Below are 137,647 nucleotides of genomic sequence, written 5' to 3'. Positions count from 1 at the left end.
AGTCACTCCAGCCTCTGCCTTTGTTCTTACGTGGCCTCCTCCCCGTGTCTCTGTGCCCAAATTTCCCTCTTATAAGGACACCAGCCATTGGATAGGGCCCACCCTAATCCAGTGTGACCTCATCTTAACTAATTCCATCTGCAACGTACAAACGCTCTCCCCAGCGACACACCGTTCGTGTCTCGCATAGAGCAGCAGCCACTGGTGTGCCTGCGCGTGCGCATTCTCTCCGTAAATTCTCAAAGGGACCAGGAAAGCAGGCGCTGCCCTCATGGACTTCCAGGGCCTGGGCGCAGTCCAGCCAGGCCTGTGGGAACAGCATGGGCCAAGGGGAGTTGCGGGGATGCCTTGGGGGGGCTTCAGCCACTAAGATGCCAAAAATAGCCGCCTGACAGATGGGAGAGCAGCCGAGCAGAAGACGCCGGGCGGAGCGTCCAGCTGCCATCTGGCTGCTGCTTCCCCACCCAACCCCACCTCGACCCCCAGGGTCTGGGCTGCTGCCAGACACAGTCAGCCAGGAATAGCAGGGCCAGCAGGCTGCCAAGAGATGGGGGCAGCTGGGGAGGCCCCAGTCACAAGGACCCAGAGCGTGTTGGCTCCACTGTCACTCCTGGCCACGATGGCTCCACACCACCAAGATCCCTCCCAACTCACCTGTCACCTGTCACCCCCCTCCACGTTCAGCTTCGCCAGCCGCCCACTCTGCCTCAGGGCCTTTGCACTGGCTATTCCCCCAGCCTGGAATTCCCTTCCCTCTGACACCCACAGGGCACGTTCCTCTCATCTGTTGGGTTTGTATGAGTTTCCTGGGGCTGCTGTAACAAAGCACCACAAACAGTGCAGCTTACAACAGAGACGTATCCTCTCACAGTCCTGGAGGCCAGAAGTCCAAAATCCAGGTGTGGCAGGACTGCACCCCTGTTGGAGGCTCCAGGGGAGGGTCCTTCCTGCCTTTTCCAGCTTCTGGGGGCTCCAGGCATCCCTTGGTTTATGGCCACATCCCTCCAGTTTCTGCCTCCGTCTTCATGTGGCTTTATTCCTTCTGTGTGTGCCTATGTGTGTCCAAATTTCTCCTTTTATAAGGACACCAGTCATTGGGTAAAGCCCACCCTAATCCAGTATGACTTCATCGTGACTTGATCATATCTGCAAAAACCCTGTTTCCACATAAGGTCCCATTCCCAGGAACTGGAGGGTAGGGTTTGAACATATCTTTTACATGTACGCAATTCAACCCCCACAGGGTCTCATCTCAAATGCCACCTTTCCCAGCCTGACATCGTCCGACGGTGTCCTGTGACCTTGCTGCCTATCTTTATCAGCCGCATTGATGTCTACTGAGCAAGTACTGTGTCCCAGGCACGGCTCTAAGCTCTGGGGTGACAGCCGTGTTGGAGACAAAGGCCTTGGAGAGTTGATCCAGTTTGAGGAGACAGTAAACAGGGCTTTAGACACTAACATTTCAGGTGGTGGTTGGAGCCCCACAGACAGATGGAGGATGAGATGGGGGGGACTTCTAGCTGGTGAGACCTCTGCGGGGCATGTGGGCCACCTGTGTCCCCACCCTACTGACACGAGACCCAGGAGGGCAGGATCTGCGTCTGGCTTGTTCACCGGTATATTAGAGCCAGGCATACAATAAGAACTTAATAAGTACTCTTTTAAACAAAAAAAATCTTACATTGTATTTATATGATTTCTTTCCCGTTCAATAAATGCTTTCTTTATAATGTTCTTATTGAGATAAAAGTCACATTATAAGAAAAAAGGAATAGAATAAAAAATATCAGAGCACAAAAATAAAATAAAATTCACCCTTTTAAAAAGTACAGTTCAGTAGCTTTTAGAGTATTTACACGGTTGTGTAACCATCTGCAGTAATTCCAAAACATTTTCATCACCCCAAAAAGCCCCATTCCTGTCAGTAGTCACCTCGTTTCTTTCTCCCCCAGCCCCCGGCAACCACGAATCCACCTTCTATCTCTGGACCGGCCTGTTCTGGACATTTCATGTCAATGGAGTCACACACTGTGTGGCCTTTTGTGTCTGGCGTCTGTCAATGAGTGTGACGTGTTCAAGGTCCATCCACGTGGTAGCGTGTGTCACAGCCTCGTTCCTGTTCATGGCTGAGTGACGTTCCAGTGTGTGGAGGGACCGCGCGCTGTGTCTGTCCGTCCATCCATGGATGGACCCTTGAGCTGGTTCCACTTTTCGGCTGTTCCACATATGCCGCTCTGAGCGTCCTTGTGCAGGTCTCTCTGTGGACGTGTGTGTGCAGTTCTCTTGCGTAAAGACACTGGAAGTGGAATCCCGGGTCACACGGTGGATAAACGCCTGTGAACACGCTCGGGTGGCTGTGTTGGGGGGCACGTGGGGCCGGGTGCCGACACTGCCCCCTGCCCCCAGGTGTGCAGGAGGATGTTGGCGTGGCCCTAGGCCCAGGCCCCCCAGGCCCCCCACCATGAGCCGCTGGCTGTGCGTCCCGCACCTGCACCTGCACCTGCACCTGCACCTGCTGCTGCTGCTGCTGCTGCTGCCTGCGGCCGGGGGCTGCCCGGCCCGCTGCGAGTGCAGCGCCCCCACGCGTGCGGTGGCCTGTGCCCGCCGCCGGCTGACGGCCGTGCCCGAGGGCATCCCGGCCGAGACCCGCCTGCTGGAGCTCAGCCGCAACCGCCTCCGCTGTCTCAGCCCGGGCGACCTGGCCGCCCTGCCGTGGCTGGAGGAGCTGGACCTGAGCGACAACGTGATCGCGCACCTGGAGCCCGGCGCCTTCGCCGCCTTGTCCCGCCTGCGCGTGCTGCGCCTCCGCGGCAACCAGCTCAAGCTCATCCCGCCGGGGGTCTTCGGGCACCTGGACAACCTCACGCTGCTGGACCTGAGCGAGAACAGGCTGGTCGTCCTCCTGGACGACACCTTCCAAGACCTGCGCAGCCTGCGCCGGCTCGAGGTGGGCCGCAACGACCTGGTGTTCATCGCGCGCCGGGCCTTCGCGGGACTGCTGGCCCTGGAGGAGCTGACCCTGGAGCGCTGCAACCTCACGGCGCTGTCTGCCGAGTCGCTCGGCCACCTGCGGGGCCTGGGCGCCCTGCGGCTGCGACACCTGCCCGTCGCCGCCCTGGAGGACCAGAACTTCCAGAAGCTCCCGGGGCTGCTGCACCTGGAGATCGACCACTGGCCGCTGCTGGAGGAGGTGGCCGCGGGCAGCCTGCAGGGCCTCAACCTGACGTCGCTGTCCGTCACCCACACCAACATCACCGCCGTGCCGGCCGCCGCGCTGCGACACCAGGCGCACCTGGCCTGCCTCGACCTGTCGCACAACCCCATCAGCGCGGTGCCGCGCGGGTCCTTCCGGGGCCTGGTCCGCCTGCGCGAGCTGCACCTGGCCGGGGCGCTGCTGGCCGTGCTGGAGCCGCAGGCCTTCGCGGGGCTGCGCCAGCTCCGGCTGCTCAACCTGTCCAGCAACCTGCTGTCCACGCTGGAGGAGAGCGCCTTCCAGTCGGTGCACACGCTGGAGACGCTGCGCCTGGACGGGAACCCGCTGGCCTGCGACTGTCGCCTGCTCTGGGTCGCGCAGCGCCGCAAGACGCTCAACTTCGACGGGCGGCTGCCGGCCTGCGCCAGCCCGGACGAGGTGCGCGGGGACGCGCTGCGCGACCTGCCCGACTCGGTGCTGTTCGAGTACTTCGTGTGTCGCAAGCCCCAGATCCGCGAGCGGCGGCTGCAGCACGTCACGGCCACCGCGGGCGACGACGTGCGCTTCCTGTGCCGCGCGGAGGGCCAGCCGGCGCCCAGCGTGGCCTGGGTGACGCCCCAGCACCGCGCGGTGACGGCCACCAGCGCCGGCCGGGCGCGCGTGCTGCCGGGGGGCACCCTGCACATCCAGGCCGCGCGGCCGCGCGACAGCGGCACCTACACGTGCGTGGCCAGCAACGCGGGCGGCAACGACACCTACTTCGCCACGCTGACCGTGCGGCCCGAGCCGGCCACCAACCGGACCGCGGGCGACGGCCGCAACGCCACGCAGGCGGCCGCGCGCTCCCCGCTGGACCTCACCGCCGTCCTGGTGTCCACGGCCATGGGCTGCATCACCTTCCTCGGCGTCGTCCTCTTCTGCTTCCTGCTGCTGTTCCTGTGGAGTCGCGGCCGAGGCCAGCACAAGAACAACTTCTCTGTCGAGTACTCCTTCCGCAAGGTGGACGGGCCGGTGGCCGCGGCCGGCCAGGGCGGCGCGCGCAAGTTCAACATGAAGATGATCTGACGGTCCCAGAGGCCCCGGCCCGCCCGGGATCCCCACCTGTGCACCCTCCAGACGGGCAGAAGGTCCCCTTCTTTGTATATCCCCAACCCCTGGACTGTTTTTCATGAGGATGCATTTTTTTTTTTTTTTTGCAGTTTCTCAAGCGTTTTCTAGAGATTTCCACCCATCTTGCTGCCCCTGCTGTGGTGGCTGAGGCACCGGTGCGGGTCGGGTGGAGGGATGGGTGAGCAGTGGAGGCTCCCTTCCAGCAACCTAGGATGGCTGGGGGTCTCGGAAACCCCAGGGTCCTCACAGCCCACAGTTCACACCCAGGAGGTCCACGCCGCCGCCGCACACACACAGCTCACACGCGGGAGAGACCGTCTACACCCAGACCCCGCGCAGAGCACCCCAGCCCCAAGGGGAGGTGCACAGATAGTCTGTCCCGTTCACACCCGGACGCCCCATGCCTCACACCTGGGACACACCCAGGACACACTCACACCTGGAATATGCACTAGCTCTCACCAGGGACACGCAGGTCATCCCAGCTGACACTAAATCCAGGCTCTGGCTCCAGAGCAAACCACAGCGTTGTGCAGAGCTCTCGTGAGAGCACAACTCACACCCAAGACACACTCAACTCACACCTGGGACGTGCTCAGTTCACACCCAGGACCCACAGCTCACCCCCAGCTCCTGCTCAGCAGAGCACCTCACAGGAGACCTCAGGGACTGGGCTCAGGTCCTGCTGAGCTCCCCTGAGGGGGCCCAGCACACACCGGTGGTGCCTGTCACCGGCCCCCACGCCCCACCCTCCATCCTCTCTCAGGCCAGGACCCGCTGGCCCAGCAGGGGTGCCTACGAGGAGAAGCCATGTCCCTAGCTTCCTCTAAAGCCCCTTACAGTGGCCGCTTGCTTCCCTGGAAAGGCCAGCTGGGGTGCCCACGCTGTGCAGGACCATGGCTTCTGGGGCGTCCCTTCCATCGGCAGCTGGAGGGCCCCTCAACCGCGAGTACACACTGACCCCTGAGCCAGCCTCAGACGAGCCCTGAGTGTGGCCCCGCCATGCCCAGTCCCCCCACCCACCCGACTGCTCACGTGGGGAGTAAAGCCAGAGAGCGAGGGCAGTTCTTGGGGTTCCTGTTAGGTGCACTGCAATGGGGGCAAGACCCAAAGAAGGGCTTCATGCAACAGGGAGGTCCAGACCCAAGTCATTGGGAGGTGGCAAAGGGACCTTGGTCTTTGCAGCTTTGGGGACAGGGCAGTTCTAGGACCAAAGCATGGGATCGTGGGCAGATGGCAGCTCAGGTTAAGGAAGAGCTTCCTCAGGGTCACTGTCTGTTGTTCTTTAGATGGTGAGTTCCCCGTCACTGGTGGTAAGCAAGCAGGAGCTTAGGTTTTGTAGGATTCAGACACCAGATGGAGACTGTCCATGACTCAGCCTCCCCCCGCCTGTTTCTTACCCCACCCTCCACCTCAGCCAGATGACAGTTAGGGCATCGTTTGGGGAAGGGGCGCAGAAACATGGTGGGGCCTCACTTTGGCCACTCAGGAGCTTAGCTGCCAGTGGGGAGTTTAGGGCGGTCCTCGAGGACTTTGTAGGGAGGCTTTTGCCCACGTGTGTGATGTCGGCTGGTGGATGAGGACCCCTCAGACCATCGGTATCCTCGTCCTGTCTGTAAAATGGATCTGAGGACCAAATCCATTGACCCATAACCAGAGGCCAGGCCTGCAGATGGGTTTGGTGGCTTGACTTGGATCCCGGATCCCTCAAGACGGCTCTGAGAGTAGCCAGAGTGGAAGCCGGCTCAACCTTGCAGGCTTCGGGCAAAGGATTCAGACAGAGCGTGGGAGGAGACACCGACTCATGTCCCTCCGGCTGTGGCTGGGAACGTGCGGAGGCCCCGGTCCTGCCCCACGGTGAACAGCCGGGCCAGCAGAGCTAGCTGTGGCTGGGGGACGGAGGCCCCGCCACCCCAGACTCCACCCGCGACTTGGGCGGAACTGACTTTTTTTTCCCTCAGCATCCTCCTGACCCTGGTTGCCATGACAAACCTGAGGGCTCCTCAAAATCGACATCCAAGTGCCTTTAGCGTCATCAAAGACAGGAGGGCGTGAGTTCTCGGCAGCGTCAGGATTTGCAGAGCGTCGGTATCATTGGGATCCCCCAGCCCCCCTCCCGCTCCCCGTCCCCACATGAGCCAAGACCCTCTCCAGCCCCCCGCCCCCCACCGTGCTGTGTTGGGTTGGGATCCAATAAAAACAAATCGATTTAATAACAAACTTCAGATTTTTTTTTAAATTCCCATGGGAGGAGTAGGGGGCAGGAGTCAGGGCCAGAGAATGAGGGGCTGCTGGGGTCCCCAGGGGGGGCAGCTTCCCAGCTCCGGACCCAAAGCTGACCCTGAGAGAAGGACACGCGGTGATGATGTCAGAGGTCACACGTCAGGAGCGCCCATGCTGTTTCTGGTGCTGTTCCAGGTGCTGCACTTATTAGCTCCTTTTGTGCTGACAACAACCGTGGGACTGGGTCCTGTTAAAAACCCATTTTACAGATGGGCCAGGGGAGGCCGCAGGATGGAGGGAGTCCGCCCAGAGCCTGCCGCTGGGGAGCAGAGGGGCCGGGATGTCAGGGAAACTCCTGCCCAAACTCAAGTCGGACATGGAAGCAGTTGGGTCCCAGCTGCGCTGCTCGGATCTGGCCACGTTGTCCTCCAGCCCGGGCCGAGTCTCACCTCTTCTGAGAGGATCCCATGTGTGTCCCGAGTCCTGAAGTTACACAAATAACATACTTTCTCCTCACACCAATCCTATCTGACAGGTGGGGAAACTGAGGCCCAGAGAGGTGACACACACCCGGCATCAGGGCTCAAACCCCAGCGGCAGAGAGAAGCCTGTGCTCCTTCTAGAAGGAGGTGCACGGAGTTGGGGCGGTCCACAGAAGCCACCTGGTGTACCTCTCTGGGCCTCAGTTTCCCCATTTGAACATGGAAAGAAGTTTCCTTTTCTTCCCAGCCCTTCAGGAGACAAAGAGAAAATAGAGGCCTGCGGAGCCGCGAGGTGTCCCCGCCATGCGTGACTTCAAAGCCCGAGGGTGGGGGGCTGGGGCGTGGGATCCTCTCCCTCCCGCAGCAAAGGCAGGGGACTCCATGGCCTCACGTGCCTGTTCCCTGTTCAGTGCCCCAAGTCCCTGGTTCAAACCAGGGACAATAGCCAAGATTTCCCCAAATCCTGTCTCATTTGTGGGGTGCAGTCAGGGGACTAGGAGCAGACCCCAGCTGAGGGGTCCTCTTCTCTGGGGTGGCCAAGGCCGAGCTGAAGTGAGACCCTTCTGGGTGGTGGCTGGAAACCCGAGGAGGGGGCCGCGTAGGGGGATGGCTGTGGGGTCTCCCCAAAGCTCAGGGCATGGCCGAGTGACCCACGTGCCCTGGGTCCGGGGGTCCGGACTCTGCCTGCCTTCGCTTTTCTCCCGGATCGAGCTGGGATGGCATGCGGGGAGCCTCCAGCCCACTCACGCACCTGCAACCCCCATCTTCCAGACACAGACACATTTCTGGGGGTGGCTCCCCAACGTCCCCCCAGCCAGCGCCTTTTCCAGGAGATTCTGTGAGCCATGCCAACGAGCCTCCCTCCTGTCTTACCCCCAAGATGGGGACGCGGTTCCCGCTTGCAAGTTTTTGCTTGTGGGTCTGGGAGAAGCTGTACGCCCAAGGCCCCAGCTTCAGGTGCTGTGTGGCCTGGGGCAAGTCGCTGCCCCTCTCTGTGCCTCAGTTTGTTCATCTATAAACCGATTATCGTCCTCTGTTACACAGAATGAAAACCGTATGAGCGTCCTGTGGCTGCTGTAACAATTACAACAAACAGTAGCTTAAAACAACTCAAACTTATTTTTATGTATTTTTTTAATCTAAAACTATTCCTTAATTAGCAACCTTGGAAAAAGACATTCACATCAGGACTCATAACAACAGCAAAGACCCCAAAACAGCTGGTTTTTTTCTTAACTCCTGGAGCAGAGTTTAAATCAAGCCAGACCCACTCCAGCTGTTCAAATTTGTTATTTGATAGTTTTCAAGCTCAAAAGTCTAAAATGGGTGTGCAGGGCTGGTGCCTCCTGGAGGCTCCAGGGCAGGACCCCTGTCGTCCTTTCCCCCCAGCTCCTATAGGTGCCCGCAGCCCTCAGCGCGTGGCCCCGTCCTCATCTGCAAAGCCAGCAGCGCAGCGTCTTCCAGCCTCTCTCTGCCTCTGAAATGCACAAGCGTGTGGCAGCCCCTGCGCTATGCCAGGCGATGCTGGAGACCCACAGAGAGCATGATCCCAGCTTCTATGGTGCTCAATAAATGCCTGTCAAATGACAGGACAGCTTTAGTGTCTGAAGAGGACCTGACCCTGAGGCTACATGTCGGGGCGGCCGGGCCTGGCAGACACAGGTTGGGGCACTCACGCTTTTGAGCCATTTTTCGGGATGAGCTGGGGAAAGTGGTCCCCATTTCTGGGTCTCAGAACAGGATTGTCTCACAGAGCTCAGCAGGCTGCTGAGCACACATTGGTGGTGCTTAGCAGATACCAGCTAACAGCTCAGCTCCCCTCCCCACTGAGGGCCCCTGGTGCCCCTCCAAGGAGGGCCAACCCTGGGGGCCAGCTGCTCGCAGCCCTGCCTGGCCTGGATGGAAAAGTGCCTAGACATGGCGCCCCTTGTCCCAGCCTGGCCCCACTGGGGGCTGGCCAGTGAGCTTAGCTGGTTAGAGCATGGTGCTGATAACACCAAGGTGAAGGGTTTGGAGCCCCATACTTGCCAGCTGTCAAAATAAAAAGAAAACAAGATGATTAATTAAAAAAAAAAAAAAAAAGATATGCTCAGGCAGCTGTAATTTGGGGCTCGCCAGTTAGCTCAGGTGGTTAGAACGTGCTGTTATAACACCAAGGTCCAGTGTTCTGATCCCCAAACCAGACAGCTGCCAAAGGGAAAAAAAATTTAAGGGGGGTGCACCAGAAAACTCCATCCCCGTGATGAACATTCTATAAATGAAATTAATTAACTCCCCAAATCCTTGATGAATAAAATATCAGCCTTTAAATACAGACAGGATCCAATCTGCACTTGCACAACCCTGCCTCACTTGCCTGATCCTTGGCCCAGGTTCCAATAAAACTTTACTTACAAAAACAGGTGACCAGCCCACGGGCCATAGTTTGCCAGTCAGGCTTTGTAAAACATTACATTAAAATGTTCTTTTGATGACTGAGCTGTTTGTTTATTTTTGTATCACCTGGAACTCCCTGCCCTGCTCTGCTGTGTGATCTTGGATGGATTTCCTACCCTCTCTGGGCTCATTTCTCCTAAAGGAAACAGGACAGGGGAACCCCACAAGAAATACACTCAAACCGTGAAGCAAGAACATCTTTGTATTTGCAGTGATTTCTTGGTCCATGGCATTAGGTTGGTGGGGTGGGGGGAAGGCTCAGATTGGGGTTGGGATGGCTTTCAGACCCCTCAGCAGGTAGGGTGTGTCTCAGTCCCAAAGACAGCTTTGACAAGGGTGCACTTAAGCTAGAACCCCACCCTGTCTGCTTTTCCCTGGATTTTAACTGTTCTTAATTTTCCATTTACAGTCATTATAGGAGGGTACTTCAAAAAGCCTGCGGAGGGGCTGGCCCGTTAGCTCCGTTGGTTAGAGCCCAGCCTTAGAGCACCAAGGTCACGGGGTTGCATCCCCTTACTGGCCAGCTGCAAAAGAAAAAACAAAAAGCTCGTGGAAAAATGGAATTAAAAGAAAATAGGAGGCCGGCCTGTTCACTCAGTCAGAGTGTGGTGCTGATGACACCAAGGTCAAGGGTTCAGATCCCCTTACCAGTCAGCTGCTAAAAAAAAAAAGGAAATTAAAAGAGGACATGAATCTTTCCATGAGCTTTTTGAAGACCCCGTGTACATACAATGCCTTTTCTAAGGAAGTGCATTAAGACAGTGAAAAGGGGGGCAGGAATGAGAAGGTTAAAGTTTTCAAAGAAAAATCTAGGCCAGAAGTGGGAGACGCTTTTCTTTAATTGGCTGGAGCCCAGAGAGGGGTGGTGACTTGCCCACGGTCACACAGCAAGGAGGAACCCAGCCGGGACTGTCCTGGCTCACAGCCTGAGGCATCTGGGACTGGGGAGCGGGCACACTGGGGACGTCTCCGATGGCCCTGCAGAAGAGGAAGTGGCTCTCAGAGAAGTGAAAACCGCAGAGGGAAGAGCCGCCCTAGTTGCGCATTTCCTGCTGAGAAGGTGGGGGAGCCGCAGGTCCTGCTCCCCAATCCCACAGGGCCCCCCACTGCCACCACCCCGTGGCCTCGGAGCCCTCAGCCCCCCACCCCGCTCTCAGCCCTGGGATGATTGATTTTGGCTCCCCGCTCCTGCTCTTTGCCCCGCTGTCCCCTGCCCGGGTTGCCGTTCCCACCCGTGGCCCATCTTTTGAGAGCAGCCAGGGGAGCGCGTGGGCCCCGGGTGCTGCGGAAGTGACACGAAAGGCCCCCGGCCCTCGCCTGCGGTCTGACAGTTGCCCAGACAGTTCCTGTTGGCTGCTGGCACCAGGTCAGACGCCTCCCAGGAGGCCAGGGCTACAGCTACCGGGAGTTTGTCCCCCAGGACCCCACCTCCCTGAGGTCACCCCAGTGTTGAAGGTAGGTGGCTCCTGGAGGGGGGTCACGCAGTGGCTGCTTTTTAAAGTTGGGGGTCTGCATAGGGGAGGCTGACAGCTGACTACTGCCAGCTTGGCATGGCTTGGGTATGGGGGTGCTGAGATCTTGGGGACAAGGCCTAAGTGTGGGTCCCTGTGTAATGTCGCCCCACCCCAACTGTCCCCCTGACAGTCCATCTTCTGGCCTGGACATTCTGTCCCCAACCCAACCCTCTAGTGGGTCATTCCCACCACCCTCAAAAATTGATGGGTAACATTCCTGTCTCATTGATGAGGAAATGAGCCCAGAGAGGGCAAGAACCCAACCTGAAGTCACACAGCAGGGTCAAAGCTGGACAAGGGAGCCAGAATTGGGTGCCCCGCTCTTGCTGAGGGCCCTGGGAGTGGGGAGCCGAATGAGTCTCTCTCTCACCACCTGGACCCCTCGGCCACATCAACCTGTGTGTGCACACTGTCACCCCGCATGTGACGCCCCGACCTTGCCCGGCAGCATGAGCACATCCAAGCCACCCACTGAGACCCCAGCGCCTGACAGCACCCCCTGTCCAACTCAGCCCACCTACAGCAACCTTGGTGAGCAGCCCAGCGTGGGGGGCCCAGGTCAGGGGGAGGGCAGGGGCAGGGCCAGGCTCCGGGGACTCTGGGATTGCCTGCCCGGAGCCACGCCGGGAAACGGGGGTCACCTGGTGCTGGATGCACGACTCTCTGCAGCCAACTTGTCCCTCCTCTCAGCGAGTTTCCTTCTCTGTAAATTGGGCATGGCATCCTAGCCTGCAGGGCACAGGGCAGTGGGTATTATTATTATTCCCATTTCAGAGATGGTGTAATCGAGGCTGAGAGGTGGGGTCAGTGTCCATGGTCCCACACTCTGCGTGTCCTCACCCCCACCTTCTCCCCCGACAGGTGAGGTCCGTGCCCACCTGTTGCCCTCCAAGGCCTGCCGCCCCCGACCCCCTGGGTCCCACCCCACCGACCTGCATTCCCCGGCCCCACCCCTGCCCAAGAAGACCCTAACCCGTACCCAGTCTCTGCCCACCCGAGGAGCCCCGAGACCCAGCTCCACCCGAGCAGGGCAGCCTCAGAGGCCCCTTCTGGGGTCCAACAGCGTAGAGGACAGCCAGGTGGAGGCCAGGCCAGCCTGTCCCCCTGAAGAGCTGGCCTCCTTCCTGCCTGATGTCACTCGGGGCCTCTTCCACGATCTGCACCACCAAGGGACCGTGCATGCGGCACTAGCTGCCCGGCAGCTGCAGGGCCTCCGTGCCATTCATGCCCGGCTCGGTGCCCGGCTCATGGGTGGCCGCCCTGGCCCCTGGCACCCTGGCCATGGCTTCCGCCTCCTGGACAGCTCACCCTGCGTGGAGAGCGGGGACGCCCTGTACTACCGCGTGGTGCGGGTGGAGGAGGAGGTGTGGCACATCCTGGCTGCCAAGGTGAGCCCCTTCCTGAGGTGCCCCCAGTTTTCCATCTCAGGCATAACCCAGGGCTATAGAACCGAGTTAGAAGACCATCGAGTTCACAGGTCGCGGCCACTGACCCTACCCCTTTATTTTTATTTTTCACATTGCACTAGCGGCTGGCCGGGACAGGGATCTGAACCCTGGCCCTTGGTGTTGTCACCACAGCACTCTAACCACCTAGCTAACCCGCCAGCCCCTCCCATCGTGTTTCTATTAGGCAGCCCAGCTCTGGTGCCTTAACCTCCTCCCCAGGTGCTCAGAACCAGCCCCTGGGAAACAGGAAACTTTGAGCCCGGCCCAGCACACTCCCTGGTTTAATTTTCATTGGCAACTAACAGGTGAATTAACATGGACCCTGTGCCTCTGGAGGCGAGGCCGCCAGCCCCCCAACACCGAGCCCTGGGGGGACAGCTTGGAAGCCGGCCAGGACGGCTTCAGGGCAGGTAGACATGCAGGGACATGCTGTGCTGACCGTGGGGGGGGGGCTCAGCGGTCGAGGCCCTGACGGCCCCCTCTGCCCGGCAGGTGCCCAAGCCCGGAGCTGAGGTGCCCCCCCCACGGGGCCAGGAGCTGCAGGCCTCGCTGCCCCCCCACTTCAACGTCCAGGGGCTGTGTGGCTTGGTGCCCAAGGGCGCACTGCCGGCTGCGCCCTGGAGAGGCTCTGCCATGCTGGTGGCCGAGGTGCCTGAGCGCACGGTGGCCCAGTGGCTGGCGGAGGTCAGCGGACAGGGGCCGGCAGAGTTCGTGTGGGTTGTGGCCCTGCTGCTCCTGCAGCTGAGTGCTGCCCTGGAGCTCCTGGAGGCACGGGGCGCGGTCCTGGTGCAGCTGCGGCCTGAGAACCTGCTGCTGGCGGCACCACGGGGATGCCAGGCCGCGAGCCCCCCACGCCTGCTACTGGCGGACTTTGGTCGCTTCCGCTGGCTGTCCCCGGGAACCCCTGGTGCCCATGCCCAGCAGCTGGGCTGCCTGCTCCGCGATATGCTCAGCCCCGCCACGCCCTCGGCCTCACCCCTGGCCGCTGGCCTGGAGCGCCTGGCGGCCCAGCTGCCCCAATCGCAGCCCACCGCGGCCCAAACGCGGGGCGCGCTGCAGGCGCTGCTCTGGGGGCCTGGGCCCGAGCTGCGCTGCCGCGGAACACCGCTGGGATCCTGGCTGCAGGTGCGCCGCGCGCTGCTGCTCCTGCACCTGGCTGAGCGGGCCGCGGGTGGGGAGGTGCCTGGCCTGGAGGACTGGCTGTGCTGTGAATACCTGGCTGAGGCCACCGAGGCCTCGCTGAGCCATGCCCTGGCGCTGCTGTGGGACTGACCCCAACCAAGAGCAGACACACCTGATCCAGGGCCTGTCCAAGAGGCAGGCACCCATTCCCAGGGCTGGGGCTGGTGGCCAGTGTCTCTGTGGACATCCCCCTCCAGCAGAGAGCCCAGGAGGTCAGCAGAGTGCAGGGGTGTCGACAGCCCCTCCAAGAGTGTGGGCACTGCCTCTCCTGTATTGGGGACTTAGCCACAGGCCTCCCCAAGAGTGCAGCTGTCCCCATCCAGGACTGAGGGCTGATGGTCGGTGCCTCCTGAGATGTGAATGGCACTTTTCTGATGCCAGGGACACCCGCTTCTGTTCTGGATGTGGATACCCCTGCCAGTCAATGTCTCTCTGAATGTGTCTTTCCAGCATAGAGCCTTCTGTCTCCAAGACTGTGGGCGCTGTCCTTCCAGTGCTGGGATCAGAGGCATTCCTGGTCCTGGAGCACCCCCTGGTGTTGAGGGTGGACAGTGACCCTGCAAGTGGGAATGTCCCAGTCCCTTGTCAAGAGCTGCTTGGGGCTTCCAGGGGGAGGGGAGGCTCTCTGGAACCTTAGACACCCACCCCTGCGGAGGCTGGCTTCCCTGCCACCTCCCCCACTTCCCCCGTCCCCACCCACCTGGCCGCCTCTCTGCTCCTCTGTGACACACTAAATTCTTTCTGTATGGCTGCTGCAATCCCCCTTCCTCTAAGCAAATAAAGTTGTCCCTCCTGGGCCCACTCTAGCTTCTTACTCTGCTTGGAATAAACAAGGCAGAGACAAGACTCATTCAGGGGCCTGAGGGAGAGAACTATTCTTTGACGTCTCTGAAATCCGGACACAGGAACCCTGAGAGTCCCCACTGCCCTTGACTGAGGACTCCTCCCTGGGGTCTCCAGTGGTGCCCCCTCCATCCCATCTCCCCATGGCAGTCCTGGAGGGATGTTTGTAACTCCCAGGTATGGCCAGGTCCCGCTCCTGCTCAAACACCTCCATGGCTCCCTAGCACTCACAGGGCTCCTCCAGAGGCTCTACAAGCTCTCAGTCCAATCATTCACACCACATTGTCCATCCTCGGGGGTGCCTTCTGGCTCCGGGCCTTTGCCCACGTAGTGACTTCCACTGGAAACACTCTCTACTTCACACTCCTATTCATCCTCCAGTGCCCCAGGAACAATGCCGTCTCTGCATTGTGCTGCCCAGATGAGCTGGGAGTGTGTGTCATGCTCTGTCCCCCCAGCCGACACCATGCTGGCTCAGGTGGCTGGAAATCTCACAGCGCTCCCCAAGTCTACCCTAATCCCCCAGAGCTCCTTTCCCCTCGTTGAGAGATGCCCCCTTTCTAGCCTGTTTCCCGGCCAGCACCAGGCCATCAGTCTCCGGGCAATGTTCCCAGGTAAGACCGGCAGGTGACACTGCAGCCTAGTGGACCTGTCTGCTCTGGCAGCCGTGCCCAGATGCTCCCACCCCTAAGCTTTGGCCTCAGACCTCTAACTCACCCCAGCCCACCCACAGCAGGACCCAAGTGGACCTCCACCTCCCCACTGCCACAGGCCTGCGCCACCTTTGCTCAGGCCGTGACCCCCACCAGGAGTGTTCCTGCCCCGGCAATGGGACCCCAGAGGGATTTGGAGGGCCCACACGGAAATACACACCACCAAAGGCACACACGACCCAGCTGGAAAAGTCCCAGCCAGCCCAGGTTGTCCCAGGCAACCTCCGAGGACTCGACGGGCTGGCGGTCAGCTCAGTAGGTTAGAGAACCATGTTGTGACACAAGGTTCAAGGGTTCAGATCCCTGTCCTGGCTAGCCACCAAAAAAGAGCCAACAAGGACTTAGCCAGTCTGAGGCAAAAGGTGGTGGCAGGGAAGGTGGAACCCACCCCACCAGGAGCTGCCCAGGGGAGAGGCAGGCGATGAGAAAGAGGCATGGACTGGCTCCCAGAGCCCTGCAACTGCCTCACACGCCTCCCCAGACGCTGGAGCTGTGACCCACCTGACCCCTGACTCCAGCTTGGGACAGGAGATGAGTGGGCAGAGATCAGACCCTGGGTTCCATTCCTGTCCAGGCCCTTCCCCTCTAAAAACCAGGAACACATGCACTTGGCTCAGGACACTGAACTGTGGCTGCCACATAAGACCCACTTCCCACCCCAGCCCCCCTCTCCCCACCCCGCCCAGAACCCAGGGTTCCCCCACCACCCCCTGTCCAGCCCGCTCCCAGGCACACCACGGAGACTGTACAGGTCTTGGAGGCATAATCACTTTTATTCAGATTTCTGAGCAACAGAAGGGTAGATTAACATCTATCTTTCCAAGGTAAGAGAGCTAAGACTGTTCCGAAAAGACTTCAAATAAGAAACTCCTCCTCAAAGTACAAGGATAATCTGAATCATCTTAAACCAGCAATAAAAAAGTAAAATATAAATTTTTATTTAGAATTAAAGCAAATACTTCAGTATCACAAACACAATATTAAACTTCAAGAAATATACCGCTGATTTGGAGTGAGCGTTTATTTGCACAATTACAACATGCGGACAAACCCATAAGAGCTGAGCGAGGCTGCACGCCACCCCACTGCAGGGACCGCCGCGGGGGCTCCCACCTGCCCGTCCCTGCAGAGGCCAGTGAGGCGGCCAAGCTGTCACGACTCCTCCTCGCCTGAAGACTCTCTCTCAAACGTGTAGGCCATGAAGCAAGCATCGGGTCTCTTGGGGACAAGGGGATGCCCTGGTCTCACAATCTCAAAGCCCAAAAAGCTGAAGGTACGGAGCAATGCAGCTGTGGAGAAAACGCCGTTACAGCCAGAGGGTGTGCCCCCAAAGCCTGGACTCCTGTCCCCAGGTGCCTGGACCCCAGAGGTCACTGAACTGTAACGTGCAGTGGGCACAGCAGCCCAGGCATTCCCGGCAGAGCGTGGCAGGACGGAGGGGGCCCCACTGCCCACGCAAGGCTCCCCTCACCCCTGCAGAACCCCAGGTGACAGGCAGCGGCGCCTACCTCTGTCCTCTCGGTTTTTGTGGAAGCAAATGAAGACGTGGTCAGCATGGAGCTGCTCCTCAGCAAACTCCAGCAGAACTGCGAAGCTGAAGCACACGCAGCCACCAATCAGCCCCTCTTGCTGGGGCCGTCCCTGGCACCTCCCCTCCCACCCGGCCTCATGCACAGTGAGCCCTGGCTCTACTACTGAAAGGTCCACACCGGGACTAGATCCTTCTCTGGGGCAGGGCCATCCTAGGTGCTGCAAGTGTTGAGCAGCAACCCTGCCTCCACCCACCACACCATGACAACTAAGAAAGGTCCCCAGACATCACCCAGTGTGTCCCCTGGGAGGCAGGACCCCGGGAGAAGAGCTGGTGCCCACACCTATCCTTGCTCCCCTCCGGCAGCGCGCCGCCTGGGATCTCGATGTACAGGCTGCTGCCGCTCAGCACTGCTCTCCAGGTGATGTGTTTGGCATCTGTGAGCCTGGCCTGGACGTTAAGAATCCTCGTCTTGTCATTAGACGTTAGTTCCTCTGTTACATTCAGCCGATTATCCTGTGAAACAAGAGCCCAATCTTGCCTTTTAGAGACCCCCACTCACACGACAGGACCATCCCCCCTCACCGCAAAAGTTAACACAAGGTGGCCGCCGAAAATTTGGAAGATCCAGAAAAGCATCAAGACCCCACCCCCTGCCCGGCAGTTAACATTAGGACCCAGGGCCTGTGTGCAGGGGGCTGGGGCACAGGGGCCAGGCGGGAGCCTGTGAAGCTCCCTGCTGGCTGGGGCAGGGCCTGGCTGTACAGCAGGCCATGCTCGCAGGGAACTCGGATTCCGCCCGTAAGCAGCGGCGGGTGCACAGACCCTCCCCCCAGCCCTGCTGCTCTGCCCCCCGCCCCGCACGCCAGATACTTACAGAGTAAAATAAATTAGCTGAAAGATTGTGATCCCTCTGACTATTCCCTCGCCCACCTGGGATCTTCAGGGGTGGGTGAGGGACATCAGGAGCACCACTGAGGCCCCGGACCCGGGTTACTACAGCAATTGAGGGACACCCTGGAACTGAAGAACAGGGGCTGGTTAAGAGGCAGCGTCCAGCACACGGCTGGCCGTGACCCCCTCCCGCAAGGGAGTCCTGGGAGACCTCCTAATCCGACAAGGCCACCGCGTTCCAGGGTCCTCACCCCTCCCCAGCCACTTCCGAGAAGCCCCACGTTTGCGCGGGGGCTTCCCTGAGGGCAGTTCCGACCCAGAGCGCAGGAAGCGGCAGGTCCCGTCGGTGCCCCCCGCCTGTGCTCGAGGGCAGGGGTCCCGCCGCCCGCCGGGTCAAGTTTCACTTCCCTATCCCAACGCAGCCCCGCGCCCGGCCGTGGCCAGCCCTGCAGCCCGGCTCCCCCTCGGAGCCAGCGCGTCCATCCGAGGACACCTCTCGTCCCCGCCACAGGCCGACAAGCCACGCCCGCCGGGTCACTCGAGCCTTAAGGGTGACACCGCCGCCCCGGGCTCCAGGCCCCGCGGTTGCGTCATCCAGCCGCCGCGGCCGCGCGCCCCGAACAGCTTCGCACAATCCCGAGCCGGCGGCGCCAGCAGCCATTTGCTGCGCAGTGCAGACAGGCCCCGAGGTCGCCTCCATCTTGCGCGGCTCCCACCCGGGCCCCGGACGGCGGCCCCACCTCCGAGGACGCCCGCGGGGAGGTCGCCTCTCCCCGGAGGGAACGGGGGTCTTCGGGGTGCGCTGCATAAATTGCCCGCCTCGCCCCCAAGTGCACATTCGCGGCTCGCGGGCCCGACTGGGGCCAGCGCCCCAAGACCTGACTCATCCTGCGACCCCCAACCCCACCCCCTCCCCAAAACCAGACTCCATCCCACGACCTCCTCCCCCACGCCCGACCCTCTCCCCGGAATCACACCCCCCTCTCCAGCGAACCCCAAACCCGACCCCCTCCTCCCCGCCCCTGGCCACAATCAGACTCCCCGTCCCGCAACCCCCAAACCTGACCCCTCTTCGCCCCTCCGCGAAATTGGACTCCCCTATCCTGCGACCCCCGCATCCGCCCCAAGCCCCTCCACAGACTCCCCGTCCCCTGCCCCCAAACCCGACCCCGACGCCCCTCCAGAGTCCCCGTCTCCTGCCCCCAAACCCGACCCCGACGCCCCTCCAGACTCCCCGTCCCCTGCCCCCAAACCCGACCCCGACGCCCCTCCACTCTCCGTCCCTGTCCCTCAAACCCGACCCCGACGCCCCTCCAGAGTCCCCGTCTCCTGACCCCCAAGTCCGACCCCGACGCCCCTCCTCACACTCCCCGTCCCCTGCCCTCAAACCCGACCCCGATGCCCCTCCAGACTCCCCGTCCCCTGACCCCCAAACCCGACCCCGACGCCCCTCCAGACTCCCCGTCCCCTGCCCCCAAACCCGACCCCGACGCCCCTCCAGACTCCCCGTCCCCTGCCCCCAAACCCGACCCCGATGCCCCTCCTCACACTCCCCGTCCCCTGCCCTCAAACCCGACCCCGATGCCCCTCCAGACTCCCCGTCCCCTGCCCCCAAACCCGACCCCGACGCCCCTCCAGACTTCCCGTCCCCTGCCCCCAAACCCGACCCCGACGCCCCTCCATCCGACGCCCGCGACCGCCCCCGCCGCGATCGCGGCCTCCACACACGGGCGACCCCCGCGCTCCCGGGACTCGGCCGGCGCTTCTGGAAGCTTCGGGAGGGGGCGGGGCGGGCGCTCACCTCTCGCTGCTGCGGCCGCCGCGGCTGTGCAGGCTGAGGAGCGGCATGGTGCGGCTGGCGTGAGTGCTGGCGCTGGCTTTGTCCCCTTCCTTCTCTCTGGCGAAGCAGTGGCTGTTGAGGATCCGCTGCAGGGAGGATTTCACCATCCGGCCGCTGGGGTCCGAAACCAGCAAAACCTCCGCTGCGCACGTCCGCGCCGCCGCCGCTGCTCGCCGTCTGCAAAATGGCGCCGCGGCTGCCGCCCGCCTTTATAGGCGCCGCGTCCAGGCCACGCCCCTCACGCCGTCAAGAGCACGGTCGCACGAAGGGGCGGAGCCACGGGGCCGCCGGGAAAACCCGGGCCGCACCTCCCCAGGCATCTGATTAGTAGAAGGTGAGGAGCTGGGGGCGGGGACACGCTTCCGATTGGTAGGCACGGTTTGAGTCCCGCCTCCCTCTGCGGCGTCACTCGGCGGGCACGCAGGGGGCGGAGCCTCCGTGGCGTCGGGTACGTGCCGCCCGCGCCCCGCCCCGCCCCGCCCCCACAGACAGGCCTGGGGGTGGGGGCGCCGCTCTGGGGCCCGTTTTCGGGGGGTCTCGAGGTGGCCGCATGTCGTTCGTGGTCCCCGTTGTCCTCTCACGGGTCCCTTCACTCAGCGGGACCCGCTCCCTCGGGCGACTCCGGGCGACAAAGGCCCCGGGTATGGGGGGGAGGGGGGTCCCTGCGTGCCCATCCCCCAATTGGACAAATTACCTTCATTAATGCTCGTGTGATGATCGGTGGCCTTTACTCTCTCCTTGACTCGGTCTTTCGGTTTTGAAACAACTTACAGTTAAACGAACTTTCCATGTTAAAGAATTTGTTTAAATTTAGTAAAATATTTCGTGGAAAATCTGGACTGAACAAGCAAACGTTTCACACCTTGCAGATAAATTCAGATTTTTCGCGTTTGAACCAAAAGTGGCCCCAAGCACAAGTGTCACTTCTTTCCGTTAAAATTCAGAAATGCATTTCTTAGATGAGCTCAAATTCAGGCCTAACCAAACAGAAATATCCTCCTTTGCAGTGAGGTTCAGTAAACTATTCTCATGTGAACCAAAATTTGGACTCATCGGGCAAAAATATTTCCCGTCGTGGTTAGATTCAGAGACATATGTCATGTGTGAACCGCAACGCTCACCGAGCAAGCAGAGATTCAACTTCTCGCAGTTAAATTTAGGAACGTGTTTCCTGTGGAGACTAAAATTGAGATTGACCGAGAGAAAATATTCCCTCTCCCAGTTAAATTCAGTAAAATATTTTATGTTTCGCATATGCATTAAATTTTGCTCTTACCAAGCAAAAATACTACTCCTGGCAGCTCTCACTGGCTTTCACGGTTTCAGTTCTTAAACCCAAATGGAACTCCAAAGAGTTACGTAGAAATTGAAGTAATTCCTCCTCCCTTTCTTGTGTTTACAATACCTGGCTCTCATTTTATTTTATTTTTTTTATATAAGAAAATGAAATTGACTGCTTACAGTTCCAGAGACTTGGAAGTCCAGGGAACACACGTGGTGAGGGTTTTCTTTGGTGGTGGCTTTACAGCAACACAGGAGTCTCACGTGGCAGAAAATAGTAGAGCGGAGAAAGCTCTTTTTTTTTTTTTAATTTTTAAATTTTTATTTTTTATTTAATTTAATTTTTTTGGTTGTTTTTTTTGCGGCTGGCAGGTATGGAGAACTAATCCCTTGACCTCGGCATTGCAAGACCGCGCTCTAACCAACTGAGCTAACCAGCCAGCCTAATTTTTATTTTTAATCAGCACATAATAATTGTACATATTTATGGGGTACAATGTGATATTTGGATACACGTCTTCTCATTTTACTTAGAATCTACCGTACCCATTTGAGTTAAAGACACAAACTTTCCCCAAATGGACTTCAAATGCTGAAAAATGATTACAAACCCACGGAAACTTACTCCCTATTGAGCAAGGCTAAGTCCCTGTGTGCCTCTGAATTCTCTCCCATGTAAAATGCAACATTTATTAAAAAGGTAAGTAATAAAAATATCTAACTTGAAGCTTCCATATATCCATTATTAAAATTCAACAGTAACTGCAGCAAAGACGGATGTTAGGCCAAGCAAAGAAGTTTTTTCAGGGAAAGAATATGTTATCCATGATGTGGTTGAGAACTGCAGCTCATGGTGATAATAAAAAGCAGATGGATGTTTGGTGAACTTGACACTTGTTTTAAATTTCCCTGCAGAGGATGCACGCCTTTGTTGTGATGGCCCCATCAAGCCACGCTATGGAGTACACAAGAGTCCTGACTTATAGGAGGATTGGAATATTTGTTATTATTTACACCTGTTTCTTGAGACTGGCAAAGCCTCTGGGTTTTGAAATGTGTTTTGTGACCTCTTAGTTGCTCCCCAGGTGTGCACAGACAGGCGATCATGGGCCAAGAGTCCAGAATCTAGACGTGCCAATGGCAGGTCACTGGGCCACACTGTGTTTACCCCCCATGACTCAGGCCAGAGAGTGGCAGAAGTCACAGCGACTCTCAGCTCAGTGGGTGCAAGAGTGGCTGGCCTTGCAGGCCACACCGAGCCTAGTGTCCCCAGGGGCTTTCCGCCTGCCAGGCCAGTCTCCTGCGAATGCCAATTAGGTCACGTGCAGGCGGAGACACAGGGCTGGGAGGGCTCTTTCCTCACTGGCAGGCTGTGTACAGCTGCTGGCCAAATCAGGCTTTAATTTGGAACCATTGTGGGTGGAAAGAAAAAAAAGAAAAGGGAGCTTCTTGGTAAAAAAACAAACCGGAGCCACTTGCAAAAAAGCGGGGGCTGGAGGACACTGCATGCAGGGTCGGGGTAGGACTTGTCAAGGAAGGTGGCCATGGAGGCTCAGAGTGCCTGAGGGGGTCTCCACTCTGGGGCAGGACGTAGAGAGCATTCTCATGTCACCCATGCGGAGAGAGTGGGCTGTGGTTCTGGGGGACAGCTCCCCCTCCTGAGGACCCTTTTCCTGCTACCAGGGAGTCAGGAGTGACCAGGGTGCCCAGACAATCGTAAACACCAAAGCCAGACTCAGAACTCCAAGATTTCCTCCAGCACCAAAGGTTTCCTGGTGCAGCTTGGTTAGGGAGCATCGCTCTCCCAGTGTCAAGGCTACTGGCATGTACGGCCAGATCATCCTCTGTGGTGGGGACATCCTGGGCACTGCAGGTGCTGAGCAGCGTCCCTGGCCTTCACCTACTCCAGGAGCACCTCCAGTGTGACAACCACAAATGTCCCCAGACATCATCCAGTGTCCCCTGGGGCAGGATCACCCCCTACTGAGGACTGGTGTGAACTGAGGCGAAAGGGTTGCCTTAGGGAACAGGTGCATTGGGGGGACAGCGAGGGAATTCTTGCCAGCCATGCCTGGTGGAGCCTTTGCCACCCCACCCTGGCAGCTCATGTCCTTCTCTCTGTGTCTTACTCTGGAGGCCTTCTGCAGATGCTGAGAGACTCTTAGAAGAAGAAACCTCCAAACTCAGCAGGCCACGTTGCATAAATGCTCATTACCAGCAAATGTGTCCTGCCGCCCTTCCCTGGCTGGGTTTGCCACAGATCCAGAGAGAAATCAGATTGTGGGAGGTGTCAGTGGGAGGCAACGGGACCCCAGACAGCAGGGAGGAAAAGAGGCATATCAGGGAGGGCTTCCTGGAGGTAGTGAGTTGAACTGCTGGGAAGGGACAGGATGATGAGGTTAGGCATGAGGGTAGGGGAGGCAGGGAGTCTCACTTTGATTTTTAAAAAAAAGATTTGTGGATTTTGGGACAGCTGAATCACAGACCCCAAAGATGTCCCTGTCTTCATCCCCAGCACCTGTGACTATGTCACCTTACATGGCAGAAGGGACTCTGCAGATGGGATGATATTAAGGACCTTGGGATGGAAGATCATCCTGGGTTACCTGGGGGCCCAGTGTCCTCACAGGGTCCTCATAAGAGGGGGCAGCAGGGTCAGAGTCGGAGAGAGGCTGGAAGACGCTGCGCTGCTGGCTTTGCAGACGGAGGAAGGGGCCACGCACTGAGGGCTGTAGGCACCTCTAGAAGCTGGGAAAGGAGGACACGGGTCCTGCCCTGGAGCCTCCAGGAGGGACCAGCCCCGCCCATGCCTTGACTTTAGACTTCCGAACTCCAGAACTATTAGAGTTTTCTTTTTTTTCTTTTTTTTTTTTTGACTGGTAAGGGGATCGCAACCCTTGGCACGGTGTCGTCTGCACCATGCTCATCCGGTGAGTGCACCGGCCATCCCTATACAGGATCCGAACCCGCGGCCTCGGCACTACCAGCGCCGTACTCTCCCGAGTGAGCCACGGGGCCGGCCCAAATGTGTGTTGTTTTCAACCACCAGGTTGGTGGTCCTCTGTGACAGAGGTCACAGGACGCTCACGCGTGGAGGGATGGGCAGGTTCTCTGTCTTGGTGGGCCATGGCATTTGACAAAACTCACCCAGCCTGAGCCCGTAAGACTTGTACATTTCACTCGACGTCAATGTTATCTAAAAATTAAAGCCACAGGCACGGGCGATCTCTAGTTAATGGTGTACGTGTCGATGTGTCTTGGGGACAAGGACTGATGCCTACAGCAGACTTGAAATGAAATTTCAAGTGTCCGCTGGGTGGAGGGAGGCGCGGACAGGTGGACAGAGACGAACGAAACCAGCACAGCAGATGTCACCTGCACCTCCAGCTGGCCGCAAGGCGGGCATTCCCCGTCCAGTTCTCCCAACTTTTCTGCAGGTGTGAAAATTTTCCTGCAGAAATGCGAAAAGTCAGAATCGAAAAGGTCGGAGCCTCCTTGTGCCGCTGCCGGGCGTCATCTTCCAGCCTGGCTCTGTCTCCAGGTGTTGATTCTCCAGAAGAAGCCAGAAGGCCCTGGGACACTTCTGAGCACACAGCGTGAAAAGAGGAAGTTGGCAGGAACAGCCACTCCTACCAAGCGTCCGACAGCCCCTGAGGACACCAGGCTGAAGGGAGGCTCCCAGAGCCGGAATTTGGCCCCAAATCTACAAGGGCGTCTGCTGCCCGGTGATAAAAGTCAGCCTCGTGATGACACCATGAGACGTGCACACAGGACAACAAAGTGTGGCCCCGAAATAAACAGCAGTCATCTCGGGCAGGTGGTCGCTCGCTTTATTTTACATGTTTTTTATTTTTCTGCTCCTCACTATCCATCTCCATGTTTCATCCTGCACCGTTTCCAGTGTTCAGACAAAGATGCACGTCCTGCCTCATGTCACCTGCGCGTCTGTTTTCACGAAGTTCGATGTTCACTTGTGTAAAATTGTCCTTGCTAAATAAGAGTGGATCGGTCCATTTCTGTGGCTTCTAACAGAATAGCTGAAACTGGGTAATTTACAAAGAAATGGAATTTGTTTCTTACCGTTTTGGAGGCTGGAGAGTCCAAGATCCAGGGGCCCATCTGCTGAGGGTCTTCTCGAGGGGGACATTCTGTACAGGGTGTCACATGGTGAGGACGGGCTGAGCCAGACACAGTCTTGCTCTGAGCGAGACATAATCTGTTCACTCTGTCTCCTTATAAAGCCACCAGAACCAGTTCCTGATACCCCGTCACCCCATGGGTGGACCAGTCCATTCATAAGCGCAGAGTCTCACCATCCGGTCACCTCTGAAAGGCACCGCCATTCAAATGCCATCATCAGATTTCCCACCCTCTTAACACTGTGACAGTTGGGATCAAGTTTCCAGGATGTGAACGTTTGGGGGACACAGTTGACCCATAGCAAAGAGTAAGAAATGCTCATTGCAGAACCTAAATAGAGATGGGGACATTTCTCACGGGACCTTTTTCCCTGTGTATATTTTTTTATTATCTATATTTTTCTTTTTTTATTTGCAGCTGGCTGGTACAGGAATCCAAACCCTTGACCTTGGTGTTATCAGCACCAGGCTCTTCCGTGTGTCTATTGTTAATATGTGTGGGTCTACTATATATGTATGTGTTTATATGTAAATATGTTTTATTGTTGATTTATTTATTTTATTTTTTGGCAGCTGCCCAGTACAGGGATCGAACCCTGGGCCTTAGTGTATCAGCGCCACACTCTAACCACTTAGCTAACCAGCCAGCCCCATATGTTAAATCTATATACAATACTGTGCATTATATGTTTTAATATAATATATTTGTAAACAAATACATATATTTTGTTGTACATAATTGCTCAGCATTTATTAATGGATATTTTAAAGTGTATCCATTTCTTCAAACTCCAAATTTTAAAAAATTTCTTTTCTTTTCCTTTCTTTCTTTTTTTGGCAGCTGGCCAGTATGGGAATCTGGTCCAAACAATTTTGGACAGATTTATTGAGATGTAATTCACATACCATACAATTCATCCATTTAAAGTTTACAATTCAGGGGCCGGCCCGTGGCTCACTCGGGAGAGTGCGGTGCTAATAACACCAAGGCCCCGGGTTCGGATCCCATATACGGATGGCCGGTTCGCTCACTGGCTGAGCGTGGTGCTGACCACACCAAGTCAAGGGTTAAGATCCCCTTACCGGTCATCTTTAAAATAAATAAATAAATAAATAAATAAATAATAAAAAAATAAAGTTTACAATTCAAATTAAAAATTTTTAAGTAAAATAAAAAAGAAGAAAATAAAGCTTACAATTCAGTCATTTTTAATATATGTACAGAGATATGGAACCGTCACCACAGTCAATTTTAGAACATTCCATCACCCCACAAAAAAGCCCGTCCCCATCAGCAGTCACACCCCACCCCCTCCCCCAGCCCCCGCCAACCACGACTCCACTTTCTGTCTCTGTGGATTGGCCCGTTCTGGACATTTTATGTAAATGGAGTCACACGCTGTGTGGCCTTGTGTGTCTGGCGTCTGTCACTGAGCGTGTGTGTTCAAGGTCCATCCGTGTGGCAGCGAGTGTCAGAGCCTCGTTCCTTCTCATGGCTGAGTGACGTTCCACTGCGTGGATGGACTGTGTAGGGTTTATCCGTTCATCCATGGATGGACGCTTGGGTTGTTTCCACCTTTTGTCTTTTATGTGAAGTGCATTTTAGTAATCATTTATATTGCCTATAGGCCATGCAATTTTGCCCCTCTGTTTCTTTAGGGCACTGTAATTTACTTCAGTGACCCCCCACTATGGGATATTTTGGGAGTTTCCGGTTTTGTGATTGTCCTAGCCATGTGTTGGCTCTCCTGGCATATACATGTTTGTGGCATTCTAAAGAATTTTTTTAGGATCAATTCCCAAAAGTGGGATTCCTCAAAGAAGTAGCTGTGACCTGAACACCTTGTAGAAACATTGTGACAATCCACACTCCCACAGGTGGCAGGGCCATGGCTGTGTCCTCTTTGGCTCACCCACAAGAAGTGCTGCAGTTAAAAAAAAAAAAAAGTTTGGAAAATCTCTTTTTCGATGTGCTTGTGAGCAGTAGCTTGTGAGGAAGGACCAGTTGTGTTTACATTAGTCAGGACAGGCTGGAATGTGCTGCAGGAACAAACAGCCCCCAAATCTCCATTGCCCCCGCAGCATTTTGACGATCATGATAACAATAAGAGGACACTGCCCTTGCCGGGACCCAAGCACCTGTCCAAACGTGTTGCATGATTAATTTTCACACTACGCCTATGAGGTGGGGACGCCACTGTCATATTCATATTCCCATTTTACAGGAAAGGAAACTAAGGCACAGCTAGTACGTGGCAGAGCCAGGATCAGGACCCAGCTAGTCTACCTCCAGAGTTAATGCTCTCGGGTGACACTGTCTCTCACAAAATTAACAGAAGCAGCCAGAAGCCCAGGGTAAAGTTGGATCAAATTTACCTCAAGGAAAAATCTGGAACCATCCCTCACAACAGCTGTCCGAAGAGGGTGAACGAATTCAGAGGGAAAGCCCCCTCTCTCTCAGTCTTCACCGCCATTACCCACTTAACTGCTACATGATCATGTTACAGATGACCCCAGCATCCCATAAACCAGGCAGAATCGGCCCTGATCCCCCTTTCTGATGGCCCATGGAGGAGCCAGGAAGCCACTAGGTGGGAAAGGGTTTGGGTCACACATGTCCCTTGTTTTGCAATTTGTCTCCTGCCCTGGGAGAAATGAGCTTGCCTCCTTTAGTTTCTTCTCTAATCAGCTAGATGCGAACACCCCCAAATGACCCACACCAGGGACCCACCATTAATGAGGTCTGGAACCTACCTGCAGCAGGACCTGCAAGCCAAGGTGTGCTTTCAAAACCAGGACTGAAAAAAAGTCTCCCAGAGACCCCAGAGCTTCGGAGAATTTCCAGGAAAGGCATTCAAAGGGACACACCGCAAGAACGGGGACATAAAAATGCCACCTCCCAGAGAAATGCAAACCAAAGCCACACTGAGAGAACACAACTTTACATCTAAGAGGTCAGCCATAAAACAAAGAAACCAGGGCTGGCCGGTTGGCTCAGCTGGTTAGAGCACAGCCTTTTAACACTAAGGTCAAAGGTCCGGCTCTCCATACCTGCCAGCCACCAGAAGAAAAAGAAAGAAAGAAAGAAATCAGAAAAGGACAAGTGTTGATTGTAAAGAAATTGGAGTTCTCGTGCACTGTAGGTGCAGATGCAGAAAACAGGCTCCAAAGGTTAAACATGGAGTGACCGTACGAGCCAGCAATCTCACTCCTAGGTGTCTGCCCAGGAGAACTAAAAACACACGTCCCCACGAAGACGTGTACACGCATGTTCACAGCAGCAGATTCACAGTAACCACCAAAGCGTGGAAACAGCCCAGATGTGCCCTGACAGATGGACGACACGCAGCGTGGCCCATCCACACACTGGAACGTGGCTCGGCCGTGAACAGCAGCGAGGCTCTGACACACGCTGCCACGTGGGTGGGCCTTGAACACGTCACACTCAGTGACAGACGCCAGACACACAAGGCCACACAGTGTGTCACTCCATTTACACGAAATGTCCAGAATAGGCCAATCCACAGAGACAGAAAGTGGATTCATGGTTGCCGGGGCCTGGGGGAGGGGACAGGGGGCGACGGCTGATGGGGACGGGGCTTCTTTCCAGGGTGATGAAAACCAGTGTTTGAACCAGGGTCCCCCTCGGCACTGTGGACACTGGGGCCGGGTTGTCCTCTGTGATGGGACCACCCTGGGCACTGCAGGTGCCGAGCAGCGTCCCCGCCTCCACCCGCTCCATGCCAGGGGCACCCGTAGTGATGACAACCGTGAATGGCCTCAGACATCGCCAAACGTCCCCCAAGGAAGTGGCGCAATCACCTTCCATTGAGAATCACTAATTTAAACTGACATTTTCAGCACATCTCAATTCTGTTGCTAAATTTTTATCAGAAATTTTTTTTTGTATTTAGAGTTTATAAAATTTACAGCTGAGGGGCTGGTGGGTTAGAGCGCGGCCTGGTGACACCAAGGTCAAGAGCTGAGTTCTCCTTAACTGGCCAACAACAACAACAAAACACAAAACAAACAAACTAAACACTCAGCTCCCCAGTCACACCGGCTCCTGTTCCAAGGGCTCAGACCACGAGCTGCCACCTGGGCTGGGGGTGAACAGACCGTGTCCGTGTTTACTGTCTGTTGCTGTAAACACGTGACTCTGAGACTTACAGGCTTGTTTTTCAAGTTTCTTTTTTTTTTTAAAGTTTATTTACTTATTAAGATTATTTTTTTACATTCTGTGATGTTTGCTGCAGAGCAGTTGGGGAGGGGGAAAGGGGAAAGAAATGGGGGAATGGGCCGAGCCTGTGGCACACTCGGGAGAGTGCGGTGCTGGGAGCGCAGCCATGCTCCCGCCGCGGGTTCGGATCCTATATAGGAATGGCCGGTGCACTCACTGGCTGAGTACCGGTCACGAAAAAGACAAAAAAAAAAAAAAAAGAAAGAAATGGGGGGACAAGGGGGAAGGAGGGGGTGGGGTTGAGGCCTGTGGCACCCCCCCCCCCAGTCCTGCAGAGGAGACCAGGGGCTTCCAGCGGTGGCTCGGTCATTGCTGGGCTGGGTGCAGATGTCAGGGGGCTGTGGCTGAAGCCCTCGCCCCCACCGCCACAGCTTGGGAGATCCCGGGGTGCTACCTGTGCTGGCTCCGTGGTCGTCACTGGGCTGGATGCAGGTGTCGGGGGGCACGGCTGAGGCCCCCAACCCTCTCTCTTCCCAGCCTGGTAGCCCAGGGGACTTCCAGTCCTAGGTGTTACAGGTGTTCTTTGGTGATGTGAGACCTTTACTAGTTAATATCAAACTTTGTCTCTGGTTGTGGGTACTTTGTTTTTCTTTCATTTCTGTGTTGGATTATTTGCTGTTCCCGCCACTTAAACTCTGTGCTGGAACTGATTTGTTGTCCTTTGCTTACTACTAAAATGGGGGAACTTCCTGTGGGGACCAGCACTTGAGCCCTGTGGTTGGGCCAAATTGCTGTTTTGCTGCTGATTCTCTAGGGAAGGCTTTTTGTGCAGCTCAGGTTTTAATGGTTGACTTTTTAGGAACTTCCAGCTCTTGAGAGATCCAGTGGACCTGGGTTGTGTAGAAACTTTGGTCTGGGCCTGAGTCTTTTCATCAAAGTGCACCCCTTTTGATTCTATCTTCCTGACCAGTCTCCTCAGAGTGGTCCTGTGCTGATTGGGGGGCAGATCAGCTGTCCTTGCTGTGCCCCAGTGTTTTCCCGGTGGGCCCGTGTCCCCCACTGCCCGTGCTGCAGACACTTCCCATGGGACAGGCCATGCTCTGGTCCCTTGTGATGACTCACTGGCCTCTGAGTGGCTCCTTTTTTTCAGGTGTTGTGGCTCCTCAGTCCTATGTGTGTCCACAGGAACCCTATTAGTGGTCTTGCTGGCCTGGGGGCCACCAAGGCCCTCTTCTCCCCTGCCACCTGCAAGCCACTTCATCTGAAGGGCACAGCTGCGGCTTCTGCTGGCTCCTGCTCCGTGTGCTCAGCAGCTCCAGCCTGGAAGCGGGCCACGCTCGGAACAGTCGGAGCCGTCCTTTCTTTCTCTCATCGTGGCTTCTCCCACCTTCATGCTCTCCGTAGGTCTCTCCTCCCCTTCCCCTGATCTCTAGTGGCCCCAGCTTGGCTGTCATTGCTTTTTAATAGTTGTAAATTGGTGGATTTGTGGGAGAGAGTGACGCTGGGGACCATCTATTCCACCATCTTGACCGGAACCTCCAATCTCACAGTTTCTGTGGGTCAGAAATCCTGGACCAGCTCAGCCTTGTCTTCTGGCTCTGGGTTTCTCATGAGGTTACTGGTGGCTGGAGATGCCTCATCCAAAGGGTTGACTTGGGCTGATAGATTCACTCATGCAGTTGTTGGCGGGAGGCCTCAGGTCTTCAGCAGGTGTCGGCAGCGTGGACTTCTCCATGTTGAGGCTTGAGCATTCTTACCACATGGCACTGGCCTCCCCTGGAGCAAGCCATGCTCAGAGAGAGAGACAGAGACAGAGACAGAGGGACAGAGAGACAGAGAGACAGGAATCTGAGATGGAAGCCTCAGTCTTTTTTTTTTTTTTTTAATAATGATACTGTGTTATTTATCTATATATTCCTATATTCCTGGGTGTGGTATTTTATCATTCAAAATAATCTTAGTACTTTTCTTTTCTTTTTTTTTTTTAAAGATGACCGGTAAGGGAATCTTAACCCTTGACTTGGTGTGGTCAGCACCACGCTCAGCCTGTGAGCTAACCGGCCATCCCTATACAGGATCAGAACCCGTGGCCTTGATGTTACCAACACCACACTCTCCCGACTGAGCCACGGGCCGGCCCAATCTTAGTACTTTTCTAAGTAAATAAAGAGTAGGTATATTAATGCCAAACAAGCAGATTTCTCTGAAATTCAACCCTTTGAAAAATGCTTGTAGGCACCTTACTGTCCGGACACCAAAAAAAGAAAAGAAAAAAGAAAATGCTTGTAGAAACAGACAGTCCTGGTCCAGACGAGCATATGTTCTGGTTTACTTTTTCCAGCTTTGCAGAGGTATAATTGACACATAAAACCTGTACATATTAAAGGTGTACAATGCGACGATTTGATGTACGTATACGTTGTATGATGATTAATTACCACAATCACATTAGCTGACACATTCATCTTAACAAGATTCTTTCTTTCAGGACTGGTCAGCACAGAAATCAAACCCGTGACCTTGGCGTTGTCGGCACCACGCTCTAACCAACTGAGCTGACCGGCCAGCCCACGCCTCTGTCTTTTTATAACCCAATCTTTGAAATGACAACCCATCTCTCCTGCCTTTTTCTATTGGTTAGAAGCAGTTCACAGGTCCTGCCCACACTCATGGGAGGGGACGTACAAGATCTGAACACCAGGAGGGGGATCATTGGGGCACAACGCTGAGGCCACCCACCACGATGCCCCCTTCGTGGAAAGTGCTGTTGCGCAGCATGGTGGTCGGGACCAATCACGTTAACCAGTTGTGGGAATTATGTAGGGAAGCAACTGGGTACACGGGCACTTAGCTACAGCAATGCTCAGCAGGTGTTTTTGTTTTGTTCTGTTTTTTAAATTTTTTTCTTTGTTTTCGTGTTTTTCTTCTTATCATAACAAAGGCATAGAAACAATTAAATCCAGTCACTGAGAACAGATTCACTGAACTAAAAACACTGCTCCAGTCAGTCATAGGTCGGATTACAAAAAAGTGAATGATACGGAAAAATTATAGTTTTTTTTTGTCTAATATATTCACCTATCTTTTTTATTGTGGTAAAATAGATATAAAACTTGCCGGTTTAATCATTTTTAAGTGCACAATTTGGTGGTAGTAATTACACCCATACTGATGTGCAATCAGCACCACTGTCCATTTCCAGAACTTTTTCATACTCCAGACAGAAATTCTGCACCTACTAAAGTAATAACTCTTTTTTCCCATCCCCTCCCCCAGCCCCCGGCAACCACAAATCCACTTTCTGTCTCTGTGGATTGGCTTGTTCTGGACGTTTCATGTAAATAGAGTCACACACTGTGTGGCCTTGCGTGTCTGGCATCTGTCACCGAGTGTGATGTGTTCAAGGTCCATCCACGTGGCAGCGTGTGTCAGAATTTCCTTCCTTTTTAAGGCTGAGTCACATCCCAGTGTGTGGCTGGACCACGCTGCGTGTGTGCACTCATCCATGGGTGGACACTTGGGCTGTCTCCACCCTTTGGTTGTTGTGAGCATCTGTGTACAAGTTTTGTTTCAACATCTGTTTTCGCTTCTTTTGGGTAGACACCCAGGAGAGGAACGGCTGGTCATAGGGTAATTCTACGTTTAATCTACTGAGGAACTGCCAAACCTTTCTCTGTTTCTCAAACCAGCTGTGCTAGTTCCTGCCTCAGGGCCTTTGCACGTACTGTCACTGCCGACTCAGATGTTTGCAGGCTCGGTCCCTCCCTTCAATCCAGTCATAGATGGAAGGTCCCTCTTTGGAAAGAACCCCCCTGACCACCCTGTCTATGACAGTCCCCCGTCTTCCTGTCTGTCCACCCTACTTGATTTTCCTTCTAGCATCTATCTCCACCTTCTGTTACAGGACGTTTCTCCTGGATTATGGTCCAGCTCCCCTGTAACCTTTGCTGTCCAGCTGAGTCCTGTCTCCACGCTGCTAGATGGTGCATAAAAATGCTCAAGGTGCCCCATTAGTGCACACCCACCGCTCACAAGCACACATCCCTCTGGCAGCATCTTAGAACACTGAAGTCTGAAAAAGCCAGAATGGCTGGCCCCAGGGAAGTCCCACGGAGTCAGGGAGACCCAGGTGTGTGCACAGCTCCTTGGGGAAGTGGTAAGAAGCTAAATCCCAGCTCCTGTTCAGGATCAGATTGTCCAGCTCAGGGGGTTTCTGATGCGGACCCCCTGCCTTCCTTTGAGAAAAGGTGCCCATTCTCTCCTCTCCTCCCAGGGGACCAGAAGGACCCCAGAGCAGCCCTTTGACAACCCAATTCCTCCTCCCAGCTCTGTGCCCAGCTTCCCAGATGACTGTCGACAGGTCTCTCCCCTCTCAGCCTCAGTTTCTCCATCTAAGTTTGGAATCACTTGTGTAAGGGTCTCCTGAATTGAGCCCTCACTTCCTGCCTGTAAAGCCCTGCAACATGGGATCAGGGCTGGGCAGCCTGCAGCACAGGGGACAAAAAGGCAGAGGCTGGCCCACTAACCCGATCCAACCGGCCCACCCCCACTGGGTCTCGTCTCTGGTTCCCACGGCCCCCCAGGGAGCAGCCCTGCCCAGATGCAGCTTTGTCCAGCCCAAGGAATGAAAGGGCAGGGGTGTGGCTCAGGCCCCGAGAGCTGAGCTTGAAGCGGTTGGGCTGGCTCGGAGTTGTGCAACCACCACCTCTATGTAGTTCCAGAACATTCCATCACTCAAAAGGAAGCCTCGTCCCCATCAGCAGTCACTCCCCATCCCCACCCCCAGCCCCCAGCAACCACAAACCCACATTGTGTCTCTGTGGATCGTCCTGTTTCGGACACTTCATACAAATGGAGTCACACACTGCGTGGCCTTTAGTGTCTGGTGTCTGTCACTGAGTGTGATGTGTTCAAGGTCCATCCACGTGGTAGCGTGTGTCAGAGCCTCATTCCTTTTCATGGCTGAGTGACATTCCAGTGTGTGGAGGGACCACGCTGTGTTTACCCATTCATCCATCGAAGGGCACTGGGGTTGTTTCTACCTCGTGGCTACTGTGTTTTCTGTTAGTATGTTTTTGGCAGCGGGCCGACATGGGGATCCAAACCCATGACTGTGACGTCAGCAGCACCACCCTGCACCCAGCAGGCTGAGCGGCGGGCCCCGCCTCGTGGCTGTGGGTGACGAGCTGCTGTGAACGGGGTGTGCCTGTCTGCTCGAGTCCCTGCCTTCGATTCCTCTGGGCGGATTCCTAGGAGCGGGGTTTCTACATCGTACGGTAATTCTATGTTAGCTTTTTGAGGAACCACCAAACCATAATATACTTTTAAGGGGAAAAAAAAAATCTAGGCTCCAAAACAGGATGTTCACTAATGATGCCAGTTTTGTAAAAATAAATGTCACTAATCCTGAAATTAAAAGTTACAAAAACATCAGAGGAAAAGACACTGAACTACTCAACAGCGTCTGTTTTGGATGGTAAGGTGTCCGGTGTTTCCACAATCGTCTTGTTTGAGCTCGTCGACGTTTTCTAAATGCTCGCCTCTGGCTGGCGTGGCGAGGAGAAAAGCAGGGCTGTTGTCAAACAGGAAGCTCCCGGACTTGCTATGCAGGTGGGCTGGTTTGTCCAGTTTCTCGGTGGCTCCTGGGGAGGCTTTATTTGCTCAGGATTTTTAATGGTGGTGACTCACCAGCAAAATCAACTTCCCCTTTTCCCTCAGGGCTCCCAAAGTGGCCCACGCTTTCCAGCTAAGGACATAAACATTGGGTACAACCTCAGAAGGTACCTGTGCTTTTTTGGGTGGCCGGCCGGTGCAGGGGTCGAACCCTGGACCTTGGTGTTATCAGCACCATGCTCCAGCCATCTGAGCTCACTGGCCAGCCCTAGAAAGTACCTTCGAGGGCTGAGAGGGAGTCCGGAGCCCACGCCCCCTGCAGAGGAGCCAGCTTTCTTTGCATAGTGACATGTGCAGCATGAAGTTTCAGGGTGCCTGAGCTTGCTGGGGTTGCTGTTACAGATGACCACAAACTGGGGGGCTTAAAACAGCAGAAAGTTATTCTGTCACAATTTTGGAGGCCGGAAGTCTGAGGTCCAGGTGTGGCAGGGCCGCGCTCCGTCTGGAGGCTTCAGGGGAGGGTCCTTCCTGCCTCTTCCTGCTTCTGGGGCTCCAGGCGTCCCTGGGACACATCACTACAGTGTCTGCCTCCGTGGTCCCATAGGCTTTTCTGTGTATGAGACGCCAGTCATCGGATTAGCACCCACCTACTCCAGTATAATCTCACCCTAACTAATTACATCTGCAAAGACCCCAATCCCAAATAAAGTCACATTTTGAGGTCCTGGGGGTTAGGACTTAACATGTTCTTTTGGGGACACAATTCAATCCACAACGGGAGGGGGGAGTGGCAGCGTCTGGAAGGACAGACTTGTGGTGACGGCCCCTCTAGGTCAACTTTGGGCAGAGGGCCTTGAGAGAGCCATAGGGGGACGGGTAGAAAAGATGTGGGGACCAGGTGATGTGGGCTGAGAACATTCCTCATCCAGGCAGAGGCACAGACGCGGGAGTCTATCTCTTCCAGCCCCTGGGGTCCCAGCCATCCCTCCTTGACACCCCAGAAGAACCCCGTTTCCTAGGTGAGGACACCCCCTCTCCAGGAGGTAAACATGCCCACCCTCCCGAAGGGTGGGCTGGACTCAGAACAGAGTTAGGTTGGGCGAGCTGGAGAAACGGGAGACGGCCACGAAGCCTAATACAGGCTGGAGAGGGAGACAGGAATTGACCCCGGGAAACCTGGGGACCCCACCTGCACCAGGTGTCCAAACAGGTGCGGTCGTGTGGGTCTCAGATGCCCCTGGCAGGATGTGGGGGGGGTGCCTCGCCTCTGGCATGTCTTCCCCAAATCCCCGACCTCAGTCTGATCGTGAAAAAACAGACAAACCCAGGTTGAAGGACATTTTACAAAACACCTGACCTGCCCTTAAAAGTGTCCAGGTCACAAAAGAGGAGGAACATCTGAGAAACCGTCACATCCTAGAGGAGCCTGGGGAAACACGATGACCAAATGTCATGTGGGATCCTGGATGGGACCCTGGGACAGAAAAAGGACACTAGGAAAAAAAACACTGATACCCAAATTAAGTCTGGAGTTTAGTTAATAGCAGTGAATCTGTCAGTGTCTTATTTGTAATAAATGCATCGTGAGCATTAGCTCAGCGGTGACAGCGCGGCACTGGTCACACCAAGGTCCGGGTTCCGTCCCTGTACCGGGCAGCCGCCGAAAAAGAAAAAGCCTCAAAATGAAATATTGCACTAAAGTACGACATAGTCAGTGACAGAGTCCCCCCGCGTTGTGAGCTCAGGGCGAGTGCTTACCCCATCCTGTCCCTTGGCGGGAGGAGCCGCGCTCTCTCGGTCTGTCTGTCCTGCCTGGACTGTCTGTCCTGTCCTACAAACCAAAGGGGGAGGGCCACAAATTCAGCCGCCAGGACAAGTAACATGATGTAATGTGGTGTTTTTGTGCATGCGTCTTTATCTTCTTCTTTTAAAGAAAACGTAATTTTATTAATATTTTTCACATTCTAGGAGGCGGTGGCAGAGCACTTGGGGGGAAGTGGGGGAGGGGAAAGGGGAAGGAAATGGGGTGGGAGGCGGAGCAAGGAGGAGGGTGGGGTCGAGGCCTCTGCACCCCTCGTTCCCACAGGGGAGACCCAGGTCACTGCCGGGCTGGGAGCAGATGTCTGGGGGTGTGGATCAGCCCTCGCCCCCTCACCCTCCCGGCTCAGGAACCCGGGGCCCTTCTTGCTGCAGCTGCATGGTCGTCTCTGGGCTGCTTGTGGGTGTGGGGGGCACGGCTGAGGCCCCCGGCCCCCCGCTTCCTGGCTGGGAAGCCCAGGGCACTTCCAGTCCTAGGTGTTATGGGTGTTCTTTGGTCAAATGAGACCTCTACTAGTTAATATCAAACTTCGTCTCTGGTTGCAGGGACTTTGTTTTTTCTTTCATTTCTGTGTCGGATTATTCACTGTTCCTACCACTTAAACTCTGCGCTGGAACTGATTTGCTGTCCTTTGCTTACTTCTAAAATGGGGGAACTTCCTGTGGGGTCCAGCACTTGAGCCCTGTGGTTGAGCTCAATTGCTGCTTTGCTGCTGTTTCCCTGGGGAAGGCTTTTTGTGCAGCTCAGGTTTTGATGGTTGACTTTATAGGTACTTCGGGCTCTGGTGAGATCCGGTGCACCTGGGTTGTGTGGAAACTGATCTGGGCCTGAGTCTTTTCATCCAACTGCACCTCATGCAATTCTATATTCCTGACCAGTCTCCCCTGAGTGGTCCTGCACTGAGGGCAGATCAGCTGTCCTTGCTGTGCCCCAGTGATCCCCTGATGGGCCCGTCTCCCCCACTGCCCATGCTGCAAACACTTCCCATGGGACGGGCCATGTGCCTGTCCCTTGCAATGACTCAGCAGCCTCTGAGTGGCTCCTTTTTTTCAGTTGTTCTGGCTCCTGGGTCCTGTGTGGGTCCATGGGAACCCTGTTAGTGGTCTTGCTGTCCTGGGGGCCACCAAGGCCCTCTTCTCCCCTGCCACCTCCAAGCAACCTCATCTGAAGGGCACAGCTGCGGCTTCTGCCAGCTCCTGCTTTGTGCGCTCAGCAGCTCCAGCCTGGAAGCGGCTGGATTTGAAATGGTTGGAGGGGTTTTTTCTTTCTCTCATCGTGGCTTCTCCTACCTTCGTGCTTTCTGTAGGTCTTTCCTCCTCTTCCCCTGAGCTCTCGTGGCCCCAGCTTGGCTGTTATTGCTTTTTAACAGTTGTAAATCAGCTGATTTGTGGGGGAGAGCGATGCTGGGGACTGTCTATTCCACTATCTTGACCAGAAGCCCCTGACATAATATTTAAAAAAATAAAAATTAATTCATAAATTCAGTATGGCGATTCCTAAAGACAATAAACATAAAATTACCATATGATCCAACAATTCCACTTCTGGGCGTATGCCCAAAGGAATGGAGCGCACGTCTCGAACAGACACTTGCAGGCAAATTTCACAGCAGCGTCGTTCACAAAAGGTGGCCATTGCCCAGCGTCCATCCATGGATGAAGGATAAACATGACGCGGCCCATCCACGCCCGGAACAGGTTCAGCCTTAAAGAGGAACGAGGCTCTGACACGTGCTGCAACATGCATGAACCTGGAGGACACTGTGCCCAGTGACATAAGCCAGTCACACAAGGACAAACTGTGGGATCCACTCACAGGAGGTTCCTAGAGTCATCAGATCCACAGAGGCAGAAAGTAGAAGGAGGGGTGCCAGGGGCTGGGGAGGGGGATGGGACGGGGAAGTCACTGCCAATGGGGGCAGAGTGGGGCCTCTCTCTGGGTGCCTTTTTTTTCTTTTTTTGTGGCTGGCTGGTAAGTGGATCCGAATCCTCCACCTCAGTGGTGTCGGCACCACACTCTAACCAAGGGAGCTAAGCACCCAGCCTCTAGGATGGTGAGAATGTTCTGGAATTGCATACTAGAGATGGTTGCACAACTTTGTGAATATACTAAAAACCAATGAATTGTGCACTTTAAAAGGGTAAATTGTATGTTGTATGAATTATATCTTAATAAGGCTGTTATTTTAAAAAACAAAACAAATATAAGAAAATTTCCCATCCAGCTGGGCTGGGCTTCGCAGTGGTATGTTTGATGATTGACTAAACAAAGTTGTCACTGCGTGAATAGATGGGATGATAATACAACAATGTGTAAAACCAGCCCACAATTATCAAGTTACTTACCATGGATTGACCTGTTTCCACCTTGTGTCACCTTGGGAAGAAGTGACCCCACTTTCCAGATGAAGAAACTGAGGTCTCTGAGCAGGTCAGCCAGCAGAGCCCGGATTCCACGCAGCAGTGTCGCTTCAGGTGTGAGGGAGGCACCAGTCGAGGTTCCGCCTCCTCCAGGGAGCCCTCCCTGCTGTTTCTGGGCTCCCCGGGCCACGCCTTCCCTGCGGGCTCGGAAGGGCAGGGCCACCGTCAGCCCCAGCTGCAGCTGAGCCCAGCCCGCAAGAGCTGCTTCATAAAGGCTTGCCGGCTGAATCCAGGAGAGAAGGCAAGTGACCAGAGACAGCAGGCAATGCCCCCTGGGTCACACAGTGGCCTGCCTGGCGGTGGCTCTATGCTGAAGAACGGGTGGGGACACCCCAGCAGTGACCTCATGCTAGCCCCTTCCCCCTCCCTCCAGCAGCATGTGCTGATTGGCCACCAGCTGTCTCTGGCCACCTGTCGCTGTCTGTCGCGGGGCCACCCTCCCCATACTCCATCCTGCCCGCAAGGCCCAGCACAGCGGTGTCTGTCGGGTAAGTGGGGCTGGGGGTGGCCCATACAGAGGTTTGGGTCCCCAGGGTCTGGGGACGGCATCGCCGAGGTCCACAGAGGTCCCCGATTCCTGGGGCTGCCACTGCCCTGCACACACCAAAGGGCCCACACACCCAGCCTTCCCTGCCCGTCGGGCCCCTCCCCCACTGCCCTGGTCTCAGAGCCCCAGCAAAGTGTGGCCTTTCTGCCCAGAAAGGGGGACACACACATGCTGGTAGCCAGAGGCCGTGGGAATACCGAAATCAGGGCTTTGGTCTGACTTCAAGCTCAACATGACCTCCGGCCAATGACTCTATCTCCAGCCTCAGTTTCTTCATCTGCTATATGGGAACAGAGCATTGAGGGGAGGCAGGGGACTCAGTGTTGGGATCGGAGGACCCCTGGTACACACCCCCCTGCTCCGGCCTGTCATGGCCAGCACCAGGCTGATGGGACATGACCCTCTGGATTCATGGGGTCAAGCAAGGGGTTTGGGTGCCAGGAATGGCGGGTGAAGATAGCCCACAGAAAGACCCTGTAGGAGCAAAGGCCTGGGAGTGGCCGAGGCACCCGTTGGCATGTCTTGCTGGCCACCAGATAAAAATAGTCCCTGGTCTCAGAGAACATGAACTGAGCCTGGGGCCAAGAGTTCTGGTTTGGGCTGTGTCTTTGACTCATCGCTGTGTGACCTGGGGTGGGCTCCAGCCCTCTCTGGGCCCCAGCAGCCTTCACTGTTCTGTGAAGGGACACTGAGGCTGCTGAAAGCCAGGGCTACAGGGAGGGGTCCTGAGGCAGGCACAGGGGAGGGAGGGGGCCGGGAAGGGCGGTCCGCTGGGCCCTTGCCTTGCATGAGCGTGACTTAGCTGAGGGAAGGGTGTTCAGGGCAGAAGGATGGGCACGTGCTGGTGGGTGGGAGAGCAGGGCCCACAGCCAGGCCCAGACCAGACAATGCAAGACCCCCTTTCCCCGTCCCCTCCCAACACAGTCTGGCCCCCCTGTGGCTCCAACGTTTCCATGACAACCAGGGCCCTGGAGGAGCTGGATGGAGGCCTGGGCAGCTGCCTGGGTGCTGAGGACACATCTGCGCTGGCTGAGCCCTGCTTGGGCCAGCCCCAGGAGGACCAGGCCCGAGGTACCAGGTGGCTCCCCTTCAAGGACCAGGGCCTGGTCTCCCACACTGGACTGGCTTTAACAGCATTCCCCGTGTCCAACCCCTGAGCCCCATTTCTGACTCAGGTCTCTGTAAGGAGCCCCCAAAAAACACAGGGGCTGGGCCACACCGACGTGGGTTCCATCTCGCTGCTGAAGTGCTGTGTGCCTCTGGGCAGAGCCATCTCTCAGCCCATCTGCTTTCCTCTGTGTAACATGGGAGCAGTCACCTGCCCCTTGTCCCCCAAAGCCAGGGATTGGCCTGGGGGTCCCCACTACCCTGACTGTCCCTCTGTTCTCACCAGCAGCGACACCCCGACTGGCCGACTCCAGCAGCTGGTGCCCCGTGAGTAGCTGGGTTCAAGATGCCCATGGAGTCACAGACACACTGGCCCAGGGGGTGGGCGTGGGTTCCAACAGTCCATGGGAAGGACTTGGGTTCCCTTAGGAGAAAGACTGGAAGGAAACACCCAGAATGTCTGTGATTCCCTACAGGACTCTCAGGAGCCGGTGGTTGAAGGAGGCCCAGCAGGCGGTGCAAATGCCAGGCCCAAGAAGATGGAAAAAGAGTCTGCGGCCCGGGTGGCGCCCGGACCGGGGAGGGAGAGGCTGAAGGCTGGAGCCAGTGGGTTTGCAGGGGCATGGGTGAGGTGGGGCGGGCCTGGACTGGCATGGGGCGCAAATGCAGGGCTGGAGGCCTCCCTGATTCGTGATTACACCAGCCAAGGTGCTACTAGGCTCCAGCTGATTCCCGGGAAGCGGGCACAGCCGGGCAGGGCGGAGCTGGGTCCTAAGAACAGGTCTGTCCCCGGGTGCCCGCGCCTGGGAAGGGAAGGCCCGGCCCGGCCGACCCAGCGCAGCCCGCACCTGCCTCCGCAGATCCCCGCGGCGCCCCCGTGCGCAAAAAGGCGCAGAGCGCGCCGCCGCCTCCGCCGCCGCCGCCGAGCGAGGGACTGCCCTGGGGACACGTGTCACTCAACAAGTGCCTGGTGCTTGCCTCGCTGGTGGCGCTGCTGGGCTCGGCTTTCCAGCTGTGCCGGGGTGAGCCCGGGGCCCCCAGGGGTGCGGTGGGGCTGGGGTCGGCCAGGGCGCCCACCCCTCCGGGGAAGGGCCGTGCACCCCGAGGGGCGGGCCTGTGGGTCGCCTCTGCAGGGACAGGCCTCGCGCGCCCCCGTCCGTCCGGTGTAGACGTTGCGCGGACCCGGCCTCCTCCCCTCCCTCTCGCTATGCCGCCCTCCTTGGAGACCCTCGGAAACGCCTCCCCCACCCCCAGCAGCCTGAGACGCCTCCTCTTGCTGGGGGCGCCCCTTCCAATCCTTTGTGATCGGAAAAAGGGAGGTCGAGGGAGCCCCGGAGACCTTAGCCCAGCCTCAGCGTAGCCGGCGGAGACTCAGTCCCTCTGTCCGGAGGAGGGGAACCCCAGGGGCAAGCGGGGATGGACTGCGCGGTTGGTCCCTCAGCCCGGTCCGACTCCCGTCCGCACCCCCAGACGCGGTGGCTGGGGAGGCGACCGTCCCCGCGCCTGCCCCTGAGCCGTGGGCTCAGCCAAGCTCCTCCCTGCAGCAGCCGGCGTCGCCCCTGGTAAGCGCTTCCTTCCAGTGACCGCGGGCGGTGGGGCCTCGACCCAGGGGGAAGAGGGTCGGGCCGGCGGGGGAGGTGGGCGCTGATCCCCGGACCCCACACTGTCCGCGCTGCAGCCAAAGCCCCCGGCCTGGGCGCCCCCATCAAGGCTGCCCGCTCCCCAGGAGAAAAGGGACAGGCCCGAGGTCCCCGGGAGCCCAGAGGCTGCAGAAAAGGACCAGCGGGAGCCTGGGGAGGCCACCGGGGAGGACCGCGAGCCCCTCGCCGACCGAGGGCCCAAGGAGAGGCCACGGAAGGAGAGGAGGCCACGGGACAGGCCACGGAAGGAGAGGCCACGGAAGGAGAGATCACAGGAGAGGCCACGGCAGAGGCCGCGGGCTGCCGGGGAGGTACGCGAAGGCGGCCGTCGGTCCAGAGGCCCCGCGCACGGGAAGGAGCAGGCCTGGGTCTCCCCGCGGCGCCCCGACGAGCAGGACCGGCCTCCGGGCCGCCAGAAGCACCGCACAGGCAAGGGGCGGGACTGAGGCGGGCCTGGGTTCGGCGCACGGATGCGGGGACCCCTTCCCCAGTCTCCACAGTGGCCCCGCGGCTCCAGGAGAATAAAGCGAGTGCTGCGGCTGTCGTGTCGCCTGCTTTGCGCTTGGACCCTGGCACGGAACGCGGGGCCTGGAAGACGGGGGTGGGGAGCCCCGCAAGTGAGAAAGGAGACGGCAGGACTCTCCCGTGGACACTCACGGACACCCCACCGGGAGCTTGCTGGTCTTTATTGGGGCGATGCTTGGGGTCCGAATAAATACGGGAAGGCGACGGCCGGGGCGCGCAGGCCCCGCGGTCAGCGGCAGCCGCACTCGGTGGCCACCATGTTGGGCACGTGGTGCGCGCGGATGCGCTCTCCCGCCAGGCTGATGAGCAGCTTGCCCGCGTAGGCCGTGGGCACGCAGCACGGGGACCGCGCCAGGGCGGCGCCGCGGGCCTGCATTTTGAGCAGCAGCACCACGTGGTTGCCGTAGCGCGGGTTGCGGTCGGACTGCGGCCATCCGCACGCGCCCTGGCAGTTGTTGGCCTGGTACGTCTCGGGGATGAGCACGGAGCGCTCGGCGCGCAGGTCCACGCTGAGTTCGTGCAGCGCGCACGGCCCGGTGGCGGCGGCGGCCCCCGCGCTGCGCTGCGCCCGCGTCGGCCCGCGCGGATCCTGCCCGCGCCACTCGGCGCGCAGGCCCTGCAGCGCCTTCAGCAGCAGCAGCGCGCGCAGCGGGCCGCCGGGGCCGCCCGGGCACAGCGCAAGCAGGCGTGCCAGCAGCGGGGCCGCAGCCGGCGGCAGGCCCGGTAGGCCGCGCAGCTCGGCGGCTGCCGTCTGCAGCTCGGCGGCCACGCGGCGAGCCAGGCCACCGGCCCACGTCGCCGCCGCGGGGTCCTGCGGCGGTGCGGGGTCCCCGGCGGTGGCCGCGGCGGGCGGCAGCAGCAGCAGCAGCGGCTCCTCGCCGTCGAGCAGGCGCTCCAGCGCTGCGGGGTCCGACAGGTTGACCAGGCCCTGCGAGAAGCCGGCCAGCGCGTCCGGGTCCAGCGCCAGGCGCGCCGGCGAGGCCCGGGTCGGGGGGCCCCGCAGCGCGCGCACCAGGAGTGTGAGCGTCTCCAGGAAGGGGTCGGCGCTGAGCGGCCGTTCCTCGGGCTCCGGGGACGGCCTGGAACCCGGGGTGGGGCACTAGTGAGCGGGCGCCGGGCTGCGCGCCCCCCGCCTCCCCACGCCCCCGCTCCGAAGCCAGCGCGCACCTGGGCGGCGGGAAGGGCACCGTGTCCAGCTGGCCGTGCGCGGGCAGCGGCGCAGGCCCGGGCCGCGGCAGCAAGAGCAGGACCGGGGTCATCCGCGTGAAGCAGCGGGGGTCGGCGCCGAACAGCAGCGCCTGCAGCTGGGCTGTACTCAGGGAGACACCTGCGGGGGTGGACGCAGGGCTGGTTCGGGGGTGGGGACCGAGGGCACCCGGCCCGCCTCCCGTCTCACTCCGCGCAAGCGTACCGTTTCCGCGGGGCCGCAGGGTCAGGGAGAGCCCGGCGCCGCGCCAGGCCCCCGCCGGACGGTCCACGGCCAGCGCCAAGTAGCGGGTGTCCCGGGACGGGCAGAGGTTCTGCGGAGATGGCGGCTGGTGGGGCGCCGCCATGCCAAGCCCTTCTCTGCCGGACCCCTGCCTCCTATCAAGCTGGTTCTGCCTGCTGCTCTTGCCACCCCTTCAAAGTTCCAAACCTGACCCTTGCAGCCTTTCCATTAAGTGAAGATCTATCTAAAATTCCGTGCCCCCACCCCTGGAGTGAGGGCTCCCGGTAGCCCAGGGACTGCCCATGCACCTCCCTGGTACCTGGGCACCTGGCAGCCCAGCCCCGGTGACAGTGACCTCGGGGCCGGGTCCAGGATACAGCACCAGCAGTGCCAGCTCCAGGGGACTGGCTCCTCCGGCTGGAGGCTCCTGGAACCTCAGTGAGGGTGTCGGCTCCCAGGTCACTGCAGCCAGGACAATTGGAGATGCCTTGAGCCACTGAGGCCAGGGCCCCTCCCCCAGGTCTGTCCTGCAGAGAGCCCCCACCGCAACTAGGGGCCTATGGGAGCCTAGTGGGACAGAGAGGTCCCAGGGGACCCCACCCTGCCACTCTAGACACCAGATGCAGGGGGCCTGCACAGAGGGGCGACCCTCGGGTTGGGTGGGGCTGCTGCCTTGGGGTTTCTGGGTCTGGGGATCTCCCGGGGGGGAAAGCTCCCTTCTTGCAGGGGTTCTCAGGCCAGTGGCTCCTGGGGGCAGGAGCTCCCACACCCAGAATACTTAAGTGCATGGGCAGGAGGAGCCCTCCCCTGCTGGGCCCTTGGTTCCTTGCCACTTCTTCAGGGGTGGGGGAAGGGGCTGCCCCGGGGCACCGCGGGAGGTGCCAGTTTGAGAGCCCAGCATTGAGGACTTCCAACCCCCAGACGTGACAAAGCACTTCCCACACCCCAGATCCACAGCCCAGTTGGAGGCAGCAGCACGGTCTGCCGGGGTCGGGGGGGGCCTCAACCTGCACCCAGTCTCACCTGGGAGAACACTAGCCACCTTCAGTGCATGAGGCGCTGAGCTTCAGACCCCTGGGTCCCTCACGTACCTTCCACCAGGTGCAGGACCAACAGCTGCTGTCCCCCAGGCTCCCCCAGCCAGGATCCCAGCCGCCGCAGAGGAGGCAGGGCAGCCTGCCTGTCACCAGGGCTGCAGACCCCAAAGGTAGCCAGGTCACGGGGGTGCCAGTGGGCTTGCTGCACGGCCTCCAAAAAGGCCTGCTCATAGCTGCTCAGGGCCCCTACCACCCGCAGTGGGGCACCACTCCAGTTGCTGGCCCTGTCCAGTGTCACCAGGCACAGGGGATCCCTGAGGCTTCCTGGTGGCCAGAGGTCTGGGGGCAGCCAGTCCCAGTCCTGGTGGAAGATGAGGCCTCCGGTGCTGGTGGCTGACTCCTCTTCTCTGGGGGTTTCAGCCCCCAACAGAGCCATAGCTACCAGCACCAGGGCCAGCTGAATAAGAGGCGGGCCCTGCATCGCGGTGCTGCGAGGGACCAGGCTGCCCAGCTTATATGTGAAAGGACGGAATGTGTGTGTGGGAGGGCAGCCTCTGCTCTGTGGAGGCGACCTTGGGGGACGCTGCCCAGAACCCCCGAGGGACAGTGGGGCAGGCCCGGTGGCCTTCTCAAAGGGCTCTCTGTTCTGCCAGCCACCTGTCTGCCCCTCACCAGTGATAGCTCAGCCTGTCAGCCCCTCGTGAAAATGCTGTCCTTGAGCACTCCCCTCCCAAGGTGGCAGTGGGGACCTGAGCTGGGAGCAAGTACCCAAGAGCCACCATAAAGAGAACTGGAGAGAGCAGCAGGCAGGCTGCGGGGGGACCCAGGGTGGACCAGAGGTCTTGATATCTGGGCACTGGCTGAGCACGCCTGGGCATCTTCAGGTTGCCCACCCCTCTTCTGAGGGGACACCCGAAGACCCCAGACCCACTCCTGGCTGGCTGGCTGGCAGGGCTCCACTGGTGGCCTCCAGGGCACAGCTGCCACAGGGGCCACCCACAAGAGTGTGTTGGAAGGCCACAGGAACTCCCAGGAGCCCCTCCCGGAGAAGCCCATAGCCACCCACTGCCCAGCACCCCCAGTCTGCTGACGGTGCGTGGGCGGCCACCAGACACAGCAGTGCACTCCAGGCACAGGGAGGCTGTTTAATGAGCTCCAGGGACAGCACAAAAGCAGGAAATTACTCTCCATGGGAAAACACGCAACTACAAAACCAGCCTTGCTGGGGGAGGGGCAGCTTTTCAGTTGGTTGGGGGAGGAGGAGGAATGTTCCCAGGTCCATCGGACGGGAGTGGGGGTCTCAGCATCGGCGGCATGGGAGTTGGGTGTACCCCAGGATTCGAGGGGTGAACTCCAGGAGGCTGGGGGTGCACCCCAGGAGCTGCAGGATGGACCCCAGGAGCTGCAGGATGAACCCCAGGAGCTGCAGGATGGACCCCAGGAGGCTGGGGGTGGACCCCTGGTGCCTGAGGGTGGATCCCTGGGGCTGGTGGGTGGACCACAGGGGCCTGGGGGTGAACTGCAGGAGCTGGTGGGTGCACCCCAGGGGCCTGGGGGTGAACTGCAGTGGTTGGGGGGTGCACCCCTGGGGCTTGGGGATGGACCCCAGCTGATGGAGGGTGCACCCCTGGGGCCTGGGGGTGGACACCAGGGGCTGGAGGGTGTACCCCTGGAGCAGGGGGGTGGACCCCAGATGTTGGTGGGTGGACCACTGGTGCTGGGGGGTGGACCCCCGGAGCTGGAGGGTGGACCCCCGGAGCTGGGGGGTGGACCCCAGACGTGGGGGGATGGACCACTGGTGCCGGGGGGTGGACACCGGGAGCCGGCGGGGGCAGCTGTGGAGGTCCTGGGGGCCCTGACGGGGCAGGCCCAGTAGGGGGCATGGGGGGCAGGGGCAGGCCTCCAGGCGGGGGTGGGGGCAAGGACTCTGGTAGTGGGGGTCGAGGAGGCAGACCATTCATCAGCGGGGGTGGGGGCCGCTTCACCCCGGGAGGCCCCGCAGGGAGGCTGGGTGGAGCAGGGGGCTTCTCCATCTTAAAGTGGAACTGGAGGAAAAACTAGAGAGAGGAACAGAGAAGAGGCTCAGTAGGGCCCTGTGGGCCTCGGGTGTGGGGGACAAAGCCTGTGGGGTGGCTGCCCAAAGGGGCCCCAGAGGAACTCACCTGCTTGGTTTCCCTGTTCCAGTGAGTCCAGAACTTGCCTTCGGCCTTGTCAATCTCTCTGCTGGGCACCTGGACAGGAGGGGTGGCAACAGAGGCGATATTCAGGCAGGGAGCTCAAGGGAGCCAAGGTGCCAGCCTCCTGCAATGGGGACTCCTCCCCGGGAGCCCTGGGGAAGGCCCCAGCCTGTTTAAGGCCTTCTTGTAGGGTAAGAGGGTTCAGTTTTGGGGTGAAAGAGACTTGAAGTAAACTCCAGCTCAGCTGCTGAGCAATGCCACCACTCTGGGGAGGTCGAGGTTTGTGCTGTGTGTTTACCGCTGCCCTGCTGACGCGTGGGACACAGGTCGTATTTGGTCCCTGTAACAGCGCCACATGAGGGCACACGGCCAAAGCCTCACAGATCCTGACACTCAATCCACGTCAGGACCTTTTTTTTTTTTTTTTTTTTTTGTCTTTTTCGTGACCGGCACTCAGCCAGTGAGTGCATCGGCCATTCCTATATAGGATCCGAACCCGCGGCAGGAGCATCACTACGCCATGGGCTCGGCCCCAGGGCCTCTTCTTTACGGGCCCAGCAGGAGTCACAGAGGCCCCTGTGAGCAGACGCCTCCAGCCTGACAGGAGGGGCGCCCTGGAATGCACCAGCAGCCGCCCTTGCCTGGACTGTGCAGATCCCTCTTGTTCCTGTGGCTCATGGGGGTCTTGAGGACCGCAGGGGCATGCTACCTTGAAGGCGATGGTCTCGTAGGGCTCAGCGGCCATCAGCAGGTACTGCCAGCGCCGGTCCGGGGGCTCGATCCTCTGCTCATAGGCAGACATGAAACGGTGGCGGGGCATGATGCCCTCTGCAATCTCAGGGTAGTCGATCTGCGGGGACACATTAGTGGCAGCACTGCCTCTCAGGTGCCTTTGGGGCCTCTCTCCTCATGCCCAAGACCCCAGGGGCCCCACTCACCTGGAAAAGGAGGCTCTGCTGGCCCATCTCCGAGTCCCTCTGCTTGGTCACTGCAACACACAAGGGTCTCAGGTCCAGGCTGGCTCATCCCCCGAAGCTAAGGGACCCTGGGGGTGGTCTAACACCACCCACTGAACAGGAGGGTGAGACAGTGGGGGCTGTCCTCTACTGGTGATAGCAGTGGCCAGGCTCTGCCTGGGCTCAGGGGTTTTGCGCTGCAGGTAAAGGCACGGGTGCCCCAGAGCATAGTCACCTGCCCAAGATCACTCAGGTGGGGGTCCAAGGGTGAGCTCTCCTTTGTCCCACCCTGAGCCCCTCCAGGAAGTGCCACCTGATGGGGTGCTCAGTCTCACGGTTCCCGGTGGCCTTGGAATCAGGCCTGCACCTCGGCCACCTCACTCTGGGACCTGAGTGGAGCCAACCTGAACCCTGCCACATGGTACGGGGGGTAAGCTGGAGTTTGGCGGTTTGGGATCTGAGAATGGCTGCTGCAGGTAGCAGCTGCATCCCTCCTGGGCTGTCTGCCTCCCGGCCACACTCCACGTGGTCCTGGGCACCCAGCCCCTGTAAGCCCTTCAAGGTCTCCCCACTGCACTGAGGACACACACCACAATCCTGACTTGGTCTCCCTACCCGGACCCTGTCACTCCGGCCAGCCTCACTCACCCAGCGCCCTGGGGGCCTCCGCACTGCTGCATCCTGCCCGCCTTCTGCTAAGAACACCTGCAAGGCAGCTTCCTGCCTTAACTCCTACGGGTACAATTCCTACCAATCATTCAACCCATGCTCTGCACCAGGAAGCACAACACTCCCCCCTCCTGCCCTTCCTCCTGCTGGATGTTGAGAGGAGCCAGCCCCAGTCTCAACTTCCAAGGAAAGGGATGCACCGCGGCTCACTGTCCCTTCCCACATACTTCTTCTCGAGTGTAAAGAATTCCCCTGAGCCTCTGTGAAGCCCGACAGGAGAGCGCAGAGGGGATGAGCATGGGGGACACAGGCCCAGGGCACACAGCAGGTGAGGAGGGGCGGGAGCCAGGCTCGGCCAGGAGAGGGACTGCGGCTGGGACGGGAGCTTATCAGCCCAGCCCCACATTCCTACAAACACAGCCAGGAGCTGCGAGGAGGGAGGGAGGCTGCGAAGGCCAGAGAACAGTGGCACTGTGTGGCCCAGGGAGGAGGGTCTCAGGGTCGCACCTCCTGCGCTCACTCAGGCCCAAAGAGCCTATTCATGCCATGGCGGCAGCCACTGTGGGTGGTGGCCACTCCCGGACAGACTCACCTTTGTAGCCGGGGCGGCCGATCTTCACAAACTTCTTCACCTCCACCTTGACCTTCTCTGGTGCAGGCTGGGCTGGGGCCTCCTTGGCTTCCTTCGCTGCTCGCCGGGCCCTGCAGGCAGGATGGATGGACATTGTGCTGGAAACCCTCCACACAGGCCACCAAGGCCACAGGCCCAGGTGGCGGGAGCGCCCCCCAATCCTTGACCTTGGAGCTCATCAACAAGGTGAGGAGATAATAAGGGTGGGGGCGGGGATATCCTGAGTTTGTATGAACACAGGGTGGGGACAGGCACAGAGTTCAGGGGCATCCTTCTTGTCACACGCCCTGCTGTCCCATGTTAGAGTGCTCCATCTTCCTTCTCTCATGTCAGACCTGACTATGGGACCACCCCCTAAGTCTCACACAGCTCAGAGACCCAAGCAAGTGGCAGCTGTGTGCCTGGGGTCCAAGGTTGCTAGAGTGTCACACAGTGGAAGGGGTGAGTACTCACAGGTTCGTTTGATGCTTTTTCCCCTGGGTATGGGCAAGGTAGCTCCCCTAGAGTGGAAAAGAAAACAGGCCCAAGTGGCAGGCTTCCCCCTGCACAGGCCATCTCCTCCCCACCCGTCAGGAGCTGGGCCAGTGCCCTGGGCAGGACCCACAGACAGGAGCAAAGCCAGCCTCTGCCTCACAGACCCAGCACCAGGAGGGGCCTGGTGTAACGCGGGCACTGACCACTGCTGAGGAGGAGCCCTCCAGGGTCTGCACATGGGGACAAAGTGAGTGTAAAGCCAAAATGACAAGGCTCTGACAGGCCAGCTACCGGGAGCATGTGGGACACTGTGGCGGTGTGCACAGGTGGACCTGGCTGGACTGTGGCCAGCTGCTCAGCAGCATCCAAAACAGCTGTAGGTGAGGAGGCCCTGAGCCTGTCACTCCACTTCAATTGCTCCCCAGGAGACCTGGCCCTCATGGGCAGAGTGAAACATCTACCAGGGCTCTCAACCAGGGTGATCATGCAACCCCCAGGGGACACTGAGCAATGTCTGCGGACGCTTCAGGTTGTCACAAATGTGGAGGGTGGCGACTCCTGGCACAGAGTGGGTGGAGGCAAGGGACGCTGCTCAGCACTTGCAGTGCCCAGGACGGCCCCACCACAGAGATGGGTACAACCCCATAGACAGCCACAATGTGAAGCAAATACCCCAGTGGGGTAGCTGTCAGCTCTGAGAGGTGGGTCCAAGTCAGACCCCTTTGTCCTCGTCTGCATTTCTAATAATGTCTCAGAATTAAAAATGAAAGGAGCTGTGAGAAGGCAGATGTGGAGCCAGGATGGGCGGCATCTGGACTGGGTTTTGAGGCATGGCAGGGGCTGGTTAGGACAGGGGAGTGGATGGCAATAGAGAAGGGACTCGCAGTGAGGAAGCAGTGGTGGGCATTCTGCCCCTGAGTGGGCAGAAGAGACCTCCGAGGGGGTGGATGCCAGAAAGCCCCACCCCAGGCCAGACCCAAAGCACAACAGAGAGAACGCACCTCATTGTTGTGAAGTGTCAGGCAGAGCTTGCATTCATAGGAACCCAGGTGGTTTTTCATAAAATACGGGTCCTGGGGAGAGAACAAATACGACCGTCAGATAGCAGGAAATCATGTCCACCTCACAGGCCCCCATGGGGACTGGGAATGTGGGCTCCACTGTGGAGCCCTGGGGCCAACTGGGGGCATGCCAGGCGGCGTGAATGGAGGCCAGGGCTCTCAGGAAGAGCCCCACAGGCGCCCACTTTCTGGCTGCCCTGGAAAACCCGCCGGTCTCACCTTGTTTATGTCAATGGTCTCCAGGGCCAGCTGCCGGAGGCGCTCCCTGCGGTCGCGGTTGCTCTCGGAGGAGGAGGCCACCCCCCCACTCCCAGTCTTGCCCCCTGGACGGTGCTGGAAGTCCATGGTGAAGGCCTTGGGGCTTTAGAGGACTCAGGAGAAACCTGCAGAGGCAAAGACAAGAGTGACTTTGGTGATTTAGAACACAGAAGCTGCCACTGGGACCTCCGCCGGGCCACTAGGTCCCCACTCGTCATCCTGTACCCTGCCCCCTCTTCCCAAACAACCACCTCCAAGGGGACCACTCTCCAGCCTTCACTGAGTCTCTTCCAGGAGACTGAAGGCCCACTGTAGGCCAGACACAAAAACAAGTAAGTGAACCTCATCTTAACAGACTCCAGACCTGGGTCCTAAAGGACTAGTGGGACATCTCCAAGTGACCATGAGTCACTCCAGCCCATGGAGTGCAGAGGCCCAGAGAAGGCACAATTGGGGAAGAAAAGTCCAAGTTCTCATAAACAAGTCTCACAGCCTCCAGGAAGCCTTCCCAGACTGCCCAAGCCCGTGTCCACGCCCTCATCTGAAGTCCCTTCCTGGCTGGCTACACGCGCTTGTTACAACCTGAATTCTACTTCTCTGACTAGGCTGTAAATTTGCTGGAGGCCAGGAAGATGTCTGTCTTTGGTTTTGCTTGTTTTTATTTTCTTTATTTTGCAAGACATCTATCTCTGACTCTCTTGAGTCTCATCCCTTCTGTATCTTGGCGCCAGACCCTCTGCCACTGTGTTTCTCACATTCTTTCAGGCTCAGTTCAAACCTGACCTCCAGGCAGTTCTCTCACTTCCTAACTCTTTCCCTCTTGACTATTCAAGGTCTGTCCCAGGCCCTTGGTTGAAACCTACAGGTGAGTCACAGAGACGGGGCCTAGAAGACCAAGTGAATAACAGCCCCCCAAAGATGTCTACATCCTAATCCCTGGAACCTGTAAATACGTCACCTCACGTGGCAAAAGGGACTCTAAGATGGGAGATTATCCTGGATTATCCAGGTGGCCCGAAGTCCTCACAGGGTCCTCATAAGAGGGAGACAGGGGGCTGGCCAGTGAGCTCAGTTGGTTAGAGCATGGTGTTCTAACACCAAGGTCAAGGGTCTGGATGCTCATAACGGGCAGCCACCAGAGGAAAAAAAAAGAGGGGGCAGGAGGGTCAGAGGCAGAGAGAGAGAGAGACTGGAAGATGTGCACTGCTGGCTTTGCAGACAGAGGAAGGGGCCACATGCTGAGGGATGTGAGCGCCTCCAGAAACTAGGAAAGGGGCCTCCAGAAGAAATGTAGCTCTGTGGACCCATTTTGGACTTCTGACCTCCAGAACTGCAAGATAATATATCTGACTCATTCCAGCACTGTCTGTGGGGATCTACTGCAATGTCTGCAGGTCCACAATGAGGTATGGTCTAGCTGTGCCATCAACTTGCAGAGGGGCCTGAAGTCACCCCCCACCTCTATGTTGGCCTAGGCCCTGCCCAGTTTTTATTCCCATGACAAGTTTCTGGAAACGATCGATCTGGTAAGCAGCGAGGCAAACCTCCCAGCTGGCTGAAGAATCAGGGGGCTGCCCTGTTACGAGTTCAGGCTTCTTACTTCATGGAAGTATATTTAGAGCTGCCAGTATTTAAATTTCGCCAAGTAAACTCTGACAGACAACCACCGTCACCATCACCACCACCTTGTAAAACAAGGAATGCTGGGAGGAGAGAAGAGGAGGATATGAGACCTGAAGGAAGGCTTCCTTTGTGTGGTCCTCCCCCTCTGGCCCTGGGGAACCCTCACTGCCCAGCCCCTCTCAGTGCCACGTTCTATGGGACCAGGAAAAACTGCATCCTGCCACTAACCAACCTGAACTTCCATGATTCTTGTTGCCTATGTCTCTGAAAGGCCCGCAGGTCGCGCGGTAGTGAGCAGGGACCATCTGCACCAGCTGATGGAGTGCCTGATCTTTCCCTGGAGGAGACTCAGCATTTCCTGGTCAAGTGACGTGAAGTTCGCAGCAGGGAACACAGGTGAGCTCTCTAACCTCCACCCGCAGCGTGAAGCCAGGGGCCTGGGAAGTTCACTTTCCCGTGAAGCTGGAGAGAATGACGGGCCTCCCTTGGAAAGGACAACACCCACTTGTCCAAGGCTGTCAGAGGGTCACATTTACCGGAACGCTGAGAGTAAGAGTGTGCCTCGGTCACAGCCTGGCAGCTGCATCATGCCTCCCCACGTGTGGAAGCCCTCACTGCGAGCAAAGTCACGAAGGCAGGGATTCGGTCTTCTCCATTCACTGATGTACGGGTAACAAGCACACGCACAGCCTTGAATGAACCATTGAGCGAGGACACCCGGCCGCTTTCATAGTGAAGGGACGGAGCATTATAAAAACACTCCCACCTGTCCCTCCACGTTACCCTCATGGACCATGCCCCCACTCTGAGTCTGAGACTTGGAGAGACAGGTGCTGGGGAGCAAGGGGGGCCAGGGTCAGGCTGAAAAGGGGATTAAGTCAAAATCTGCTGACCAAACACCAGGAAGTCCTGCCCTCCTGCCGCACTGTGTTCAGATGGTAGGTGGCGCAGCCTGGATGCCCCAGCCCAGGGGGAGATCAGGAGTCTTTTCTGGGGAAATACCACAGAGAGAATCCTCAGCTACTGACAACTGGAGTTCCCCACACCCCAAAGAAAACACCAGCTCCTGGCCATGCCACTCACCCACTCCAAAACAACATACTGTTAACTGCTTTGTTCTAAACACAGACATATCTAAGAAAAGAAACCTGATGGACATGCCAATGAAAGACATTGTTAACATTGTCCTTTGTTTATTGGAAAAAATGCTGTACCACGAAGAAAAACAGGATGCCAAGTGTTAATAAGTCCAATCAAAACAAGAAGAAGCTGGCTGGCTAGTTCAGTTGGGTAGATTACGATGGTGATAACACCAAGGTCCAGGGTTCAGCCCCTGTACCAGCCAGCAAAAAATAAAATAAAAAATAAAACAAGAACTCCCTGAATAATAAAAATGGATGATCCAAACAAAGAATTCAATACAAGAGCTCAAAGGCAAGAGTCACACAATCTTTCATAAAAACTGGAGGACAAGTGAGAACCTAGATCAATTTCCAGAGGCAGAACACAAAACATGGGGAATATTATCAAAGAAATTACATAAAAACATTACCAATATCCCAGGACTGACAGGACCTAATTCTCCAGATGGAAAGGACTCACCCAGATCAACAAATAAAAAGACACTTTAAAAAATGGATCAGGAAATTTTATACCAAGAGAAACCTTACACTCGTACTGGACAGAAAGAAAATTGGAAACAAAAGATTAGAAACCAGACTCAGAACAGACGTTTCAAGAACAACACTGAAAACTTAAAACAAGCCATCCTTTCACAGTTCCAAACCATTATGGACTTCTGATCTAGAACTTTATACCCAGCCAAATGTCCAAGTGTGAGGGTAAATAAAGCCATTTTCAGAAGTCAAGGATTCAAAAAGAATCTATTTCTTCAAAAGCTACCAATAGATGTGCTCTGATAGTATAAATCTAGGGTTATCAGTGGTGGGAGGGTGGAGGGAGAGGGGGATGGGGAGAGACTGGACAAGGGGCATAAAAAATAAGTACAATTTGTAACAATATAAATACTAGTAATATTGATTTGATCAACATATGTCAACACTGAATCCCAAAAATATGTATAATCAAGTATGATTCAATAAAAAGATAAATAAAATAAAAAGAAGAGGAAGGGATGGCCAGACCGCAGACAGAAGCCAGCCCAGGAGAGCAGTGACAGGGAGCTCTGGGACCACAGCTGGGCTACAGGCCTACAGAGCAACCAGGCCGATCTGGGGCAGGATGACGGAGCGTCTGGGAGGGAAGTGTGTGGGGGAATCTATCTGTTTAAACATGTGGAAAACGTCGATAGGGGTATGAGACATTGCAACTTTGAGGGAAAAACAGGTACAAAGACAATTAGGCCAATGGAAAAAAATGAAGTCAACTGGCTTTAGGGGGACAAAAAACGACACACGAAAAGAAGTCCGGGTGAACACAATGCTCGATTTAGCAACAAACAGTATCTTCTACCACCCATGACAGGAGTCAGCAGACGACGTCTAAAACTTGATCAGCCCAGAGAAGAAGCGTGTAATCTACGAAGGTGAAGACCAGGCCCGGCTCTTAGAACAGAGGGCCGGTGGTCTCTGGGGCCCGGGGCTGGACCGGGGAGTGACTACGGGTTTTGGTGAAGATCACCACCCACTATTTTCCAGAACTCCGCCCGCCGGGGTAAGTCACCGAGCCTCGGGCGCCCTTGCAAGCCGGGGTGGCTACGGTCCCTGGTGGCCCTCGGCGCCCCTGTGGACAGGCCATTCAGTTGGAGAAACTGAGGCTCACCGGGCCCAGCGACCCTCCCCAGTCCCAGCGCGGACAGACGTAAGCTGGTGCGCAGGAGGGTCCTCGGGGACACGAAGGCGCCCAGACCCCTTGAGCCCAGCCCCGCCCCGACCCCAACGGGTCTTGGGCGAGGACCTTCCGAGCAGCGGGGAAGGCGGGCCGCCAGCGCCGGGGGATGAGGCCTAAGGCCCCGCCCTCGGGACGGGGCCCGCGACCCCGGCGGCGCGACCGTCGCTCCCCCTCCTCCAAGGAAGCCCGGGACCCAGGCGTTCGCCGCCCCTGCCCCGCCTCACTCCTCACCCGCACCCGAGTCCGCACCGTCCTCGCCTTCCCGGCCACCACCACAGCTTCGTTCGGCGCACGCGCGTCGCGGGCTAAGAAAGCACTTCCGGTGGCAAAAGGGGCGGTGCCTCCCGTGTGCGCATGCCTGGCTAGCCCAACGGCGCGGGCGAGCGGCCACCGAGTCGTGAGGGGGAGGAGGCGGAGCTGAAGGGGCTGGCCGAAAGCAGAAGTGCGCATGCGCACTGCACTCTGCGGCTATTCTCGGTGGGCTCCAAGTCACGCGGAGCTAACTCTCGCGGGAGGGGGCGCTGCCCTGAGACCGCGCTGAAACGTTACTGTCCCCTCCGTCTGCTCCTGCCCGCCTCAGGAAAGGGCGTGAGGGTGCTCTGATCCTATTTCCGCCCCAGTTCATTTCACGGTTATGTGACGGCGACCCGTTTCCCCAATAGCCCGTGCGTCCCCGATGCTCCGCGCGGCCCCAGGGTCCCCGCTCGCGGGCGACACGCCGCGGTAGCCGGCGGGACGGCGGCCGGGAAGCGCAGGCGCAGCAACTCCGGCGGGACTTCCGGGACTGCGGCCCGTGCGCGTTTTGGCGCCGGCAGCGGCTCGGGCGGTAACGGCAGCCGGGAGGGCGCGGCGCGCGTTCCGCGTTCCGCGTTTCGGTCCCGGTGGCGCCATGCGCTACAACGAGAAGGCGCTGCAGGCGCTGTCCCGGCAGCCGGCCGAGCTGGCAGCCGAGCTGGGCATGCGGGGCCCCAAGAAGGGCAGCGGTGAGCGGGGCGCGGGGCGCGGGGCGGGCGGGGTCCACGGCCACGGCTCCGCGGCCGGCCTGAGCGCGCCCTGTGCCCGCAGTGCTGAAGCGGCGGCTGGTGAAGCTGGTGGCGAACTTCCTCTTCTACTTCCGCACGGACGAGGCCGAGCCCGTGGGAGCCCTGCTGCTGGAGCGCTGCAGGGTCGCCCGGGAGGAGCCCGGCGGCTTCTCCATCAGTGAGTGCGGGCGCCGCTCGCCGCCTCGTCCGAGGCTTTGCTCTTCCTGGCGGGGCCGTGTCCCCCAGCAGCCACCCGAAACGCCGCCGGCACTCGCCCCTCTCCCCCTGCCCCGTTGCCCCCGGGGTGCCTCGGTGTCTCCCCTCAGCGCCAGGCCCCGTGCTGGGGACCCCGGCGCTGGTACTAATTTGCTAGGCCTACCGTGCCGAGGTGTCACAGACGGTGGTTTAAGTACCAGAAACTTACTCTGTGCGATTGCAGGGGCCGGAAGTGGACATCAAGATGGGGCAGGGCTGGTTCCCTCTGAGGCCCAGAGAATCTGTCCCAGGCCTGTCCCCAGCTTCTGTGGCTGCAGCAGCCCTTGGCTTGTAGACACTTCACACCTCCCCCCACATGACCCCTGTTGTCTGCCTCCACATTCACACGTCTTCTCCATGTGTGCGTGTCTGTGTCTAGATTTCCTTTTATGAGGACACCTGTCGTATTGGATTAGGACCCACTCTAACAACCTTATTTTAAGTAATTCTGTGTGCAAAGACCCAGGGTCACGTTCACAAGTTCTGGGGCTCAGGGCTTGAACGTGTCTTTTGGGGAGGGGGTTTGTAATTCAACCCACAACAAGCAGAAAGAGATGAGCCCACACAAGGGCCAGAGGAGGGGGTGACAGTTTGGGGCACTAGCAGGAGGAAGCTGAGGCCTGTGGCTTCCCTCGACAGGCTTTGTCGAAGACCCTGAGAGGAAGTACCACTTTGAGTGCTGCAGCGAGGAGCAGTGTCTAGAGTGGATGGAGGCGCTGCGTCGGGCCAGGTGGGGAGCAGGAGCAGCTGGGGGGTGTGGGGGACAGCACCACGCAGAGCGGGACTCTGTGCCCATGTGCCACTCTCTTCCCCAGCTATGAGTTCATGCGGAGAAGCCTCATCTTCTACAGGAACGAAATCCAGAAGATGACGGGGAAGGTGTGTGTGGGGCTGGCAGTGGCGGGGATGGTCCTCCCAGGCCTTGGCTCACGGCCACCCTGACACCTCCACAGGACCCTCTGGAGCAGTTCGGCATATCGGAAGAGGCCAGATTCCAGCTGAGCAGCTTGAAGGCATGATGCCAGTGGATGGGCCGTTAGCTCGGGGCTGGACCAGCCTCCTTGACGCTTGGCTGGGCCTGCAGGGCCCTGGCTTTGTGGTGGAAGGTGTTTTGGTTTAAAGACTTGCAAAGCTGGGCGTGGGGGGGGGGAGTGGGCAAAGTTTGCCTTTTTGGAGAAACAACCCAGCAAGCACCCTCCCCTGTGCCTCAGGACCCAGTGGACTGGTGCGGCACCTCCGTGCTGCTGCCCAGAATTGTGCCCGACTCGCAGTTGTGTCCACCAGGGGCCTGATGGGCACCTGGACTGGCATGGAGCTCTTATCCCACGCCAGCTGAATGTACAAAGCTAGACGATGCTGTGAATGTGGGGTCCAGGTGGCCACGCCCCCTGCCTCGACCCACTGTGAATTCTGCTGATGGGCACCCTGCCCTCAGGTCAGCAGGCTTGTTCCCTTCCAATAAAGTTACCTCTTTTCCACCTGGATGGCAGTGAGGTGACTGAAGGGAGGGAAGGAGCAGCCTCCACAGGCCGGGAGCCCAGGCAGCTGGAACCCCCTCTGAAGCGAGGCTCTTGGGTGATGGGGTCCCTTCCAGGTTCAAGGTTTAAGTGTCTGGGTTTGGGCCACCTGCACTGATTGAGGTGAGACTGGGACCCCAGGTGAAAAAGGGGAGTTGTTCAGTAGGAATCCTAAGATGACCCACAATCCCATCCCCTGTTGGTCAGGACCACCCTTGGGTGTGACAGGGACCACGACTGACTTGTAGCCCATGGGAAATGGCAAAGGCCAAGGATTTTGTGGGTTTTGATCTCAGACCAAGGGGGGTTATCCCAAGGGACCTGCTGCAGTCAGATGTGAGCCCTGAAAGGAGGGGCTGGCCTTCCTGAGGCCCCCAGTCTCCTCTGCAATCGTGGAGCTTCTGCTGGGAGTGCCCGCAAACCTTTGGCCACATCAGGGATGGCACGCTGGCCAGTGGCCAGGAAGAAACACTGCTGCTCAGACCAGAGTCAAATGAAAACCATCTTTTTATTACAGCGTCTACAAGTGAAAACGCAGAATGCAGTGGGATTCCCTTAGGAAAGGAGGGTCCAGCCAGCAGCCCCGCGGGCAGACCATGATAATGCAGTCAATTAAAATACAGAGTTTACTGTAAAGACAAAGCAAAGTCTCTTTTGAGTTACAAATAAGGGTCTAAAGAGAAGCGACAGCAGCTGTGTGAATGGACCATCTTAACAAGAATGACCGAGGTGGGTGGAAACAGGACCCTTGGAAGAAGACTGTCTCCTACTGAGGGCTGAACACAACCAGGCGGATAAATAAAGGGAGTGGGCAAGTCTTAAATAAGTCACCACTTGTGTGCTAGTTCCTACTGACCAGGCGGCTGCCTCGCAGGGCCTAGGAGGGTGGGTCGTCTTAAATTGTGAAGGTTTCCTGACCAATTCCTGAGCAAGAGCGGGTGGCAGCCTCCTGGGCTTGTCCTAGTTGCTCACAGTCAACAGCAGCACCAACTCCCAGGCCAGAGCTGCCCCGAGAACACTGCGACCAGGCGCCAGCGCCAGACTCCCAGACCATCTTGCTGCCAGCTGCCCCGCTGGGCCACGCCACAGCTTATGTGTTACACGCGTGTGCCCCTGCGGGCTCAGGAGCAGGCTGCACCCGTGCTAGCTGCACCAGGCTGGGCTCAGAGTTGCGTGCGTGGCCCCACATGCAGATACTGGTCACGTAGTTAGGACGCGTCACCCGTGGTGCTGTGCCATGGGATGGGGATGGGGCAGGCAGAAGTGGTGGTGTCATTTAAAGAACGCACTTTGTTCTGGGCCTGGGGCATGGCGTCAGGGAGCACGTGGGGAGAGGTGGGTCCTCTGCGACCTGACTGAGCAGGGTGCTGCCTGTCCTGTCCTGGGGGCTGGGGCGCCGCACCTGTGAGCTGAGAGCACCATCCTGGAGGGAGAGAAAGCGCCAGGGCAGCCATGTGAGAGGACAGGCCAGTTTTTAAACGGGCCACAAGCACCATCTTCCGAGCTTGACTATTGCTCTAGGTGGGCTGGGGTGTTGAGGCAGGATGCTGACGGTGGGGGTACCTTCCAGGCCCCTGCCCTCTCCTTCCCCCAGCTGAAAACCAGGGATCAGATTGAACCTCCCACATGGAACCAAGGTCAGGCTCTTCTGGGGGTCATCTGGGTGTGGAGGGGACACCTGTGCTTGTCTGCCTCACTGCCGCAGCCTGGGCTCGAAGCAGGCTGAATTTTCTAGAGCCTTTCCTGGTTTGCTGGCTGGGGCTTGCTGGAGGGACAGTAGGACAGGTCAGGGGCAATGGGACGAACTGTACTTCCTTGGCAATGGCAGTCCACCTGATGCTGCCTTGAGGGAGCAAGCAATAGCGGGGGCCCCAGTCATCTCCTGGGGGTCCCAAGCACCCCTGCCAGGATCTGCTACTGTTTAAGTGTCTGGGTTTGGGGAGTGTGTGACCTGTTTGAAGGGACCCGGGGCTCTTGGACACCACCTTGCAGAGAGGGCGCAGACGCCACTGCTCAGACAGCTGAGGGCATGAGACCAGCCCCAAACCTCTGGAAGCACCTAGGACAGTTCCACCTTTCTGCTGAGCCCTGAGTGGGGAAGCCAGCATCACCTGCAGGACCAGAATCAGAGTCTGACCGGCAGGGGCCAGGAGTCAGGCGGCAGCAGGGCAGGTGCAGCTCGGGCGTGCTCGTGGGGGCTGCAGTGACTGCGGGGTCTGGTCTGAGGACTGGCCCTGGGGCTGATGCCATTTTTGTGCACTTGAATAAATAAGTTCTTCCCCCCCACTTTGTGTTTTTTTTCCCTTAAGTTCACTGTACAATATACAATCTAAAAATAAATGCAGTCAAGTCTATGAAATTTATAAATTTTCATCACATCTCTATAAAATACTGTCACTCATCAGTGTGACTTTCTCTTATACACAAACACCACGGACCCACGACTGACCTGCCCCACGGTACCAGCCAGCACACCGCCAGCCAGGAAGAACAAAGAAATACAAAAGTAAATGCACTTGTCACACAGGCCAGCCAGGCCGCTGGGCGTCCAGTGTGGGGGCTTCTGCATGAGCACCACTCAGACAGAACCGCAAGCCAGGCGGCGGCTCCTCTCCCGTCAGCTCCAGAACTCTGAGCTCGCCGTGCAGAATTAGGAGAGCCTGACCAGTCCCAGCACCTGCCCGGCCCGTTCACATGCCAAAGGCACCGATCCTAAGCCCCGGAGGGTTAACAGTCTGGGGGTATGTTCACAGTGATGGGGCAGGGGAGCGGAGAGGACGATGGGCGCCTGGCAGCTCCAGCACAGGCGCGAGGGGCTCTGGAGAAAGGAAGGGTCTGAAAGATTAGCTCGGGCCCCCCTAGGGAAGGAAGGGCCTTTTCTGAGGAACATTACCACGAAGAGCAACCCGCCCCACCTGCAAGTCGGGCACACCTTTGGTATAGGTACAGTGGCGGGAGTCGATGGGGCAGGCGTTTCTGAGAACTGGTTTTGGCGTCGGTCAACGTCTAGTCAGCACCGGGAGGTGGAGCCAGGCGCAGGCCTGGTGGCCAGATAGCACCAGGACAGGCTGTCGGCGTCTCCGCTGGCGGCCAGCCCTTCAGATACGTGTCTTTAAATAGATCCTCTCATATATAGATATTTATATTTCTCCATAGGTTGCCTTTTATGACTTAGATGGAATAAAATAAGTCAGAATTGTTTATACTTTTTAAAAAACGATAAATACTTTATCTAAAACTATCAACAGTACAAACTGGACTAGTCCCAGCCTCCTGCAGGTGTGCACCGATTCACAGTAGAGCTCTGAGTCCTGCTGGCCTTTCTGTCTCTGCCGTCTGGGGGTGGTGGAGCCGGCAGGCTGGCAGCACGTGCAGCGGGAGCCTTGGTCCACACCGTCCTTGCATAGGTCGCGCGGTTGAGGTAGAAATCCTAGTTACCTGCAGACAGGCACAGCGGGAGGAAAAGCAGGCCGGTGTTAGCATCTCACTCCAGGGCGCCCTGACACTCACCCAGGCTGGGCACCAGAGGTCTCCTATCAACACACACACACCACTGCAGGGTCAGGACAGCCCTTCTGTATGCTGTTCAGCACCAGTGGAGGCTGTCTGAAGACAGACACGGAGCTAGCTCCAAGGACAGAGACAGGTGTTCCCCTGTGAGTGAACACAGGGTGCCTGACACCTGGACATCTCCATAGCCAATCTCCTGCCTTCCTCTAGCAGTCCCAGGAGACCAGCAGCCGGCCAAGCCACCACCTTCTCTGAGAACATGAGGTCAAGTCACGCTAAAGCCACCCTACCTTTAGGACTCTCCAACAGGACCGAGAACAACCTCCAGCCCTCAGGTGACGAGCACTGTGACCGGGAGGCTGTTACCATTTCAGTGGCCAAGGCTACCATCTACTTCCACTGATACGATTGCTGGACAGCAGGTCAGACTGACGGTCCACCCACGACCCTGGCCCAGCCCCATCCTCAGTTCCTCACCCCGTGCACTGTGGACTCAGCTCAGGGAATGCCGGGTGGGAACGCCTCACACAGCAGCACCCAGGAAGACACAGGCTGGCCATGCTCGGGGCTTCAGAGCCACAAGGCCTGAGCTCTCTACAGCATAGTATCCCCAGGGGAGACCCCCCTGCCAGCACCTTCCTCTCCTGCTCCCAGGCAGGCACTCTATGCTGGCACTGCCCACCTGGCTGGGGCATTCTCCGGAGGTGGAGAGCCATACAGCTGTCAGCCACAATTCCAGAAGAGCAGTCCTGGGCGCCAGGCACTGGAGTAGGGCAGGGTGCAGGGCTTGGCCACCTCTAGTCCTGAGCTCACCTAGCGGCCTCACCCAGCTACCTACCCATCAGCTGCCTGGGAGCACGAGGTGCTGGAAGGCAGGGTCCCTGAGCTAAAGAGCTAGAGAGGCGACACCCAGCACTGCAGGCCTGATGCTCCCCGGGACCTCACACAGGCTGCTCTCTTAACACTCTACAAGGTGTGTTCAAGGACATGGGCCAGAGAGGCCTGACACATGCCTAGTCACACACCTCAGCCTCCTACTACTCTGCAGTTACACTGTGGTGCCATGCACCTGGTGCCATTGATTTGGCTGGGGGCCACACTGCCTTTCCTGGGGCACTTGGGCCTAGTGGAAACAAGGCCCCTGGAGGCCACTCTGGGGCCCAGAGCTCCCTTGTCCTCCAGCGGTGGCTGCCGGTCCCTGGCCCTTCACACCACAGGCCTCTCCTCACACTGGTTAACGCAGCTGCACATGTCCACGGGCCCCACCCTGGCTCCCCTCATCCTCTCAAGACCATCTCCCTCGTCTCCCTGTGCTCTCGTGCCCCCTTTCCACTGCTCAGAAGCAAGGAGCTCTGCCCTGCTGGCTGCACAGCAGCCTTGTCCCCCCAGGCCCTCTGCTGAGCCCTGCAGCTGTCTCCTCTGCCAAGGGAGGGACAGCTCAGTTTCTCGAATGAACCACCTCGCATGGCTCCAGCCTTACCTTACAGAATACGAACTGCTAGCTAAGCAAGGTCTTTATCGCGGCTTAACCCCCGCTAGGTGTGCGGCATAAGGAGGCGGCATGCCAAGGGAAACCCACACAGCGGACGGCCCCGCGGCGCCAGCCTGCTGGAGCGGGGGTGTGGCCTGCGCCAGGGCCAGCCGGGGCAGGGGCTGGTGGTGCACCGTGAAGGAGGGGCGGGAGCCCTTGTGCGGGAGCGGGGCAAGCTGGATAGACAAAGAGGCGTTAGCAGAGGGGAGCGAGGCAGCAGAGGCAGGGGGCGAGAGAGCGTGGTTAGCGGGGAGGGCCGCGAGGCTCTGCAGAAGCACAGGCGCAGAGTTAGAGGCTAGTAGCGCAGGGGTAGCAGGCAAGGCGACGTTAGGCGGTGGGGGAGCGTGCAGGATGGGCGGCCCCACAGGGGCCCGGCCCAGGTGCGGAGGGGGAGGCAGCGGGGGAGGCGGAGGGGGCGGCCGACTCTCGGCCGAGGCCGGGGCCTGAAAGCAAGAGGCCGAGGTGCTGGCCGCCGTCTGCAGCGGGCCCAGGCCCAGCGGGGCACTGCTGCACACAGCGCCGCTGCCGACACCGGCTCCAAACGGGCGAGCAGAGGCGGAAGGCACCGCGTGGTTAAAGACACCTGCAAACAGGAGAGAAAAACGCAGCTTCAACAGGCGGGCCCTGCTCGCTCCAAGAGAAGAGAAGCGCTCACGCAAACTTGCAAAACAAGGGGAAAAGCAAAATAAGAGGTGCGGCTCCGAGCGAGAGAGCGACGTGCAGGCACAAGCAGCAAGCGGCGGGAGCTCAGGCGGCAGGAGACCTACCTGCGCCGGGCGAGGCCCGCCCCTCCGGCACACCTGCCCCTGCCTGGCCGGGCTCCTCCGCACCCTGGCATCTGCGGCAGGCGCTGTCGGGGACTCACTCCTACCCGACACAGCTCCCGAGGCCTTACCACAGCACCCGTGGGGCAGTCACTGTTAAACAGGTGACCTCCACAGGAGAAATAATGCCCTAGTGACCATGTGCACTGTGCTCTCTGAAAACAAGAGGGACGCCGTTACAACCAGAGAACCCTACACGGGCACGCTCCACGTGGAGCCTCCCCCCACGCAACGGTCATCTGGATTTTGTGGATAGAACAGCTGGTAGGTGCAGAGGGCACAAGGGGACCCACGGCACAGCCTCTTGCCCTCTGGAGGGCTCTAGAAGGGAGCCTGTAAAGCAGCGTGTGATTAAATGCTGGAGTCCAAGAAAGAGTCACCTGCACGGAACCGGGAACCAGACAGCAGAGAGACGCTCCCGCCTACCTACCTCCAACTGTTCCGCCGGCCACCCCGGAAGAGAAGTTGCCCATGGCGTGCGAGTTGGTCAGTCGGGTTGTGGCGGACGACACGTGCACCAGGCCTGCGGCGGCTGGCACAGAGCTGAACAAGGACTGCAGCACGGATGAGCCGGCCACCGAGCTGAGGTTGGCCTGCAGCGACATAGGGCCCAGGGTGAACTGTGGCCCAGGGGCGAAAGTGCCCAGGAAGGGGCGGTGCGTCTGCGTGGATGGCGCCGCACTGCTTGTGGAGGACACTGAGGCCAGGCCGGGGCCGCTGAGGAGGCCAGCAGGAGGCACCGCCGCGGCGGAAATGAAGAGGTTGTGGCCATTCTTGAAGTCGAGCTCACGGTCCCGGCCCTTGGCCGCCTTGCTGCCGTGTGGCAGGGAGGCCTTCTCCACGGGCCCGCACAGCACCAGGCCCAGCTCGGCCACCTCCTTGGCCTTGCCGCCCTCGCCCTTCAGGCTGCCCAGGCCATCCAACTGCCTCTTGTTCAGGAAGGGGTTGGCCTCCGAGGCACCCTCTTTGCCCCGCTGGGAGGGAAAGCTTAGCGGGGTGCTCAGACTGGCTGTCTCGGGGACCTTGTGGGGGAGAGAAGCACCGTCGTTGAGGCTGTGTAAACTGAGGTCTGCGGCCAGGCCCCCGCTGAAGGCGAAGCCGTTGGAAGGGTTGGTGCTCGGGCTGAGACCATCGGCCCCTGACAGGGAGCCGGGAAAGCTTTTCCTGGGGTGGGCACTAAGCTTGGCGTCGGCACCAGGCTCCTCCGCAGCAGGCCGGAAGGAGAACAGGGAGTTGTGGCTCAGGGCAGAGCTGGCCTGCAGCGGGCTGTCGGCAGCCTTGGCCAGGCCGATGTCGGAGATGGGCGAGAAGGTGGACTTCCACTTGCTGCTGTTGACCGGCTCGCCCGTGGCCGTCGGCTTCCTTCCCGCCACGCTGCCGCCTGGTGGGGGAAGAGGCAGAGGGCGTCAGGCTGCACACGTCGTCTCTGAGAAACCATTCTAGAATCCTAGTTTGGTCCCCGCTTAGACACCCATGTGGAATGTGGAACGCGTGGCACAGCGTGACTAATCCCGGGCATCCAACCACAGGACACAGTGCCGCCACGTCACTAAGCCAGCAGGCAGAGCACTCGTTACTCACCATTTTCCAAGGTTTTGGGGGGAGATTTGCTCTCTAAGGAGATTGTTGCAATTTTTCTCTCAATTCTGCTAAGGAAAAAAAAAAAAGATTCATCAATGATTGAAATCCAATTGCATCCTACAAGAGCTCTGGGATTACAGACACTGAATGAACAGCCCAGGAAAGGCAGGAATCAAAGAAACGCAGGTGGGGGCCCCGGCACAGATGGCGCGGCCGCAGGAGACCAGGAGAGAGAACTCTCAGCGCACAGAGAAGCACAGCACTCTTTAGAGCCACTCCGCTTTAACGTTTCTCTTGTGAGCCCCTTGTCACACCTCAGGTGCTTGCCATGTTATGCGAGGACAAATGGGTGCTCAAATAGCACCAGATTATAAAACTGTCTTCTGTGTAGCATCTCGACCGTGTATCCCAAGAACATGGTGGCCAACAAAGACACAGCAGACTTCCCAAAAGGCCCTGGAAACCGCACTAAGTTGGGCATTCCCAGCACAAAAGAGCACCTAAGTGCGCAACTTTTTAAAAGCATAACATATATGTGGAACAGTAACAAAATAACTTAAATAAGACACCAAAATTATAAGCAACAAAAGAAAAAATAGGTAAAGAGGCTTCATCCAAATTAAAAACCTTGTGCTTTCATTCAAGGACACCAGCAACAAAGGGAAAGACAAGCCAGGGAGCGGGAGAGCAGACCTGCGGCACAGGCACACGGTGAGGGGCTTGCGGCCAGAACACATGAAGAGCGCTCGCAACGCACTGAGACAGCCAAAAGATCTGTAAACAGGCAACGAGCAGGCGAACAGATGCTCGGCCCCATGAGACAGGAAACAAGCGCACGCCAGAACTGCAGGAGGCGCCGCGCCACACCTGCTGGAGGGCCATGGTCAACACACACACAGTCACAGTGGCTGAGGGCGTGGCGGAGCTGGAACCCTCATGTGCTACAGCTGGGCATGAGACGGTACCACCTGCATGGAGAACAGTTTGACAGTGCGGGAAGTTCAACACAGGATAACCATGTGACCCAGAAACTCCAGCTCAGTACGTGCTCATCTACATGAAATAACTGAACGTAGACACTCAAACATGCTTGTACACACATGTTCATAGCAGCATTATCCCCAGTGGAAACAGCCCAAGTGTCCACCAACGGGTGAACAGACAGACACAGCGCAGCCCATCCACACACTTGGAACATCACTCATCCGTGAACAGGAACGAGGCTCTGACACACGCTACCACGTGGATGGACCCCGAACACATCACGCTCAGTGACACCAGACACAAAAGGCCACCCAATGTGTGATTCCACTCATAAGATGCCCATGTTGTGCAGACCTGTCTATTAGGTGCGTGGAATGATACGTGAATTGTGACTAATAAAGATATTATTTTTAAAAAGGAATAAATCGTCACAATCAAATAACTGGGCAATAACTATGTTGATAAGACTCTGAAAACTGCATTTTTTAACTTCTCTCTTGCTGTGGTCACCTCCTCTCCCTCTGCCTCTTCTAACCAAATGAGCAAAGGCACAGCCAGCCCTGCCCGGCCACACAGGCTCCCAGACACTCCTGGTGCTGTCACAGCGTCACAGAGGGGCTTCTTGCAAAGCACATGCTACATCAGCTCCGCATCTTCCCCTGAAGCCAGGAGATGGGGCTCTCAGGGGCAAAGGGGGTCGTTACACCCACCCTCTGCAACTCACCTGGCACTACTGGGCTCATCCTCAGATCCCTGATCTTCGTCCGAGGTCAGCGGGGAGTAGTGGGCGCCATTGGTCTGGCTCAGGGGCCGCTCCTTTTTGAGCACGGGAGGCTGGTCATGGTCCTGGTAGGGGATGGGGGAGCTCTTCAGGGAGTTCTCTGGGGACGAGATGGCTGTGATCTCCAGTGGCTGGTTGATGTTGCTGACCTGAGGGGGAGAGACACAGAAGATGCACACACATGCCTCAGACCCTCAACCAGCTGCACAAGAGTTCTGCAGATCCCCGGGCTGCCCAGGAAGCTGAGGGCACATCCAACTCCTGTTGAGGAACCCACAGCCTCCCAGTGACAGCAAGGACACCGTGTGGACAGCTGTGCTGAGGCTCCACAGCCACCCCTCCAACCCCGTCCTTGTGTGTCAGGGTCCTCGGAGACCCCCATCCCCCTCATCATGTGCCCGCCCCTGCAAGCCTCAGGGGCCAGCTCCCTCCTGCCTGCGGACCCCCGACTGTCCCCTCAGACAACCTCACTCTGGCACAGATCTTCTGGGTGCCTACAGGGCACTGTACAGGTTTGTGTCCACCCACCCTCCAGGTGAGTGCTTGGGCTGGAGCTCCCCTTTCCAACCTCCTTCTGGTGCATTCCTGCCCTTGCCATGCCTCCTGCCCCAGAGCCCCTGCCCATGCATTGCCCCCTCCTCACCATGGAGTTGAGGTTGAGGGGGGATCCTGAAGACTGTGTGAAGAGGCCGGCAACAGAAGGCAGGGCCCGGCGCTTGGGGGACACGCCTGCACTCAGGCTGGGGGTCCCAGCTGACGACCGCTTCCGCCGGCCACGCTTGCGGCTGTCCTGCCCATGGCTTTGCCCGCTGTCCCCACGGGTGCCTGAAGTCAGAGGACTGTGCTTGTTGGAAGGTGACTGCTTGGTGCTGCCTGCACCAGCCGAGATGCTGAAGACGATTCTCCTCTTGGCTTCACTCTCTGGGTCCGAGAAACCGGAATCAGAGGTCAGGTCCCCCTTGCTGGCATCCGGGAGCAGGCCCTGGGTGGCCCCACTGAGCCGGGGACTGGTGGCGAGCTGGTGGGCCGGAGAAGCCGGGCCGGAGTTGCGGGTCTGTGCCAGCAAAGGGGGGTGCTGTGGCGTTGAGCTGCGGGACCCCAAGGTGGCAAAGAGGCTCCCCGAGTTAGAGGACTCGTCAAAGGCTGCCGGCTCAGTGCCAGGGACCAGGGGTGCCGGGCTGCCAGCCAGTGCCCCACTGATGGCCACTGAGCCGGTGTAGGAGAAGCCTGCCAAGAAGGATACACGGTGTCTCAGGGATGCAGCACAGCCCGAGCCCACCAAGGGGATGGACTCCAGGAACCTGGCCTGTCCAAGGAGGAAGTCCAGCTTCAGGAATGCCTTCCACCAGGAACATCCCAGGAGAGCCAAGAGGGCCTAGAAGTGGGGGATGAGCCTGGGAGTCAAAAACAGCCTCCCTCGGAGTGGACCTGGAAGTTTCTACAAACAATCTCACATGGAAGAGCACAATGCTGAGACCTCTCGGGTCACACGGGAGGAGATGGAGCGGAAAGGAACAGGGTGTCTGAGGCAGGAGCAACCTGCCTATGCTGTGCCCTGCAATCCCCAGCCCTACGGGGACCTTGCAGGCATCACTGCTGGCTCTCCGTCACTGCTCTGAGATCTGCTGCTGAACGTACCCCAGACGCACCCCGTGGCGAAGGGAGGTTCTCCCTGTCTGCCCTCATCTCCAGATCTGTGCCTTCCCTCCCACGTGTCCGATCTGCCCCAGCCTGGAAGTCACTCTGGAGCTGTCCTCATCTCAAGCCCTGAGCCACCTCCCCTCTTCCTGTTCACAGAGGACGCCTCCAGGCTCAGAACGTGACACCGCATGCTGTGGCAGCCCCCAGGAATGAAGAGGCCATGTCACTCATCCTGCCAATGAGCCACAGGCAAGCACGGTGTTCAGGGCGGAGGTGGGCACCTGCCTCCACCCCACACACGCAGTCAAGCCATCAGCGGCTTGGGAGACAGACATGCACTGCAGGCACAACCATACCAGACAGGGGCCTCAGCAGGACGTTCCGAGTACTACCAGTTCCCCTGCGTTTCAAAGAACGCCCTTCAGACGGCTCTGCTGCTGAGTGCATGAGAAAGATAATTGTTCCCCAGGTCAGAGATCAAAGTGCAAGGCAGGTTCAGAAGGGCATGAGGAGAGCCCCAGGCAGGCCATGTGACATGTCAGAGGGGGCCACCCAGCTGAGAGCCTGGGAGATTGGGGGCTAGCTACAGGGTGGGGGGAGTGGCTCTTCACCCTGCCCATGATTCCAGGACTCCCACTCCACTCTTCATGGAGCCCTATCTCAGAAGCTTCAAAGCCCTGGTTATAAACCTCCTGATGGTGCACTATCTTGTGCAGACCAGACCTCACCCTGCGAGAGAAGCTAGCCACAGGACGGAGCCAGCTCAGCTTCCGAGGGCGTCTCTGGCGACATCAAGCCTTCAGCCCATCACACAGCCCCTCCCCATCATTTGGTAAGAGAACGTTCCAAGTGCTGTGCCAGGAGACTAAGCGGAGCATCTTTTCTAAACAGTGGCCTTTTAGCGCCAGCCTGTGGCTCACTCGGGAGAGTGTGGTGCTGGTGACACCAAGGCCATGGGTTCGAATCCCTATATAGGGATGGCCGGTTAGCTCACTTGGAAGAGCGTGGTGCTGACACCACCAAGTCAAGGGTTAAGATCCCCTTACCAGTCACCTTTTTTAAAAAAAAAATAAACAGTGGCCTTTTGCATTTTACTTTTCACTCCTGAAAGTAGTTACCAGAACACACCGTATGTTAACACAGGGCTGCCGTGCGTCTGCCCTGTGCCTGCTGTCATGAATGAAGTTTAAGGCACATGGCCAGGCCTATATGTCCCTATACTGTCCCTGGTGCTTCCACACTACCACCATGGCAGGCTGGAACGGTTACAGTGAAAGCCAAAAAAGCATACTGTCTGGCCTTATGGAATGAGCCTGCTGAGCCCTGTGTTAACGTAAGAGACTTGTCAAGACGTGAGTTTCCTGGAAGAGAACCGGAGCCCAGCTAGAAACTGGGCAGCTGGTGCCCACAGTGGCATCCCACCAGACCCCATCAGGCACTGCTGTGCACTGGTCCTAAGAGATCCCCAATCTTTTCAGCTGAGTAACAGGATGGGGGCATGCCTCATTGGTGGAGACACGGCCAAATGCAACATGTCAGTGTCAGGGTGACCGAGGGCCGAGGTCCCAGGGCTCACAGTGGTGCTGAGGCAGGTCTGAGCCTGAACTGGCTGCTCCAGGTTTGTTGGGTGGGACAGTTGGTGTCAAGGCCCTGGGGGGTACGGCGCAGTGGCCCACAGTCCTCACTCTGAAAAACCACTTCATGCCCAGCATCCCAGCCCCTCCTGCTCAAGGGGAGCAGCAGCAAAGTCCCGGGAGGGGCAGGGGGAAGTGGGAAGCAGTCGCAGGGGAGTGGTACCTGCAGGAGCCAGGGCGAGGCTTTTGCTCCCAGCGCTGTGGGCGTTAGCACCGCTCTGCTTTTCCAGTGCGGACACGGAGTCCCGGGGCTGCGGTACAGGACTGGGAGTGCTCCTCTGTGGAGAGAATATCCACAGCAGCGTCAGCGGCACCGGGAGGAAGAGGGGCACACAGCAGGGAGGCACAAAAGGCCACGTGGTGTGTGACTCCATTTACATGAAACGTCCAGAAGAGGCCAATCCGCAGAGATGCAAAGGGGAGTCATGGTTGTCAGGGGTTGGGGGAGAGGATGGGAGTGAATGCTGAGGGGGATAGGGTCCCCTTTTGGGGTGATGGTTCTGAACTAGTACAACTCTGTGAAGATACTAAAACTGAATCGTACACTCCAAGTGGGTGAACTGTATGTGAATTACACTCAACTGGAAAAAAAAAAAGGCTGCCCCCAAACCCCACCCTGTTCTACGAGGTGGTACTCTCCGCGTCCATCCCTGTGGAATAAGAGGATCTGGGTGTGGACCACAAGGACACAGCGTCAGGGGCCAGGGTTCAAGCTTCTCCTGAATCCAGGAGGTTTTACTGCCTCCCCACCCGGACACACCCCCTCTAACCAACAGAAAGACTGGAGCTAAAGACTGCAGAAGGCACCAAAGGCAAACGTGGATTTTGCATCTACTTTTTGTGGGGCACTGCAGTATATGCTTGAAATTTAACAGCACACAATTTAACGACAAAGAACTGAACTGGGTCCTGCAAAAATGCCCAAACTCCACTGTGCGTGAGGGGGGCCCTCAGGGTCCTGCACGGTCCCACCTTCTCGGCGCGGCTGGGCAGCACCACGCTGGCCAGGGGGATGCTGACGGGGAGCTTGTTGGGCTGCACTGTGCTCAGCGGGATGCTGATGGGCAGGCTGGTGATGGTCTCCCCGCTGCTGCCGTGGGCTCGCTCCCTCAGTCCCTGTGGACACAGTGCCAGAGCGTCCTGCCGCGGGCCCCACATGTCTTCAACCCTGAGTGTCTCTCCTGGTTGGTCCCACCAGGTACCCAGCTGGAGTCCCCAACCTGCTGAGGCCCCAGCCCTCCCCAGGGCAGTCAGAAGCATCTGGATGGCTGTCCTCAGGTGCTCTGGGGGCACAGCAGCTGGACGCTCTGAAATCAACAGCCATCTCTGCCCACCCCCAAACTGCTCCTCCTCCCGACTTCCTGTCACCCGTGGGGCCCCTGCCTGCCGCAGCCCCATCCTCGTGACTTCGCCTTTTCCTCCTTTCTGTCCCTGCACATACCAGTGCAGGCCCCAGGATGTCTTTGAGGACAGGGCATGAGCTGCCTGCAGGAGACACTGACAAAGACCTGCCTGGCTTTCAGTCCCCGCCCTCCCCACACGCCCCTCCAGGTTAGACTGTAGCCCTCCTCACACAGGAGCACGAGGGCACTTGGGACAACCGCTCCTCCTGACACCTCCTGCTCTCACCTTCTCACTGCTCTTCTCCGCTGCCATCTGCAAGGCCCCGGGGGACGGGGGCCGCAGGTCCTGAGGGCTTAGCTTCACGCTGTTGGACAGACCGGGGCTCTGGTAGGGAAGGCCGTTCTCCTTGATATGATCAGCTCTGGAAAAAGAACCTCTTGGTCACTCTCGGGAGCCTCGGGAGTTGCCCACAGCTCGTTCTCAGAGCTGGCGGCCTGGGACTGGCAGCCCCCAAACCCCTTCCAGATGAGTGTCAGCGAGCGTGGCGCACATGTCCTCCTAACCTAACCTCCTAACCCTAACCCCGACCCCAGCCACTCACCGCGGGTGCAGCTCGCTGGCAGCCACCTTGCTAGAGCCTGCGTGGTCCTGACTCAGGTGCCTCCGCAGCACAATCTTGGCTGGGGAGAGCCTGGTGTAGTCAGGAAGGGCCAGGCTGGATAGCTTGTCCAGCCGCTGCCGGCCATTGTGGCTGGGGGTACAGGGCACGACCTCCTGGTCCACGGGGGAGGCCAGGTACTGGGGGGTGTTCTGCTTGGACGAGGGCCGGCTCGACGTGCCACACAGCTCATAGCCGGCCGCGTGGCCATTCATGGAGAGCTCCGGGCTCATGCTGTTCAAGTGAGGCAGAGAAAACTTGGCGCAGTCCAGCTCCAGGTGCAGCCTGCCAGGCTCAGCCTCCAGCTCACGGCCCAGGGAGCCTTTCCCGCGCAGGTGCAGTGACAGGGAATCGTCGGGAGGCACGCAGGACTTGAGGTGCAGGAGCTCCTGCTGCCGCTGGCTCTTCTCCAGCTCCACGATGCTGATCTGCAGGACAGGAGAAGGGCTCAGAGCTGCTGGGCTAACCCAGCCACTCACCCAAAGGGACTGTCATGTCCCGAGGGAGGTAAGAGGGACATCCACCAAAGGGAGGATGGGGGCTCGTCCAGGACAGAACTGTGGCAGGACACACCACTCGAGTGTGTGGTGACACCAGAACACTTTCCTTTCGCCTGCTGTTCCTCCTTATAACAAACGCATAGTTTCTTTTATCACACAGAAGAAAACTACGACGAAGAGTCAGAACCCAAATGTATTCCCTCATGAAGACTTCCATTCCAGGAAAGTCCATGGACATGGTCAGGAGGTCAGTGGGCATGCTGGCAGGCTGGTGGGGCACACCCAGGCCACGCCATGTCAGAAAGCAGCTTGGCGGGCCAGCCCATGGCTCACTCGGGAGAGTGTGGTGCTGATAACACCAAGCCACTAGTTCGGATCCTATACAGGGATGGCCGGTTTGCTCACTTGGAAGAGTGTGATGCTGACCACACCAAGTCAAGGGTTAAGATCCCCTTACCAGTCATCTTTAAAAAAAAAAAAAAATGAAAGCAGCTTGGCAACAAGTCTCAGAACCTTCAAATGTTAATAAATCTACCTCAGAGAGCACATCTTAAAGAAAATAGCCTTAAAGTGAGTCTTCAGTTCAAAGCAATGCATCACAGGGGCTGGCCTGTGGCTCACTCGGGAGAGTGCAGTGCTGATAACACCAAGGCCCCGGGTTTGGATCCTATATAGGGATGGCCGGTTTGCTCACTGGCTGAGCATGGTGCTGACAACACCAAGCCAAGGGTTAAGATCCCCTTACCGGTCATCTTTAAAAAAAAAAAAAAAAAAAAAACAAAGCAATGCATCGCAGTATTATTTTTGATAAAAAGACACTTCAGAACTGGTTGTTGCTGCTGTAACACCAAGGTCAGGGTTCCATCTCTGTGCACCTGCCCACCCGCTGCCCACCAAAGCGAAGCCAGGGTCACAGCCTGGCCGTGCTACCTGCAGCTCCAGGCAGTGCCTTTGCTTCTCCGAGATCTGGCTCTTCAGGGCCTGCTTCTCCTTTAGCAGCTTCTCCAGGGACAGTGTGGACCAGTCCAGCTTCAGCTCTTCACACCGAGCCTTGAGCTGTGGGGACGGGGACAGTGGCCGCCATGAGCCCGGCAGGCTTCGTCATCTCAGGGCAGGGCTCCCTTAGGCTAGCGTCAGTACAGAGCCTGTGTGCTTGGAGCGCAGAACGTGCTTCTGGAATGCTGGGCTGAGGACGTGGGACAAGGAGACCAGGGGGTCCCTCAGAGAGAAACGGGGCACAACCACCACCCTCACCCAGAGCGCAGTGAGGAATGCCATATGACCAGCACTGTGACCCCATGGTAAACCACTGACAGGAGTGAGGCCTTACTGGTCTGCACATGGACTAAGTGACCCCTACAGGAACCCAGACAAGGGGGCTGGAGGAAGAGTCGAGTCCAGGCCCTTCTGAGTAAAGGCAGCAAAGCCTCTGGAGCTCTCTGGGAAAGACCTCTCAGGGACCTGCCCTGTTTGCTCTAATGTGCTCTGAGCGGTAAAGAAGGTTGCATGCTGTCCCAAGAATGAATATGAGGAGAGGGACCAGGGTGAAGGCTTCCAGAACCTCCCACTGCAGAGTAGAGAGGGGGACAGGGGAAACCTATCCACAGAGAGGGCGTGCCCAGCCCCCTCCTTGCAGGGACCCTCTGGTCACCTCTACATCATGGGCCATGCATCAGTCTAAGGGAAGACCAGCCCCTGATGGGTCTGAGACCCAAGCTTTCTGAGTTGTGGAATATCCTGGAACCTCTGCCCACTCCTCTGGCACATGCAGGCAGGCAGGCAGGCAGGCAGGGCAGGGCGGGCACCCACCAGCTGCAGGCTCTGACTCCTGAGCTCGCAATTGTCTTTCTCCAGCTGCTCTGACTGCTCCCGCAGCTGCTGGTTATGAGCAGAAATCTCCTTCTGAGCTTGGATCAGGTCATTGTAGGTCAGAGCCTTCACGCCCAACTGGGAACACACAGACACACAACAGCAAGTGGGCATCTCTCAGGGGACACAAGCCCGGGGCAGGGTGACTGGGCAGCAGAAAGGGGGAGGGTCCAAGTTTCCCCAGGGACATAGAATGGGGTGGTCACAATGCTGGCCTCAGAGAAGAGACAGGAGACTACGCCAGCCCAGAGAAGTGAGCCCTGGGGGACGCCCACTGCAGCCCCTGCCCCAGGACACAGCCCGAGCTGGCCCACTGGGGCTGAAGGACCAGGAACAGCCCCCCAACTTGACATCCCAGCTTCTAGGCCACTGCCCGGCAGGTGGATGATTTTGTAAGACAAGAGCATGGACAGAAAACTGTCCTTTTAGACTGCGGCTGCCCGGGCTGCACACCCCACCCCACACCCCATCCTGGGTCAGACTGCCGGATGGCGTGGCCACTACCTCATCCAGTTTCTGCTGGAAGAGCCTCCTGATCTCCTCCTTCTGGGCCTGGCAGTGGCTGAAGAGCTGCTGCGCCGTGCCCAGCAACTGGGCGTTCTTCTCCTGTGGGAGCAGGTACGGTGGGCAGGTGATGTGAGGGTCCTGCCAGGGATAAACACCCCGGACCCCATCCCTCCATCCTTCTAAACACATTCAGAGAACAGAGATGCTAGACGTGACATGCTATGGCCCGGAATGTCAAGGACTCCCAAAGCTACAGGCGTGGGCACAACCGAGCCTCACTTCAGTGTTGTGGATGGAGAGTTCCGGTCCTCAGTGGCAGCAGCACACCTGCCAGCGGCAAGGACACAAACAACTCCTCCAGGAACTCGCCCGAAGGCAGCCCCAGAGGAGTGGACTTTCTAGTGAATTTACACGGACATCTGATGCAGTGTAACAGCAAAACCTTGGATTGTCCCAAAGGCCCACCTACACAGGGACAGTTTCTAAATAGGATAATGCGAGAGCCTCTGAAATGCCACAACCTCGGACAGCGACACAGAATGACACCCCAGCGTGCTACCAACCACAAAGGGGAACCTGTACCACATGGCATCTACTATGAACCTTTTTTTTTAATAAAAGCAAAAGAAAGGTCCAAAACAACTACCCAGGGCTCAGAAATAACCTGGAAGGAGACTAGAGGACCACACAAAAGCACTGTCTTTCAGGTGGGAAGAGGGGCTGGGCAGCAGGGCAGTTTATGTCCCAGCCAGAAACCCGGGTACAGTCTTTCCTGCCCCAGCCCTGGGGCCACAATGGACAGAATGACCATGCCAAACTCAGAACACGGGGTAGACTGATAAAGGACTCCGGATTCCTTTACAGAAGGCCCAGCCTTTCCACATCCCTGGGCAGTCACAAAGCCGGCTGTACCTGCAAGACCACAGGCACCACCATGGTCTTCCCCAGCGCAGGGGTCTCACCCCTTCACCTCCCTGGGCACCACAGCGCCTACCTGTGAGGCAGATGCTGAGATCTGACACAATGCAGCACCTGGGGGCAGCCTGCTAGGGGAGCATCGGCCTCACCATGAACCAAGGGATCGAGGGTAATGTGGATGCAGATGGGCACAGGGAGCCTCAGGAGGAGGGACACACATCAGTGGGCCCTGCCCAGCATGCAGAACCTGCCTCAATCATGAGCACGACCACGCAAGACCCTCTGAGAGGACTGGTCTGTGCCTGCCACACACCACAGCCACACGCAGCAAGGAAAGGGGGTGCCAGTGACAGAGAAGACCAGGGCTAGGCCAGCACCAGATGCTGACTGCACCTAAGCAGGGACTGGGATCAGGGGACTGGCGGCCTCAGTGTCAGACCCCTGCTCTCCTGATGCTACACACAGGCCACAGGTGCTGCATCCCACCACCCAGGGACAGCCCGCAGGCAGCTCTGATGACCATACACCTCATTCTATGAAAGATTCACCCACATCAAGGACTGCTGGGTCAGTGCTACTCCACATCCTCATCATCCACCCCGACACGTTCCCTCTCCTTCACTGCAGACCCTCACAGCCATGAGAGCTGGGGCTGCAGACCCTCATCTGCGAGACAGAAACACATAGCGTGAAGGGTGATGTCTGACTCCAGCTCCACAGCACAGGGAGGGTGGCCAGGGTCTGAGACCCAGCGGCGCCTCTCGGGGTGGGTCTGGCACTGGCAATCCTGACGCTGACCGGGGCCTTGCGTGTAAAGCCAGCCAGCCCTCAGCAGGCCCACTGGAGAATTCACCAGCTGCTGTGGCATGGAAGATAAATACCAGCATCACAGAAACAGACATGGGCCTTCCCACAGCCGTCAGTGTGCAACACCAGGCTCACCTTCTCCTGGTCGAGCAGCTGCTGCAGGTTGGCCTTGTACTGAGGGGTCTTTGTGTATGCCAGGAACTGCAGGTACTGAACCTTGAAGGATTCTAGGTGAGACACACAAAACCGTTTTGGAAAATGGACCACACGAGGGCAGTTCAGATGCAAACTTGATCCCACTGAGGTTAAAAGGAAGGACGGGGAGCAGCACACTAGAAACAAGCAAGTGGGTCTCAGTTTCTCTTGAGAGCTCGCTCAGGCGGCCTCTTCAGGCAGGCTCAGGAGATGGACATGCAGCCCCACCTGCTCCAGGGCCTGCTGACTCCCTGCGCCCGTAACTCTTCACCCCTTCACTCCTCAGCCCTGGCCACCACGTGAGCACCACGCTCAGGAAAGCCAGACAGCGCCCAGCACACAGCATGAAGTTCGCCCAAGCATGACTCCCGGCCGACTCCTGGCCGACACTCAGGGAGATGGACCTCAGAAGTGGGCCATCCTGGGCACTACGGGTGCTGAGCAGTGTCCCTGGCCCACACCCATTCCATGCAAGGAGCACTCCCCGTCGTGACAAGCACAAATGTCCCCAGATGTTGTCTAGAGTCCCGTGGGGTGAGAATGTTGGCCCTGACAGTCACGAAGGCCTGCTCTGAGCCTCCGCTGACCATCCAGAGGCCAACCCCCCTGCCACTCTAGTGGGGTCCATGTGGGTGCCTGAAGGAGCTGCTGGAGACATAAATGTTCAGTGCCCCCCCCCCCCCCCAAGCTGTGAGGTCAGAATCAAACCCATGTAGCCCACTGTCCATCCTGGGACCACGCCAAGTCCAGGCCCCGCCACCCTCAGCCAGGCTCACGCAGGAATCCAAAGAGCCGGCTGGGGAGGGCCCCAGGGTGTGTGCTTACCTAGCAGCTTCTGCAGCGCAGGCGGGGTGGGTGCCACCAGCAGCGGGTTGGGGGACTGCCGCTGCACGCTCGGAGGTAGCTGGTAAAACGGGCTGTGAGGTGACCTGTATGCATCTGCACGGAGAGAATGGCGCACATGCTCAACACCTGACCACCTGACAGGGAAGCCGCAGGCTCGTTCACGGAACCTTTTCAGTTTTCGTAAAGACAAGGCTCAACATACTTGCTAATCCAAAGAACCTACCAAAAACCACATCTCGGCCACTCTGACAACCAATACAGGCATCTGTCTGAAAAAGGCCCAGCCTGGCTTATGACCTCAGAAATGTGTGTGAGCAACGGCCCCCACGTGTGCTGGTGAGACACCCCGGACTCACTCTTGGAGCAGGCTGTCAAGCAAGCACCCTCGGCTGGCCCCAGACACTGCTAGAGGTGCTCTGCTCCCGCCAGTGCCCCAGCCCGATGGGCCCATGGCCCAGGCCCAGGCCCCCCACAGGCAGGGAAGAAAGGGAGTGGTGCCCAGTGACCCCACAGGGCAGAGCTGCCCCAAAGCCAGAGTGACAAGAAGGGAGCTGCTGGAACAACCCCAGCTGGTGGCACAGGGCCCGGAAACGAGGCCAGCAGGTGCATAGGGCGCAAGTGGGCATGGGTGGACTCACCCTGGGGTGAGGAGGACGCTGTCTGGGACACGGTCTGCGCGTGCAGGAGGTCCAGTGCGGTTTGGTTCTTCCTGGGCTTGCGCTCGGGGTTCGCAGTGTTCATCTTCTTGGGGCGCCCGCGCTTGCGGCCAGCCATCCTCCTGCCTTTCTTGTTCAGCTTCTTCTTCCGGGCTTTGGAGGGGGACGGCTTTTTGACGGTGGCCGCTCCCACCTTGTCTTCCTCAGCGCCAGAATCCTGCTGACAGTAGGGGATGCTCAGCCTGTGCCCACACCCCCTGCGCAGACCAGGTTCAGTCCTGGTGGTCGGCCGGGGCAGCCAGCCGGGGGTGCAGGAGCTCACCATGGGGGTGGCGTCTGTGGGGCCGACCACCTTGCTCTCGGGGACCTTGGTGGGGGTGGTCGCATTGCTCTTGCTCTCACGCTGCTGCCGGCGCCGAGCTGCCTCTTGTTCCTCCTGGAAAGGAAGAGTTGGATGAGTCCCTGGAAGGGGCCAGCACCATCAGGCCCCCCGGCCCTGCTCATTCAACTCCTCTGCCCACAGCACTGAGGAGGAAACTGAGGCCAGGCCGGCAGTGAGCCACCCACAGCCCCACAGGCTGGGCCCGAGCCGACGGCAGCATCACATTGTGCACGTACAAGCACAGGTCCCCATCAGGGAGCCACTGGCACCCCCTGGGCTGCGAGAAGAAAGAAAATTCCTTGAGCAAAAGACTGTCAGGCGCAAGGATGGAGCAGCCACACCCAACAACCCCCTCCTACTGGTGAAAAGCACTGAGGACCTACAGTGGGACATTTTGTGCAAAAGTGTCTGTTCTGTTAGCATGTATTGGTAACCGCAGTGAGGAGAATGATGCTGCCCAGCTCAGGCCGCCCGTGCCCCAGGAGGCAGCTGTCCCTGAGCTCATTAAGACCAGCGTCCCCGTAAGCACAGCAGGAAAGACCTGGGACCCCAGTGGGGCTGCTGGGCTCTGAGGCCAGGGGCAGCCGAGCTGCCACTACACTCACTGGGCCAGCCGCGTCTGTGACACCCTGATCTCATCTCATTCTCCAAAAGGAGAGAGCATCTGAACAGAAGTCCTGTCAGCAAAGAAACAGGCAACTCTCCCTGGCCAGAGAAGCACTGCTGTGCGGTCAGCTACTGGCCCTGGCCCAGAATTCTGAGAACAGCATTAAAGAAAACACAAGCAGGTGGCAAACCACTGAGGAAAGTCGGAGTCTTCCCGCCGCTGCTGTAAACAGGAGGGCACAGCTATCCGGTGCCAAATGCGTCCTGGCCATGTCAGCGGAGGCGCAGACACAGCCCCTTGAGGCTGCTGGGGTGGTACCAAACCCCAACACAATCACCAGGCCACCAGAAATCATTCCCAGAAGCCATAACTCACTCAACCTGCCCCTAAATGATCGTCATTAACGAGAAGTAAGGCCCAACTGAACCCACATAAGGTGGGGCAGACAGAGACAGGAGGGGAAAGAGCGGGAGGCCAGGAGATGACAGCTCAGACCCCAGGGGGACCACCCCACTCAACGACAGCTCTTGAGTCCGGCCACTCGGACCTCTGCCAAGTTTCTATCCACGTACCAAATACCAAAAGAGAAAAACACAAACTTACCCTGAGTTTTGGATTTTTCAGACTAGAAAAATAGTTTTCAAGCTGAAAGGAAAAGAAAAAGACCTTTTTAGAAGCAGGTCCCAAACTCTCTGAGGATGAACACAGCACCCCAGTAATGCAGGTACCCCTGGACAGTGGCATCCGGTGGCTGCCCTAACACTCAGGGCCCACAAGCACACAGCTAGATCCCAACCCAGCTGTGATCACACATCGTCCTTGGTTTACCCACAGCCACGGCTGGGTACTAGGGCCATGCTAAGCCTTCCAGACAGAAACATGCTACCAAAACACAACCTTTGCTCCGTGACAGTGAACACATTTCTGCATGGAAACATTGTCCCGCCATAGGGCAACAGCAGGAGGCCATGGGCCCGTGCCAGGGGAAACTGACACGGCAGCTGCACCAAGAGGGACAATGCTGGCCACTTGCATGGGTTAGGACCCCACAGCTCAGGACGGGCCCATCCGCAGGTCCCTCTTGGTGACTGTGCACATGGGGATGAAGGTGCACATCCGCCAGTGGCTGTTGCCGAAAATGTACATCAACGATCTCCAGAAAGGATCTGAACTAAGGCTCTAACAGGCAGCAGACAGGAGCACCAGGCGGTCAGGCCCCAGACACACCAGCAAAACACGGCCAAGTAGAACCGCCTGGACATCCCACCTCTAGGCGAAGAGAGCTGGACAGAAGAATGGGGCAGAGACCAGGCCAAAGCAACTGGACTGAGGAGAGTCACAAGAGCAAGCGGCGTGGGAGGAAGAAGAAGGAAGGAGCCATGTGGGCAGCCACGCCCCTCCAGCCCCAGCAGGCCGAGGGCCCCAATGGCCGCTGCTTGGTGCCTGAAGCAATACTCACTATGGTGCGGTCGATGGTGTGCAAGTAGTAGGAGACCGGCTTCCCCGTCCACGACACGGAGCCCTTCAGAGGCGACAGCTCCACAACCCGCATGATGGTGCCAATGTCTGCAGGCAGAGCCACAGGACACGCTGCAGCTGCGCCCTGCCCGCCCCACAGGAGGTGCCTTCGGAGACCCACAGCTCGCCCTCTCAAAAGCCCCAGCAGGCGCGGGTATGACGACAGCCCTGTGCTCCTTCCCGTGTCCATCTTGTGACCAGGCCAGTGCTACTTCTGCCTGGCAGGCTAGGTCTGGGCCCCACAGCCTCCAGAAACGGAGGCGTGTGGTGGGGGGGGGAAGTGTGGGTATAAACTGCAGCTGATCTGCGACCCCCTAACCCAAAGGGGCTTGTCAGAGGAAAATGGCAGTGAGCCCAACTGCATGGGACTGAAAAGGACTTGGAGAATGATCTAGAAACAACTTAGACCATGACTATAAGAACGGCCAGCACCTAGTAATCAAACATGTGCCTGGCACTTCCAGCCTGCAGGGGGCTCGAAAGGGGCCAGCGCCTTCCTGCTGTGGACTATCTAAACGCCCAGGCCTTTTCCTGCCCACACAGGCCACGAGCCTGCACAGGCCACGAAGGGTGTTAATGCAAAGACGTTCTGTCAGCAGCTCCCTCGGGTTCTCCACAATCTCCTCCCAAAATTGCAGGTCTCGTCCAGGGCGAATCTGTCCCCAGAGGACACTGGTTGATGTCTGGTGACATATGTGGTTGTCACAGAGCGGGTGGAGGCCAGGGACACTGCTCAGCACCTGCACTGCCCAGGACGCCCCACCACAGAGAGTGACCTGGACCCAGTGTCCCCAGTTCTGAGGGGGAGAGAAGCTCTACACTAATGAATATCAGATGCTTAAAATTATCTGTATTAACAACTCAGAAACATGAGAGTTTCTTACCACTCAAGTTTCTGCTGTTTATTCTGAAGTTTAGAGGTGCAAAAGGTTTTGAGGACACGATTCTGCCACCTGAAAAACAAAAACCGATTACCGCTGTTCATAGGGGACTCACTGTACACACACAAAATGAAAATGAAACTCAGAGGAAGAAGAAAAAGTTACAAAAGAAGAAATGAGTACACCGAAAACACAAAAAACAAGAGTCCTGTCCATTTGCCTACAAGTAAGAGCAAACTATATAATGCCTTCCAAGTTCAAGCGCATCCTACAAATAACTTTCCTCTTAAACGTGTTCTCAAGTTCTCCCAAACTCCCCCTGGCATTGACCCTGACTCCAATCCCCAGGCAGCTCCACAGATGGCAGTGGCTCAGCCCTGGGCCATGGAAAACCCCATACAGCCACGCAGGGAGGAAGATGCAGCCAGAAGAGGAGTCGGCTTGCGGGCACCTCATTTAATGTTAGGGGAAGACAGAGGGGGCAGGCCAGTGTGTATACAGCTGCTTCTTAGGAAAACCCACGGACAAAGCAGGAGTGTGGCACACTGCTGGAGGGGAGGGGTGGGGAGGGCGCCCTATCTCCATGGACCTCAGTCTGCGAGCAAATGTTCTGCATGCTCAGAGCTACAGTCTGAGAGGTATGAAGAGCAATGCCCCAAAGCACACACAGACAGAAACAAAACCGAACTGTAGACTGAGGTCAGTAGCAGCCATACAGAGTGAGTCACTGCAGTGGCCACTACCCAAGGGCTACGCAGGGATGTGGGCTACAATGTTGGGGAGACAGCCATGGGCAGCAACCCTGAGGCAGCGGGGAAGTGAACTGTGGCAAGGGGCGCGGCCTCTCCTCAGGTGTGCCCATAGTGTGACCATAATGGAGGAGGCAGCTCTGAGGCCTCGGGAGAGGCCTGGGGATGGCTGAAGGGTGCAGTGTAGCACCTGCAGATGATAGTTTTAAAATAACTCAGAGGCCGGCCTGTGGCTCACTCGGGAGAGTGTGGTGCTGATAATACCAAGGCCACAGGTTCGGATCCCATATAGGGATGGCCGGTTAGCTCACTGGATGAGCGTGGTGCTGACAACACCAAGTCAAGGGTTAAGATCCCCTTACTGGTCATCTTTAAAAAATAATAACAACAAAATAAAATAAAATACCTCAGGAACAAAACAACCCCCCCCAAAACACACACACACACACACACACACACACACACGGTTCAGCCACACAAGGATGCACGCGCACACACACACACACACACGGTTCAGCCACACGGATGCACATGCACACACACACACACACGGTTCAGCCACACAGGGATGCACACACCCCAGCCCCCCAGGACGCAGGGCATTGGTGCAGAAGGCAGTTGAGACCATCTGGGCCTGGCTGGCTTAGCCTTTCGACTCTCCTGTCCACCCGTCGATTGGACAACAAACACGGGGGAACCCTGCCTCTTTCCCTCTCCTGGCCTTGGGGGTTAAGAACGGCACCCGGGGCTGGCTGACTAGCTTACATGGCTGGAGCATGGTGCTGGTAACACGGGCAGGAGGCATAGTGGAAATGCCACCAGGAGCCAGGCCTCCCTGGGCTGGGAGCACCCTGACACTCTGCCTCAGGGCCACCTTGGAACTGAGATAAGGAGCTGGACTTGGAAGCCACTCAGACTGGCACAAGGAGGAAGTGGTGCTTTCTGAGGGATGGCACTGAGAGATGGGGGCGGGTGCTCCTGCCGTCTCATATGAGGATTGGGGACTAGCTCGGGCACAGCTCTGAGCCTGTCTGCATCCACGGGGCTTCACTGTCTGGGCCCTAGAGAGCCCAGGAGCTGCAGGTGGACTGTGTGCTGCTGGCCGCAGGCCCCGATGGCTGAATGCAGTTGCTGCAGGTCAACCTCACAGCCCACAGCCCTGGCCCAAATGTGCCACAGGTCCTCCTCGAGAGGATGGTGGTGCTGGGGTCTGCACAGTCAGGGTGAGGCAGCTGGAAGACCGCAGCACTCAGCCCTCCACTGGAAGACTCGGATCCAGAAGGAGCGGGTTCTCATGCTCCTGAAACAGAGCTGTGGTTTCACATCATCGAGCAGCACCCCACAGTTACATGGCAGACCTCCGGGAAGGGGGGCTCTGAGCTTCTGTGGAACTATTTAACGTTCTCCCTCATTCTGCTCAGTAAGAAAACTTACCGAGGGCGTGTTAGCATCAAGAGCACAGCGACACGCCCAGGCCCGAGCTGCCTTCTGCATGACCCCACGTGGGGGGTCTCTCTACAGACCACACTTCCTGTGACAGATCACAGGGCCGGGGAAGCGGAGCACGTTACCTTCCTTCATGTTTGCAAATCGCTCCTTCAGCTGGTGATCCACCTCAGGACCAAAGGCAAAGTTATTCACAAATATAACACTGCAAAATAATATTCTGGTTGAGTAAAATGAAGGTTCTGTTTCCACACGTGCACAGAATTCCAGAGCATACGCCAGCCCTGGCCGATGCCCTGCCCGTCCCGCCTCCTCTGCCTCCAGATGCAAACAGAAAGAGCTGCACGTGGGTCTCAGGGTCCCTACAATGCCTCTTTCCACGTGACAGAAAACACTGAGCTGATTTCCACAGCCAGGGGCCCATTATGAATCTCGATAGTTTTAAAATCAAGTAGTCTTGACATTCGTTAGCAGTGCACATTAGGTGAAAAGAGAGAAGCCGAAAAGCCATGAACGAGGTGGGATTCTGAAGGCCTGGCAGGAGTAGAATGCCCAAGACAGACACAGAAAAGAAAACTAAAAGTATGTCCACAGGCCACAATCAGGGCATCCTTGGGTACTGTCTGACAGACACCATGACCAGGCTAGATAAACAGAGGACGCTCTCACAGGAACCCAGGCCCACCATCCTCCTCTGGCGAGGGTCCCGGGGCTGCCCACTGTCCCCACTCAGGGACAGAGCTCGGAAGGCTGGATGTGAGAAAGTTGGCTGCATCCAGGGGGCCGCAGCCATCAGAGGAGGGGCAAGCCCCCAGGGACTGGTGTTAACAGGAAAGGACACTCCACAAGGCCCACCTCCAAAAGCCACACCCTGGCACATTCCAGACAAAAATAAGTAAAAAAACAAACCAAGGTGAGGTACAGGGCTGGCAGTCCCCAGACGACACCCAGAAGTGACACCCATGCCCAGGAAGCCAGGCGCACTCTGATCGTCACCACCAAAGCCCATTCTCTTTGGAGTGGATTCTGAAGCACAGGCCGTGGGGAGCCCACACTGAGCTCTGGAGTCAGCCACAGGCCAGAAACTCCCGTGGCTTCTAACAGGGATACAAAACTGAAACCACAAACTGGATGCTGCTGGTGAGCCCTGGCAAGTGTCACAGGCCCACCCCCTGGAGGGTACCCTGCTGTTCCACCCTCCCCCCCCCGGCTCCTAGCTCTACCTACTACCTGCAACAGGATCACCGACCCTGTTCAACAGGGACATCTGGGGGAATCCCATGACTCTCAAGAGAAGGACAGAGCACCTGGAGGTACCAAACTCAAAAAAAAATCCTCACAGGAAACCAAAAACAGAAACTCTGAAAGAAAAATCCCTATTTTCTCCCTCAACCCTGGGCTTCCAGTCTCCTAAACTGTAAGAAATAAATTCTGTTTCTTTATAAATTACCCACTTTCAGGAGTTCTGTCATAAGTGACAGAAACCAAACAAATACAGAACACCTAGAAGGAAAGTGGGGAAGAAAAGATGGGAGATCCAGCTGTAGCTGAGGAGCCACTGCCGGTGAGCTGGCTGGCTCTGCCCAGGGAGGGCACTGTGGGTGCTGCACACTCCAGCACTGCCACACAAGGCCCGGAGGCCCCATGTTCCTGCTGCCGGCCTAGTAGGGCACTTCTGGAGCCAAGTCCTGCCAGCAACACCTGGCTTCCAAGGAGGCCACCAGCAGCATGCTCAGCAGCAATCAGCCACCAGGACAAATAGGACACCAGGCAGAAGGGATCGAGACACAGCTTCAGGAGCTGGTGGACAACAGGGCTGGGAGCATCTCAGGTGTGCATGGACAAAGCGTCCCCTCCCTCCGCTGGGCACAAGGAGCCCACTCCAGGAGGGAAGAAGAAAGAACTGGGCAGACCCGAGACCCAGCCCAGGGTGGGGGGAGGGAAGGAACGCCAGAAGAGGCTGGGCTAGGACGGCAACCGGGCCCTGCATTCAGGACTGAGGCCACAAGGACGATCACCTGGGCAGGCAGTGCAGACAGCTGCAGGGGCCGGACTCACTGTCCACAGGGTCTGGTCTGTGGGGTCGACAGGGGCTCTGGGGGTCCCCCACGTGGCAGCTGCACTTTGCAGGCCCCTTGGCCTGGCTTGCAGACCACCCGATGGGCTTTTGTGCTCTGGGAGGGAGACCCTGACATGAGCAGGAGGCACCCAGGGAGAGGAGGGAAGCTCCAACCCCTCCTACCCCAGCTTGACCTGACAGCAAGACCACCCAATCGAAAGATGCGACAGGCAGCAGGATAGTGAGGGGCCGTCCCAGTCCCCAGCACACCCTCATGGGCAACAAAACGCCCAGCACCTGCCCCGTGATCACCCACGTCCGGCCATACCTTGTGTTGGCGATCCGCTCTCTCCACTCTTCAGAGAGGAAATCGCCCCTTTCCAGCTGGAAGACAGAAAATGGGAAGAGACATTAATTCCTGCACATCTCCCTTGGGGTCTGTGCCCATCCCTGCCCAGAGACCTGTAAGGGAAGAAAGGTGAACTATGTTCAGGGTTGCTGACAGGGTGCAGGCAAGAGAAGTTGGGGTGCTGCCAGCAATCAGTTTCGCTAGGAGGGGCGGCCGGAGGACTGAGCTGAGACCAGGAGATCCCGCAAGCAGGGTCTGACCACACGGCGCGGAGCCAGGATGGGCTGAGGGTGATAGCGTCCCATCCGAGGAGGACAGAGCTAGGAAGGAGGGGTGGAAAGTGGACACAGCCACACGAAGAGCACGCTGGAAAGCCACGACGCTGTGTCCAAGCACTTTCTCACAAGAACTTGAAAGTGAGGCACGTTCACCCTGAGGCCAGGGCCTGCTGGCAGGGGCGCCCCAGGCATAGACAACCCCACTGCAGAGTGCAGGATGTGCACAGACCCCAGACAGGCTGCAGATACTACACATGGCCAGGAAGCCACCAAGGCCGACCTCATCCCTCCTCCACTGCCCACAGCAAAACGGCACGCAGAGAAGGGGAGGCTGCCTGCGGGGACACAGAAGCTCCGCGGACGTGCTTCCTAACCCAGTGCTGTCTCTCAGCCCAGGGGCCTGAGCTCACTCCTATCGGCTGACTAACGCCACTTTGCCTCCTTAAGGCCAAGGCCTGTCAAAGAGAAAACAATTCTTATTAGTTGTCCTAATTGCTCAAAGCTATAACATTTAGAAAACCAAGAAATCTGGTTTTATAATTCTTCAAAAACACCACCACTTCCATTCCTAAGTACATGCTCGAGAGAAATGAACATACATCCACACAAGAACCTATAGGCCAATGTCTGCAGCAGGCAGCACAACTCATACCACACAAAATGTGGAAGCAGCCCAAATGTCCACTGATGGATGAACAGACACAGCACGGTCCACCCACACTCTGGAACATCACTCAGCCATGAACAGGAACGAAGCTCTGACACGCTACCATGCGGATGGACCCTGAACATGTCACGCTCAGTGACAGATGTCAGACACGCAAGGCCACACAGTGTGTTGACTCCATTTACATGAAATGTCCAGAACAGGCCAATCCACAGAGACAGAAAATGGATTTGTGGTTTCCGGGGGCTGGGGATGGGGAGTGGCTACTGCTAAGTTCTGGCAGAGGCCCACATCTGCACTCTGAGTGCTGCCAGGTGCCCAGGAGCCTCCCACCACTGTCCCCCCGACCCCGAGCATCCCTCTCAGGACAAGATGACCCTGAGCAGAGAATGTCCCTTGAGCCCACCACTACCCCAGAGTAACACCACCATGCACCCAGGCCTGGAGCAGCTGCACATCCTGGCACCTCCCCCCCCCCCCCCCCCCCCCGCCGAGTAGAGAAACCACTGCATCCCCCGCTGCAGGCCCCAGCCACAGTGTCTCCTGCCCCAGCTCCTCTGCACCTGAGGAACCTCTGAATTTCCTCTCTCCCAGTGGACAAGCTAGCCAGACCTTAGGGAAGTGACTCAAGTCCAAAGTCCTCAACAGCGCTGAAAACAGAGCAGGCCCCACAGGCCCGAGGCTGCGTCCTTAAAATGGCAGCTGTAAAGCCCACCCTGGTTGGTTTTGGGAACCTGGGCTTCGAGGGCCCCACCCTCTCTGGCAAGAGGGGCTCCTGGGCCTACACTGTCCATGCAAATAGTATGGTTTAAGCTCAACCTTGCCTTCCTTCTGGACTCTGGACTCCCACACCAGCCAGGCAGCGGGGGCTGCGTGACCCACCCCCAAGAAACCCCCAAGAGGCGCTGGGTCTCTGTGCGCTTCCCTGGGACAACACCTCACATGTGTCACCACGGCCAGTTGCTGAGGAGGAAGCGCATCCTGCGCAACTCCCATGGGGGAGGATTCTGGAAGACACGTCTGGACTACCCCCCAGTCCACCCCATGTGCCTTTTCCCTGAGCCAACCCTGCTCTGCATCCTTTCGCCGAAATAAGCCACAGCCAGGTGGACAACCTGTGCTGAGTCCCAGGAGCCCTCCCAGTAGAACTCAGTACCTGGGGTGGTTCTGGGACCCCAACACAGGTGCCTCAGGCTCTTCCTGATGTGGCCTCTCTCCCCTTCAAAGACCACCTGTCCAGTTGGGACCCTAACCCTCCAGGCCACACTGTTTCAAACCATGGCACCACCACTGGTCTGTGGCCTCACACATGAGCTCTGTTCCTCAAGTGGTCTTCCCAGCCTCCCGCAGGCCCTGCCCAGTTCTGTCCTGCACAGGCAGAGAGTGACTACCTGAGCACAGCGACCTGGCTGAATCGTGTCTGAATCACGGGCCAAGTGTGCTTGAGCTGATGGCATCTGGAAAAATGCGCACAGATTATAAGCCCCACAGCGGGACCTCGGGAAAGCCAGAGGGCAGACAAGGAGGACACCAGCCCACACAGCCCTGAGAGTGCGCATGTCCTCCACACAGAGGCCACAGCCAGCAGGAGAGAGAAGGACCAACTCAAGCAGAGAAGCAAACCCCGTGCCATCAGGGAAGCCCAGCCTCCATGAAGCGCCCAACAGAGAAGGCTGGAAACACCCCAGAGAATGGGCAAGAGCATTCACCACCCAGCAGCCATGCTGCAGACCTCTGTGGCTCTGTCATTCTGCCCGTGTGATCCTAGGCAGGCCACGGTGAACTCAACCCAGAGCAAGGCCAGTTCAAGATCTGTCAGCACCTCCAAACACAGCACAGCCCCTGCGCAGAGTACCAGAAAGTGCCCTGCAGCGGCCTGGGGCCTCCCCTTACAACAGCCACCCCAGGTGCTGGAGGAAACACTCTGGAGTCAAGAGACCTGCTGTGTACCAGGCCCATCACTAGGCACAAACAGCACAGAGGCGAGCCTGGACTGATTTCTGACCAAAGCTGGCTCCAGGGCCCCTAGAGAACAGATGGGGACACACGGGCAGAAGCCAAGGGAGCAGGAGTGGATGGGAGCTCTGACTGGGTGAGGGCCACGGGCTGGCAGCCCCGGCCTCCTAGGAGCTGACAGCATGGACGGGGCCAGAGTCGGGAAGCACAGCGGCAGGGCCAGGCCGCCTGCAGCAGCACACTGAGCTATTTTTAGGCTCTGGCCGGCCTTCTCCCACCTCACTCCCTGAGTAACGGAAGGAGCACTTGGAGCATGCCAACCAGGCGCCGCGTCAAAACCACAGAAAGCTGCTCGGAGAATTTTTCAAATATCAGGACACAGGCTCCCACCACTACTGGGCGTTAAAGCAGTCAGGACAAAGACTCTCTCACTTCACCCTTCTGCAGAGCGGCTGGCTATTAAACGGGACGCTCAAGAGCGGATACTGGAGGCACAGCTGGCACAGATGCTTGTGTGCTCATTTCTGACACCCGTCACCAAGGCCATGAAGAACGGTGTCTCTTTCTCTGAATATGAAAACAGCTCCATGCAAGCAGTGCCTCTGGGACCCCAAATCCCACCAGGATGGCGCTGAGCCCCAGGAGGAGGTGAGGAAGGACCAGCCCCGGACACCCCATCCGGCCTTCCCCCAACCCCACCTCCTCCCCTGGCTGTGAGGACCAGCCAGGAGCTAATACTGCATCGGAATAAACCACAGAAGGTCACGCACAGACCAGTCTGGGCTGTTTCTGGGAATCGTGACAAGGACAACTCTTACTCTATGTGCTTGGAACTGCTTGGATCTCCCACCAGGAACATGACACATTTTTCCTTTTTTTTGGAGGCTGACTGGTACATTCTCTAAATCTAATAGCATGCATTTTAGGAAATTGCAAAGCCTTAGGAAAAGGGTGACCCACAAGGGAACTTTCAGCTGGAGTGCGAGCAGATACCATCCCTGGGCAGGAAGGTGTCCTGGAAACAAAAAACAAATGAAAACCAAATGGGCTTAGTACCTGGTCAGCCTGAACAACAGACGCCAAAGAACCTCAGACACAGGAGGGACAAGAGAGATCAAAAGAGCCAACCCCAGCTTTGCTGAGGGGAAAGGGTTCCAAAAGAGGCTTTCACTGAGAAAAAGGGCAAGAGAGCGGGGCCCGCAGCCCTGGATGTGCAAGTTCTGGGGCAATGGAAATGTAGCAGAGCGGAGGTAAGCGTCCCAGCTCACTGGAGGAAACCAGCACTGCCTGAATCAAACCACACCAGGCCCCACAAAAAAGGAAAAGTGGAGACCAACATCACCCATGACACAGATGCACAAAACATCAGCAGACGGAACCCAACAACGCACAGGCAGAATCACAGGCCAGGAACATGGGGAAGGCCAGCTCCACATTCATCATCCATCACGTCGAGAGGCCAAAGAATAAAATTCCGTGATCATATCGACAGACGCAGAGAAATCTAACCAAATACCCATTCATGATAAAAGCGCTCAGCAAACTAGGAATAGAGGGGACTTCCCCAACTTGACGAAGAACATCCAAAAATTACCCACACCTAACGTCGTGCTTACCAGTGAGAAATTCGAAGCTGTTCCCCTAGGGTCAGGAACAGCACAATCAAGGCCCCCTCGCCCCTACCAATCAACGTCATACTGAAGTCCTAGCTCATGCAACAAGACCAGAAAACAAAACAAAACAAAAACTGTCTTTGTCTGTGGATGACAAGATTGCCTACGTAGAAAACCCAGAAGAACGGACAAAAAAACTCCTGGAACTAATCACAGCAAGGTGTGAGGACGAGAGGTTAACATACGAATGTCAACCACGCTGTTCCTGAGCGCTGACAGCATCAGCCACCGGCGATGACACACAGCAGCAGGAGCCCTCGCTCATGGCTGCAGGGAGCACACAATGGAACAGACGTGTTGGAAAACGGTTTGGCGGTTTCTTACAAGACTAAACATGCTCTCACCATGAGACCCAGCAACCAGGTTTCTCAGTATCTACCCACGGGAGCTGCACAAGGACGGTTAGAGCCACTTTATTCATGACTTCCAAATCTGGAAGCAACCAAGATGTCCTGCAACTGGTCCATGGATGAATGAACCATGGTGCACTCAGACAACGCTGTATTACGCCGTGATGAGAAGAAATTAGGTCTCCAGCCATGAAAAGATAATGAGGAAGCTCAAACGCATGCTACTAACTGAAAGAAGGCAATCTGGAAAGGCTACACGCCGTGAGGTTCCCACTACAGGACCTTCTGGAAAAGGCAGATCTATGGAGACAGCAAGAGATCAGTGGTTGCCAGGGGATGGGATGGGGGATAAACAGGATGGGCACAGGGGATTTTAGGGCACTGAAACTACAGTGTGATACTGTAACGGTAGACACATGTCCAAACCCACAGAACATATATCACCAAGAGTGAACCCTGACATAAACTACAGACTTTAGTTAGTGTAACTTATGACTACTGGTTCAATAACTGTAGAAAAGTCTGAAGGGAGGGGACGGCAATAGGGTGGGCAGCACCTGAGGATGAGCCGAGAGCCCATCTGCCCACTGTCCTTCTGGACAGCGAGAGCCAAGTTACCATGGGACTCCTGACGGTTTGGTTCTGCTGCCACTACAAACAGGGCTGAAGGGTCCATTCTTGACTGGGTCATTGCCGACGCCTAGGATTATCATCAGTCCTGGCAGACTCGGCGACTGAACAGTTTACTGATCCCTGGTGCTTCACCTGCCCGTGGCAGGAACCTGGATCCAGCATTTCCAACCGTTGTCAGGACAGCAATGGCCACACAAGGGCCAGCCTCTCTCCCCCCTGCCATGGGGTGAGTCCTGCTCTACACTCAGGTTCTGTCCCAGTCCCCCCATGCCCCGATCAATTCTCCAACCTACAATCACACACGCGACTGCAACTCAACAGTCAGCACTCCATGGGAGACATGTCTGAGCTGGTCACCATGACAGGGAGAAGGGGGTGGCTCTGGGAAACCTCCTGGAGGCATCAGCAATAGGACTGGCCGCTGGAACTAGGTGGAACCCATGCTGGTCTGGCCTCCACCACTGTGCGTGTGGCTGTAACACTTAAGGGCGGGAGAAGGGAGCAGCACAGTCCAGAACACAGCAATGTCTGTGCAAGGAAAGTACATATCTACAATGCCACCCCCACAGCATTGCCTTTGTGGTCTGCCAGCTCACGTGTGTGTGGCGGGCACACAGAGCTCTAGATAATTTACGAGAATTTAGTACAAAGCAGGAACCAATAGCGGACAAAGGAATTCTCTACGCCTGGAAGCTCTGTCCACATAGTTAACATACCCAAACCATGAAGACGACCTTTGCTTCCTACAAAGCAACACCTTCCCACCCCACATCTGTCCGCACAGCCACTCCGCCGGCCACAGGTAAGAGGAAGATGTGCAGCAACATGCACACAGCCATATACATGTGCAGTCTCACGGCTCACTGAGGGAAGAGCTTTCTCGGAGGGAGCCCCAAGTGCTCCTGACACTACCAGGAAACAAAAGGGCCCACCCCACGCCTGCCACCTTGTCAATGAAGAGTGTGCAGCACAGGAGCTAGGGCCCTGCGAGAGAAGGATGGGACAGGGAGCAGTGGGGGACTTCCAAATAATGCCAGGGGTGCACCAGGACACCATGAGGCCAGCACCCGGGTGGCCTCTGCACCCACCGGCCGTGTGTCCCTGCACATTGCGTGAGGGCAAAGGACTCACGCCGGAGTGGATGGGAAGGGAGAGGCTGACAGAGGCTCCCGTGCGCAGGTGGCCCCCATGAGCTCCAGAAGGGAATCCACAGGGAGACAGTCATTCAACCATGGCCAGAAAGGAGAGGGGACCAGAGAAGAGGACGGAATCAGAGAGGGCGTGAGCAGGCGACGGAAGCCGCAGGGCGCGGAGCGAGGGCACTCACTGTGTATTCTGCATGCTTTTTTCCATACCATTTCATCCACTTCCTGAACTCTCGGTCCATGGTCTGGAAGGGAAGAATCAAACAGCCCGTTACGAACACGGGCAGCCAGGACAGGAGGGGCCCTCTCTGAGCATGCCCCACCTCAGACGCATGCACGTGCCACACACACGTGTGCACCAGCCCCCCCAAGCACCACTCACCTCCGCGTACTTGGCTGGGATGTCCGCTTTCTCAACGCCATAGTGATGTTTGCAGTTAGTGGCCGCGGCAACCTGGAGCACGACCTGGCCCACACCTTCAATCAGAGAGAGACGCATCAGATGCCAGATCCATACCCAAGAGCAGCTCAGATCACCCGGGGACACCACCCAGGGAGGCCCACACCAGAGCAGAGGACAAGGGCCACTCTGAAGTCAATAGGCAGAGGCCAGTAGTCTGCACAAAGACATGCCATGTTCTATGAGGTCGTTTAGGACACCTCCAACAAGCTAGACTCAAGCAGAGCCCCACCAGGGGACAGCCAACACATCTCCTCACCCATGACGCCACTCCGTGGCCCCCACAACTGGAATCCATCCCTAGTCACGGGCCTACGTGGAGTTAACTGTTCACACACAGACGCGATTTCGTGAGACTCAGCAGTGCCTGGAAAGGCTCCGATCCCCCCCAAATTACCCCCAGGTTACTAGTGTAGTGCAGAGTCACACAGTAGTGCAGCTGATCAAATATGAATGTGCCTCAAGAAAGCTCATCCACGTGACTGGATGGGGCCTGAGCTGGGACTGCAGAGGCGGCAGGGACAATTCCACAGGATGGACTGGGGGTTTTAAACCACAGTTGTTTCACAGCATCAACAAACAGCCCGCTGAGCAAGCCCGTCAGCCCAGGGCCTGGGCAAAGCAAACCACAGGCATCGTCAGAGCATGGTCAGGGTCAGGGCAGCATGAACACCAGGGGCTTTCAGAGCCAACTCTCCTCCTGTGTCCAGTCAATTCTGTACATCCAGGAATGTGCATCAGCTGCCCGACTTTCCATGTTGAACATACACTATTTAGGGACATGTAGGTGAAGGTGGCCAGAGCTGGGCATGACAACACCAGGACTTTATCTATAAAGACAAGCCTTTCAGTAGATTCTGTGGTCTCAATGTGTGCGCACTCCAGAATTCACATTGACATGTAACCCCCCACGCAACAGGATTTACTGGAGCCTTTGGGAGGTGATTAGGCCAGGAGATGGGATTAGCACCTTGCAACAGGAGTCGAGGGGACAAGCCAGGCCCCCCTGCCTCCCGCCTCTACCATGTGAAGAGGCATGTTCAAGGCACATCCTGGAAGCAGAGGCCAGACCCTCACCAGACACCGACCCTGTCACTCCTTCATCTTGGACTTCCAGTCCCAAGAACCACGGGAAATAAATTTCTGTTGCTTATAAGTTACCCAGTCACAAGTATTTTGTTACAGCAGGAGGAAAGGACTAAGACAGTAGACACAAAGAAATTACATAGCCTTAGGCTGGCCAGTGAGCTCGGCTGGTCAGAGCACAGCTTTGTAACACCAAGGTCAAGGGTCTGGATCCCTGTTGCAACCAACTGCCCCCCAAAAAATTAAAATAAAACAACTACACAGCCTTAAACAGCTGTGTAAAGATGATTAAGCTGGCTTTTGAACTGCAGTATATACATTCTTAATACATGATCTGTGTACTCAAAAAGGGCTTAAACCAATCATGATGCCACCAAAGCAGTCATATCCGTCCGTCTGCAGTGGCTCTCCAGGTCATATTTGAGGCAGGACGTTCCAGTCTGCGAGAACAAGGCTCGCATGTCACTATGAGAACAGCAAGGATATTCCAGGGGAGGGCTGTGCATGGCCTGACCCTTAGGCAGACAGTGATGCCACCAGCCCTGCTACCTCCATGGGGTGGTCCTATCAGGAGTTAATCCACCCCAGCAGTGGTGCTGGAAACAGACAGAGCCCTGAACAGACACTCGAGGTCTCCCTGCCTCCAGGAGCCCTGCTTGGGTGCAGAGGATGTCCCACAAACACAGCCTGTCAGGCTGTGAGCATGGAAAGGGGGTGAATGAATGCCAGTAGTGTAGGGGTGGCTGGTCCCTGAGGACTCACTGAAGCTCAGGAGGGAGAGGAGTGTCAGGAACAAGTGGGACCTGACAAGGGGGCCAGGAGGCCTGGGGCTTTTCCTCTGGACAGGACAGGTCTGGCCTTGATTCTACAAGGACTGCCCAGGCCATTGTGGGGAACACTTGCCACAGGGAGGGGCCGTGGGCACAGGTGGAGTGATAGGTCTGGGCAGGCCTGGTCAGCGAGTGGCAGGTCGAGGAAGGCTCCGGGCAGGGCCAGCAGGCCTTGCTTGCTCAGGGCCAGCCAAGAAGCAGGAAAGGAGGACAGGCTTGGTTTGGGGCATGCTGGAGCCAAGCAGTTTCTTCCACCTCTGGGTGGAGGCCTGGGTCCGAGGAAGGCCAGGGATGAATTTACAGCAGTGGCTGGGCTGAGGGGACAGGGACCCCAGGTGAAGTGTTAACGGGAGTCTCTCCCGTCCAGCTGCTGAAAGCTCTGGTGCTGAGGGCACAACTCCTCCACAGAGCTCTTCTGCACAGAAAGGCATGGCGACCGTGGGGTCTGGCCTGGAATAAACAAAGACTAGCGGCTCCTGCGCCGACACTTACCACTGCCCAAGTCCACAAACAGATCATCCTCAGTCATCTTGATCTCATCAATCATCTGGGCCACCAGGTCAAAGGAAGTCTCCCCATACACCTCCGGGGAGAAGGGTTCATAGTTGTTGAGCTTCTCCGGGTCTGTCACCGAGTGGTTGTACACCTGCTGCAGGATGTGCCGGAGCAGCCCGTTGGACGGCCGTGTGTTCAGCTTCATGGGCTGCGTGGTGCCCTTCCACTGGGGACACAGGCAGCGCCGCACGGTCACAAAGACCACAGGCACCCTTGGCCCTTGTGCCCCATGCTGGCCATTTTTCCCAATTTAAACAGAATTGTGTGCATGTGAGCATGCATGTGTGCTAGCGCACAGCTGGGAAAGGAGGGTGCAGGCGATGACTCTTTTGTGCCCCCTGTGTGCCACAGCCTGCTCAACTGTCTCCAACTCGGCATCACCAAACTGTCCCGTGGGGCGGGCTGACCAGGGCCACAAGGCCCAGAGGGAAGACACTGCACAGCGGGCTCGGGGCAGGGCATGGAGCAGTTGGTCTTCACACAGCTCCAGCAAGGCTGCTGACTGCCCTCTTCTCCACCACGGACCACGGGTACAGGGAGGTGCCACTGCCTGCCTCAGTGGTCCTCAGGGAGCTCAGCTGCCAAGAACATACCCCACCCAGGCCAGGTTGGCCGCCCCCACCCCACACTGCACATTTGCACCCCTTGGAGGACTCTAAAGGGGTCCCCAGCACTGCTGAGACCCACTCAGGGAGGTGAAATGAGACCCGAGTGTGCTCCGAACAAGGAGCCAGGCCTGCGGGGAGGGGAGCCCACCTACCAGCTGGTGGATGCTGTCGATGGCCCGGTTATACTTGTCACAGAGCCTCTGCATGCTTTCGAAGCTGGAAAAGGCAAGGGAAAGGCACGGTCGGGACCTCCTGGACACAAGACGGGAGAGCACACGGACAAGGGCAAATGGGCACAGCTGCATTCCCACGGCCAGCATTGGCCCATGCAAAGGGGCCTTGATTTCCTTCCTGGTGAGGGAACCCCAGGGCCAATGCAAATGCATGGTCAACAAGGCTTGGCCAAGAGTTTTGGGCTGAGGAAGTCCTCTGCTACAGGACATGCACCTCAAGGGCAGGCTGAACAGGTCGAGGCCCACAGGTCAAACCCAAGGTCAAGGTGTGCCCAGCAAGTGTCTGGTGAGAAAAAGGGCTTCCCCAGCAACTCATGAGAAAATGCCCTCCCTCCACCCAGCTAGATGCGGACAGAAACCCACCTTGGGCCCCCTGCAGTGGGCCTTAAAGAGTCTCACTTTCCCTGGCTGGGGAGAGCCACCACATCCCCCATCAGCCCTAACTCAGCCAGGCAGGAGAGCAGCTAGGGCTCTGAGGGCCACCAGGCACATGCACCCCAGCGGCAGGCAGACTCTGACTAGGAGACTCTGCTTCTGGCGGGACAGGCGGGACAGGCCTCCGTTGACAGTCCAGCTCTGCAGAGGGGAGAGCGTATCCCCTTTTTACAGTAGCATGGCTTCAGCCAACAAATGCCATTTACAAAGCTTCTTATGTGTTCAAAGATATGAGCAGTGTGTGTGAGACACATAAGGAGAAAGTCTCCAGGAGTTCTTAAATGAGAATAGATTCTCCCAGACAGTTTTTACTTGGGTGTTACTCTTCAGCCCCTAACCACACCAACATGGAGTTCTAATACAGCTGACCCTCAAACAATGCACAGGTTAGGGCCAACCCCCCACGCAGTCGAAAATCCATGTATAACTTCTGACTCCCCAAAACCTAACTGCTAATACTCTACTGTTGACCAGAACCTTTACTTGTAACATAAAGGCAATGAACACCTATTCTGTATGTTATTATACACTGTCCTCCTACAGTGAAGTAAGCTAGAGAAAAGAAAATGATATTAAGAAAGTTATCATGGGGTTGGCCGCTCAGCTCAGTTGGGTAGAGCATGGTGTTATAACACCAAGGTCAAGGGTGCAGATCCCCGTATGGAACAGCTGCCAAACAGAAAAAGAAGAAAAAAAAACGTTCGCATGTAGGTGTTGCTGCCCACACACTCGAAGCTGTGCTGTTCACAGGTCAAGACTGACTGTATTTCTACCCCCAGCAGCCCTGGGAGTGGAGGCTGGGTGAGCCACCCCCACCGCTCTCCCAGAGGACCCCACGATGTGCAGCCTCAACAGCAGGAGGCGCTGTTGCTGGTCCGCAGAGGCAGGATTTCCCACCTCACCTGTACCCAGCAGGAAAGTGTCCAGCTGGGCAGCTCGGGCCACAGGATAAGAACTGACCGTGCTGGCCAGCCATCACTGGCCTCAGGAGAGCTGCAGGGGTGGCGGGGGCAGGCCTCCCTCACTGCTCTCTCTACCCTGGTCTGGCCAGCCTCCACCTGGAATGTCACTCCTCTCGTTAGGCTGCTAAACACCCTTCAACAAAACAGGACAATAATGTCAGTTCCACCTACGTAACAAGGTTTCCAGGGTGCAGGAAACAATCAAAGAAGGAATAATCTGCGATGTCCAAGTGGTTCTCAACTGGGGGTGATTCTGTACCCGGGGACATTTGGCGATGCTCCTGACATGAAGCAAGCGCAGGCCAGGGACACTGCTCAGCACCTGCAGTGCCCCGAATGTCCAAAGTGCTGAGGCTGAGGAGCCACCACCTGTGTGAGGGACGGTGGCTCAGGGGCTTTTTTATACCACCTACACATGCATGTAGGCGGTGTCCTCCCCAAGGGGGGGGGACACCAGGAGCCTAGAAGAGGCTCCAAGATGCCGGCTGAATAATCGGACCTTCCTCGCACAGGGACCCAAGGGGAGCCCGACACCCACAGCCCTATACTCTCCCAGCACTGTCCCCGGCCCTGCCCTGAGCTAGCCAGGCGTCTGTTTTACATGAGTTCGTGTTTCCCTTTCTAACACAAGGAACAAAACCAAAACCAGGCCTCCACAGGACAGGCTCCCCGTTTCCTTGAAAAGCAGCTACGGTAGGAAAGGCAAGAGAATTCAACCACAGCAAACAGGGGCACAGATGACAGGACACCGGCAGAGCCCCACCACCTTAAGGAGCTCTACCACACTGAAACAGGACATCCGAGAGCACAGAGGAGCCCATCTGTTCTGCAGGAGCTCAGGACACATGGCCGATGGGACCATGCAATACCCAGGATGTTGCCGTGTCCTTCGCTGCGCTAGGTGCCAATAGGGTTAGGCAACGCCCTCTCACTGTCTGTGGTAGACACCCTCACTTGGGCCTGCCCCCCAGTGTGCAAGGTGGAAAGACAGACAAAACAACAGACCCAATCCTCAGGCTCTTACTTCCTCATGCAGTTGTCAGGGAGAACAGGAAAGGCACTGTTTCCATTTTTATTTTACATATTCTAACCTTTAAGTCTCACCATGACCTTGACAACCCACTCAAGGCCTCTGGACATGCCCTGGAAGAGGCATTTTCCTGAAGGACGTGCAAGTGTGGATGCTCAGAGGAACTGACATGCAGGGGCTGTCCTGAGCTGTCCCTCACAGAAGCCTGTCCTCAGGGTGACTGCCAACCCGGCCCTGGTGCTGACCCCACTGGTCATCTCACTTTGCCAGCTGCTTGGGACGTGGAGAAAGAACAAGGACCTCCCACTGCATGCCTGACCCGGAGGTGGCCCTGATCCCCACTCCCCTCTCTCACCTTTTATAAGCCCATCAAGGACAAAGGGCAAAGACCTCAAACACCGGCTGAGCCAAGCGTCATCCCCAAACCCTCGCTGCTCACAGCCAGGCACCCAAACCATTGGCGCACACCGAAGGAGCAGCTTAGCTGACTCTGCGGATGACACCAAAGGGGTTGCCTGATGCCCACGCCCCCACCCCGAGGAGCTGTGAGACTTGAATGTCTGGTCTTCATCCAGGTTCCTGACACAGAGCTCGTAATGCCTCAGACTCTTTTGGGCAATGGGAACAATACTTTGTCTAATGAGGCAACTCTTGGTGGCTCCTGGATGGGGCTGCTCAGCACAAAGTCCAAGCCTTACCAAGAAGCTCAGAACCTTCACCCCTCCCCTCATCCTCGGGAGAAAGGAGAGGAGCTGGAGACCCAGTTAATAATCCATCGAGCCTGCGACTCCGTGGGGACAGAGGCTTCCACACTTGGGACCCTCAAACCCACACCCTGGATACCTCCTTGTCTGGCTGCGCATCTGTTTCCTTTACACTAAACCAGAAAACATCAGCGTTTCTCTAAGTCCTGCAAGCCACCCTAGCCCATGACCAGGGCTGAGGAGGGTCGTGGAACCTCAGGGGTCAGAGGGGTCTGGCCTGGAGCCTGCAGCACCAGGCCTGCACCCCTGGCCCTGTGTGAGCCAGCTGACCTCCAGACAAGGAGTGAACACGATTCGATGCTTTTCTTGTTACACCACCAGGGTGCTGACTATGGAATGGAGAAGCTCAGGACCAGGGGAACAGGATCAGGGTGTTCACTGTGGCTGAAGATGCCAGAGAGCGGACAAGGACGTCCTTCCATATACAACAGTGAGATCAGGGAAAGCACACCTGTGCTGGATGGTCCTGTGAGGGCTTTGGGGTCTCTCCGGACTTGCTTCTGTTGAGAGTGAGCTGCCTGCACTCCTGACAGCACAGCCCTAGAGGGGAGGCCTCCCAAGAGCTGAAACAAGCATGAGCCTGGAATATCTTTCCTCTTTCCCAAAGAAAAACAGAACCACTACAGGCAGGCATTCCAGAGCCAGCCTTGCCCGTCTCCACCCACAAGACTCTCCTCTGAGACCAAGGAGGTGCCGGAGGAAACCGCTAAAAGCAGCCACAGGGCTAGAGACACAGTCACTGATGAAACCCAACTGAGATCTGAACAAAACTGGCCACCAAACCAGCGCGCAGCGAGCGGGAGCACTGGCGGCCGGCAGTGAGGCGCCTGCCATAAAAAGAGCCATTACTGCCTCGGGGTAACTACACACTCGCCGATTCAAGTTTCCGCAATGTGGAGTTTCCAATTATGTCCTCACCCTGGCAGCCTCTGCCAATGTTTGATAAACATTTCCTACCAAAATAACTTTATGGAGGCTACAGCCAACTCTAAAAGGAAATTTCAGATCAGCTTGCACCATCTAAGAAGAACTAATTATAGGCTGCATCCCCACAAAGCACTGAGCCCGTCTTTAGCGCAGAAAGCAGCCCGGGCAGAATGGCACTTACCTTTTGGTATCATAGTCAATTAAAACGTAATTCTCCATAGCGAGCTTGAGATCTGGGATTTCTTCACAGACCCATCTGCAGTGGAAAAGCAGGGACAACAGTGAGTGCTACTTATTTGTGCTCCACTTTTTACACTCAGTTTCTTAAACACTGTTCACTAAGGTGTAAAAACAAAATCCCCATTACTCTGCTCAAAACGTAAGAGAGAGAACAGAGGTATTACTTCAAAATAAATGCTGTAAGTTTATGGTGCTATGAACCACAGAGATTTCATGTGGCTTCAGGGTCAAACAATGTCAGTTCTCGGGAGATAAATAAATCCACATGTCACAGGGTCCAGGGAACCAATCGGCACCAATCAGAGTGCAGCTTCTCAACTAAAAACCAAAGAGAATTATTATTTGAAGAATTAACTAATTCTAAAACAAACAACAGGGCTTCAACAAACACACTACAAGGAAAAAACGAGACAGGAAAACACACCAGCCAATCACAACTTCTAACCCTTACTCGATACTGATACAATCACGAAAAAATCAAGAAAGAGGAGTCATCGCCACAGACCTTACAGCTAAAAAGAGGACATAAGAGACATTATGAAAAATGGCAGGCCAATACACTCAACAACTTAGATGAAATGAACAAATTCCCTGAAGGACACAAATCATCGAAACTGTCACAAGAAGAAACAGAACTTCTCAAGAGCTCTATGCCTTTTAAAGAACTTGGTCTCCTAATCGAATACCTTCCCACTAAGAAAACTCCAGACCCTGGTGGCTTCACTGGTGAACTCAACCCAACACTGAAGACAACATAACACTACTCCTACAAAAACTTTTCATAGTTTAATGAGGCCAGCATTACCCTGCTACCAAACCAGAGAACACAAAAGGTTGTAAAGGTAAAGTTGTTACAAAAAGGAAATCTGCAGACCCACGTCCCTTATGAACACAGACAGAAACATCCTTTAAAAATATTAGCAACTGGGGCTGGCCTGTGGCTCACTTGGGAGAGCGTGGTGCTAACAACACCAAGTCAAGGGTTTGGATCCCTATATAGGGATGGCCAGTTAGCTCACTTGGGAGAGCGTGGTGCTGACAGATCCCCTTTCTGGTCATCTTTTAAAAAAAAAAAAAAAAAAAAAAGGTCCTTCTCCCCAACTGAACTGCAGACTCAAAGGAATGCCTATAAAAGTCCAGTAGGCTTTTTTAACAAAAGAGAAGTTGAAAAAAGGTCAAAAACCCAGAACAGCCAAAGTCACCTTTATTTTTTATTTTTTTGGCGGCTGGCCTCCACAGGGATCTCAACTCTTGGCTCCTGTTACAAGGCGGCACTCTAACCGAGCTAACCGGCCAGCCCAAAGTTGTCTTTAAAAAAGAGCCACAGGCTGGAAGACCTACACCACCTGGTTCTGAAACACCAGTCGTGTAAAGAATGACAGTGTTTGCTGTGTGGCAAGAACACCACAGACACTCCTGGAGCAAGTGAGAGCAACAGAGGCCTGTGGAGTCCAACTCTGAGGAAGCTGCTTCGGTGCTGGTGATGCAGAGGGAGGAAACGGAGTCTCAGGACAGGAGATGCCAGTTTCGGAGGGCCAGCCCACACTCTCGGAGGCCCAGGTATTTCACCCTGGACTCCCACTACCTCACGACAAACTCTCGATCTTCTCCCCATAAATACGCCCCCGTTCACACAGGCGCACATGCCCAGCTCCTCAGGAGGAGCATGTGGAGCCCAGCTCAGATCTTGCTGAGAACCCCACCGGGGTCGCCTCCAATTCCACACCCCACCCTGGCTCCTTCCCAGCAGGAACAGGTGCATCCCTCCTGCTGACCTGAGCCCCCAAGTGTAACACTAGAGCGTGGTCAGAGGGAACCTCACGCTTCGTGTGCTGAGACCCTGACCCAGAGGAGCTGTCCTCAGGTGCTGCTGACAGAAGAGGACCTCGTCTGCTATCTTCTCGTGCTCTGCCAGTGCTCAGAGGGTCTAACCTGCACTCTCATCAGCAACTGGAGGGCACCCCCCCCATCCATAAAAGGCATGAGACCAAACCAGGGAAAGAGACACACCCAGTTCAGTGCATGGGCCATGTGCCCGCAGGTAGAGAGCCAGGGCAGGTTACATCCAGAGGGCATCCACACTCATGGTTGTCCCAAGAAACGGAGACACTGACAACCTTGAGTGCAAACATACCAACTGGCAAGGGTGAGGCGCAGCCCAGAGAGTGACAGACACCCAGCAGGCAGCATAAGAAGCAAGGGCGGCCTGGCCCTGAACACTGGGCAGTGGTCCAAGCACCCACCTCCTGGTACTGCCTGTGTGCCCAGCAATGTTCCTGGCCCCTCACTGTCGAGGTGAGAAACTGAGGAAGAGGAAGGTTCACAGGAGCATATGTCAGGGGCTGGAACCCAGGCTGCCTGATCCAGAGCCCTCCCTCTCAACTCCAATACTCCCCTAGCTCACCGGCAGTCTTCTTTAAAAACAAATTCAAAAATCAAACTGAGCCAACAAATTCTCAACACCAACCCTGGGTCAGGCCCACCCTGCATGAGTACACAAATCATTTCATTTGGTCCTCAAAACAGCCTTGCAAGGGAGGTACTGCTTAGCCCCAGAGCAAACCAAAGGAGCTCAGGGAGCTGGGGTGCCCTGTGCAGTGGCCCAGCTGACAGGCAGCAGGACAGGACGCACCGCCTGGCCATGCATGCACGGGGGTGGCTACACATTAAGGGTGTGGAGAAACAACACCTCTGGCCATGGGATATTCAGAATAAGGAGCAGAACTCCTCGGCCTCCCAGCGGGCAGCAGCATGGCTACAGCCCTGTCAAAGTCCAGGAAGGGGAGAAAGCCCCCTAGACTCAGGGCAGAGGCCGGCCTTCTCCTGTTGCCATCCCAGTCACCTGCCTAATGCTTCTCGGCACGCTCATGTGATGCGCACACAGAAAGTTGTCGAGGGACACATTAGGTGCAGGTCAGCCCGCAGGGGCTGGCACAAGTTAGCACAAAATGCAAGGGGTGGAGACTGATGCAGAGAGGAAAGTACGGGATGAGGCCCCCCAGCTCAGGAATGCCCACTGTACAGCAAGCCAAAGCTCAAAGAAGCCACCCGCCCCGCCAGGCCATGCTGAGAAAGCGAGCACCTCGTCAACCCTGGACCAGCACTGCGATCCACAGAGCAATGTCTCTGGGAGATGCTGACGAAAGGAATGGACCATCAAGGGAACATGCAAGCTGGAAAGCCCCATGAGACAGGCTGACTTCATGCCAGAGTTCTGAGCACCCTGTCTCCAAATGTCCCCCTGCAAGACCTCCCAAGTGCCAGAGCACAGGTCTGTGCACGCCAGGCCTGGCTCATGGCTCTGCAGACACCCCCCACCCCTGCGCCCCGGCTGCCACACCAGCTGGTGCCTGGGACTCACCGGATAGTCTCAATGATTTCATGAGCAGCATCATGGTGTTTGTCCTGAAACAGAAAGGGACAGAGTTTTAGAGCCGCTGAGCCATCCACCCACGTGTGATTGTGGAGCTGGTGATCTCATGTAACCACTTCCCACTCTTTCCACCTTTCAACTGAGGCAGCTCCCAAGCCCTCCACATGGGCAGGGACCACCAGACACACCCCCATTTGGGGCTCTGGGAGCTTTCCTGGACCACGCAGGAAACGTTGACTTTGCTGAGGACTCTTCCCGGCAGACTCTCCCCCACCAACAGGGACAAGGTCTGGCATGGAGTCCACGCACCTCACCCCCATGCCAGTTCAACACTCCACAGGGATCCACAAACTCCTCTGACCAAACCCCCAGCGGTTAGAAACAGACCAAGCCCACGCCCGCCTCCATGCACACCACGGCCATGTGCTACAATGCTGACAGAGAAGACACACACACAAAGAAATGAAAAGGATGAGGAGGCAAGGGGCAGAGACCCCCAGTGCTCCTGCCCCTCAACGAGCATCCCCAGTCTGGAGACAATGCCCGCTCCTCCTCCTGCCCAAGGGGCGCCTGTCCTTTGCTCACCATGCCTCCATCCAAAAATCACAACAAACTGCTGATGGTAGTGGACACGCCCTGAATAAAAGCCACACCCACTCCACCAAGAGGAACACGGCCCCCCCCACGCACAGACAGACACTCACACACATCACACTGACACATGCTACACAGAGGATGGACACTGAAAACATCATGCCAGGGTTGGCTGGTTAGCTCAGCCTTGTAACACCAAGGTCACAGGTTCAAATCCCCGTACCAGCCAGCCACCAAAAAAAGATAAAAGACAATTTCACACTCAGTGACAGACGCCAGACACAAAAGGCCACACGGTGTGTGACTCCACTTACATGAAATGTCCAGAACAGGCCAATCCACAGAGACAAAAGTAGATCCGTGGTTGGCAGGGGCTGGGGGAGGGGATGAAGAGTGATGGCTGATGGGGACAGGGCTTCCTTTTGGGGCGATGAGAATGCTTTAAAACGCTGTGGTTATGGTTGCACAACTCTGAATATACTACAAGCCAGTGAATAGCACACTTTATTTTTATTTTGCTTTTTTGGTGGTTGCACGGGGAGAACTGCACACTTTAAATGGGTGAATTACCAATCCCTGCACTGGCCAGGCCCAAAAAGAAAAAGAAAAAAAGGGCTAGCTGGTTAGCTTGCTTGATAGAGTGTGGAGCTGCTAACACCAAGGTCAAGGGTTTGGATCCCCGTACCCCAGCCTCCAACAACAATAGATAAAATCAGTGGGTGAATTAGGCTGGCCTGTTAGCTCAGGTGGTTAGAATGTGCTGTTATAACACCAAGGTCAAAGGTTCAGATCCCCAAACTGACCAGCCCCCAAAAAAAGAAAAAAAAAAGAAAGAAAGAAATAGATGAATTATATGGTTATATGGATTATACCTCAAAGAAGCTACATTAACCCAAAACTCCATGGGAGTAAATGTAGCGTGTCACCCCCCACTGCAGCAGGAAAAGACTGTTTCTAAGACATTCACCTGACTAACCTACCCTGTGGTTGGTCAACAATGTTTAATGAGACCCTAATACACAGCCTTGGCAGGAGTTCTCACAGCTCCTAAACCCACTGACCCTGCAGAGGGAGGCTGACCTGTAGAAGAGACCATCAGGTGCGCTCAGTGAATGATGGAAGGAGAGGTTGTTCTTACAGGAGCCAGGAGGGTCAGGTGAGTCTAGAACGTGGGAAAGCCTCTCTCTCCTGCCGCCGAGCCACGAGCAGCCCTGTGGGGAGGCCACCGGCCACGCGAGGGGCCATTCTGGAAGCAGAACCACAGCCTGGCCTACGTGTCCACCGTGGCCTCGTGAGACACTGAGTCAGAAACCCCCACTCAGCTGCTCCCCAACTGCTGACGCTCACATGCTCTGCGAAATAAGAAACGTTTCTTGCTCTACTCTGCTGGATTTTGGGTTAGCTTGTTACACAGCAAGAGACAGGGAGGATACAGATTTTGTGTCATGGCTGATGAACTACGCTGGGAGCATGAATTCTACAGTAACAGAAGGAGTTAGTTGGTAGCAACAACAGAAAAGCCCCTCACCAAAAGTTCCTGACTTGGGTTATCCCCATGAGGTTAGAAAACAGGATGCACAATCTTGCAAAGCCGAGCTCCATGTGGCAGGAGAGGCTGAGCGCCAATGTGTGCCTGGGCTCAGTCCCGATGGAGACCCCACACAGAGGGTCCTCAGCCTGATCACCCTAAAGAGGCTGAAAGAGCTTGTTTGAGGACCTCGCTGGAGCTCACGCAACTGGAAGGTCTCGGGCTAAAATGCAGCCCTGTTTCCTGCCACAGTCTTAGTCCAAATCACGCAGGCCTAGACAGGCAAGGCGCCTGGGATCTGGTCTCATCTGTAATGAGATGAATTGAGCTTTCCCAAGAAAGCGCTAAACCAGAAAGAAAAAAGAAAAGAAAAAAAACCACAGAAGAATTGGAAGGAAAAAAAAGTTTACAACTGCCCTTCCTGGAACCTGGGCATGACCCTGCCAGGATCGGCCAGTTTCCAGACAGTCCTCAGACAGTCCTGAGATGAGTCATGTGAGCTGCCTGGAACCTATCAGCAACTGCTCAGCAGCGACCTCCTGCTGCTGCTGCCCAGACCTCAGGAAAGGAACCAGCAAGAAGTCACCTGGAAGAGGTCCCGTCCCCTGCTCCACAGGCCACAGGTCTGACCCACAGCAACAACTCCTACTGCTGAGTAAGTGACCAACCCGTTTTCTTCTCACTGATAGCAATGGAGCATCCAGAGGAGGCAGCTGGAAGAGGTTCTTCCAGACAGAACCCTGGCTAAGCAGAACGTGACAAGGAAGCTGGACGAAGGCTGTGGGGGGGGGGGTTTTCCCTGTCCCGGTTCCACTATTCTGAGGATCATCTGAAAATCCCCTTAATAATAAACGCAATCACTCAGCAGCTGAGCCCCCCCCCCCCCCAGCAGGTCCTCAGAGCCTCATCTCACAGTGAGGAGTTAAGACGGGAGTGTCTCCTAGGCCCCTGTCTTCAAAGACCCTGGGGCCACCATCCTAAACACTTACACATTCTCGCTACTTGTTTTGTGTTCATTCTGAGAGTCTGCACAGCTTCTGGAGAGTTCTACACCTACGGTCTACAGTCAGACACTCACGCAAGAGGCAGAGATGAGGAAAGAAACTGCGAGACAGACAAAGTGGTTTGCACACACAGGGAAGGGGCACAAGGAGTGCCCTGCAGACGTGTTACTGCACCTGACCTGCCTGAGACCAGCACGCTCACCACTGCCACTCTGCAGCAAGGGAGACTGAACACAGAGTTAATCTATCCAGGGTTACACGGGGGCGGGGCTGGACTCGGACCCTGCCCCCTCAGGGACAGGACATGTCCTACCCAAGGCAGGATGCTTCTGGAATCACGCAGGATCCCAGGGCAAACTCAAGTCCTCCACAGCAGGGGTCTTCACTCTGATGAGAATCAGAAGCCCCTGCTTTCCCGCAAACTTTCCGATTCAGCAGGTCTGGGGTGGGCCCAGGAACCTGCATCTCCCACAAGTTCCCTGGTGGGCAGGGACACATTCTGAGAACCACCCTCCTAAAGACAAACCCGGCAGGGTGGACCACATTCTGCATCTTCATTTGCTTGGGTGGCAACATTCAACCACCTATTGCTTGCAAACTTCTTCTCATGAAAAAATAAGAAGCTTAACTTGACAGGGTGGGATGCGCCCCCTTCTATCTTTGTTAAGCCCTGGGGAGCCAGGAAACGATAATCGCTCATTTACATAAACCTCCCACCAGATGGACAAGTGAGATTCCGGAACCAGGCACTGGTGGAGAGGGCGCCTGTCTGTCCTCTTAGGGTGTGGCCCTCACTTCTGAGTGGCTCCGCCTACCTCTGGAGCGCAGGGGGTGGGGGAAGTGAGTCAGGCCAGTGCTGGGTGGTTCTGTCACTTGCTAATGTGCACTCACACACACACAGATACACGCACATGGCTCCAAAAAGCCCAGCCAGGCGGGCACAGGACTCCTGGTGGAGGCCACTCCCAGGCGCCGCATGGACACAGCAGCCCCGTCCCAGCCAGAGTGGAGAGGCTGCAACTCGGGAATGGACTGTCGACAGAAAACGGGACGGGTGAACAGACGGTTGTAAAGTGCAGCAGGAGGAAGGGAGAAGAGGGAAGCCTCTCCGGCGGCGATGCGACCTGCAGCTCTGTGCGTTTCTGTCCGTCTGTCTGTCCTAACAGTAGGACTCAGGGGCAGAGATCTGGCTGGAAGGGAGCAGACGGTACTCCTCAGCTCACCTCCTCACGTGCAGGGGGGAACCCTGGGGGGCCGGGGCTCACAAGCCAGGCTGCGGTGGGCTGCAAGGGGCCCAAGCACAGCCCCCAACAGGCCGAGGAGGACAGTGGTCAGAGCGTCCCTCACTCACCTCAAGGGAAAGGTTGTGGAGTAACAAAAAGAGAGCCAAGAGCTCCAGAAGGACTCAGAGTCGGGAAGGAAGCACCACAAGGGAGCCGACTGGGGACCTAGAAACCCCTGAGCAAGGTCAGGCACCAGGCCCTGCTCATGCCAGGAAGCTGTAAACAGACGCCGGTGCCCCAGGAGAGAGAAAGAGTCCACAGCCGCGAGCAGCAGGAACACAGCGCTCCTGGGTGGTGGTCAGTCTGGGGACCCTGCCTGACCTTCCGAACTTCTCGATCAGGCTAGAGTCACCGGGAGCATCATCAGCCTGGCTGACCAATCTCAGAGAGCGATCAGCGCTGGATGACAAGTTGCATGTCACCAGTGAGATGAACCACAACACTGTACCAGTGAGAAGTGAACTACAAAAGGCTCGGCACAGGTGCCCCAGAAGGTCCTCAAGAGACCCCACCTCCCAGCTAATCCACAGAAGGACAGGCCAACCAGACGGGGCACAGCAAGGAAGAGGCTGCAGCCAGGGAAGGGCGCCACACTGGGGCATGCGCAGGGGCATGCACAGCGGGCATGTGAGGCTAGGGCACAGTGGTTCCTTGAGCCCTAACAAGCCAGAGACTGACCAGGCAGGGCAGAGAGAGGCCAAGGAGGATGTTGGGCCCATGTGCCTGGGCGTTGCTTCTGGGGCAGGAAAATCTTACATCAGACAGATGCCACCAACTGTCCCGGACGGGGAACCCCTGATTCTCTCTACTATGTCCCCACTTCATCTCATTCCAAACTGCCAAGCTGACCTCGCAGCCTTCAGGATGTCCCGAGGACCTGACGGATGCCAGGGCATGCCAGCCACTTGTGTCACCTGTGAATTAGGTTTTCATTCATGAATACTGCACCTTCCCTCTGTCTGGCACATCTGTCCTGAGGGCGAGGAACAGAGGGCAGCCTTGACCAACAGCTGGTGAGGGCCTGAGTCCTGCCAGCACCCAGGTGCATGAGCTAGGGAGTGGACCTTCACCCTGCCAGCCGTGCCCAGTATTTTGTCCGCAGCCTGGAGAACTCCTGAGCCAGGGGACCCCACTAAGCCACGCCTGGACTCACGAGCGCAAGGTGACAGATGGGCTGCTCCAAGCTGCTAAGTGTTGGGGTAACTTTGTTCCACAGCAACAGATAACTACTGCACTTCTCATGATAAACTAAGAAGTCGGCATTGTGGTCTCCTCTCTCCGGCCTGAAGGCCTGCTCACAGACCACCTCTGAGAGGCACAAGCACCTATAGGTGCTGGCAAAAACCAGGAGTTTTGGGCTGGCCAGTGAGCTCAGTTGGTTAGAGCATAGTGTTATAACACCATGGTCATGGGTTCAAATCCCACACCAGCCAGCCGCAAAGAAAAAAAAAAAAATCAAGAGTCTGGCTCAGGAGGCAAAAGCAAGAGAGCCCATGTTGAGGTGAATTCCCAGGCTACTATCACCCCCATGGGGATCAGGGAAGGCCCCCCAGGCCCAACAGGTTTCCCTTCTTCACAGGTCTCGGCCTCAGTGGCCGAGGGGGTGCCCCTGATGACATAGGGCATGACGGTGTCTCACCTTGTCAAAGGTGGCGCGACTGGCTGCTTGCTTTGGAAGAGACCACACAGTAGAAGTTGAGTGTTCTGACCGGTAACTGGATGCTGTTTCCAGCTGCCTCACCCGCGTCCTGGGCTCCAAGCAGCAGGAGTGCCCCTCAGACAAGCAGAGGACGTGGGACACTGAGCAATGCTCTGCTGGGGGTGCAGGAGGACCCCCCTCCCCTGTGAGGACACTACCCAGCCAGAAACCAGGGTGCTGGGTCAGCAGGAGCCCGAGTAGAACCCCACCAACATCCCAGAAGGGCACTTTTGACAACCACACTTGGTAGTGGGTGGCGAGCCCCTGGACCAGATCAGAGCAGAGCTGGGGGTACTGTAACCCGTGAACATGCAACCCAAGAAGAGGGAGATGGCCAAGGGATGGCTTCAGTTGCCAACACTAGAGGTCAGGGGCCCGGAGACCCTGCAGCATCAGGGCCAGAAGGACCACAGCTGGCAGCCCACTGCCGCACTGTGAGCTCAGAACCTGGGTCCCAAGCACCCCCACTGGTACTGTGACCATCACAGCAGCCCCTACACAGAAAGGAGGGGTGGGTGCCACCCTCCCTGGGAGCAATCGGGACAGATGGCAAACCCCACTGCCCATGCCAGTATGAGTTTACCTGGAGCCTGGGGCAGAGTGTCCCCTTCGAGGGAGACCAAATAGAGAAACAGCCAACTCTCAGCCAACACTTCAAAATCACACCTCCCCTTTTCCACCCTCCACAGAAATATGGAACCAAGGAAGCTGCTGGCTGAGAGCCAAGTGTTGCGTCACAAATTTCAAACATGCGACACCTACCCTGTTTCTGGGTGAGGGACCACCAGCGCGACCCCCACACCAGGCAGCAGAATCACACAGCTGCACGGCCCCTGCTCCTCCTACTGTGCACACGGCCCCGTCAGAATCCATCAGCTACGGGCTTACAGGTCCCCCTGCCCATACCCCTGCCACGGCCCAAGCACAGAAGGCTTCTTGGAGTCTTCAGCACATTCCTCCCATGCAGGACCTCAGCCCACTCAGGCATTCCATGCAGAAGACTCACGGTTCTCAGCCCCCCGTCTGCCTGGCTCACCTACACCCATCCTGACAGCACCAGTGAACGGCTGTGAGATACTAAACCCCAGAACCAGACACCCATCATGGGAAGCCCTGGACCAAGGAGCCCGGGGCCTATCCTCCCACACACAATGGGACACACTCCCCCTGAGCTGTCAGCTCCTGCCCTCCTTCCTCCTGGCACCAACCTCTTCCTGTCACTATCAGGTGGTGACTTGATTAGTACCCCCCACACAGTGTGCAAGAAGGCTAGTCTCCCGCTGTACCCAGGTCTAGAACAAACACTTGCCGAATGAATGAACGTTGAGTACATTAGCGACCCAGGTGCAACAATCACCCAGATCTTGTTTTCGGAGCCCTCCAGCGAAAGGAACCAGGGCTCTGTGGAGAAATGGCTGCTTCCAGGACTGGCATAGAGAAAACACGAGATGAGCCTGGAGCATCTTATGGCACCAAAAAGTAAAAATAGACCCAAAAAAGGACCCAGGAGGCAACCGGAATGTGCCCCCAGTGGCCAACCCTGGAACAATCTGAGCCACACAATCACAACAGTACTGGATTAGAACCCATAAACACCCACGAAGGCTGGCCGGTCAGCTCAGTTGGCTGGAGGGTCAGCTCAGTTGGCTGGAGCACAGTGTTATAACACCAAAGTCAAGGGTTCAGATCCCCACACCAGCCAGCTGCCAAGAAAAAAGGAAATACCCACGAGTCCTCACTGACATAAAAAAATAAGTAACAAATAAATGAAGAAAAGAGATAGCACTTCCCAAAGAAGAATTCCAACTAATAAAAGAAAGCACGAAGAGGAAAATAGAAAATCACAATTAGACAAATGCCATCGTAATATAATTGTTGCAGGCAAGGTCCACCAAGGGAGGGTCCCCACACCAGGAGGACCAGGCCATCTGCACAGCCTCCCTGCGCCCCTCCCAGGTAAGAGAAAATGGGCACTTGATGAAGGCTCTATGAGAATTCTCTGCACTATTTCTGCAGCTTTTCTCCAAGTCTGAAATCATGTCAAAGTGATGTTTAAAAACCTGTTGGGGCCGCCCCGTGGCTCACTCGGGACAGTGCGGCGCTGCTCGCGCCGAGGCCGCGGGTTCGGATCCTATGTAGGGATGGCCGGTGCACTCACTGGCTGAGCGTGGTGCAGACCATACTGTGCCGAGGGTTGCGATCCCCTTACCAGTCAAAAAAAAAAAAAAAAAAAAACCTGTGTTGGAAGTTCAGGCAGAGCAGCTTCCTGCAACACTCCATGCTGTCAGGATCCGGGCCTCACCCACCAGCACACGTTCCCTAAGCTAGCCCCTCCCTGGAAGAGGTTCCCTCTTCCCTTGACAGGAACAGCACACTTAAACCTTCTAACATATTAATAATCCCGTGAATTTTATAGCACTTTCTCCAGCTAAAATTTTACACTGCTCAACTCCGAAGAATGAGGAAACCTTTTTTCTTTGAGAATAAGGAAAATTTATAACAAATATCTACATTAAGAGGATTGTAATATATTACAGTCTTAAATCTATTTAGATATCTCAAAACTCAATTTGGTCAGTTTGCTATTTTAATAATAGCCTTAAATTCCACACAAGGGCTGGCCAGTTAGCTCAGCTGGTTAGAACGCAGTGTTAAGACACGAAGGTCAAGGGTTTGAAGGATCCCCTTACCGGTAAGCCACACACACAAAAAAATTCATACAACAGTTTCCCTTTAACAGATACTATGACATAACCCTGAAATAAAATAAATTTTCATTGTTAATTCCTTTAAACCAACTCAACATCACTCAATCCATGGTTACGCTAATTAGGGAGGAACTCTTCTGGTAGGAGCAAAAGTAACTAATCTATGGTTTCAAGTATTTAAAAATAATAACACCTTCACCAGTACACAATTAGCAGAAATCCAAAAAGAGAGGCCAGGTCAGAAATAAATAGCAAAAAACCACTGTGAAATGCCTCAGGCACTGGGGGGCGGGCAGCAGTCAGACCACAGTCCAAGGAAGGATACTTGCCCCGGCAGGGTCAGGTGGTCACTGCAGGGTCACCCCATCCCTCAGGACACAGCATGGAAATGAAGAGATGGGAGGTGAGGCAGGAGGCAGGGGAGGCAGCCGAGTGTGTGGGCTGGGCAGGGGCGGTGTGAGAACTCCAGGCTTGGGACACTGGGCCTAGCATGGGCGGCTCTTCTGCAGGGAGGGGGAGGGCCCTACAGGCAAGACTGAACCCAACCACCATGCTGCCTCCAAGACGGGTATGAGATGAAAATGACAGGAGGCCGTTGTTGTGGACAAAGCTCCTGCACAAGGCCCCGCCTGACCAGACTAAAAATCAGTGGGGTCACCCTGGCTCAATTCCAGGTCACCAAAGCCAAATGAAAGATGTTGCCTGACCTTCAGGGAAATCAGGAGATTTGCTCTAATCCTCACACAGAGACAGCCTGAAGTAACCTGTGTTAACTAATCAGTTACTTTCCTGTTGTTGTGTCTCCCTGTCCCCACCTCACAGGGAAAGCAGCTCGGAAACGACTAACATCCCATTCCTGGTTTCTGCTTGTTTCTGCCTTCTGCCTGGCGCACAGGAACACTTAGTCTACGGAAAGAAGTGTAGCCCGATCCTAGAATCACAATAAAGCCAACTGAGATCTTTAAGCCAAATCTGTAGTAATTTTGTCCTCTGACATGGGACCTTGGACGGGTCACTCTACCTGTGGCTGGGCTCCCTGGTGCCTGAACCCTCCAGGGACACGCCTCCGCTGGAAAGCCTCCCATCTGCCAGTTCCTTTCCCCAGACCTAAGCTCTTGGTTGGGGGTGGGGAGGAGATGTCTTTCAGGCACCACTTACCCAGCCCCCAAGAGAGGGGACATCAGGATTCGGAAAAGCCCAATGAGACCTGCACAGCAGAGACAAACCCTTGGCGCCCGCCCTGCTCCTGCCCCGTCTACAAGGCCCCAGTGATGCAGCAGTAGCCATCACGAGGTACCCTTGGACTTCCCATCCTTGGCAGGAGGCAGCATGAGAAAAGGGAGGGAAGCGAGGCAGAGATTGAGAGACCCACGCGCAGTAACGTAGGGCACAGTGTCTGGCGGGAGAACTGCTTCCTGAGCAGAGTGCAGGGAACTAGCCACCCCCACACCAGAATGCGTGTGGAAACAGGGAACAGGAAAGGGCAGATGACGCTGCTGGGGTAGGGGTGCTGAGTCAGTACTTTAATAGGTCTCTTCCATCACTCATCCTGTGACTCACCCGGCGCTCCAGGAATGTTTTCTGCTCACACGAGACACGTAACGTGAGAAGCGCAGCCAGGCACTGCGTCAGCAGGAAGGAGGGCGCAGCTCCATGCTGCCACCCCCGCTCAGCACCAGCTCCGACCCCTGCAGCCTCACAACAGGAGGCTGCTCCTGGGACAAAACCACAGCTAAAAATACTCTACCCGCCAGACGCGCAGCTCCCACAGCTTACAACGCCCAGACACCGGGACCACGTGACAAAGAAGATCCTAAAGCCAGCGAGGCAGGGCCCTCTGGCACAATCCTAGGATGGGGCCTTTGGCAAATGATCGCCAAAAAAGAATAAACATCCCGAGCCCCTGGAGTTGCTGCAGGCAAACAGGAAGGGATCCCATGGATCCCACCAGGCCACAATTCCAGCTCAAGGAGGGGAATTCGGCAGGGATCCCACTGCAGGGGGAGCAGAACGCATCCCTGGACCCGAGCCAGGCGGCACAGCTGCCCCTCACTCCCATCACCAAGTAAGCTTACAGCTGGACCTCACATCAGGGTGTGGCAGCCAGTGCTCCCGAGGTGGCTATGCAGTGTCCCACACGCCCCACACGCTGCACTCTGTGTGGCTTCTGAGGAAGGAGACCTCCTGAGGAAGAGGGATGCAGAGCTGCCCTGTCCTGACAGCAGCCAGGGCTACACAAGGCCATGTGTACTTGAGTCAGGTGACTGGCCAGACAGGTGAGCAGGGTACAAAACACCCCAATTTCAGAGTCAGCATACTCACACACACAGTGAAACCTTCATTGAGGGTTTTGGTTTGTTTTTTTTCAAAAGATGACCGGTAAGGGGATCTTAACCCTTGGCTTGATGTTGTCAGCACCACACTCTCCCAAGTGAGCCAACCGGCCATCCCTATATGGGATCCGAACCCGTGGCCTTGGTGTTGTCAGCACCACACTCTCCCGAGTGAGCCACGGGCTGGCCCCATTGAGGACTTTTTTGATTGCATGTTTGAATGATAATATTTTAGTTATACTCTGCTAAATAAAACATGTTACAATAATCTGTCATACCTGCTTCTTTTGCCTTCTCTTTAACATGACTACCAGACATTTTGAATTCACACCCAGAGCTCCTGTACTATCTCCACAGCGTTACCTCACAGCCCCTAACTCAGACTTGACTCTGAACCTGAGGGCCACAAAGGACCCTGGGGCCTGGCCTGAGCCCACAGCAACTTCACAGCAGAGCTGAGACACACCTGTCCTGCTTCCCAGCCAGTATCTTTCTGTGGAAAGGGGACTAAGATTCCACAGGTGGCAGAGAGGGCCACCGTATAGCTCCAGGGGGACAGAGATAAACCAAACGTGGTTGACAAGAAAATTCCAGTTGGATAACAGCTAGCCCATCTGTAACAACTCAGCTGCCCAGTGGCCAAAGGAGCTTCCTCTAAGTGCATAGCAACTTGACCCTGAAGGTCCTCGAGGAGGGGCAACACCACCCCGGCCACCAAAAGCCACAGCTACAGGTGTGATGGGAAGACAGAAAAGCAAAGGGACCCATGAGGCCTTCTCACAGGGAAAACACACTTGGAGAGAACGTCAGCCCCAGGATTCCCTGTACAGAGATCTGACCCCAAGATCTGGCAACCAGTGCATACTGAGTATCTGCAAATTCCGACTGTTTTCTACCTCAGGCACAGGTCTGCCATTAGCTCACTGGGTGTCACCCCCACCCCAGGAAGAGAGCCAGAGAAATACCTCACCAGGGGCCTCAACACCCCATGACCCGATCCTTCCACGTAGTGAAACATTACTCAGCCATGAAAAGGAACAAGGCTCTGACACAGGCTACCACTTGGATGAACCTTGAACACGTCACGCTCAGTGACAGATGCCAGACACAAAAGGCCACAGTGTGTGACTCCATTTTCATGAAATGTCCAGAACAGGACGATGCACAGAGACAGAAAGTGGAGTTGTGGTTGCCAGGGGCTGGGGGAGGGGGTGGGGAGTGACTGCTGATGAGGGTAAGGTTTCCTATTGGGGTGACGGAATGTTCTGGAACTAGATAGAGGTGGTGGCTGCACAGCAATCTCAACAAAGCCGTCATTAAAGAAAAGAGCCCCAGCCACTGCAACCTGCAGCCCTGACTGACTCTGCCCCTCCAGTCACCCACATCCAGTCACTTCAGCAAGACTGTCCCTAAGCTCCAGACCAGATGTGGGCCCCACGGCGTCAGGCCTCTCGAACTTCAGAAGAATCAATGTCTTGTAACTGTCTGTCTCTCCTGCTATAGTGCAAGATCTCTGAGGGCAGGAAACATGCGACTCCTGGCACGTTAGCCCCACAGCCCAGAACACCTGCACAAGGCAGGCACCAAACGCCCGCCTGAATCACTGAAGAGCCTAGGGCAGACCTAACAAGGTTGCTAATGCTCAGACAGGGTGGATGTTTTCACAGCTTCAGCGCGGGCCTATAAAACATACACATTGCTAAGTCCCCCCCAGAATAACAACAGGACTGATCCAAGGAGAACATCTACATAAACTTCAAACCGCTAAACCCGACAGCATGCCTGTGCCCTTGAAACTCATGTTTTTAAGCCTCAGTACTGGTGACATTCAGGGTGAAGGCTGCTCTGTGGGGTGCTGAGCACCATCCCTGGGCTTTCCCCACCCAGGTCATAACAACTGCAAATGTCTTCAGACAATGGGGGGCAGAACCAGCCCACCCACCCGAGGACAGCTGTTCCAACCTTTCCAGTGCCAGGAGGCAGCTGATCATTTCTGCCTGTGCCCCAGCCACAGCGCACCCCTCCACATGCCATTCACCCCACAGTGACATCCTATGGAGCAAGGGTCTGTCCTCACTTACCTCAGACCCCCAACACAGTGGATGTGCAGCAAGCCACATGGAAAGAGGGGAACGCAAAGCCACTACAGTCTCCGCAGGTCACAACCAAGAGGCCACCAAACACAGAAATCCTTTTGAGGAAGAAACTCCTGACCAACCAGAGCCAAACCATTCTTATAGGTCCTTCAGGATGCAGGGATCTTCTGTCCAGCTCCTGCCTCCACCCCAGCCCCACAGCACAAAGGCCAGCTGGGGAGAAAAAGTACCAGCTACCACAGTTTCCATGCCACACCTGCCTCCCACGTGCACCTGGTGGGGACTCCAGCATGCGTTCCGTGTGCTGCCCCACCAGCCCAGACCAACAGAGGGGAGCCCAAACCGAGCCCTATGCAGAGACGAGGAAACTGAGGCTTAGGGAGCTGGACAGTCATTCCGAGGTCACACACAGGGTGAAGAGACAGAGCCAGTAGTCCAACCAAGGGCCCCAGCTCTCAACTTCTAGCTCACCAAAGTCAAAACATTAAGAACTCTAAGCTGGAGGGCAGGGGGGATACTGAGAGGCTGATTAACAGACATAAAATTATAGCTAGACACAAAAAGTAAGTTCTGCTGGTGTACAGTTGACCCAGCAATCTATAATTAACGACAATTTACTGCATGTTATCAAAAGAATACAAAAGAGAAGATCAAATGTTCACATCACAAAGAAATGATTAAGTTTTGCAATGACGAATATGCTGATTACCCTTAGATCATCATACACTGAAAGCACGTATTGAAACATGACTCACAAACCTCCTAAATATGTACAATCAGTACGTTTTAAGAAAAAATTTTTTAAAAAAGAAAGAAATCTCAGCCGCTCACAGTGATGCGGTCAAGGAAGGGGGACCGTGGTGATGAACTCAGGTACCATCCGACACAGGGGCACAGGGAAAAGCCCAGAGCTACAAAACCCAACCATGGACACCGATGAGGGAGAAGACAGAGTCTAGGAGAGAGAGAGGATGGCTGGTCAGGAAAGGAAGGAACCAGAAGGATGTGGGAGCAGAGGAACAGCAGGACAGCCAGGGCAGCAGCAAAGGGCAGCAGCAAAGGCCACCGGTGGGCTGCGAGGGTGTGGGTCCCCCCGACCCCACTGCACCCAGCAGCTCCCAAATGCCTCACTCGTGGCAGGTCCTCAGTAAACACCACCTGCATCCATCTGTCCATGCCACAGGCATGGGCTAGCAGGAGACCCCACAACCTGTCTCGACCCCGACGGGAATGGCAGGAACAGTGCAAAGGGACAGAGCAGGCACCAAGGAGGCTAAGACAGACAGCTGTGAGTGGTCACATCACCCTCACACCCAGGGAGATGAGGACATACTTACAGGTGCAAGAATGAGACAGAGCCCAAAGAAGAGGCCATGTTAGAAAGAAAGAGACAGAAGGGACACTTCCACGAGGTGAGGACAGGGCCCAGGACTTGGTTATTTGCAGACACCGAGAACGCTGGCACCTGCCCATCCCAGCATGAAAAGGGAACTCCAAAATGTTCAGTATCTTGACTGCATCAGTGTCAATGATATATTCTTCTCCAGTTTTGCAAGATGTTACCATCGGGGTAAACTGGGTAAAGAAAACATGGATCTCTCTGTATTATTCTTTAAGACAGCACGTGGGTGATATAGTGAAATACTTGGTCAACTTCCTAGTTTCCTGGCAAACAACTCCTAAAATCCTTGGAATCTCCATATTGATAAGTGTCTTTCTGCATGCTAATGAGTTTGAAGACCAGCAGCCCCTAGGCAAGATGGCCTAGGGATGGCCACCAGCAAGACCAAAGCAGAATCAGAGGAGTGGGATGGGAGAGGGCTGAAGAAGGCTGACTTGATCACCAGTGGCCAATGATGTAATCAATCATGCCTACATAATAAGGCCTCCATAGAAACCCAAAAAGACTGGGTTCAGGGAGCTTCCAGAAAGCCAAACCTGTGCAGGTTTCTGGAGGGTGGCACTCTTCCCCCCTGCACCTGGCCCTGTGCACATCATCTTCTGGTGTCCGCCTATATCTCTTGCAATATCTTTTGTAAAACTAAGTAAAACCAGGGCCGGCCCGTGGCTCACTCGGGAGAGTGTGGTGCTGAGAACACCAAGGCCCCGGGTTCGGATCCCATATACGGATGGCCGGTTCGCTCACTGGCTGAGCGTGGTGCTCACAACACCAAGTCAAGGGTTAAGATCCCCTTACCAGTCATCTTTAAAAAAAAAAAAAAAAAAAAACTAAGTAAAACCAGTAAACCTAAGTGTTTCCCTGAGTTCTGTGAGCTGCTCCAGCAAATACACTGAACCTGAGGAGGAGGTCATGGGAACACTGATTTATACCTAGTTGGTCAGAAGCACAGGTAAAACAGCCTGGCACTTGTAAATGGCATATGAAGTGGGGGCAGTCTTGGGGACTGAGCCCTCAACCTATGAGATCTGATGCTACCTCCAGATAGTGTCAGAACTGAATTGGACTGGGGGACACTCACCGCAGAAATGATTGCTTGCTTGCTGTGGTGGTGAGGGGAGAAGCCCACACATTCAGCTGAGCGAGAGTACAGAATTCCCTTACCATATCACCTTCCCAGCAGCCAAAAAAAAAAGAGTGGAGAGAAAAAAAAGGAGAAACTGGGTTTTTTTCCCTATATCACCAGAGCATGAATCTACAATTATCTCAAAATAAAAAGTTTTTTGGGCCGGCCATGGCTCACTTGGGAGAGTGTGGTGCTGATAACACCAAGGTCATGGGTTCAGATCCCTATATAGGGATGGGAAAAAAAAAAGTTTTTGTGGTTTTTTGGGGCAGCTGACCAGTACAGGGATCAAACCCTGGACCATGGTGTTATCCACACCACACTCTAACCAACTGAATTAACCGGCCAGCCCTTTTTTGTTTTTTAAATTAAACTTTATTTTGAGGGGCTGGCCGGTTAGCTCAGTTGGTTAGAGTGCAGCCTTATGACACCAAGGTCACAGATTCTTTGGATCCCCATACCAGCCAGCCACCCCCCCCATAAAAGAGCAGCTCCCTGAGAGAGACCTGGCTAGGGGGTCTCCCTGCACCCCGCCCACTACTTCTCTAATAAATCTCCAGAGAGAGCTCCTGGACTCCCTCTGGCTCTTACAGTTGCCCATCAGAAATGAAGTGGCATGTATTTGAATTTTAGAGACCAGAGTACCAAAGCTAACATTTTATAACACCAAAATGGAATGCCAGGCTTTTTCTATTATTCCTTCCCTTTGTAAACTAACTCCTTTCCCCACACAAGGTAGTCGAAAGGTTCACGTGCCTGCCATGTGAGCTTGGATGAAGTGGGACGCTCGCACACACTGTTACACAAAAATGATCGGAGGCCACTGTTTTGGACTAAGTTCCCGCACTAGACCCCAAACATCAGACTAAAAACCAAAATGGTGTCACCTCTGCTAAGTTTCACACTTAAGCTGTGGTCTAACCTTCTGAGAAGTCAGGAGAAAGATAACAGCCAATTTCCCAATCGGGCCAGCCTAAATCCCTCATTAGGTATGATAATGAAGTCCCCTCTGCTGTAATTCTTACACAAAAAAGACAGCCTGAAGTAACCCAGTATTAACTAATCACTTTCCTATTGTTCTGTCCCCCTGTCCTCACCTTACAAGGAAAGTAACTTTGAAATGACCAACGCTCTTTTTGTTCTTTGTTTCTGCTTTCTTCAGCCTTTTCCTGTCCGTACAACTTTTGCTATTTGTAAGACTTCAGGGAACTTCTCTGACTCTGTGTTGGATGGTGTTTCCTGGCGATCCTCAACTTTGGCTCCCAATAAATTGGTACAAATTTCTGCCTCCACAGCCTTAATTTCGGTGGATGACACAAATGTGAGCATCAGAAAATATCTTCTGAGTCATGATGGGCGATGGCTCACTCCACCCCGCCCCCAGCTACTACTCATTGCCGCCCACAGTCGGTCTGGCTCAGCATGCACTCATCAGAGGGCAGGGACTCTTGGCCACCTGAGGCTGTCTCTGCAACGCCCACAGCCCTGAGTCACAAAGGGGAAGGTCCCACTCCATGGCCCCCTCAGGTTCTGCCCACTCAGTGTTTTACAGCCAGCTGCCAGGCAAGCCACGAAAATGCCACCTGCATCCTTTCCACCAAAAGAAGGGCCATCCTGCCTTAGAAAGGCTACCGTGAACCGTCCATGATAATGTGATAACTCTAAGTCGACATAAGAACAAAAATCACTCTTCCTCCCCCTCTTATCTGTCAATTGTGCAAACCCCCACTTCCAAAGCTGGACATTTCCGAGTGGGGACAGTAGTGGCTGCTGCCACTTCCTCCTGCAGATGCCCTTCCTCTGAGAAGCCACCCACAACCCCCCAGGGCAAAGCTGGCAGCCCCTCAGGACCTCAGCTGACCCCTATATGCAGCACTAAGGCTCCGCTCAACCTTTTTGTGTATAGTCTGCCTACCTTCACTTTACAAGTTTCTTGAGACTAAGAATACAATCTCATTGTCCTCTGTGCCCTCGAGGAACACTGAAAGTATTCTGTAGGTGCTGTCAGGATGAATCATCAACAACAGGCTCAGTCATTTCAAATGTGCGGTCAGGAGTACTCTGACCTTCCCAGAACTGAAGCTTCTGAAATAGCCCATTTTCCTAATGGGATACGCATGGAACCGTCACAAAACACAAATTCATATGTAACATACTGCCCCCTCATTTCTCGTGAGAAAGCAGAATTCCTCAATGGGAACAGCGAAAGTTAAAAAACGTCACTGCAGAGTTGTAAGAGCTGCCTGCCACTCTGGCTCGCCAGGAATCTCCCCAGGCCCTCCCTCCCACTGGCCTGGCAGCGCCACAGCCACGCCAGGAAAGGGCCTGCGGACTCTGGGTGGGGCACCCGGGCCAGCACAGACTGTCCCAGGCCAAGTGAGGTCCTGGCCAGTGAGGGAAGGGCGCTGTGCAGTTCAGTCCCACCCGCCACTAGGCAGCCAGCTCCCGCCAATGCTCAACAGAAGGCCTTATTATTTATAAGCAGGGCGCCAGGTTACAAATCGCCCGGGCAGGACACAGTGACTGGCTGCCGTGTCCAGATGAACTTCCAGTTTAGTATCAAGGGAAAGGGGGAAGGCAACTGGGCAAGATCACTATAGTGAGGTCCAATATCTGGTTCCCAGGGATTCCTCACCTCTTTCGATGCTCAAAAACAGCAGTCTTTAGGTACAGAAATGTTCAACATAAACCTAACACAAGCCCAGCAGTCCCTTTCCTGCACGCTTTCCTAAGTGAAGTGAAAACTGGAGTTCACATAAAAACCTGCCCACAGACATTTAGACCAGCTTTATTCCTTAATCACAAAAAATTGGAAACAGCCCTGTGAGCGGTAGGCGAGAAAATAAATAACCGTGGCCCATCCCTCCAAAGCACTGGACTCAGCAAAAAGTCAGGCTAACTTTTGACAGCGGCAGCGGCTGCGGCAGTGGAGAAGCTCGGGTACGTGTGTGAGTGACTGCCCTGCTGCCGACTCCAGTCGCCTGACCTGCGGAAAAGGCAGAGCCCTCTGGATAAGAACTTGAGTGCAGGCTGGGGAGGGAGAGGACCAGTACAGGGAACTTGGTGGGAGAGAGACAGAATCATCCTGCATGCTATTCTGCACCTTGACTGTGACTTTTTTCCCTTTTTTTTTTTTTGACGCCTGGCCTGCAGGGGGTCTTAACCATTGATGTGGCTGTTACCAGCACCACACTTTCCCAAAGGAGCCTTCGGGCCACCCAATGCACCTTGACTGCGATGGTGCTTACGCAAGTCCACGCATTTGTCAAAACTGAAAGAACAGTTCCCTGCAAACTGAAATTATACTGGGTGTCACCTATCAGGCGAAAAAGTTAAATTTGAATTCAAACCAGTGCGACTGCAGACGACTTCTGCCGCCTAACAGGGGAGCGCTAGGATGGGCGAGCAGAGGTGGAGGCTGGGGAGGGTCGAGTGCTGAAGGTGGAAACCAGCGACAGCACCCAAGCGTTTCCCCCACTCTCATTTCTGTTCCTGGACGCCTCCTGCCCCGTCCCTGCTCAGGCCGCCCAGGCGCACAGCCGGAGCGGCCCGACCGGAAGAGCCAGAGCCGGGCGCACCTGGCCCGCCATCCCGCGCTGCCACCACGTCTCCAAAAACCGACACGGCCTGAGCGCGCGCGGGCTTCCACCGCCGGCTCCCCGCAGGCCCGTCCCACAGAACAGCGGGCGCGCAAAACGGCGCCCCAAAGCCGCCGCCAACCGCGCCCGCCTCGCTTCCCACCCGAGCCGCGCACGGCTCAGTCCACTCGGGATCCGGGGACAAAGTCCCGGGGGTCACGCCAGCCCTGCCCACTCGAGACCCGGGGAAAAACTTCCTATGTCCCTAGGTCACGCCAGCCCTGCCCACTCGAGTTCCGGGGACAAACTTCCTATGTCCCCAGGGTCATGCCAGCCCTGCCCACTCGAGACCCGAGGACAAACGTCCTATGTCCCCAGGGTCACGCCAGCCCTGCCCACTCGAGATCCGGAGACGAAGTTCCTATGTCCCCAGGGTCACGCCAGCCCTGCCCACTCGAGATCAGGGGACAAACTTCCTATGTCCCCAGGGTCACGCCAGCCCTGCCCACTCGAGATCCGGGGACGAACTTCCTATGTCCCCAGGGTCACGCCAGCCCTGCCCACTCGAGACCCGGGAACAAACTTCCTAGTTAAGAGAAAAAGCGGGAGAAAGGGAAAGGCGCAGGACAGGTGTCCCAGCAGATGGCAACTAAAAGGAAGAGCACAGTGACAGCGCCGAGTACCGACGGCCAGCAACACCCCACGACCCCCGCCCCAGGACGCCACGACTCCTGCCCTTCGACCTTCGCCCCGGACAGGCAGCGCGGGAGCAACGGCGGCCCGGGGCGCGGGGCCGGGAAACGGCGGGGGGACCGGCGGGCGGGCGCGGGGCCTCCAGCCGGGGGGGGCTCCCGCGCCACGGAGGGCTCCCGGGGGCACGGCCGGGGGTAGAGGGGGGTCGCACTCACGTAGACCGGCAGCGGCCACGGGTAGACGGCGGGCTCGGCCCCCACGGGCGACTTGAGCCTCAGCTCCAGCTTCTCCCCCATGTCGGCGCGCGCGGCCGCCGCACCATGCTAGGCGGGCGGGTGGGGGAGGGGCGGGGCCGCCGGCGGGAGGGCGGGCGGGGGGGGGAGGGGCGGAGGCTGAGGGGAGGGGGCCCGGCCTGGGCCTCGGCCGCCGCCGCCGCCGCGCTCCCGTCCGGCCCCGGCTCCCTCTTTGTGGTCACAGGCCCGGGGCCGCCAGCGCCGCCGCCATCTTGGGCCGGCGTGAGGCGAGCACAATGAGCCGGGGCCGGGCGCAACCACTCGCCGCGCGCGCGCGGGGGGGGGCCGGCTCAGGCAGGCGGCGCGCACACGCCGCCCCGCCCGCCGCTCCGCGCACGCCACCCCCGCGACGCCCCGCCCCTTGGACTCGCCCGCACGCACGCACCCACGCACGCTCGCGTAGGCACGCACGTCCTCGGCTGCCCTCGGACGCCTCCGCCCGCCGAGCCTGAAGCGGGACCCGGGGACACCCCGCGGGGGGCAGGGGAGGGAGGCCCGGAGGATCACGAGTTCGAATTCCGCCCCCGGAGACGGACGCGTCCCACCTGCCCGGACACCGCTTAACAAAACCGTAAATCCTCATTCGGTGTGATGAAGAAAGGGCCGGGAAGGCGGAGTAAAAGGAGAGCCGCGGGGACGCCATTCCTCGGACTTAAGTGACTGGCCCCCTTCTGGCCCAAGGAGCTGACCTTCCCTGCATGAGAGTTCACTGCTTGACGGACAGACTGTTCAGGGGGAATCGCTGTCCCCGAGACACCCGTTGCTTAGATCAGCGTACAGGACCCTGTGTAGAGAAATCGTGGGAAAGCGGGGCGGTTGTTAACCTGCTGTGTTTTAAGAAGATGGGAGTTTCCTAAGTGCTGTGGAAGGCCTGAGAAAACGTTGTTCTAAGTGTCACTGTCGCGTTTGCCGCCCGTCCTCACACGGTGTCTGGGATGGGCTGGCCGCGTAGACCGTCCTGAACTTGCACTACAACCCTCTCTTGGCCTCCGTGGTCTCCCCAGTTTGCAAATCTAAATGAAAGCTTCATCTAAACGTCCTTCGAGACCGACGTGTTTGTGTCCACAAGTAAAAGGGCTCGAGTCCAGCCCCAAGCCCACAGTTCATCCATCGGTAATGTGTTTATTGAGCAGCTACTACGCCCCAGATGCTGGGCACTCCATGCTGGCCCAGCCAAAAAAAACCGAAACAGGCTGCCCACACAGAGCTTCATTTTCATCGGAAAAATCATGATAAAGGTCATGGGGGAAAGTAGTGAACGTGTCATAAATGCCCCCAACATGGTTAATTTATGTGCCCATTTGGCTAGGCCAAGAGTTATTCTAGACATCCCCTGGGAAGGTATTTTCAGACGGGATTAACATTTAAATAAGTGGCCTTTGGTGAATCCATGACCGTTGTGATGTGGGTAGACCTGACAAAGACTGGGTCCTTGACCAGATTTTGGGCAGGCCGCCCTCAGGGGGTCCAATTCCCACAAGAATCCTGATGGGGCTGGCTGGTTAGCTCAGTTGGTTAGAGAACAGCCATGTGACACCAAAGTCAGGAGCTGGGTTCCCCTGACCAGCCAGCCAACAACAGCAACGAAAAAAGAATCCTGCTGAGCCGGTGGAGCCGGAGTCCCCATCCCCCATATCTGACCACACCCCTTGTCTCACCATCCAGGTTAGGGTTAGGGCTGGACTCGAGCGAGGTGATCTGAGAGGGTGCAGCAGGATTCCATTTGTATGATTTTTTTTTTTGGCAGCTGGTGGGTGCAGGTTTAGAACCCTAGACCTGGGTGTTATCAGCATCACGCTCTACCCAACCGGGGTAACTGACCAGCGGTGAATTGTTGTTAGTCTTTTCTTTCTTTTTCATGCGTATGAAACCCTAGAATGAGACCCAGTAACCTGAAGGTGTCTAACGAATTCAGGATGGTGGTTACCCTGGGGGGCGGTAATGCAGAGCTGGTGACACAGGGGCAATCGCTTTGTGAAAATGTCCCCGCCATGAACTTTTCTGTATGTGTATTAATAAAAAGTTTTGGGGCTGGCCAGTTGGGTACAGCGCAGTGTTATAACACCAGGGCCAAGGGTGCGGACCCTTCTGCTCCTTGGCCTGATCTGCAATTTTAGGAAAACGGACATAGCCCTTTTTATGAGGCTCCTTCTGATAAAGGAGGTTTTATCATACTATTATCAAATTCAATAAATACTTTTTCTTTTACTAACGGGAAAAAAAGGGTTTGGATTCCCATACCAGCCAGCTGCCAAAAAGAAGAGATTCACCTGGTGACTGTGAGATGTGAAAGCAAATTAGGAATTTGGGGGAGGGGTAAAGGAGGCAGTTGGAAGAGCGGAGTGCGGTCACCCGGGTGACAGGGAAGGGAGACTCAGAGGATAGACAACCCCCCACGTCACACAGCCCAGAGCGGGGTGGCTGGGCTCTGTCCCCCTCTGCAGACACCCTGGAGGTCCTGGAGAGAAGGGGCCTGCTCTCCATCTGTGTGCACCCCCTTCCAAGCCAGAGTTCCTCCACTTCCTGCACTGGGAGCTATTTTAAGTTTTCATCCCACAGGAACAGCCTGAGCTAATGTCCCAGGAGGCCCCCTCTCTCTCCCTTCCCCCTCCCACTTCCTGCAGAGAGACCCCCAGACCCTAACACCTGCTCCCCATCTGACCCCACTCTGTGCCCACCCACTCCCCACCGCTTTCTCCATTTGAGGAACTGCCAAAGTGAGCCCGGGCCAGGCATGACCTCAGAGTGTTCTCCTGGGACCCCTCCCAGCTGTCCCCTCCAGTTCTTCCCTGGGCTCAGCTCTCTGCCTCTGAAGCTTCCAGATGCCCCCAAGCCAGGACCCACCCTACTTTGCCTGAATTCCAGCCCTGGCCCAACCCCTCCCTTGCTGGGTTACCTGGGGAGAGTCACTTACCCTCTGATGGTTTTCTTATCTTCACAATGCAGGGTTGGATCACCATGAGAAAGGGCTACCATAGTGCCTCGTGAGTAATGCCATACGAGCGGGTACTGTGTGGTTGTTAGGAAGAGTTGACCATCCCAGCTTGTCCAGGACTGTCCCAGGTTTAACACTGGGAAACCGGGAAACCCCCTGGTCTGGGTCACACCGGGATGGATGGTCACCCTATGTGGGTCTGACCCTCAGCGATGCTGAGGAGAGGAAATCTCTCCCCACCCTCCTTCCTACGTTGTAGCCCTTCGTTCATTCCTTTGTTCAACTCTGTTATTCAACAATATTTATTGAGCACCTACTGCACACCAACCATTTTTCTGGGTTTTAGGAACAAAACAGGGAAGAAAGTAGGTGAAGATCCCTGCCCCCATAGAGCACATGTTCTAGAGAGTGCAGGAGAAAGATAAGCTAGAGCAGGATGATGTCACACAAATGCAGAAGCTGGAGCCAAAGGAGAAGGCCTGGCTCAGGGCGATGCTGGAAGCGTCTCATCTCAGCAACGTTCTGCCCCCAGGGGACACCAGGCAATGTCTGGGGACATTTGTGGTTGTCACTGAGACAGAGTAAGGCTCCATTTTCCCTGCGGAGGACACTTTGTTACTTCTCCACGCCTCAATCATGACACCCCCCCAGGGCCCCAGGGCCCACCCCGATAAAATAAACAAAGATAAGAGGGGAACAGACATTCACTGAGTTGCAAACCCCCTCCCCAAGGCTTGTTTACTGTAATTGCAAAAATTAAGTTACAGATTAACCTTAAGACTCCTGTAGGAATTCCCTCTTGCACACAAAGCTTCAAGGTGACTGCTACAATGACCCTTCTAGGAACACTACTGCCATCTTGGACAGGCTCAAAGACCAAAGCCCTATCTGAGCATGTGCCCATGATGCAACCAGAACAGAATGGACCACCTCTGGTGGTGCTGGCCTGCACCCCTTAACTCCTTTCCCTATAAAAGACCCTGAACAGCTCCCCTCAGGCGGCTAGCTTTCCTGTAGATAACCCCCTTATGCATAAGTCCATCTCCCCTCTTTTATTTTATTTTATTTTTTATTTTTTCTAAAAGATGACCAGTAAGGGGATCTTAACCCTTGACTTGGTGTTGTCAGCACCAGGCTCAGCCAGTGAGCAAACCGGCCATCCCTATATAGGATCCGAACCCATGGCCTTGGTGTTATCAGCACTGCACTCTCCCAAGTGAGCCACGGGCCGGCCCTATATCTCTCCTCTTTTAATAAAGTGTTGCTTGCATTACTGCTAGGTGCATCGTTCAGTTCTATAACTTTGGAACTGAAGAGGCTAATTCAGCAACATCATGACTGGGGCCCTGGCATGGAGTAGGTGGAGGCCAGGGACGCTGCTCAGCACCTGCACTGCTCAGGACGCCCCACCACAGAGAGTGATCTGAGCCCAGTGTCCACAGAGCTGGAGAAATGATGTGTAAGTTATTTGGAAGAAAAATTGAGGGGCCGGCCTGTGGCTCACTCGGGAGAGTGCGGTGCTGATAACACCAAGGCCACGGGTTCAGATCCTATATAGGGATGGCCAGTTTGCTCAATGGTTGAGCGTGGTGCTGACAACACCAAGCCAAGGGTTAAGATCCCCTTACCGGTCATCTTTTAAAAAAAAAAAAGAAAAGAAAAGAAAAATTGAATATGATCCCTGCACACACTATATGCCAGAATAAACTCCTGTTGGGAATGAGATTTCATCCTCTGTGTGCCTGTCTTTGCCATTTAGAAAATTCCCATTTGTGGTACTTGTGTGTGTGGGGGGGGGGTATCAGAAAGGCCATCAGAATAGTTAAAATGGTCCTAAGTTAAATTTTTGCTGGAAGAAAATACCCGCTCAGGGCTGGCCAGTTGGCTCAGTTGGTTAGAGCGCCACCTTGTAGTACCAAGGTGAAGAGTTCAGATCCCCATACAGGCCCGCTGCAAAAAAAGAAAAGAAAAAAATATATATCCGTATAGTTGTGGGGATGAGGCTCGGGATCTGGAGCTCCTGGAATCATCCATGGAAAGGGAGAAATAAATAACCTCCTGCTTCTTGTGCTGTGAGCCCCAGAGCCCTTAATCAGGGGTCAGCACGCTACAATCTGCAAGTCACATCCCTCCCACCCTGGATTTGGGGACCCAGAGAAGCTTTGTCCTAACCCCAGCAAGCGTGGTGGCCCAGCCAGACAACCGATTCAAAGGGGAGAGTGTTCCAATGTCTTTGATCAGGGGCTGGCAAACTTTTTGCAAACGACCAGGGAGTAACTGTTTTTGGCTTTGCAGATCAGGTGGTCTCTATCACAACATTCAAGTGTGCTGTTGTAACACAAAAACAGTTACAGATTATGTGTAAATGAATAAGCGTGCTTCTGTTCCAATAAAACTTTATTTACAAAAACAAAGGTTGGATTGAATTCAACACTGCCTTAATCCAACCCTCCAAAGAGGAGGAAGCGTGGACCCTTAAAACCCCGATTTCATCCCTGGTGTCCACACAGACTGAGATCTGTGGCTAGTCTATAGTTCCTCCTATCAAGAGATGGAAACTTTTGTGCCATCCTGGCAATATGGGGTGGCCATGTGACTTGCTTTGACCAATAGAATGTGGCTGCAGTGACATCACGGGAGTTGCAAGCCTAAGTCTCAAGAGGTCTAGTAGCTTCTGTCCTCAGATCCTTGCCACCGTTAGACCCTCATGATGTGAGAAACGTGGCTAAGCTACTGAAAGATGAGGCCACAGAGAGCAGAGATGATGTGTTCCAGACGTGTTCCCCACACTGTAGCGTGGGTCAGAACTTCCTTCTTTTTCAAGGCTGAGTAATATTCCACCATGCGGATGGACCATGTTTAATTCATCCCTTTGTTGATTGATGTGTGTTTGAGTTTTTTCCACTGTGTGGCTTTTATGATTAACACATGTAAGTCTTTGTAGGGACACATCTGAGACATTTTTTGTTTTTTGGCAGCTGGCCACTACAGGGATTGAACCCTAGACCTTGGTGTTATCCGTACCATGCTCTAAACCACTGAGCTAACTGGCCAGCCCATTTTCTCTCAATTCCAGAAAACAAAGACATTCTAAAAGAAGAGCGAGGACCCCAGAGAAGCCAGCTTGAAGGGATCCTCCCTGGCCAGATATAGGGCAGTGTGAGCATCGGAATGTACAATGTCAGTAATGGATAATAACAAATGGAATAAAATAGTTTCCGAGTCCGTGATGATACCCAAAAGAAAGAAAGAAGTAAATGGGAAAGCTATTCTTTATAAGAGATGGCCAGCTAGTAAATGTAGGAGGACCGTAGAATTAGAAAACCACTATTTTGAAGACTCCAATAGAATCATTGATTGAAGCAATGTCCATCCATGAAGGCAAGCCTCATGAGGGGAGGGTGGCTGGGAGTGTCTGTGTCCAGACTCAGGGTGTCAGCCCACAGACGACTTGCTCATTACAAAGGGAAATATGCAGACATTTGTACAGGGCAGAACCCAGACAGACACCACCTAAGCCAAGTGGCCAATGTGCACCTCACCAGTGGTGGGTCCAGCAGCATCACGTGGCTCCTCACCCGATGCACCGGGGAGGATGAAATGTCACCACCATGGTGAGCTTGCCACACGTGGTTACCTTGAATCTAACCATGAAACTGAGGATGTTCTACAGAACAACTGGTCTACATTCTGCCAAAAAGTCCACATCTTGAAAAGACAGAAAGAGCCAGGGAAACGGTGCTGGAAGACAAGATCCAGGATCAGAGCAAGAACAAAACGGCTTAAAAGCAGTCATGAGACAGTTGGGAGATTTTGGATATGAACCGTTTAGTTGATCCTACTATTGCATCGATGTCAAGTTTGAATCAATGTTAAGTTTCCTTCATGTATCATGTCACTATGGTTACACAGGAGAACAGTCCCGCTCTTGGCATGGGGTGGGGGTAGGCAAAAGAGAAGTTGTGGAGCTAGACCTGGGGTCATGTCCCTAAGTGGTTGTCTGTCTTTGGCCAAGGGTCCTAAGCTTTTGAATTTTGGGGGGGGGCACAGCTGGCCAGTGCGGGGATCCGAACCCGTGACCTTGGTATTATGAGGCTGTGCTCTAACCAACGGAGCCAACCGGCCAGCCCAGCCTCTGACTGTTATTGTTATTATCAATAATATCTGTTAATATCTGTTATTATTGTTATTATCAATGTCAATATTATTAATACCCTTACCCTTTCTTCTTCCCATAGGATCAGGCCAACAGGAAATATAATGACCCTCCCTTTACAGCTGGGGAAACTGGCAGGCCAGTTGTTTCAGTGGTTAGAGTGCAGTGTTATAACTAACACCAAGGTCAAGGGTTCAGATCCCCATACTGGCCAGCCGCCAAAAAAAAAAAAAAAAAACTGGAGAAACTGAGGCCTAGGATCATGCTGTCAAATTGAGTGCCTAGTGGAGCCTTGGCTAGGACGGGGCTCTATCTTCCTCTGTCCCAGGCTCCTTAGCCACCCCCTGGCACCCTGATCTCACACCGTCTCCACAGAAATTGCCAGACCCTTACCATTCTGCAGGAGCACAGGTGATGCAGGAGGATTGGTTCCTTTCTGTCCTCACCTTGGACCCCCTCCCCAGCCACCAAGGGCCTGAGGCAGCCTAACTGGTGTCTCTAGGGGCAGGAGGTATCCAATCATGCAGTCGCCAGACACTACCCTTGGTAGGGACTGCACCATTCAAAGACAGGTACCAGGTGTTTTCTACTTCTGAGCCAGATGGCAAGTCACCCAGCTAACTCACCGGCAGATCACCATGATAATCGCCTCACGTTCCTGTACTCATTCAAAAAACATCGCTGACGAAATTAAGTGTTGACAAAAATGGAGCTCACTGGGAACGCTCATCCGTTGCTGTTGGGATTGAAAGTCTCTACATCCACTTTGGAAAACTGGTGTCATCCACTTGAACTAAACATACTCTTACCCCATGACCAAGCAATTCCGATCTGGGATATAAAGCCAAGAGAAATGAGAGCACAGGTCCACCAAAAAATATGTACAAGAATGTACATAGTTTAGGTAAATTCCATATCATCAAAATGAAAACTTTTTTTGGTGGGGGCGCTGGCTGGTACACGAATTAAACCCGTGGCCTTGGTGTTATCAGCACAGCGCTCTAACCAATCGAGCAAGCTGGCCATCCAAAATGAAAACCTTTTGTGCTTCAAGGAACATCATTGAGAAAATGAAAAGCCAACCTACAAAATGGGAAAGAATGTAGCAAATCATGTATCTGTCAGGGACTTGCATCTAGATTACATAAAGAACACTTACAACTTAATGATGAAAGACAAATAGCCCAATTAAAAAATAGGTAAAGGATCTGAATAGATGTTTCTCCAAAGATGTACAAACGGTCACCAGGCACATGAAAAGATGCTCAATGTCATTAGCCATTAGGGATATGCCAATCAAAACCACAGGGAGACGCCACTTCCTGTCCACTAGGAAGACTATAATCGAAAAGAGAGGTAATAACACGTGTTGGAGTGAATGTGCAAAAATCGGACCCTTGTACATGGCTGGTGCAGCTGCTTTAGAAAACAGTCTGGTGGTGGCTCCTCAGGAGGTCTGACATACAGTTACCAGGTGGCCCAGCAGTTCCACCCGTAAACATCTGCCCAAGAGACGTGAAAATATACATCCACACAGAAACTTGTGCATGAATGTTGACAGCAGCATTACTCATAATTCCTAAAATGTGGAAACAACCTAAGTATCCATCAAGGGACAAATGGAAAAACACAGTGCGGTCCTTCCACACGGTGGAACGTCACTCAGCCATGAAAAGGAATGAGGTTCTGACACACGCTACCACGTGGATGGACCTTGAACACATCACGCTCAGTGACAGACGCCAGACACACAAGGCCACATAGTGTGTGACTCCATTTACATGAAGTTTCCAGAACAGTCCGGTCCACAGAGGCAGGAAGTGGATTCCTGGTTACTGGGGGCTGGAGGTGGGTGGGATGGGGGATGCAGGATGCAGAGTGATTGCTTTGTGGTACTGGGTTTCCTTGGGGGGTGATGACAATGCTCTGAAATTAGATAGTCGTGATGATTGCACCACTTTGTGAATATTCGAAAAACCACTGACTTGTTCATTTGAAAAGGGTGAATGAAGGTTATGATGTGTCAATGATATCTCAATAGAGTTGTTATTTTAAAAGGAGAAGGTGCAGAAAAAAGAAGGGGGTTTGGAAAAAGAGAAAGGGCCGGTGCGGTAGCAGACCCAGTTCCTGTTCTATCCCCTTTTATTCCTCTTCCGAATTCTGTCGCCGTCCCTGGACCCCCCCACCCACGTGGCCACCCGAGTTGAAGTTCCCGCCCACGGGTGGGGGCGTGGCCACGACTGGCTTTGGCCAGTGGGCTGATGGCAGAGGCCATGGGCAGGAGATGCTCCGAAAAGGCTCGGCTGCCTGCAGGGCGTGTTGCTGTGAGCAGAGCTCGGCCTCTGCTGGCTTCCTGGTCCCTTAGAACAGAATCCCTGCAACTGGGCAAAGGATAAAGAAATGAAGTTTATTTCTCACCATTTTGGAGGCCGGGAAGTCCTCAGTCCAGGGTGCGCATCTGGTGAGGGCCTTCCTCCGTCTGGCAGGGGGCTCTGTACGAGGCCCGGGGACCACCGTGGTGTCATGGCGAGGATGGCCTGAGCAAGAGCTCACCTGTTCACCTGCTCTCCTCACAGAGCTGACTCAGTCAGCAAACACCAGCTGAGCTGCTTCTGTGGGTCCAGCTCTGGGAACAGGCAGAGTCCCCCCCCTCACAGATCTGGGGGAGACATGGCAGGCAAGGAGGAAGGGGAGGTGCTGGGGTGCAATTGAGTTAGGGGCATGGGGGGCTGTGGAATGGAGTTGTGAAGTGGCTCACCCTGAAGGATGTGGGAGCCTGGAGGTGACACTTGTGTAGAGACCTGAATGTTGAGCCAGCCAGGGTGGAATCTGCAGGCAGAGGACACAGCCTGTGCAAAGGCCCTGGGGCAGGACCAAGCCTGACATGTAGGAGGAACAGCGAGGGGGGCCGTGTTCCTCTGGTCGCTCATTTTATTGCTATGATCATCATTATTATTGATGAGTTCCCTACTCAAGTGCCGAGCACACCTCCTGCAGGAAAGCACTGGGCTCTCGCGGCGCGGCCTCAGTTTCCCCTCGGGCGTGGGCAGCAGTGGTGGGCCGAGGCCCCCGGGGGCCAGCCCAACGGCAGGAAGGACCTGGACGCCATCCAGCTCTTCGTGTCCAGATGGATCCCGCACACCCTCCAGCCGCTGTTCGTGCTCACGGGCCCCAGGACCCCTGCACTGGCTGCACAAAGGTGGCTGCAAAGGCAGACGGGCTGGGGGCGTGGGCCGCTGAGCCAGGCTTGGGGGAAGCGCCAACCTCGGGTGGGTGAAATGCTCCCGTCTGCCCACCCCCGTGCCCACCCTCTGTGGGGATCAGGACCTCCTCCCCAGGCCTCTACCCTTGCCCTTCCCTGCCTCCACCTTTGGCTCAAGTTAAAACTGGCCGAGCCTGTTAGCCATGTGTTAGGGTCTGAGGCCAAAGACAATGATCATGGACTGTCCATCTGGGCAGAACCCAAATCCTGGGGTGGACAGGGGGCAGGAGGAAGGCGTGGGCGACCTCGGAGCCCAGCAGCGGCGGCAGCTGTGGGGAGGCCTGCCTGACTGCCTCCCACCACCTGATCCTCTCTGATGGCATCCCGGAGCAGGTGCCCAGCCGTCGTGGCCCCAGCCCTTGGCCCAGCGTCTGAACTTGGGTGGCTTTGACAGCTTCCCTGTCAGGTGTTGGGGACAGCAAAGGCTTTGTGCTGGACACCCCTGGTCCCCATCCTCCAGCAAGACCCAGGAGGGGCCCTGGGGGTGGAACAGGGGCTCGTGACCTATTTCAAACCCAATTTGTCCCCGTCTCTCCCCGGGCATTGCACGCACGGTGATAAACATGAATACGTGTTTGTCGACTGAATGAATCGGTGAGCGAATGAATGAATAAATGAATGAATGATGGGTCAGGATAGGTCATAGGGAGGGTCTGGTGGGATGGATCTCGGACTGTCACTCCAGCTAGATCCTCCCGCTGCTGGCATCTTGAGGGGGAGGAAAGAAACCCCTCCCATCCCCCACTTCATTGCAAAACCAACCATCACCAATACTAATAATAATAATAACCGGACCTGACAAATCTAACTCCTCCTGGTGGCCTAGGAGGGCAGAGGGGACACACTCAGCCATAAGTCAAGCTCTGGGTCTCCATTGGCACGTCCCCACCCTCTGGTGTGTCTGAAGCACCCATTTCTAGAAAGATTCTGATGACAGTGGGGGGGGTGTCTGCATGGCCCCCAAACGTTGAATTGAAAGGCCCTTGCTGAGCTCTGGGTTCAGGGAGACAGATGGGCGGAGGGGGGCTGGCGACGCCCCGTGGCTGTTCCCCTCTTTTTCTTAATTTTTAAATCTTCCCTGGAAATCCTCAGCAAGGAAGAGGTGAGAAGTGAGGGAGGGGCCGGGGCTGGGATTTTAACCTGGGCCTGAGCCTCAGTTTCCCTGCTGTTAGCGAAGCAGGACCCGATGAATATGGAGTTATGTTTTTCTGGTTGGAGAATGTGGGGATCCTTGGGCACCTCGGGGTCTTTCCCATTTGCAATCTTTCTTGGAGGGTGAAAATTAGGAAGCGGAGTGTCCATGACAGCCGGTGGTCACCCTCCACTTTTTGAGGGGTCC

At 56.3% G+C, this 137,647-nt stretch overlaps 8 protein-coding genes across 23 annotated transcripts; 4 read left to right on the top strand and 4 right to left on the bottom strand.

The window, feature by feature from the left end:
* Nucleotides 1-2,518: 2,518 nt before the first annotated feature.
* LINGO3 (leucine rich repeat and Ig domain containing 3) lies at nucleotides 2,519-4,258 on the top strand (the record flags this gene model as incomplete). The annotated part of the gene is made up of 1 exon (XM_063109948.1): nucleotides 2,519-4,258. A coding segment is annotated over one exon (1,740 nt), but the record flags the coding sequence as incomplete, so codon positions are not given.
* A 7,149-nt stretch (nucleotides 4,259-11,407) lies between these two features.
* On the top strand, nucleotides 11,408-13,678 carry PEAK3 (PEAK family member 3). Its single transcript, XM_063109426.1, has 3 exons — nucleotides 11,408-11,489; nucleotides 11,820-12,346; nucleotides 12,899-13,678. Exons 1-3 carry the CDS (start codon nucleotides 11,408-11,410, stop codon nucleotides 13,676-13,678), a joined length of 1,389 nt encoding a protein of 462 aa, XP_062965496.1.
* A 2,220-nt stretch (nucleotides 13,679-15,898) lies between these two features.
* On the bottom strand, nucleotides 15,899-19,580 carry OAZ1 (ornithine decarboxylase antizyme 1). Its single transcript, XM_063111079.1, is given in 6 exon segments — nucleotides 15,899-16,433; nucleotides 16,653-16,738; nucleotides 17,019-17,191; nucleotides 17,553-17,639; nucleotides 17,641-17,698; nucleotides 19,371-19,580. Coding segments are annotated over 6 exon segments (687 nt in total). The 5' UTR covers nucleotides 19,517-19,580; the 3' UTR covers nucleotides 15,899-16,296.
* Nucleotides 19,581-39,153: 19,573 nt separating this feature from the next.
* JSRP1 (junctional sarcoplasmic reticulum protein 1) lies at nucleotides 39,154-42,695 on the top strand. Its single transcript, XM_063109947.1, has 7 exons — nucleotides 39,154-39,349; nucleotides 40,333-40,479; nucleotides 40,805-40,842; nucleotides 40,992-41,121; nucleotides 41,376-41,558; nucleotides 41,779-42,077; nucleotides 42,194-42,695. The coding sequence occupies exons 1-7, from the start codon at nucleotides 39,169-39,171 to the stop codon at nucleotides 42,599-42,601; spliced, it is 1,386 nt and encodes a 461-aa protein (XP_062966017.1). The 5' UTR covers nucleotides 39,154-39,168; the 3' UTR covers nucleotides 42,602-42,695.
* A 143-nt stretch (nucleotides 42,696-42,838) lies between these two features.
* AMH (anti-Mullerian hormone) lies at nucleotides 42,839-45,738 on the bottom strand. The gene is made up of 5 exons (XM_063111191.1): nucleotides 45,201-45,738; nucleotides 44,429-44,571; nucleotides 44,092-44,200; nucleotides 43,848-44,007; nucleotides 42,839-43,759 (listed from the first exon to the last, which is right to left on the bottom strand). Exons 1-5 carry the CDS (start codon nucleotides 45,625-45,627, stop codon nucleotides 42,910-42,912), a joined length of 1,689 nt encoding a protein of 562 aa, XP_062967261.1. The 5' UTR covers nucleotides 45,628-45,738; the 3' UTR covers nucleotides 42,839-42,909.
* A 533-nt stretch (nucleotides 45,739-46,271) lies between these two features.
* On the bottom strand, nucleotides 46,272-56,142 carry SF3A2 (splicing factor 3a subunit 2). 4 transcript variants are annotated; one of them, XM_063110601.1, is made up of 9 exons: nucleotides 56,077-56,142; nucleotides 51,334-51,497; nucleotides 51,055-51,126; nucleotides 50,033-50,079; nucleotides 49,541-49,650; nucleotides 48,262-48,311; nucleotides 48,033-48,173; nucleotides 47,309-47,377; nucleotides 46,272-47,203 (listed from the first exon to the last, which is right to left on the bottom strand). In XM_063110601.1, the coding sequence occupies exons 2-9, from the start codon at nucleotides 51,457-51,459 to the stop codon at nucleotides 46,388-46,390; spliced, it is 1,431 nt and encodes a 476-aa protein (XP_062966671.1). In that variant the 5' UTR covers nucleotides 51,460-51,497; nucleotides 56,077-56,142; the 3' UTR covers nucleotides 46,272-46,387. The 4 variants fall into 4 exon arrangements, with proteins under 4 accessions (XP_062966671.1, XP_062966675.1, XP_062966673.1 ...); XM_063110605.1 differs by having other exon boundaries at nucleotides 56,095-56,133; XM_063110603.1 differs by having other exon boundaries at nucleotides 56,083-56,131.
* Nucleotides 56,143-56,681: 539 nt separating this feature from the next.
* On the top strand, nucleotides 56,682-59,427 carry PLEKHJ1 (pleckstrin homology domain containing J1). 3 transcript variants are annotated; one of them, XR_010024676.1, is made up of 6 exons: nucleotides 56,682-56,828; nucleotides 56,911-57,045; nucleotides 57,762-57,852; nucleotides 57,938-58,001; nucleotides 58,076-58,228; nucleotides 59,157-59,216. XR_010024676.1 is itself a non-coding variant. In XM_063112567.1 (6 exons), exons 1-6 carry the CDS (start codon nucleotides 56,735-56,737, stop codon nucleotides 59,196-59,198), a joined length of 486 nt encoding a protein of 161 aa, XP_062968637.1. In that variant the 5' UTR covers nucleotides 56,682-56,734; the 3' UTR covers nucleotides 59,199-59,427. The 3 variants fall into 3 exon arrangements, 2 of the variants coding, with proteins under 2 accessions (XP_062968637.1, XP_062968638.1); XM_063112567.1 differs by having other exon boundaries at nucleotides 58,076-58,135; nucleotides 59,157-59,427; XM_063112568.1 differs by lacking the exon at nucleotides 59,157-59,216 and having other exon boundaries at nucleotides 58,076-58,596.
* DOT1L (DOT1 like histone lysine methyltransferase) lies at nucleotides 59,129-126,175 on the bottom strand. Of its 11 annotated transcripts, none has more exons than XM_063112556.1 (30): nucleotides 125,878-126,174; nucleotides 111,670-111,699; nucleotides 106,530-106,589; nucleotides 105,610-105,653; nucleotides 102,190-102,264; nucleotides 97,810-97,909; nucleotides 96,987-97,215; nucleotides 94,501-94,595; nucleotides 94,301-94,363; nucleotides 87,396-87,451; nucleotides 85,134-85,213; nucleotides 82,817-82,885; nucleotides 81,874-81,980; nucleotides 81,018-81,059; nucleotides 79,748-79,861; nucleotides 79,408-79,645; nucleotides 78,753-78,862; nucleotides 77,864-77,959; nucleotides 76,001-76,102; nucleotides 75,437-75,574; nucleotides 74,558-74,683; nucleotides 73,071-73,555; nucleotides 72,755-72,890; nucleotides 72,098-72,241; nucleotides 71,289-71,403; nucleotides 68,494-69,077; nucleotides 67,794-67,999; nucleotides 66,086-66,153; nucleotides 64,935-65,885; nucleotides 59,129-62,077 (listed from the first exon to the last, which is right to left on the bottom strand). In XM_063112556.1, exons 1-30 carry the CDS (start codon nucleotides 125,956-125,958, stop codon nucleotides 62,070-62,072), a joined length of 4,752 nt encoding a protein of 1,583 aa, XP_062968626.1. In that variant the 5' UTR covers nucleotides 125,959-126,174; the 3' UTR covers nucleotides 59,129-62,069. The 11 variants fall into 11 exon arrangements, with proteins under 11 accessions (XP_062968626.1, XP_062968627.1, XP_062968628.1 ...); XM_063112557.1 differs by having other exon boundaries at nucleotides 66,086-66,150; nucleotides 125,878-126,173; XM_063112558.1 differs by having other exon boundaries at nucleotides 79,408-79,642; nucleotides 125,878-126,173.
* Nucleotides 126,176-137,647: the final 11,472 nt, after the last annotated feature.

The sequence above is a fragment of the Cynocephalus volans genome, chromosome 10, assembly GCF_027409185.1.
Source record: "Cynocephalus volans isolate mCynVol1 chromosome 10, mCynVol1.pri, whole genome shotgun sequence".
Lineage (NCBI taxonomy): Eukaryota > Metazoa > Chordata > Mammalia > Dermoptera > Cynocephalidae > Cynocephalus > Cynocephalus volans.
This window is presented reverse-complemented; position numbering and strand designations above follow the sequence as displayed.

What these genes read in the sequence shown, in the direction of transcription:
- PEAK3 (XM_063109426.1), top strand. Translation starts at nt 11,408, where the DNA reads ATGAGCACATCCAAGCCACCCACTGAGACCCCAGCGCCTGACAGCACC. An exon ending in GCCCACCTACAGCAACCTTG is followed by an intron (nt 11,490 to 11,819) that starts GTGAGCAGCCCA and finishes CTCCCCCGACAG; the next exon opens with GTGAGGTCCGTGCCCACCTG. An exon ending in GGCACATCCTGGCTGCCAAG is followed by an intron (nt 12,347 to 12,898) that starts GTGAGCCCCTTC and finishes TCTGCCCGGCAG; the next exon opens with GTGCCCAAGCCCGGAGCTGA.
- JSRP1 (XM_063109947.1), top strand. Translation starts at nt 39,169, where the DNA reads ATGCTGAAGAACGGGTGGGGACACCCCAGCAGTGACCTCATGCTAGCC. An exon ending in ACTCCAGCAGCTGGTGCCCC is followed by an intron (nt 40,843 to 40,991) that starts GTGAGTAGCTGG and finishes GATTCCCTACAG; the next exon opens with GACTCTCAGGAGCCGGTGGT. An exon ending in TGAGCCCGGGGCCCCCAGGG is followed by an intron (nt 41,559 to 41,778) that starts GTGCGGTGGGGC and finishes CAGCAGCCTGAG; the next exon opens with ACGCCTCCTCTTGCTGGGGG.
- AMH (XM_063111191.1), bottom strand. Translation starts at nt 45,627, where the DNA reads ATGCAGGGCCCGCCTCTTATTCAGCTGGCCCTGGTGCTGGTAGCTATG. An exon ending in GGTCCTGCACCTGGTGGAAG is followed by an intron (nt 44,572 to 45,200) that starts GTACGTGAGGGA and finishes TCCTGGCTGCAG; the next exon opens with TGACCTGGGAGCCGACACCC. An exon ending in CCTGCGGCCCCGCGGAAACG is followed by an intron (nt 44,008 to 44,091) that starts GTACGCTTGCGC and finishes CCACCCCCGCAG; the next exon opens with GTGTCTCCCTGAGTACAGCC.
- SF3A2 (XM_063110601.1), bottom strand. Translation starts at nt 51,459, where the DNA reads ATGGACTTCCAGCACCGTCCAGGGGGCAAGACTGGGAGTGGGGGGGTG. An exon ending in AAAAAGCATCAAACGAACCT is followed by an intron (nt 49,651 to 50,032) that starts GTGAGTACTCAC and finishes TCCTGCCTGCAG; the next exon opens with GGCCCGGCGAGCAGCGAAGG. An exon ending in GGAACAGGGAAACCAAGCAG is followed by an intron (nt 47,204 to 47,308) that starts GTGAGTTCCTCT and finishes TCCTCTCTCTAG; the next exon opens with TTTTTCCTCCAGTTCCACTT.
- PLEKHJ1 (XM_063112567.1), top strand. Translation starts at nt 56,735, where the DNA reads ATGCGCTACAACGAGAAGGCGCTGCAGGCGCTGTCCCGGCAGCCGGCC. An exon ending in GCCCGGCGGCTTCTCCATCA is followed by an intron (nt 57,046 to 57,761) that starts GTGAGTGCGGGC and finishes TTCCCTCGACAG; the next exon opens with GCTTTGTCGAAGACCCTGAG. An exon ending in TCCAGCTGAGCAGCTTGAAG is followed by an intron (nt 58,136 to 59,156) that starts GCATGATGCCAG and finishes TTTTTATTACAG; the next exon opens with CGTCTACAAGTGAAAACGCA.
- DOT1L (XM_063112566.1), bottom strand. Translation starts at nt 125,958, where the DNA reads ATGGGGGAGAAGCTGGAGCTGAGGCTCAAGTCGCCCGTGGGGGCCGAG. An exon ending in TCGACAGCATCCACCAGCTG is followed by an intron (nt 97,216 to 97,809) that starts GTAGGTGGGCTC and finishes CTGTGTCCCCAG; the next exon opens with TGGAAGGGCACCACGCAGCC. An exon ending in ACACCATCGACCGCACCATA is followed by an intron (nt 81,060 to 81,873) that starts GTGAGTATTGCT and finishes TTTTCCTTTCAG; the next exon opens with CTTGAAAACTATTTTTCTAG.